General features: G+C 45.1%; 4 protein-coding genes across 9 annotated transcripts; 3 read left to right on the top strand and 1 right to left on the bottom strand.

Annotated features, from left to right (window-relative positions):
* Nucleotides 1–9,657: 9,657 nt before the first annotated feature.
* On the bottom strand, nt 9,658–14,754 carry Retreg2 (reticulophagy regulator family member 2). Of its 2 annotated transcripts, XM_021160912.3 has the most exons (10): nt 14,438–14,754; nt 14,085–14,191; nt 13,604–13,634; nt 13,120–13,255; nt 12,851–12,935; nt 12,454–12,597; nt 12,204–12,298; nt 11,748–11,883; nt 10,843–11,132; nt 9,658–10,731 (listed from the first exon to the last, which is right to left on the bottom strand). In XM_021160912.3, exons 1-10 carry the CDS (start codon nt 14,701–14,703, stop codon nt 10,507–10,509), a joined length of 1,515 nt encoding a protein of 504 aa, XP_021016571.1. In that variant the 5' UTR covers nt 14,704–14,754; the 3' UTR covers nt 9,658–10,506. The 2 variants fall into 2 exon arrangements, with proteins under 2 accessions (XP_021016571.1, XP_021015748.1); XM_021160089.3 differs by having other exon boundaries at nt 9,658–11,132.
* Nucleotides 14,755–15,222: 468 nt separating this feature from the next.
* On the top strand, nt 15,223–21,961 carry Cnppd1 (cyclin Pas1/PHO80 domain containing 1). 2 transcript variants are annotated; one of them, XM_021161894.3, is made up of 9 exons: nt 15,223–15,497; nt 16,055–16,142; nt 16,552–16,660; nt 17,616–17,697; nt 17,839–17,959; nt 18,044–18,172; nt 19,896–19,957; nt 20,272–20,389; nt 20,786–21,961. In XM_021161894.3, exons 2-9 carry the CDS (start codon nt 16,074–16,076, stop codon nt 21,317–21,319), a joined length of 1,224 nt encoding a protein of 407 aa, XP_021017553.1. In that variant the 5' UTR covers nt 15,223–15,497; nt 16,055–16,073; the 3' UTR covers nt 21,320–21,961. The 2 variants fall into 2 exon arrangements, with proteins under 2 accessions (XP_021017553.1, XP_021018337.1); XM_021162678.3 differs by lacking the exon at nt 15,223–15,497 and adding an exon at nt 15,711–15,857.
* Nucleotides 21,962–23,110: 1,149 nt separating this feature from the next.
* Nucleotides 23,111–32,887, top strand: Slc23a3 (solute carrier family 23 member 3). Its single transcript, XM_021167863.3, has 12 exons — nt 23,111–24,058; nt 24,185–24,342; nt 24,451–24,548; nt 24,716–24,792; nt 24,963–25,144; nt 25,471–25,591; nt 26,412–26,526; nt 28,553–28,806; nt 29,195–29,300; nt 29,564–29,731; nt 31,808–31,903; nt 32,226–32,887. Exons 1-12 carry the CDS (start codon nt 23,888–23,890, stop codon nt 32,513–32,515), a joined length of 1,836 nt encoding a protein of 611 aa, XP_021023522.1. The 5' UTR covers nt 23,111–23,887; the 3' UTR covers nt 32,516–32,887.
* Nucleotides 32,888–33,019: 132 nt separating this feature from the next.
* On the top strand, nt 33,020–126,509 carry Nhej1 (non-homologous end joining factor 1). Of its 4 annotated transcripts, none has more exons than XM_021162271.3 (9): nt 33,020–33,136; nt 37,037–37,130; nt 37,743–37,790; nt 38,467–38,679; nt 47,394–47,532; nt 48,721–48,779; nt 124,590–124,707; nt 125,237–125,343; nt 125,745–126,509. In XM_021162271.3, the coding sequence occupies exons 2-9, from the start codon at nt 37,128–37,130 to the stop codon at nt 125,817–125,819; spliced, it is 762 nt and encodes a 253-aa protein (XP_021017930.1). In that variant the 5' UTR covers nt 33,020–33,136; nt 37,037–37,127; the 3' UTR covers nt 125,820–126,509. The 4 variants fall into 4 exon arrangements, with proteins under 4 accessions (XP_021017930.1, XP_021017912.1, XP_021017923.1 ...); XM_021162253.3 differs by having other exon boundaries at nt 37,614–37,790; XM_085838423.1 differs by lacking the exon at nt 33,020–33,136 and adding an exon at nt 33,585–33,732 and having other exon boundaries at nt 37,614–37,790.
* Nucleotides 126,510–127,428: the final 919 nt, after the last annotated feature.

Here is a 127,428-nt window from a genome sequence, read left to right as displayed (position 1 = left end):
ATGAGACATAGCCTTGTGGAATAGCAGACATTGGTACCACTAAAAGTTATTAAGTACAGTCATGGCCAGATAACTCTAATTTCAGCTTCAGTGGGCTTAAAGCAGACAAGGTCAAAGTGAGGATTACCAGCAAGTCTGCCTCAGTCCTAATTCTGCTCAAGCTGAGAGTAAGAGGGATTAAATTACTTGCTTAAAAACAATCTGAACCCAGATTTTTTTTTATTTTGATTTTCAAGACAGAGTTTAGCTGTCTGTGTAGCTCTGGCTGTCCTGGAACTTTCTCTGTAGATCAGGCTGGCCTCGACCTCAGAGGTTGGATTGCCTTTGCCTCCAAGTGCTGGGACTAAAAGCATGTGCCACCACACCAGGCTGAACCCAGATCTTTAAATTATCTTTGGTTCTGTATTCTTTTGTTTTGTTTTTGTTTTTTGTTTTAAAAGATTTATTTATTACTATAAATAAGTACACTGTTGCTGTCTTCAGACACACCAGAAGAGGGTGTCAGGTCTCATTACTGATGGTTGTGAGCCACCATGTGGTTGCTGGGATTTGAACTCAGGACCTTCGGAAGAACAGTCAGTGCTCTTGAAACATTGAGTTGTTTGTTGAACCAGGATCTTACTATCTATCCCGAGATGATCTAAACCTTGTCATCCTCCTGCTTCAGCCTTCTGCATACTGAGCTTACAGACATGTGGCACATTGTTTTGGTCCACATTTCTAGTGCAAGGCGAGGGACCCACATGTGATAAGGACCTCCTTGCTGACGGAACTCCAAGACTGCAAGAGTCAGAAATGCCAGAGAGGCTTAACCACACAGGATTCTGTAACTGAACCAATCTTGAGATAATTCATTACAGCCCCACTGATCTCTTAAATGTCCCACTTGACAACTATTAATATCTCATAAGGAGATTAGATTTATTTTTTTCTTATACTGTGATAGCTAGGCAAATACTTTACCACCAAGCCAATACTCATTAGTGAGGATTGACTCTCAATATAAATTTCAGAATGGATAAACCATATATAAATCATAGCAAAGTCTTGTTGAAGGAACAGTTAGGTCCTCAGACTACTTCCTAATCTGGACAGCCATGTGGTTGCACCCTCAAACCCCGAGAAAAGGCAGGAGGACTAGCATTCTCTGTAGAGTAAGTTAGAGGGACCTTTTTTCCGAGTGAGTGTAGGCAGAAGGAGACACCCACAGCCTGTCTTTTCTCCTTGACCCAGGCCAATGCACCAGACTGGATACTACAAGTTATTTTTTCCATGGACCTAAACAGACTTAAAGATTAATGGATACTGTCACCGGGGGTTTCCAACAAATGTTGACCCTGGGGCCTGAAGAGATAGCTTGGCACTTAAAAAGCACTTAGTGCTCTTCCAGAGGACCCAAGTTTGGTTCCCAGCACCCATATTGATCAACTCAGAAATGCCTGCAACTCAACTTCCAGGGATCTTCCAGGTCAGAGGAATCTGACCTCCACAGATCTCTGCTTGCGTGTGGGGTACTTATATACACCCCCGACACACACACAATCATAAAGTTAGAATTTAATTAAAACAAAGAATTAACAGACTCAGAAGGGAGGCTAAGGACAATTTTATTTGTGTTTGAGAGAGAAACAACAGGCAGGCAAGCTGTAGAGCCTGACCTCTGCCCAGAAGCAGGATGTAGAAAAGAGTTAAACCTTCTATAATGGTGGTGGGCAAGTGGCCCATGGCAGAAGGGATGGGTGGCTTCAGAGAAAGGAAAAGCCAACAGCCTTTGGAAAGGATGCGTAGGCTTTGGTCAGTAACAGAAAGGAAAGAGATAATTACTATTCGAACAGTTTTAGCTTGTGTTCAGGTGTATTAGATTTCCTGTGGGGTGGACTCCTGGCCAGGTGATTGACAGACCCAGTTGGATTAACTCTCAAGCAAGGAATCAATAGTATGTAATGTTCTAATCTTTGGGGCAGATCAGGATGTCATGTCTCCACCCAGGGCTAGAGAGTTTCCATTCTGACTAGGAGTGATGAAGCTGACCTTCACCTTTCTAATGTTACAGTGAAATGGAAGTGGGGCCCAAGCCCACCATGAGGGCCAGGTGCATCTCAATGACCTCTCACCCATCCTGCCCCCCTACTTCCTCCCTCTAGTCCCCCATGGCTGGAGACCAGGTCTCATGCCTTCAAACTTTCTATGCTGCTGAGCATGACTTTGAACTTCTAATCTTCCTGCCTCTATTTCCCAAGTGCTAACTAAGATTATGGATGGGGAACACTATACCCACTTTATATATCTGTTGCTTTCAAAATTATTTTCTCAAGTTTATGTTGTAGCCATTCATCTGGATTTCTCATTTCTGTGAATTTATTTTTCATATAAAAACTTTCTTTTCTGCTTATCTTTATTTTTAGTTTCTTGCTCCTGTGTGTTAGATTTTTAAAACTCTGCTGTCTGAGGATATTGTATTCATCAGAAATATATAATTATCAGTATGGTTTTTGTGCTAGTCAGTCCGTCTTTCTTCACTGTGACAAAATAACCCAGAGAAACAGCTTTGAGGTAGAAAGCTTCCTTTGGCTCCGGGCTGTCTAGGTTTGAGTCCACAGTCCCTCTCCCCATTGCTTGTTTTAAGGCAGTGCACGAAGGTGAAAAAGACATGATTAAGCAAAGCTGCTTATCTTTTGCCAGGTGGAAGCAGACAAAAGAGAGGAAGGGTCTGGGATGAGAGTGTATACTCTCCAAAGTCCCACCTCCTCCGGGGACATAGTCCTCCATCTCAGTTTCACCCCAATAGTCATTGAGCTATGGTGTCAGCAATGGATTAATCCATTCATAAAGTGAGCACCCTTAATCATCCGCCAACTAGAAGCAAGTCTCTCTCTGTCTCTCTGACTCTCTGTCTCTCTTTGTCTTTGTCTCTGTCTCTCTGTCTCTGTCTCTCTCTTGTGTGTGTGTATGTGTATGTTTGTGTGTGTGTTTGGGGTAATGGAGAAGGGAACATGAGCCAAGGTAAATAGTATACCTGTATTAAAATGTCATAATGAGCCAGATGGTGGTGGCACACGCCATTAATCTCAGCACTCCGGAAGAAGAGACAAGTCTCTCTGTGAGTTTGAGTCTAATTTGGTCTACATGGTGAGTTCTAGGACAGCCAGGGCTACACAGAGGAAAGCCTGTCTCAGAAAACAAAAGTAGAAAATCATATGAAACACATTATTTGGTATGATAATTTTTTAAAAAAAGCTATACAGTAGATATCATCCATCCATCTTCCTTCCTTCCTTCCTTCCTCCCTTCCTTCCTTCCTTCCTTTCTTCTTCCTTTTTTTTTTTTTTTTGTTTTTGCTTTTTTTGTTTGTTTGTTTTGTTTTTTTGTGACAAGGTTTTCTTAGTTGGCCTGATTCTGCTTCCTGAATGTTAGGATTAAAGGTGTGTGACACCACTCCAGCCCAACATTTTTCTAAAGAGAAAAAGAAAAACAAAAAATCAAACAACAACAACAACAACAATGGATGAGTCATGAGTCATTTTAGGGGTCTCGAGTACCAACTCCTAAAAGTTGTCCTCTGACCTTCATATCTGTACCACAGCAGTATGCACCTACATCACACATACATACACACATAAAAATTAAAAACAGCAGTCAGGAGGCAAAATATGCCACCACCACCATCAACAACGACCAAAAAAAAAAAAAAAAAAAAAAAATCCAAACTGGAATTATTCTACCAGGGCCCACATCCCAGTACCAGTGGATACCAGGTGCTGCAGATGGACAGACAAAAGAGCACAGTGAGTTTTGCTAGCGTCTCCACACTTGTTTTCTTATCTTTACAGTGAGAAACATAGTTACCTGGCATGATGCTGGGAGTCAAGTCTTGAATATGCTAAGCAAGTATTCTACCATGCAACACTATCCCCATCCTACCCACTTAGTTTAGCTTGTTTCTTTCTTTATACACAGGGTATACTATATCCAAAGCTGGCCCCAAACTTCCTATACAGCCAAGGATGACTTTACCTTTTTATTAAAGTTTGATTTTATGCATATGTTTATCTTGCTTATATGTATGTCTGTGACTGGGCGTTAGATCTTCTAGAATTGGAGTCACAAATAGTTTTGAACTGCCTGCCATGTGGGTGCTGGGAATTAAATCTGTGTTCTCTGGAAGAGCAGCAGTGGGCTTAACCTATGTTGATTTAATCCTCAATTATGAGAGTACACACCTGTGACCCCAGCATTTGGGGACACACAGAAGATAACCACCACAAATTTGGAACCAACCTGGTCAACATAGTGAATTCCAGATGAGCTAGGGCTACAGTATCCCCAATGTGACAGTAGCAGGTTATGAAGGGTAGATACTTTTTGGTGCTGGGGTTGAAACATTGTTACATGTATTCCAGGCTGCCTCGAATTTATATAGAGACAAGGATGGCTTTGAATTTCCTGGTCTTCTTGTTTCTACCTGTCAAATGCTGGAATTATGGGTATGTGCCACTTTAGAAAATTCTTTTCTAAACCATGGAACCATGTCTCTAGCCTGACTTGAAACTTTTGACTCTCCCGAGTCTGCCTCTTGAGTGCTAGGATTTTAAGCTTGCAGACTCACCCCACAGCTTTAAGCATGCTAGGCAAACACTACCCACATTTCCAGCCTTGATAACTCATTCTTAAAGCAAAATGCACTATTATTGTGTGTGTGTGTGTGTGTGTGTGTGTGTGTGTGTGAGAGAGAGAGAGAGAGAGAGAGAGAGAGAGAGAGAGGAGAGAGAGAGAGAGAGCGCCATATATACATGCCATGGCCACATGGAGGTAAGAGGACAAGCTTTGCAGTTGGTTCTGTCTTTCAGTCTTTGAGGTGGTGTTTCTCATTTCTGCTGTGATCCTTACTCCAGGCTAGCCTGCCTGCAGGTTTCTGTGTGATTCTCATGTCCTTGTCCCCCCTCTCACTGTAGGGATTCTGGAATTATAGGTGAACCCCACCAAATCCATCCATCTATCTATCTATCTATCTATCTATCTATCTATCTATCTATCTATCTATCTATCTATGTTCCAGGGATTGAACTCATGTTGTCAGGCTTGGGCAGATCAATTAATTTTTACTCCAACATACATTAACCTGCCAAACTACTTTGTCATCTCAATGTTTCTCATTTTATAAAGTAGCTGGAAGTTACACTTACTTCTAATCCTGGCACTTGGGAGGCAGAGATAGGTAGATCTCTGTGTGTTTGCAAACTTTGTCTACATGTAAAGTTCTAGGTCAGCCAAAGCTACACAGTGAGACCCTGTCTCAAAAAATTCTTTTCTAAAGTGGCACATACCTATAATTCCAGCATTTGGCAGGTAGAAACAAGAAGCCCAGGAAATCCAAAGCCATCCTTGTCTCTATATAAGTTTGAGGCAGCCTGGAATACATGTAACAATGTTTCAACCCCAGCACCAAAAAGTATCTACCCTTCATAACCTGCTACTGTCACATTGGGGATACTGTAGCCCTAGCTGATCTGAAACTATGTTGACCAGGTTGGTTCCAAATTTGTGGTGGTCATCTTCTGTGTGTCCCCAAATGCTGGGGTCACAGGTGTGTACTCTCACAATTGGCTGGGGATTAAATTCAACATAGGAATTTTGACGGATGCTATGAATGAATATAATTGTCCCTGATTTCATCTATTGAAACTTAATCAATATCCTAAAACATTTTGAGCACCAAGGACTACACTCATCAATCACTGTCCTACAGTTTCTACTCCAGGGCTTCTAAGTCCAACAATATATGAAGTCTTTACCTTGTCTGTATTGGTTAATAAAATAACCAAGGCCTAAGACAGTAAAACCTACAAGAAAATAATCTAATTGCTAATGTGATAGTATGAGGCATGGGGTCTTCAGAAAGTAATTCATAAAGATGAAACTCCTATGAATAGAATTCATGATTTTATAAAATGAATGCAAAATTGCTATTTATCCCTTTCTTCCTTCTGTCATGTAAGGACAGCCACAGAGTTAATCCTATCTACTTCTCTGGAAGGCGCAGCTGTTAATCCTATCTTGGAAGTAGATTAGCCTTCACCAGACAATGACTCTGTTGGATCCTTGGTCTAAAGCCTCCCCAGTTTCCGAAATAATGAGAATTTAAAATTCTGTTTATAAATTATCCAGATGCAAAAATGGACTTGAAGCAGGGGGGCATCAACACTCAGACCACAGCAAGTGTGACACAAAATTAGATGGCCCAACAAATGCTCATTACTGCAACACTCCGTATAACCAGCACTCAGAATAAAATGGGCTCCGAGTAGTGTGCTGGTAAGTCTGTTTGTACTTGTAGGACCCTTGGCTCAGTTTCAGGAGCAAAATAGAGGAAAATATATAAACTGAATTTCAGAATATATATATTCTGAACTGAACTGTCCAGGATGAATGAGCAGAACACAATGGTGAATGGACCAGTGATACACAATGATACGCATATATATATATATATATATATATATATATATATATATTTTTTTTTTTTTTTTCCTTCCCGAGACAGGGTTTCTCTGTGTAGCCCTGGCTGTCCTGGAACTCACTCTGTATACCAGGCTGGCCTCAAACTCAGACATCCACTTGCCTCTGCCTCCCAAGTGCTGGAATTAAAGGCATGCATCACCACTGCCGGGCGATATGCTCATTTTTAAGGTGGAGAAAACTGACTTTAGTGCAGTGGTTCTCAACCTGTGGGTCACAACCCCTTTGGCAAAGCTCTATCAGCAAAATAGTTACAATTCACAGTAGCAGCAAAACTAGTTATGAAGTGGCAATGAAAAATATTTTATGGTTAGGAGCACAACATGAGGAACTCCATTGGTAGCAGCATTCCGCAGGGTAAGACCCACTGCTATACTTGGTCAGGGAAAGGAGAGGACAATGTTCCCTCCATGATGGTAATATTCTTAGAACCACTGTAACGTTAAAGATCATTTGGGAGATGTTGTTGTTCAGCGGGAGAGCTCTTGTTCTGCCCACCCCATGCTAAAATCACTAATCTTGTCTGTTCTTTGCCATTTTGTGTTGAACATCTGTAATACCAGCCCTCCATAGGATGTGGCTGGAAAACCAGGAGTTAGAGGCTAGCTTGGGCTACATAATGAGACACTGTGTCAGAAAACAAAACACAACCAACCTGTGGCTCCCCCATCCTCCTCAGACCATTCTGTTTTGCTGTGTCTTTGCCAGAGAACTAAATTTTTATCTAGCATTTTTTTCTATCCATAACCAAATAATTAATTTCTGCCTTCTGAAGTCTTTCTGACAAAAAACTCTGAAGGCTGTTGGCATAACCCAACTAAGTAGTTTTGGACTAAACAGTCCCAGTTCCTTCAAGAATTCTGCCTGGCCGGGCGTGGTGGCGCACGCCTTTAATCCCAGCACTTGGGAGGCAGAGGCAGGCGGATTTCTGAGTTCGAGGCCAGCCTGGTCTACAAAGTGAGTGCCAGGACAGCCAGGGCTACACAGAGAAACCCTGTCTCGAAAAAAACCAAAAAAAAAAAAAAAAAAAAAAAAAAGAATTCTGCCTGATATCCAACCTCTGGTAGTCTTATCTTGGGTACCTCAAAGTCTGTTAATTTGCCAATAAACACAATACACAAAGCCATCCTCTAGTAGTATGCTAACTTGGGCACGGCACAGAAGTCTTACCTTAGTCAAGACTACATTTTCATTAATGCAGACAAGTTACACTGTTAGCTATTTGGATACATAAGTTGACTAAAAGCCCAGCACTAGTGGCACACGCCTTTAATCCCAGCACGTGGGAGGCAGAGGCAGGCAGATTTCTGAGTTGGAGGCCAGCCTGGTCTACAGAGTGAGTTCCAGGACAGCTGGGGCTACACAGAGAAACCCTGTCTCGGAAAAGACAAACAAAAAACAAAACAAAACAAAAACAAAAAAAGTTGACTAAAATGTACTGTCAACAAACTCTTCTCATTTGGAGGTTGTTTATTTTCTCTCTCTCTCTCTCTCTCTCTCTCTCTCTCTCTCTCTCTCTCTCTCTCTCTCTCTCTCTCTCTCTCTCACTCCCTCTCTCCCTCTCTCTCTCTCTCTTTCTAAAAGGTTAGGTTCTTTTATATAGCTCAGGGTGGCCTCAATCTATCCTCAGTCCCTTAGTCTTTCCACTCCTGGGTGCTAGGAGCGTGTGTGTGTGTGTGTGTCCTAATAATGGGTTTCACATTTCTGCTCATTTTTCTTTTACTCTGGAAAAGCTTTTCTTCTCAGGCTTTTCATTGGTGAGCACAAACTGGTTAAGACATCTGATAGTGAAAATTATCACCAACAAAACCTGCAGAAACCATCAGATAATGGTAAATGTGAAGGGGGAACACAGACTACTGACCTACTTTGATATTTTGATCCAGCTACAGGGTTTCAGTTCTTCAGAAACGGAAATCTCTGCATTAGCTCATGTTCCTGCCACAGCATAGAAGCAGGCCTCACTTAATGCTGATTGTCTCTCAAACCGAAGAAATGTCTCTTATTTCTGGGCTACATCAGGATACACCTGTATAGACGTCATCTTCAAAGACAATTAGCATGCTACATTGTACCCGAAGCTAAAGGTTGAGGACGGGACTCACTAAGCAAACTATTTACTCTGTTCTGTGCTGTTCACCAAAGCAGAAGGGCAGCCAAGAGTCCACTTTCCACAAAGTTAGGATGCTGGTTTGGTTTTTCCAGTTCCAGGCTTCTTCCTGCCTGTGCCCACCACTGGACAGGAGCTTCCAGTGTTTGCTGGCATCACTCACTGGGCTTGAATCATGGCTCCATTCATTCAGCCTGTGTGGCCCTCAGGAAATTAAGCTGTACTTTTAAAAATGGAATTGATAGTAATTATTTTAATTGTGGTGGGCTTTTGAGATAATGTCTTCTCAGTAAACCAGGCCAGCCTGAAGCTCTCAATCTCCCTGCCTCAGCCCCACAAGTGCTTGGATTATAAATGAGAGCTACTATTGTTCAGCAGTAAGACAATTCATTTTAAAAGTTGATGAACAGCCCCATGTTAAACACTAGTATATAAAAATCACATAGATAAGCTAGGGGGTGGTGCACACCTTTAATCCCAGCACTCTGGAGGCAGAGGCAGGCAGATCTGTATTTCAGGCCAGTCATAACTACACGAAGAGATCCTGTCTCTGAAATAAATAAATAAATAAATAAATAAATAAATAAATAAATAAGAATGGTGCCAAGAACATATACTTTAAAAAAATCTTGGATACTACTTTAGTCTCTTGGCCTTTAACCAGTTTATATAAATATTTAACCAACTTATATAACCACTGCTGGTTAGTGGGCCTACTAGACAATTGAGTTGTGAGCATGTAGATACGTGACTTATAGAAATGATATTAAAGGCACGCAGTAGGAAGCGGTTATCATGACTCCATGCTCCACTGACTGGGAAGACAAGGCAATTTCCTCCTGCATGTAGTGTATTCACACATGCTAAATCTCACTTCGTATGACCGAGAAGCAGGTAGGGTTGTCAGGATAATCCCTGCCTCTGGCTGTTTACAAGGAAAATAGCCAAGAGAGGCAGTGCTGGGTGAGGAGGGGACAGAGTGCAGTACGGGAGGTGGCTCACAGTGAGACAAGCAGGCAGACAGGCAGCAGTTCTAGCCAATCAACGGTTTATTTTTCCAGTTAACACCTACACAGATATTACTATCCACTTTAGACCCTAGCAGGGAGTCTCAACTGTGGTCCAGACGAGTAGGTTCTGTTCTCCTCCCCTAATACAGAAGGGAAGTCCCTCACCTCCAAAAGGGAAGAGAGCATGGCACCCTCAGTGCTGACGAAGTGCTAGGGCCCTGCCGTCCTGCATTATGAGTGCTGAACTGGGCAAGGGTACAGTGTAGGTTCAAGGCGACAGTGACCCAAGCACAGCACCGCTGGCCTGACACCACCCAGTTTCCTCAGAAGAGAACCTGCCCTAAAACTTGGCCAGTGCCTGTGGGAAGGGGGAGTTGGCAAAGAGAGGGGGTCACGCTGCAAAGGACAGGACACAGCAGGGAAATAAAGCCAACAGGAGTGTGGGACAGTAGAGAAAATTATAAAGTGCCTCAACTAAACAACCAAGTGGGACACGAGGGTGGAGCAGCACAGGTCCCTGAGGATAGAAGAAAAAGAAAAGGTAGACCACCAGGGCTTAGGACACAGTAGAATGACAAGGGATGAGGCAGGGAAGCAACTGCAGGCTACGGAAGGGTGCCCCTAGCCTTCATCACATCCACTAACCCAAATGGAAAAGTATTTACAGACATAAAACCAATCCTAGGCACAGGTACTATACCAGTTCCCAGGACAGCAGGCAGGCAGGCAGGCAGGCAGAGTGGGCTGGCTTCCATCTGACAGCCAGCTTTTCCACATAGTGCCTCTCCCCAGAGTGACAGGGAGAGGAGAAAATGTGACATGCCTAGTTAGGAAGCCCTAATGTATGCCTGCAGCTCATTCTGCCATGGCTCATGGCTCAACCTCTGCATGAGCCTCTTGGTCTGACTGTACCAGGGAATGGCTGTCTGCCCCCAGGGGAGGAGGAGGCAGAACATCAGGGGGCTTTGGGGGCATCTCTGGTCCCAAGCCCAGCTCTGCATTCAGTTGCTCCAGCTCCCCCTGATCCAGCAACTCAAAGTCCTCAGTTGTGAGTGCCTCTTCCTCCTCAGGAGCAGCCAGGGGTTGAGGTGAGTCCTGGGGAAGGGATGGGAGCACAGAGGGAGAGAGGGGGGTAACTGGACCACTTTCAGCAAGGCAAAGTTGGGGTGAGAGGGTGCTGGATGGAGCCATTAGGTCACCACTCACTGCCTCTGGGCTCAGGGTCTTCACTGGTCCACCAGGAGGGCATTTCACTCCATCTTGGGGGGACCCTGCCCCATTGAAGTGCGTATTCACAAAGTGAAGAGGGGATGAGAGCTGAAGCAAGGTTTCCTTGTCTGCAGCTCCCTCCTCTTCTGTATCCAGAGCTTGCTTTGAGAGGGCTGGAGGCGCACTTAGCAGGTCTTCAGGAGAGGCCAGCTCTGTCTCTTCCCCGTCCCCCAGTTCTCGGTTCAGAGCCTCTTCTGGCTCACTTGGCAGGCTCTGCTGGTCCAAATCTGTGCAGAGATAAAGGGTTATAAGAATGAGCTGTTTTCTCTAACTGGCCACAAAAGTCAGTAAGTTCATGTGCATAACTTGGGAAGCCAGGCCCTGTGGCACATATCTATTGTAATCCCAGCATTTGGAAGGTGTAGGGAGGAGGGACCAGGAGTTCAGGTCATCTTCTGCTACAAAGAGAGTTCAAAGCAAGCCTAGACTAAGAGCCTTTCTCAAAAAGCAAAGCAGAGCTGAAGAGATGGCTTAGTGGTTAAGAGCACTTGCTGTTCCTGCAGAGGACCCAGGTTCAATTCCCAGCACCCATATGGTGGCTCACAACCAACTGCAACTCCAGTTCCAGGGGATCAGATGCCCTCTTCTGACTTCTGCAGGCACCAGGCATGCATATGGTGTGAACACATTATGCAGGCCAAATACTCATACACATAAAATAAAAAGATCTAAAAATACTACAAAGCAAAGCAAGAGCATGGAACTAAGGTTCTTGGGAGCTTAGGGTAGAATTAGAGAATACAGGAATTCAGGAAGCATTTTTGGAACTCAGAGAACACAGCTGTCAACAACCCAGTATTGGGGATCAGGAAGATAAAAGAGAGGCAAAAGACTGCTCATACCTTCAGAAACATCTGTCAGTTGTGGAGTGGTGGCCCGAGATACAGAGAAACCGCCGCTCTCTAAGATAGAGGCCTCCTCATCTGACAGCTCAGAGTCTGTAATAGCCAAGGCCAGGGCTGTTTTCTTCACATCCACCTGCAGGAGAACCAGGATGAATCCAACATACTGGGATAAGCACACTTTACCCCCAAGCCTTCTGGTTCCCAACTACTTGAGAACTGGTAGCTCTAAAGCAGACACATTCTTGCCCCCTTTGCCTTTTTCATTTTTTTTTTTTTTTGGACATAGGAGGTCTTATGTGGCCCAGGCTGATCTCAAGCTCATAACGAAAACCAGGCTGGTTTTGAATTCTTGATCCTTCTGCTTCCTCCTCTCAAATAGGATTACATGTGTGCATTACAATACCCAGCTTCCCTTAGCCTTCTATTTGACACCCCATCTTCCCTGGACCTCACCACTGGAGAGAAGCCAGCCAACTCTGCCTCGCTTTCACTCTCTGTTTCCGCCAGTGGCTCATCTCCTGCTGGGGGTGCACTCTTCCCTTGGCGCTCTAGAGAAGGGCAATCAGGCAATAATGAGCAGAGATAACGGTGGTGACAAATATGGCTAAGGAAGTAGAAATGATTTCAATTCCAGGACACACCATGAGCCATACACTACAGGCTCTCCCTGCCTCTCCCCACCCAGGTTAAGAGAATCCCTTACTTCTCTTGTCATGTTTGTGGTGCAGGGCATCAGCTTCAGCTTTCATGCTGTAGTCCAGCTGCATGAGCAAGGGCTCCAGGCGAGTATACATCCTCTGGATCAACTCATGATAAACCACCAGGGGCCACAGCAGGATACTCAGCACTACAGGTTAAGAAAGTGCACTCAGAGCTCAGTTGGCCACTTTCTCAGGAGCCTTCATCCAAACTGTCCCCTGAACAGGTAGGTCTGAACAAAGATAGGATCCTTTCCCAAGGCAGTGATACCCTCTTCCCCCATCTACTATCCTCCTCCCAGGTGAGTAACTGACAAAGAAAACGCAGTCTTTCCTTTGGGTCAACCCAGGGAAAGAAGACTAGAAAGGGCTTTGGAAATAGCAGGGATGACCTCCACTCACAGACAATGTAGGAAATCATAATCCCTGGAACATAGTGTCCCAACACAGCTAGCACAGCACAGCCAGAACAGACTCGAGCACAGAACTGCAGAGAAGAGCACAGGAGCTATGAAGAACACTAGGCTTAAACCATGTGCACAGTCACCAGGGGAAGAAACTATATGTGGTGGAAAAAAATGGGAACCAGTTGAGGAAATTTACAACAGTCACTGCGCGAGTCACTCTCTCCCAGCCCCTGACTCCTACAACCATTTCAGGATGGGGTTTACCTGAGCTGGATTCTGCCTCTTGTACTGCAACAGCTCTTGCAGGTGAATCTGGAAGGTGAGCCAGCTCTCAGCCAGGTATCTGCACAACTCGGGCACACTCAGCAGGTGCGGCTGGGCGCCTGACCCCGCACCCTCACTGGGGAGACATGACATGACCCCTGGAAGCCTCAGAAACCAGCTAAGACACTCAAGTCACTTTGAGACTGCTGATGAGATCGTCACTCTGGAGGTCCCACCTCCCCCAAAGGATGGCATCCTCATCCTGGGATATAAATTCCCAGGGTACTCAACCCTCTACCTCCACGGGAGAAGGAACACAGCGTTTGCATACAAAGAAGCCTAGAGCCAGGCATACTTTTGCTTGCTGTAAGTCCCTTCATTATACTGGGCCTAAGGCTGCACAAGCCACAGCCCTGCTCCTCTTTGAGCTGAGCACAGCAAGCAGACCACATTTGGGCATCTTCTAAAGGTGGCCTATACTCACCTGTCAGAATGTGGTTCTTCAGGGGGTGGTGCTATGGAGAAAAGGGGGTGGGGTAAGGTAAGAATACAAGAGGCACTTAGAGACAGATCCAAAGTCACAAAGAGCTGCCTCTCTTTAACATTCTTGCTCTCAATTTTTCAGTAGTCCCTCTGTCTCTCGCTTCCAGGCCTGAACCATTATGTGAAGTCCAGAGCATTCCCTTCACCCACCAACTACAAGGTGTACGACATGCTGTTTCTGAACCCAGCTTTAAATGCTATATACTTTTGACTACTAAACTCACAAGAACATTAATTTTTGGAAAAGAAACAATTCTCATTTCAGGCAATTTTCTTAAAAAAAAAAAAAGATGGAAGGGCATACAGGATGCCTTCGGAGATAAATGGCCTTGCTGTGCCTCCCCTCAAGTAGCAGGGTGATGCACGGGGGTCGGGGGTGGGGGAGCAGGTGCACACAGTGCATATGGAATGAAGAAACTCACCTGAAACGTCAGGGAGAAAGCGAGGATGCCAGAGATCCAGTAGAAAATAGGTCAAAAGTGAGATGCTGAGCAGGAAGAAGGGCCGGAGGGACGACGAAGACAACAACCTTAGGGAGACAGGCATCTCAGCCCAGAGTGAGGCTCCCAAATCCATCGAAAATCACAGAGAGATCCATTGATGGGGAGATGGCCCTCTAAGCCTCACCCAGTCACTAAGAGACTAAGAAATGGGGCCACCTGGTGCAGGATCACCGCCCCAGACGCTGACAGCCCTCCAAGGGAGGGAGCACCCGGTCCTCCCGCCCCCGCTCTCCCGCGCAGCCCGGCCCCGCCCCCTCCTCCGTGGCCGTTACCAGAAGAGGCCGTTGAGTGTGGCCGCCGTGACCAGGCTGTGCAGCGGCTTCTCCCAAACCAGCAGTCGCTGTGCGGCCGCCAGCACGGCCTCCCAGCCGCGGAGCCGCAGCCACAGGGACGTGGCTAAGCGTCCCACTGCCTCGGCTGCGGCCGCCTCCTCCTCCGCGTCGCCAGTGGCCTCACCCATGCCGAGGCTCAGCCCCAGGCCCAGGCCCAGCCCCGAGGTGCCACCCGCGCCGGTGTTACCGCCACCGCTGCTCGCCATCACCGCGCCGCAGCCGCTGCCCGAGCCCGCGAGGAGCCAGGGCTGCGCGGCCGCCGCCGGGGGCGCGTCAGACGGAAGGGGGCGCACGCCCCGGCGAGCAAAAAAACCTGCGGTCAAGCGTCACGTGATGAAGCGCGATGCCACGTGACGTGCCCTAACAGCCCGGATGGGACGCCCGCGCGTGCGCGGTGGCCGCTGTCGTGATCTTGCACCCACGAAGGTGTGCTTCCAGGGTGCTGGAGGGGTGATCCGGGGCGGGCGTTGAGGCTGCGAGGCCTGAGGTCTTCTCCCGGTGTTTACAGGGCGGCTGGAGACCTCTTTGTCGAGTGAGGCCCTGCCCGGAGTCAGTGGGCTTGACCTCCTGGATCTTGACTAGAATCTGCTTGAGATCGGGAAGGGCGGTGCCATCCCCATTACTCAACCCTCTTCGCCTCCAGTCCCCTCCCCTCGGTGGATAAACAAACACCAGCGCGTGACTTTAATGACTTCAAAGCAGCTTCATCAACTTCGAAAAGTTGCTTCTTCCTTCTTGGAGCGTCGGCCCTCTTTCTTCCCAAAATCTCTCAGCCGCAAATTGTGTGGAAGGCGTGTTTGGAAATAAAACATCCAGGCGCTGTTTACTTTGGGGAGACCTGTTTAACATCGTACATTGAGGCTTTTTATCTTTTGAGATCATTAATTGCTGGAGTAACCCTACAGAATACAGTATGTATTCGAGTTTTACAGTTTCAAACTTCTAAGGGGCATAAAGATTCAACAGATTCCCTCCCACCTTGTTCACAGTTCTCCCACTGGTAAGTTTCTTGTTCATCTTTCCTGGGCATTGCTGATTGAGTGCGTCTTCCCTAAAACCCAGGAAACAACTCGCCGCGTTGCCTTTGTGTTAGGCTCGTTACTATCTGTACCACGACCACAAAGCCTGGTCAGCGCGTTCACCCTTGGTGTGTCGCGGTCCCCTGGGAACCGTATTACAATTCAGCCCCCGGTGCTCGTAGCTCCGGAGACCCGGAGCTCTCAGGTTGGGCAGGGCAGGAGGCACTTCCTGCCGGGCGCGCAGACTCGTCGGTGACACTCACTCCCGCAGCTTATAAACGCCAAGCGAACGCGGCACGGGCTGAGAACACTGCTGGCCCTCGTACCTCCTGGTTCGCCTGGTGAGCGCCGCGCCTGTCGTCGGGCGCCCGGAGGCCCAGTAGCACGCGGAACAGGAAGAGGCGTCCCACGGCCGCCTGCGAGAAGGGAGGAGGCTGCGCGCAGTCGGGCGGTGGCCCTTTCGGGAGAGGTGGGCCAACGGGTGAGGACGGCTCTGGGGGTCACTTACGATTTCTTCCCTTTCCCTCCACCTTTGCAGGGTGGCGGCTGATAGTGCGATGGACCTGACTGGGCTCCTACTGGACGAAGAAGGCGCCTTCTCCCTCACCGGTTTCCAAGACTTCATGGTGAGAGGTCCGCCTGTTCTCTGCCTCTGGGAGTCAGAACTCCCAGGCATTCTCCTCCAGACCGGAGCGGAATGGGAGCTCTCTTACTTGTTATGCCCTGGAGTGGGCGATTGTTGAGAGCAATGCCGCTTGGGCCTGAAGGCAAAGCCTCAGGTTATAAGAGGGGAACTGCTAGTGATTAGACTGGGGTCCCATCTGGTTTCTAGTTGTCTAGTCTTCTATTGGGAGCCTTCAGTGATGGCAGAAGCGGGCTTATTGTCTTTCTCCCCCTGTGGACAAGACTAGGCTGCCATTAACAAATGATCTTGGGAACTCTGGGCTGGGTAGAGTATAGGCCCGGGGCAGTACCCAGGATTTCCACCAAACCTTCCCTGCCCTTCACCCTCCACTACTCCTGGCCCTGTTTCAGGTCCTTCCTGGACACCAAAAGCTAAGTGCTCGAATCCGAAGGAGACTCTATTATGGCTGGGACTTGGAGACAGACTGCAGCCTGGAGGAGCTCTCCAGCCCTATGGCAGGTTAGACTGGTGTGTGTGTGTGTGTGACTGAGCAAGTGGAAACTTGGAGGACTGGGTTCTCATAGTCACCCAAATGCCTGGAGGTTTGCTCTCTGAGCTGCACTGTGTCTCATTATAACTAGCTTGGTTGGTACTTGGTTTGACAATGCAGGCCACGTTTCAAATTCTTTTAGCCCACATGAGTAAAAACAGCTCATAAATTGTAGTCACTTATTTTTAGGGCTTTGTGTATGCTCTGCAGGCATTCTACCACAGAGCTATAGCCCAAGTTCGGCTGCCCCTTGTGATTTATAGGGCAGAAATTTAGTTTTCTAAGTATACATGTTACATGTTTCTCAAGTAAATAAGGCACACTTCTCAAGTAAACATTGGGGAAAGAGAAACATGAGTAACTTAATAGAAAAACAAGTGTTGGGCTGGAGAGATGGCTCAGCCGTTAAGTGCACTGACTGCTCTTTCAAAGGACCTGAGTTCAAGTCTCAGCAACCACATGTAGTGGGATCGGATGCCCTCCTGTGGTGTGTCTGAAGACAGCTACAGTGTACTCATATAAATAAATCTTAAAAAAAGAAAAACAACCCTTTCTGCTAGAAAAAGCTGAGGATCAACCTTAGGGTGGGCTTTCATCCACTTAGAATTTGGGGGTGGGGTATAGTGGGGAAATCGAGGCCTGAAGGGTTGAGATAGTGTCTTACTGCGTAGATCCCAGAAGCCTGAAACTCACTGTAGAGGTCTGGATGGCCTCCACCTTGTAGTAATCCCCCTGCCTTATGTCTTGAGTTTTGGGATTACAGGTGTGTTTCGTCATGCCTTCCCTCCTGTTGTAGCAGAATTTGGTTTCTAGTTTTTTGTGGCAGTCCTGTCCCCAGGGCCTCAGACCTAAGTCTTCCCTGACAGTAGTGGGGACAACCGTATATGTTGCAGTTGCTTATTCTGCTCCTCTATCTCCTTGCAGACATTACTGTGGAACTTCTTCAGAAGGCAGCACCCAGTCCTATTCGCCGACTCCAGAAAAAATATGTAGCCCACGTGTCCCGGTGAGCCTGGGATCAAGGGGATAAAATGAGACGGGCTTGTGGGATGTTTTTGTCTCTTAAGAGAAAGTGTGATGAGCATCTTGAGAGTCTGAAGAACTGAAGGACTCTTGGGTTTAATTACCAATCCTTTCTACCTCCCAGAGAGGCTTGTATCTCCCCTTGTGCTATGATGTTAGCTCTGGTGTACATTGAGCGGCTCCGGCACCGAAACCCAGATTATCTGCAGCACGTGTCGTCTTCTGATTTGTTTCTGATCTCCATGGTAAGTACTCGCTCCCTTTATCTTCTCGGTGAGCCAGGCACCAGGTATGAACTCAGCTGATGCCGATTCCTGGCTTCTCTGCAGATGGTGGCCAGTAAATACCTTTATGATGAAGGGGAGGAAGAGGAGGTCTTCAATGATGAATGGGGAGCAGCTGGGGGAGTCGCCGTGGCCACCCTCAATGCCTTGGAAAGGAGCTTCCTGAGTGCCATGGTGAGTGAGTCTTCTCTCATCTGCCTTTGTTTTGTTTCCAGACAGGGTTTCTCTACTGTGTAGCCCTGACTGTCCTAAAACTCTCTCTGTAAACTAGGTTGGCCTTGAATTCAGAGATCCTCTCAAGTGCTGGGATTAAAGGTGTGCAACACTGCTACTCGGCTTCTCATCTGTCTTTATGTTCCTTCGTTCTTTGTTCTCTCTCAGCTTTCTGTTCTTGTTCATTCTCTCTCCCTCTCCCCTTCTCTCTTTCTCTCTCTCCCTCTCTCTCTGTGTACCAGATAACCTTGAGTGTTTTCCTGAGGACTTGTTTTTTGTTTTTTTTTTTTAAAGATTTATTTATTTATTATGTGTAAGTATACTGTAGCTGTCTTCAAACACTCCAGAAGAGGACGTTAGATCTCCTTATGGGTGGTTGTGAGTCACCATGTGGTTGCTGGGATCTGAACTCGGGACCTTTGGAAGAGCAGTCAGTGCTCTTAACCTCTGAGCCATCTTACCAGCCCCTCCTGAGGACTTGTCTACCTTGCTTTTTGAGTCTCTTTATTTAGCCTGGGACTCACGGAGTAGGTTAGGCTGGCAGACCAGTGAGTCCTGGGGATCTGCTTGTCTTTGGTTCTGTTGGGATTATAAGTGTGTGCTGCCATGTCCATTTCTTTTACATGGGTTCTGGGGAAATCTCAGTTTCTCATGCTTACATACAAGGTGTTTACTTACTGAGATAGCCACCAATCTTTTTTTTTTTTTTTTTTGGTTTTTCGAGACAGGGTTTCTCATTTCTCTTTATAGCTCTGGCTGTCCTGGAGCTCACTTTGTAGACCAGGCTGGCCTTGAACTCAGAAATCCGCCTGCCTCTGCCTCCCGAGTGCTGGGATTAAAGGCATGCGCCACCACGCCTGGCTGCCACCAATCTTTAATCTCAGGCAGATCTCTGTGAGTTTGAGGTCAGCCTGGTCCATTTCAGGACAGTTAGGCCTACATAGTCAGACCCTGTCTCTTAATGAATACATTTTAAATCAGGCTGACCTAGCACTCACTGTGTAGACAAGGTTGGTCTTGACTTTGTGATGAGCCTCCTGTAGCTTCTGCTTTTGTCTCTCAGTGCTGATTATAGATATATGTACTGCACCTGACTTTGTATGTCTGTTGTTCTTGTGTCTTTTTTTTTTTTTTTTTTTTTTTTTGTAGGTTCTCCCCTTCCTGTCCTTTCAGGACTAGTCTAGAGCTTCCTGAAGCAATGAGTCTCAAAGTAGAGGCTTTCTTCCTCTTTCTCCGAGGACATACTTTGAGGCAGAACCTGTATTGCTAGCCTCTGAATATTTGCTATCAAGCTTTTTCTGCCGTGGATTTTGAGCTCCATATGACACTGACCTTCTTAGGTTTATTTTCTTGCTTGCATTTTTTAGAGGGGATAACTCGAGGTCAGGTAGGCGGTGATAGCATGATACAGTATGCGCAGGTTCTTCGGAGAGTGGCCAGCACATCGTGGCTGGTGGTGTAGCTGCTCTGATCAGGTCAGTGTGGCTTGTGGCTAACATTAGTGCGGCTCTTTCCTGTTCTTACTTACTTAGGGTTTGTTGAGGTATTCTTATACTACAGCTCAGGCTGGCCTAGAACTCACTTTGTAGCCCAAGCTGGCTTGTAACTTGTAATTTTTTTCAATCTTCCAAGTACTGGTATCATAGGAATAAATTACCATGCCTGTCTTTTTTCTTGTACACAGGATTGGCGTCTCTACACTGATCCTCGGGAGATCTTTGAGGTGCTAAGTTGGCTGGAGAGCTGGTGAGTTCCAGGAACTAGTGAGAGGAGTTGGAGGCATTTAGAGGCCTAGGCAAATGCCACTGGAGTTAGAGATAAGATCTGTATATCTGGGAGAAAGAGTTGCTCAAAGTGGTCATTGCCTAACTCTTCTGCCTCCTCCCTTTGGTGGTGTGAGCAACTTAAGTCCTGGTCTCACCTTCTGAATCAGTGGGTAGCCTAAGGATCTGTGCATTCAGTCAACTCCTTAGTGTCTTCTGATGGGTCCTGAAAGGTATAAAGGTGCCCTGGGCTAGCTGCAGAGAGTCCCTAACCCCTTGTCTCTTCCTTCCTATTAGTGTGGCTGAGCAGCAGGGACGGCGGCGGGGCTGGTACACCTACACAGACCTGTGTGTGCTGCTGGAGCAGCCAACGTGGCAGCTGGCTCTGGGGTCCCTCTGCCAGCGGCTGGTAAAGGTGAGAAGGGGTTATGAGGAAGAGGGGTTTGAGTAGGCTTGGACAAGCACACATGAGACCCTGTGTGTGAGTGTTTGTGTTGAAAAGCAGATTCTAAGCTGGGCAGTGATGGCACACGCCTTTAATCCCAGCACTTGGGAGTCAGAGGCAGGCGAATTTCTGAGTGAGTTCCAGGACAGCCAGGGCTACACAGAGAAACCCTGTCTCGAAAAAACCAAAAGAAGAAAAAAGAAAAAAAGAGAAAAGCAAATTCTAAAAGGCTCAGAAGAAGTTGAGACTAGGTGGGAGGGTGGAGGAGGCAAGGGGAGTTACAGAGAACTTGGACTTGAGAGACTAGTAGTGGGTAGTGACAGATAATCAACAGCCTGCTGTTTTGTTTTATCTTTTCTCCTGCAGCTGTCCTGCCTGTTAGCTGTGGCATACGTGAGCAGCATGGCCCTAGCTGTAGCATCAGTGGCTGTAATACACCAGTCCTTGGGGCTGTCCTCCAGCCCCTCACCAGGTCCTCCTGAACTCACACTGGTCTCCAAGAGCCTCGTGCAGCCCTGCGTACCTGCCCCTGTGTCACAGTGCCTGACTAATGTCTCCAGCTGCCTGGAAGGCAATGTAGACTTGCTGTCACTCTGGGGCAGTCTTCTGGCCCCATTGACTCCCCCTCTGAGACCTCCCCCAGACCCTCCTGCCCCTCCTACTCCTCTCCACAAATGTCCCCTTTGCCAGAAGTTTCAGAGACTCCCCCCAAACTGCCGTGCCTGCCACACTAACCGAACAGTGTCTATTGGGCCTTCCCGCCCCTTTTACCATACCCGCGGCCTGGCCCCACCCTGGCTCTGGAGCCCAGTGGCCCCTCCATTTCTCCAGCCCCAGCAGTGTTCGCTTTTTAGTGTCATGGAGCTGGCTCATCTCAAGTCTGTCATTTCCCCAGGCTAGGTAGGGCTGTGAAGAGTACATTGAGAGGGTGTGGGAGTCCTTGAGAGAACCTGGAAGAGGAAAACTTGATTTAGATTTTTGCTACCTCTCTGGGCCCTTGACTGGTCCCCTGTCCTCCTGGGTAGGAGCATAAGGGATTATGGGGGCATTACAAGGTCATTCACTCTCCTAGACCTCAGAGTCTGGCTAGCAGGCTAGGACACCAGTGGTGCCTGGGACAGTGTCAGCTCAGTGACCAGAGGCATGCCACAGATGACAGAGAACCACCTATCTCTCTGCCTCCACAAGCCCAGGGAAGTAGATTTTTTGCTTTGAAGTTTCCAAAGATGGAAAGGTAAAGGTGGGAGGTGTGGGAAGTGGAGGAGAGAGGAGGAGAGGATTGATGTGGGTCTCTGTGATGTCTCTGAGGCTGAGAACCATGATGAGAGCTGCTGAGGGCCAGGAGGCTCCCTGTCACAGCCAAGAATTGCTGGGTCCTCTAACCTTGTCCCTTTGTCTTCCAACCATAGCATCCTGCTCCAAGGCTTCCCACTCTGCCTTTTTGGGTGTTCTCTTCACAGGCCTCTCTGGTTACCACTGCTTTGTATCTGGGTTTTTCACGCTTTTATAGAATTGAGGTTTCAATAAACAGTTTCTGTTGCATGGCCTGGCCTTTTCCTTCTGCAGCATTCTTTGTTGCTCTCCTATCCCTCATGTGCCTCCCAGGTCAGATGCACAGTCCTGTAATCACTATGTAGGCGTTTTCTCTGAGCTGTTTTAGAACTTCCTAATAGTTATTGGTTCCTGTTTCAAGCTTTCCTGCATCCCTGCTGCTACTTCTTGGGGGCCCTGAAATTGCTGGATGTGGCCTGCCATGGGGTACAAGTGGTGACTGTCCCAGGCCTGGGAAAGCCCTGTCTGTGTCACATATCCTGGGTGGGTACCAGCCTTGTGGATCCTTATGGTTCAAAACACACCTCCAGTTGAGCTCCTGGAATGCAAGCTCTGTTGACCTCTTCACCAAGGTGACTTATGGAAGGAGCTGGTGCTGAAGACCCAGAGCTGGGTCATCACTGGAAGAACCCTCTTTGGTGTGTGTGGACCTGTAGCCAGTTGCTAACGATCACCTAGGGAGTGTGGGGGCTGGGAATAAAGGTCTGTGCACTGGAGGAGCTGCAGCCCCCAAGGGGTCATTGTAGAAATGTACTGACCTTTTGTTATAACCTTTGAGATTTCTCCTGGCATTTTTTTTTCCCCAGCCCGAGTGGGATGCTTAGATATCCTAAAGGGCTTAAAACCTCCTTTACTATGAGCAATTCCCAAGACATCATCACATATATGAAAATCTGAGCCTGGAGTTAACTTACCTGCTTTTGGAAATGGACTCATGAGGTTTAGGTTAACCTGGTACTTGCAACTTGCTATCTGCTCACATCTGCCTTCAGAGCGGCAGGATACAGGCATGTGCCACCAACCCTACCCAATCCTAATGCTCTATTTTAAGTGTAAACACTTTTGTGCATTGAAAAAGAAAAAAGAAACCTGAGGCCTCAACCCAACACAAAGATGCCTAAGGAGTGCTTCAAGTGGGAGGGGTTGCCTTCCCCAGAGATAGCATCCTGATTGATCATCCAATATCAGATGGTCAGCTCTGAAACCACACATAGGAATAACTATACAAGCTGACAGGTTACATTTAGGAATGTGTACATATATATGTTCTTGTAATAATGAAAAAGACAATGAGTTTGAAAAATGAGATGGAGGGGCATAGGGGAGGGTTTTGAGGGAGGGAAGGGAAGGGAGAAATAATGTAATGATAATCTCAAAAATAATAGCCTCAGTTTTCAGGGAATTATAAAGTAAATAAATGTATACTTTGTTTAATGTTTTTCCAGAAGTTCACTCACTATTATAGCAAACCAGGTTCACCAATGGCTATGACATCTGAGTTACCAGTAAAGTGTCATTATCGGCTGGCAATGTAGCTGTCACATCCACAGCGATCCTATTTATGGGTGTGGGCAGCAGACCGGTCCATTGTCTTCTGATTTGTGCCCATTCACATTTTGTAATACACATTGCTGTTAAGTGCTCTTGCCTTACAGCGAGTACTGTTATCTACGTGGTCATTGTCATAAGGGATGAGGGGCGTTCTACAGACAGGTTTTGTTTTGAACTGACCTGGGACATGTCTTGTTTGGCTGAAAAATATGTACCTAACTGAAGCGATGTTCAGTGTTGATGACAAGAGGTAGCTTGCACAATCTCCTCAGGCTGTTTTGATAGATGTCCCCTAACTCTCATCTCCAGAGCCTGGTCTAGAAGCAGTGGATATGGATGAACATTCTTGAGGGAGGGGTCCAGGACTCAGCTGCTAGGTTAATGGCTGATGGAATTTGCACAAGAGCTGGGCAAAGGTGAAAGAGCCACGTCCTACTTCCAAACCCTTATCCCTTCTCTCCGCTTCATTGACACCCCCGACTCCCTCCCCACCCACGTAGCCAGCTTACTCCACCCAAACTCTTGATCTCTTACTCCTTATTCAACTAGCCTGGGGCAGCCAAGACGCAATCAAGTCAGGGCAGCATGAGCCGATCACCTCTCCATCCCATTCCACTTCTATCTGTGGGCTCCCAGGATACCCCTGCTCCCCTGCCACCACTGCTACCCCCTCTCCAGAATCCTTCCTCCCGTTCTTGGGCCTCTCGGGTGTGTGGGCCTTCCACCTGGGGGCTCAGCTGTCTTCTGGCTCTACAGGTAGGAGGTGGAGGCGGTAGGAGTTGGCACTATCTGAAGTGGCTATTTGGAGGGAGTCAGTGAGTCATGAGAAACCTACACATAGGTATTTCGAAAGCTCCTCCCTCTCCATTCCTCTATCTCCAGCATTTCCTGGTCTTGGCATCTTTGCTCTGGGCCTCCCACCTGCTGCTGCTTCACGGTCTTCCCCCAGGAGGGCTCTCATACCCACCTGCTCAGCTCCTGGCTTCCAGTTTCTTTTCATGTGGCCTGTCTACGGTCCTGCAGACTTGGATGGGCAGCAGGTGAGGGGAACTCCATTGAGAGAGGGTGTAGTCTCTCAGAAAGACATTTAGGGCAATCCTGTTGACTGCCACATGTTTCCAAACCTGCCGGGGCTGTTGTCCCTACAGGCTACCTCTAATCCAGGCTCCGTCCCTAGAGTTTCTTATCCCCGCACTGGTGCTGACAAACCAGAAGCTACCTCTAACGACCAAGACACCTGGAAATGGTTAGTACAAAGCAAAGGTGGGCTAGTGGCAGAGGTACATGGAGGCTGGAGGTTGGGTGGTCCTGGGCATTGTAGAGATTTTGGGGTTATGCCAGGCATCAGCTAGGACAGGAGAGCACAGAGCCTCTGTTCCATCTTCATCATCTTTCTGTACCCCAAACTTCCAGCCTCCCTCTCACTGCACCTGTGTAGTTTGACAAGAAGCTGCCATGACCTGGAGCTCTGGAACACTTCTCTCCGAGAGGTGAGTGCCTGGGAGAAGACAGCAGAAGGACTGGATGGCCCCAGCCTGAAGAGGCTCTTGTTCCCATCATTAGATACTGATGATAAGGGGAGGAGTTAGGCAGGGGCTTATCCTCGGAGATAGTTGATTGAGTGGAATTTCTTCATCTGTCCTCCTCTCTACTCCCTTAGGTGTCGGGGGCAGTGGTGGTGTCCGGGCTGCTGCAGGGCACTATAGGACTTCTAGGGGTGCCTGGCCGTGTGTTCCCCTACTGTGGGCCACTGGTGCTGGCTCCCAGCCTGGTTGTGGCAGGGCTTTCTGCCCACAAGGAGGTGGCCCAGTTCTGTTCTGCTCACTGGGGCCTGGCCTTGCTGTACGTGAGTCCTGAGAGGGCTGGGTGGTAGCCCAGTAGGTGTAGAGACCGAGGGAGGGCAGAGCTGCTCAGATTCCACAGCCACCCGAGCAGGGATGACAGTTTTTGGATTTGGAATCCAAGGCTTTCCCTTAATTTATTCAGTCTCCCTGATATTCATAGTCACGTGGTATGATACCTCAGGGTACCTCCCTACCCCTTCCATGAGGCATTTCTGCCCTGGGACCTCCTTTTATGATATTCTGCACACTCACATGGTCATCATTCAGGAATCTGATGCTTCTGACCTGCAACTCTGATACTTCTGACTCCCTTCTCTTTCCTAGGCTCATCCTGCTCATGGTGGTATGCTCTCAGCACCTGGGTTCATGCCAGGTACCCCTTTGCTCCTGGAGGCCATCTTCAACTTCAACTCACATTTATATTCCCGTCTTCCGACTCCTTTCGGTAGGTAGGTGGGACTCTGGGCAAATGAAGTTAGAAAAGCTGATTGATGTGCATGGCCAAGTGAGGTACATACTGGGAAGGTGGAGGCAGGAAAATTCAGGAGTTCAAGTTCTGCTACTTAGAAAGTTTCAGCCAGGGCTGGAGAGATGGCTCAGTGGTTAAGAGCACCGACTGCTCTTCCGAAGGACCTGAGTTCAAATCCCAGCAACCCCATGGTGGCTCACAACTATCCATAATGAGATCTGACGCCCTCTTCTGGTGCATCTGAAGAGAGCTACAGTGTACTTAGATATAATAATAAGTAAATCTTTAAAAAAAAGAAAAGAAAGTTTCAGCCCATCATGGGATACGTGAACAACAACAACAAAAAAAACCAGTTAAGATATTGATGCTCTTCCAGAGGACCTGAGGACCCCTGTTTAGTTCCCAGCACACATGTGGGTAGCTTGTAACTGCTGGTAACTCCTGCTTCAGAACCCAAGTCCCTATTCTGCCCTTCAAGCACCATCTCCACCCTCCAACCCTTAAAACTAAAGTAGTTGAGCTGAGCACGGTGGCACACACCTTTAATCCTAGCACTTGGGTAGATCTCTGTGAGTTCCAGGCCAGCCTGGTTTATAGAGTGAGTTACAGAACAGCCAAGGCTACATAGAGAGACATGTCTCAAAAATAAGATACAATAAAATAGTTGAAGCCAACAAAAAAAAAATGGACTGATGTGGACTCCTTTCTGAGTTTCTGTTGACCTCACTCACCCAGGCTGCCCCGGACGGTTCAGGGGGAAGAGGGAGCTCTTTGTCATGTCAGTATTGCTCTCCAGGTGCTTGCCCCTGTGGTCTGTGTGTGGCTCATCTCTGCCTTTGTGGGTACGAGTGCTATCCCTCTGCAGCTGTCTGAGCCCTCGGATGCACCTTGGTTTTGGCTGCCACACCCAGGTAGGCTTTCTTTTTCCCATGCGCTCCGCTTCTCTTGCTCAAATCGAGTCAAGATTTAATAGACTTCAGCCAGATGAGGTGGCACACATCTGTAATTCCAGTACTTGGGAAGTAGAGGCAGGGGGATCCAAAATTCAAAGTTGTCCTCAATTACATACCTTGACCCCCCAAAAAAAAATCCCACGGAAAGATTTAATGGAACTCACTTCTCATTTCATATTTACTCAAAGAAAATTGGAGAGATTGCCAACTTTCAGGGTCCCCCCAACACACACTGCAGGTGTATTTGCTTGGGTCAGTGTTGTGAAGCCAACATGTATATTTCCCTCCACCCCATTGATTACTCCTGACACTCCTGACCAATTAACAAGTATATATTATCAGGCCCTGTGGAGATTTCTGTTGGTGAACTGTAGTTAGAGCCTTGGAGTCAGTGTGTATGAAATTTTGTCACTCATGTTTATTCATCACGGTGGTAGGGGTCTATCAACTTAGGAGCTTGTGTATACTCAGCAAGTGCTTTACATGAAACTCTCTACCCTAGCCCTATAGTTAACAGCTTAATAATGGCCCCGCTGAGTTCTGATTAGGTCCTAAACATATGGCAGGCATAGTGAGACATATAGGTGTAATAATAACTGCTCCATGGAACTGACATTGGGGCATACAGATAGAGTCATATAAGCACCTAAGCAAAGGTGAACTTGTCATCGTGCTATGTGTTCTGAAGGACAACTAGGCTTTATGGTGAAAGAAAATAATGAGCAATCTGATACTATTAGAGAGGTTGAAAGAATTGGTTTTATTTTAAAATTTAGATGATTTATTTTTAGAAGTGCTCTTTTTAAGAGTATTTTTGATTGTTTTTTGATATGTCCCATACACATATACAATGCATCTTGATTGTATCCAGCTCCTCCTCCCAGTCCCCGCCAGCACATCCCCACTCCCTTTTCTTTTCTTTTCTTTTCTTTTCTTTTCTTTTCTTTTCTTTTTTTTTTTTTTTTTTTTTGGTTTTGTTCAAGACAGGGTCTCTCTGTGTAGCCCTAGTTATCCTGGAACTCACTTTGTAGACCAGGCTGGCCTCAAACTCAGAAATCTGCCTGCCTCTGCCTCCCGAGTGCTGGGATCAAAGGCGCGTGCCACCACGCCCGGCTTCCCACTCCCTTTTCATGGCCTTTAAAAAAATTATTCACGGAGTCCAATCAGTGCTGCCCACATGTGCATGGGGTGGGTAATGAAGAATACAGGAAGCACCTCCTTTGAAGGAAAATGGCTGTCCTTTCCCTAGCAGCCATCACCTAGCATAGCTCCTCAGCTAGGGGTGAAGCCTCACGAGCCTTTACTCCACTCATGCTTCCGTGCTGGAGTGGTGATTGCCTTGACCTTGTATGGGTCCTGTGCATGTGGCCACAGCTACTGAGAGTTCATGAGTGCAGTGATCATGTTCCATCCATAAGACTTCTCCCAGCTCTTATTCCTCCTCCCCCTTTATTTTGAGACAGGATCTCACATAGCCTTGGTCGGTCTTGAACTTGCAATGTAGTCAAGGATGACTTTAAACTCCAGGTCCTCCTGCCTGTACCTAGCAAGTGTTGTAATTACAGGAGTGAATCACCACACCCGACTAGGAGAAATACCCTTGAAGAAGTGAGATGAGATGTAAGAGATGGAGAGAGGAGCAGCTAGTTGGATAGGAGGCAGGAGGCAGAGTGTTCTAGGTAAACAGCAGATGCAAAGGTCCTGTGGTTACCAGGAAAACAGCAAATCCAGGCCCAAGGCTAAAGTGTTTGAAGTAAGATGGACTCTGATAGGAAATGAGGCTACAAACAGAACTTCAGACCAAAGATGACCTGTAGATAGATAGTGAAGAGAAGGGTCTCTCTCCTAGAGTAGAGTGGTTTTGCCTCCACAGTACTATCTTGAAATCTAGAACATCTGGGATTCTTGTGGTACAGGCATTTAGAGGCAGAGGGATGCTCCAGGCTTGAGTCTGGTCTCCAGGTGACTCCTTTTCCTTCCTCAGGTGAGTGGGAATGGCCCTTGCTGACACCCAGGGCCCTGGCTGCAGGCATCTCCATGGCTTTGGCAGCCTCCACCAGCTCATTGGGTTGCTATGCTCTGTGTGGCCATCTGCTGCGTTTGTCTCCTCCGCCACCACATGCCTGCAGTAGAGGGCTGAGCCTGGAGGGGCTGGGCAGTGTGCTGGCAGGGCTGCTGGGGAGCCCCCTGGGCACTGCATCCAGCTTCCCCAATGTAGGCACAGTGAGTCTTTTCCAGGTACGTGGATCTGAGACAGGACTGGGGAATTGAAGGTACAGGGGCTGAAACTCACAGATTGATGGCCAGCTGGGCTAGGTATGGAGAAACAGGAAATTGCCATGTTAGGTGCATCAGGAGCTCTGCCAAGGTTCAGCAGAGTGACAAGTTAGAGAAAGCACTGTTCTTTTGGAAACTTCATTTAAAAAGGAGGTATATGGCATGACTTGAGGGAGTAAATACTATCATGAAAGCAGTGGGGTATGGGTTGAGTCAAAGAGGTACCTTTGATAGAGTGGCGAGGCTGCTTAGAAGGTTCTTGTTTAAGCTGGGATACAAAGGATGAGGAGTGGACCAGGCAAAGAGGTGGCTGTGTTTGTTTTCTAGTGGTTTTTCTTTCTCCATACAGACTGGCTCTCGGAAAGTGGCCCACCTAGTGGGGTTGTTCTGCATGGGGCTTGGGCTCTCCCCAAGGCTGGCTCAGCTATTTACCAACATCCCACTGCCTGTGCTTGGTGAGTAAATAGGTGGGAGGACAAGCACTGGAATACTACTTCCCCCAGTATGACCCAACCAGTTGGCTAGGCTGAAGCTGCCTTTTCTAAATAGATTCTTGGAATGGATATGAACATATGATCTTGTTTTCTTAGCTGAACCGAGTCTCTTGGAGAATCAGAAACAAGCCTGTGGGTAGTATTTCCTCATTACAACCCGCCTGACCTACAAAGCCTGAACTTTGTCCTCTTCCCACCTCCTTGTTTTCTTTTGTATGATACAGGTGGGGTACTGGGAGTGACACAGGCTGTAGTTCTGTCTGCTGGATTCTCCAGCTTTCACCTGGCTGACATTGACTCTGGGCGAAATGTCTTCATCGTGGGCTTCTCCATCTTCATGGCCTTGCTTTTGCCAAGGTGGCTCAGGGAAGCCCCAATCCTGCTCAACACAGGTAGATGGGGTGGAGGAAAAGGAGTCCCTCAGTAGTGGGGCTGAGGCTTTAGGCTCTCTGGATTCTTGGTCTCACAGTGGGATTTTGCGTGTACTCTATTCAGTTATTTAACAAATATCCATTGAGCACTGTGCTAAGTGCATGCCCTGGTGCTGTTGCTGTGGTAAAACACTCAGATTAAAAGCATTTTAGGGGAGGGAATGTTTTATTCAGTCAACAATTCCAGGTCACAGTCCATCATCGAGGCAAGCCGTGACAGGAACTCAGGGCAGAATCTTGAAGGCAGGCCTGCTTTCGAAGCCACACAGCTCGGCCTCCAAACAAGTTCACTTCACAGCCAAAGAAGTACAGCAGGAACCATGGAGGACACTGCTTGCTGGCTGGCTCACATGCAGCTAACTTTCTTTCTTTTCTTTCTTTCTTTCTTTCTTTCTTTCTTTCTTTCTTTCTTTCTTTCTTTCTTTCTTTCTTCTTTCTTTTTTTGGTTTTTCGAGACAGGGTTTCTTTGTGTAGACCGGGCTGTCCTGCAACTCACTTTGTAGACCAGGGTGGCCTTTAACTCAGAAATCCACCTGCCTCTGCCTCCCAAGTGCTGGGATTAAAGGCGTGCGCCACCATGCCCAGCCGCTAACTTTCTAATATACTTCAAGACCACCTGTTAAAGGAATGGTACTGCCTATGGTGGGCCAGACCCTACTAAGTCAATTACCAGTAAAGACAATCTCCTGCAGATGTGCTCAGTAGCCAGTCTATGTAGGTAATTCCCCAATTGAGACTCTCCTCTCAGATGACCTACATGGTGACAAGTTGACAGTTAAAGCTAACTAATTACAAAACCCTCCCCCCACAAACACATTAAAAGAAAACATGTAACTAGGTCAGGGCACAAAAGTCCTTCTAGGTTGGGCAGTGGTGGTTCACTCCCAGAACTCCAGAGGCAAAGGCAGGTGGATCTTTGTGAGTTTGAGGCCAGCCTGGTCTACAGAGTGAGTTCTAGGATAAGTAGGGACACACAGAGAAACTCTGTCTCAAAAAACAAACAAACAAACAAAACAAAACAAAACAAAACAAAACAAAACAAAACAACAACAAAACCAGAAAGAAAAGAAATATCTAATCCTGGCACACGGGAAGCAGGTGGAGTCTCTGAGTTTGAGGCCAGATGCTTACACAGTGAGTTCCAGGTCATTCAGGGTTACATAGTGAGATCCGGACAAAACAATACAAAATAACAAAGGCCTGTAGTACTCAATGACAAGAGGAGCCTCGACCTGAGCTGCTGAGGTGATCCAACAGAACTGGACTGGTCTTTGAGGATGCATGTTTGTCAGAAGGCCATTTCTCTGTGTGAGACAGGGTCTCATTTTGGAACTTAGGCTGGCTTCAAAATCTTGGCAATCTTCCTGCTTTCTCTCAAGTCTTAGGATTATAGATGTAAGCCATATGCACAGTTAATAAGGTCATGCTTGATTACGTTTCCATCATATGCAAAGATAAAAGATAGGGTTAGAGGATAGAAATAGCATATGCTGAAAGCCTATTTTATCTAGAGCAGTGGTTTTCGACTGGGGGTGACTTTTGCCCCATGGGGAGCATTTAGCAATGTCTGGAGATACTTCTTGGATGTCATAAATGGGAAGAAAGAGTATTGTTATTGGGATTCAGTGCTTAGAGAGGTTATTAAGCATTCTTTGATGCAGTGGACAGCTCCTTATAACCGAATTATCTGGTCCAAAGTGTTAGTAGGATTGAAACTGAGAGGCCCAGGGTAGAGCAGAGAAAGTCAGAAGTGGGAGAGATGAGGGCTTTGTAATGCCACACTTCCCAGAAGGGAGCTTGGGACAAAGGGTACCTGGAGGGAATGTGGGTGCTTAGAAAACATGGTGCTGAGAAAGGATGCTCTGGGCAGGGCCTGAGTGTGGGGAATGGAGTGTGTAGAGGGAAAAGGTAGATGGGATGGAATGGCAGCCTAGTGAGATGTGTCCCTGGTTTAAGATGCAGTTTAGGTTTGAAAGGGAAGACTCATTGCCTGGGACAGTATCAGTTACCTTCCTGCCTGGCCCCAACCCTTTGTAGGCTGGAGCCCCCTGGATATGTTTCTTCGTTCTTTGCTGGCAGAACCCATTTTCTTAGCTGGTCTACTGGGCTTTCTCCTAGAAAACACTATATCTGGTAAGTTGAGACCAGGTCCCAGGGGAGTGGCTAGGTAGTCACTACTCCCTAGGTTGGGCAGGGCAGTGACCTTTACTTATTTTTCCCTTAAAAAAAAAAACCTTGATTTTCATTTTAAATTATGCATATGTGTGTATGTGTGTCTTTGGGTATTTGCATTCATAAAATGTAGAGCAGTGATGACAGATCTTCCCAGACCTGGAGATACGGGCAGTTGTGAGCCATCCGGTATGGGTGCTGGGACTTGGAACTTGGATCCTTTGTAAGAGCAGTACCAGCTCCTAAGAGCCATCTCTCCATCCTGATCACCCCTCTTTTACAGGTACACGGGCTGAGAGAGGCTTAGGTCAGGGGCTGCCAACTTCTTTCACTGGCCAAGAAATTCAAATGCTTCAGCAAACCAGGAGGAAAGCTGCTCAAGAGTATGGGCTTCCTTTACCCATCAAAAACCTGTGTTCCTGCATCCCACAGCCTCTCCACTGCCTCTGTCCAATGCCTGAAGACTCTGGGGATGAAGGAGGATCCTCTAAAACAGGAGAGAGAGCCGACTTGTTGCCTAACTCTGGGGAATCGTACTCCACAGCTAGCAGAGAAGGGGTTAGGTCCCAGTAATCACCAAGACCACCATTTTTGTCTTAGTTTAGCAGTAACTGCCACCTTGCTGGAGTCTCGCCTCCAAGGCTGTATACTTTCTTCCAGTAGAGGTGGATGTGGCCCACTTGCAAAATGGGCTGCCTTTCCTCCTCTTAATAAGACTTGAGTGTTCAGGAGCAGAGGCCATGGTTTAGCGGGTCGGAACTGAATAAATGAGATTTCTGCCTGTAAACTGTCAAGGCTGCTTGAATGAACTCTAGCATTCAAATATTTGCTGTTTGCCATGAGCAAGGTCCTACATCCACGGATATGAATACGACAGGGTCCCTGCCCTCTCCCTGCATTTAAGATTTAAATAAGTAACTAAAATGTAAAGCAGATAAAAATAAAGATGAAGAGGCAAGAGAGAAGTAGTATTTCGTTTCAACTTAGGTCAACAGGAAAGGAATTACGAAAGCAGCAGAGTTGCGAGTGGAGTTAACAAGTGAGGTTCGGGCCTCGCCCATCAGGGCCCTGGCTCCGCCCACATCCAAAGACCCCGCCTTCCTGAGTGTGTTGTGTGTGGGGGGGTGGCCTCTCAGTTTGCGCATCAGGACAGGCCCGCCGTGAGGAGGGTGGGAGTTCCCGCAGTCCTTGACGGTAGGTGGGGTCGGTTTCGTGTCGGCGCCGAGATCTGGGTCCGTCCAGACGCGGAAAAGCAAAGATAAACTTGTGCAGTGGGCCCTGACCCGGGCGCTTTTTCCCAGAAGGGACCGCGCGTAGCCCGACTTTGGGGCCGACCTCCCGGAGTGGGCGGACCTGCGCACGCGCAGTCCGTTTTCGGCCTCTGCCTTTTGGGGTGTCGTGTGAAGCTCTTCCTTAGCCGGCTTCGTGTTTGGCCCGCTGGGATGAATTAGCTTTGGTCCCCTTTGGGGCCCTAAGCCGTAACTGTGTGCAGCGGATGCTGTAAAAATGAGAGACGGGCGACAAAGTTCTAGCGGTGTCGGGGGGGGCGGGGGGGGCGGGCGGGCGAATGGACGCCTAGGGCGCTCGAGGGCGGGGCGTGTGACCTTTGGCGGCAGGGCCTAAGGTTTGCCCTCTTTGGTGGCACAGGGCGTGGGCTCGACGGATGGTCTGTAGGACCTTGCTGCCCCCTGCAGGGTGTTTTAGGAACTATCCCTGGGAGAGGAACCCGAGTGGCAGAATGTCGTGCAACTTCACAGTCTCCCCTTTAAAAGACAAATTAAACCGGCGAGGTTGGTTAACGTGATCATGGAAGACCAATTTGCGGGGTGTGGGGGCGGGGAGTAAAACCCCAGAGGACTTCGATTCCTTCTCCCTCCATGCTGAACAGTCTCAGGCCCCAGTCCGTTCTACCACTTGGTTTTGTTTTGAGAGGCTCTTGCTATGTTGTCCAGGTTGGCCTCCAAATCAAGATCCTCCTGCCTCAGCCTCCTGTGTGCTAGGATTACAGGCATGCCCCATCATGCCTGACTCACTGAGTTATACTTACCTCAAGACCAGGCTGAGTGGTAGGAGCAGCCAGACTGGGTCTGGCGCTGAACGTTTAGACATTTTTATAGGGCCAGCTGTCCCTGGCCACATTAAAACAGCTTCCTCCCATTCAGACAAAACCATCGGCTTGTGGGTTTTGACCTTCGGAACTTAAGGAGGGACCAGTTAGGCCAATAAGCTCAATTTTGGTGAGTTTCAGAGTGCATGCCAGGATGTGCCTATAAGGGAAATTAGAGGGTTTGGCAACTTCATTTGTATGTCTAATCTTTCCCAGTGTAAACTCTTGCCCAGTGAAGACTCTTTAAATCATTCCGAGACCAGTTTATCCTGTTGGAACAGCACAGGATACAAATAACCATCTCCACACACAGCGTTTCAAGGTGGCTGCCACCATATATGCAATTCTGTGTCACTTGGAATGGCCATATGGTTTTTGACAACTGTGTTGTTAGGCAGTTTTAGCCCATATAGATATCACACAATGCATGTACTTGAACCGAGATGGCAGTAATATCACTAGGCTCTATGCTCTCTCGGGGTCCCTGTCATGTACGTAGTCTTTCTGAGATATACATTTGTATCCCACGTGATAATTGTAGTGCAAACTAGTGAGTGACATGAGACAAGTGCTTTGAAAGCTAGGAAGATGACGGCTTAGTCCGAGCTGAAATGTCTGTTACTCAGATTTAAACAGAAATTCTATTATTTTCTTTGTAGTCTAAGCATTCACCTCTTGGCACTTCCTTTCCTTTTGTTATTTATAGATGGAAATAATGAAATTATATGACTTTTTGTGTCCACAGGAAAAGTAAATTCTGTCAAGATTTAGTTGCTATATATTCAGCTAGGCTGAGGATACAGCTTTCATCTGGTTGTTGGGAAATGAATTTAGGACCTTTGCTCCCTCCAGTCAGCCCTACTGGCTCAGTCCCTGTTGGCTCCAGCCTAAAGATTTTTTTTTAAATTATTATTATTATAAATAAGCTGTCTTCAGATACACCAGAAGGGGGTGTCAGATCTCATTGAGGGTGGTTGTGAGCCACCATGTGGTTGCTGGGATTTGAACTCAGGACCTTTGGAAGATCAGTCAGTGCTCTTACCTACTGAGCCATCTTGCCAGCCCAGATATAGCATTCTTTATTGAGGTAAAAACATTGGTCTCCAGGAGTTCCAAGCTGCACAGAAAGCATGTTGTTGGTGATGTGGGCCTTAGTGTGGACATGTACCCAATTACTGAAGTGGAATTGTCACTTCCTCTGTGGTGTGAAATGTGTGGCCTGTTCATTTGTTGAAAGGGACTTGGGACATTGCTCTTGTTCTTACTAGCTATGTGTGTCACTGTGTGTCTGTCATGTAATATGAGGCCCCTCATGGATCTTTCATCATGCATATACACATGAATTTTCCATAATTGTAGAGGATTAACTTGAACAGACTTTAGGTAAGAATTTCTGTTTTCAATTAGGGGAAATATCAAGTACATTATATATGTATAAAATCGTGAGAGGACAAATATATTAAGACTTAAAAGTGAACCCCTGTTTTAGATAGGTTTTTTTGAGACAGGGTTTCATGTAGTCCAGGCTGGCCTTGAACTCACCACTATGTAGGTTGGACTTTTGTTTATTTAATTGAAAATAATTTTTTAATATTTATTTTATTTGAGTGTTCTGTCTGCATGTATACCTGCATACCAGAAGAGGGCAACACATCCCAGTGTAGATGGTTGTGAGCCACCATGTGGTGGCTGGGAATTGAACTCAGGACCTCTGGAAGAGCAGCCAGTGCTCTTGCCACTGAGCCATCTCTCCAGCCCCCTAAAGAAAAATATTTCACTTTTTGTAGGTGGGGTTAAGGATGTGTGTGCATGTGTGCGTGTTCATATATGTGTATGTGTAAGTACACTGAATATGAAGAACAGTCTCAGAGATGGTCCTCTGGTGCCTCCTACTGTTCGAGGTAGTCTCTTGTTAGCCTAAAACTTTGTTGTGTAGGCCTGGGTAGCTATACCCTCCTGAGTCTTTCTTTTCAGTGATGGGATTACAGATACACAGCACCAGCACCTGACTAGCCTTTTATGTAGTGTCTGGGGATCTGAACAGGTCTTTATGAGGCAAGCATTTTACCAGTAAAATTAGTAGGGCTAGTTTTACCCTAGCCCAACATTGATCCTCCTACCTCCATCTCCCCAGTGCGGGATTACAGGTGCAGAACATCAAGTCTGCTTTAGGATTTTACTGGTTTTTTTTTTTTTTTTTTTTTTTGAGACAGGGTTTCTCTGTGTATCCCTGGATGTCCTGGCTATCCTGGAACTTACTCTGTAGGCCAGGCTGGCCTCCAACTCAGAAATCCGCCTGCCTCTGCCTCCCAAGTGCTGGGATTAAAGGCGTGCACCACAACTGCCTGGAGTTCATTTTCCCACCACAACTGCCCGGAGTTCATTTTCAGTCTATCTGAGTTTTGCCTTTTCTCTTTTTCCTCTTATAAAAAATTGTAACACCTGTTTGGTGCATATGTGGAAGTCAGAGGACAACTTACAGGAGATAATTTTTTCCTTCTCGAATGAGTCCTGGGGATCCAATTCAGGTCATCTGGCTTGGCAGAAGTGACAGACTTTGCTTTTAGCAATCAATCAATCAATCAATCAATTTGTTTGTTTTTGAAACAAGGTTTCTCTGTGCAGCTCTGGCTGTCCTGGAAATCACTCTGTAGACCAGTCTGGCCTGAAATTCAGAGATCTGCCTGCCTCTGCTGGCACTAAAGGCCTGTGCTACCACTGGCTTAAATAATTTGAATTTCCTGCCTTAGGACTTTGATTGTGTGTGTGTGTGTGTGTGTGTGTGTGTGAGATGAGAATCATTCTTTTCCTAAAAGTTCTGGGAAAGATAGGATTCAAATAAAGTTTCAATAGGAATGGCTTGGGTTTCCATTTTATATTAAATGCATCAATATGTTGAGTTTTAAGTGCTATGAAAGAAACAGATCTGTTTTTTCTCCCCCTTTCCTCCTTCTTTCTCTCCACTTTTTCCTTTCTTCCTCCCCAAGGTTGTTCTGTCTCATTTATCTTCAACTGGTCTGGGAATTCTGAACTTTCTGCCTCCATCAAGTTCTGGGATTAGAGGCATGCAGCACCTTAATGGTAAAGACATATTTTATATTCTTTAGGAACTTAATGTGAGAAATATTCTGATCTTTAAAAAAGGTGTTACTTTTGTGTGTGTGTGTGTATGAGTGTTTCCCTGCATATATGCAGGTACTACAAGTGCAGTGCATGAGGAGGTCAGAAGAGGGCCCTGAATCCCCTAGAACTGGAGTTCCAGATGGTTGTGAGCTGCCAGGTCGTGGGTGCTGGGAATTGATCCCTGTCTTCTGGAAAACCAACCAGTGTTCTTAACCTCTGTGCCATTTCTCCAGGCACAGATTCTGGATAAATTTTAGGCTGGTTGTCAAGAGGGTAGTTAGGTTGCTGTTAGGCTGGTTATATGAAGGGGGTTTTTGCTTTTATCCCTCTATTTTACTGGGGTGGATTTTCATGCGATTTCAGTTGACATAGCGTTGTGAGCGGCCCTCTTGAAGGCTGACTTTCCTGAGGACACTGGGCTGAATTAGGATTTTTCTGCAGATGGAAGAGCTAGAGCAAGACCTGTTGCTGCAGCCATGGGCATGGTTACAACTTGCAGAGAACTCACTCTTAGCCAAGGCGTCTATCACCAAGCATGGTTATGCCTTGCTGATTTCGGATCTTCAACAGGTGTGGCATGAACAGGTGGACACTTCTGTGGTCAGCCAGCGAGCCAAGGTAAGAATGTTAGTGTGAAGGGAAGTATCACTGTGGAGTGGCTTGCTGGCCATAGGACATGAGCATCAGCCAACGGGCTAGCTGTCCATTGGCAAGGAAGGCTGGATTGCTTTGAAGCGAGTATAGGTTCAACATTCTTATCATGAAGATCCCAGCTCTGAAGGGCTCAGGATATGAAGCTTTTCACATCCTCAAAACCCAAGTGCTCCAAACGTGTTAGATTTTGGATCATTTCAGATTTTGGATTTTGGGGATAGAGTTGTGCAACTGGTGAAAATCAATGCATGTATTCCAAAGTCCAAGGAACTCAGAAATCTGGAACATTCTGAGAGAGGAGTGGAGAGGGAGAGAGGGGTTGATTCTGCACAGACAGTAATGCATTATGTCAGCTGTGTGTGTGTGAGTGTGTGTGTGTGAGTGTGTGTGTGTGTGAGTGTGTGTGTGTGTGTGTGTGTGTGTGTGTGTGTGTGTGTATAGGCCCACAGGGATCTTGCCCAGGACAGAACTGTCGGCACAGGCTAGTTGTTTTTTGCGACTCTTGTTGTCTTCATTCTTCCATAATGCTTCCCCTTTGCACTGTCCTCTCTTTCCCACTCCCCGCTGTTTTCATGGGCCCCCTTTTCCCCCTTTTGTGGCACTTTTTCTCACCCTCACTCTGCCCTACTGTCCTGTCTAGGAGCTGAACAAGCGCCTCACTGCGCCTCCTGCAGCTTTGCTCTGTCACCTGGATGAAGCGCTTCGCCCGCTGTTTAAAGATTCTGCTCACCCTAGCAAAGCTACTTTCTCCTGTGATCGAGGAGAGGAGGGACTGATTCTGCGGGTGCAGAGTGAGCTCTCGGGTCTTCCCTTCAATTGGCATTTCCACTGTATTCCAGCTAGTTCTTCACTGGTAAGTGCAATTTAGATATGAGGTACTGGTGGGGATCCAAGCTACTTCTGGTAAAGATCTGGGTGCCTTGTATTTCTTGTAAACCTTGTTTGAAATTCTTTTCTAATCATCATCATCGTCATCATCATCATTGTCACCTCCTCGACCTCACAGGAAGCTAAGGAGATTCTTGACTGATGTAGTCTTGTTTTGCAAAGGGAGCAGGGTTTGGATCTGCTTACTTTATTTGGTGACTTCATCCAATATTATTATTTTAATAACAGGGTCTCAAGTATGCCAGGCTATGCTAGAATGACCTTATCCTTTTACCTGAGTGTTAGGATTACAGAGACACCACCCTGCTCAGTTTATGCAGCAGTGGAGGGCTGAGCCCAGGGCTTTGTGCTGGGTAAGCACTCTACCAACTGGAGTCTATCCCTGGCTTTTCTTGACTTTTTTTTTTTTTTTTTTTTTTTTTTTTGAGACAGGGTTTCAGTGTAGCCCTGACAGAGATCTGCCTGCTCTGCCTCTGGTAAATGTTGTCACCATGCACACTTTTCTTAATTTTTTTTTTTTAAGAGTTATATTATAAAGCCTTTGGACTTGAAGCAATCCTCCTGTGTCAACTTCTAACTGGTCTATGTAGCAAGTTCTAGGACAGCAAAAGTTATATAATAGCAAGACCCTGTCTCAAAAAAACAAAAAAAGCCAACCAAGGAACCAAAAAGCAAGTTTTGAAACTGAAAGCTGTGCATAATTATACATATCTGTAATCATAGCACTAGGGAGATAGAGACAGAAGGGCCATGAGTTCAAAGCCATCCTCAGCTACATAGTGAGTTTGAGTGTAGCTTGGGCTACATGATACTCTGTCTCAAAAACCAATGAATTGCTAAGTATAGTGATAACTGCCTTTAGTCCCAGCACTGAGGAGGCAGAGGCAGACTGATCTCAAGGCCAGCCTGGTAAACATAGAGAATTCCAGGAAAAAAAAAAGAAGAAGAAAAAGAAAAAGAAAAAGAAAAAGAAAAGCTGACTTTGACTTTGGATTTAGTATGTCTGGTTTGAATCCCATCTAGCCCAGCAGTGGTAGCCCACACCTCTAATCTCTGTGAGTTTGAGGCCAGCCTGGTCTACAGAGTGAAATCCAGGACAACCAGAGTTTTACACAAAGGAACCCTGTCTTCAGAAAAACAAATAAAAGCCTAAACAACAACAACAACAACAAAAACCAAACTTAAAACTAGAAGCCTCAAATTTCCTCCGAATATCCACTGTAGCTGATGGGAATGGAGTAAGGGGACACTGTCAGTTTGGAGAATAATTCATGTGTGTGCATGTGCGTGTGCAAGAATGTTAGAGTATGTGGAGAGGCCAGATGTCAACATCAGGTGTCCCTTGCCCCCCCCCCCCCCCCCCAGGATCTCTTTGTGTGGCTGTCCTGGAATTCACTACGTAGACCATGCTGGAGTTAAAGGCATGCATCACCACTGCCCAGGTGGCTTCGGTAGTGACTTCTCTACATTGCTTTCTGAGACAGAGTCTTACAAAACCTGGAGCTTGTTCACTTGGCTGGCCTGGCTGACCACCAAGCCCCAGCATCCTCCTGCCTGCCTCCCTAGTGTAGGAGAGTAGGTGCTTATCACTTTTTATGTGGGTGCTGGAGCCTCAAACTCAGGTCCTCATGACTGTGTGACAAACACTTTACTGACTAAACTATTGCTCCTGCCTCCCAATTTTTTAAAGTCATTCTTTTCTATAGATATTTACTTAGGAATAAGAGAAAACAGCCTGGAGATGGTGGCACATGCCTTTAATCCCAGCTCTTGGGAAGCAGAGGCAGGTGGATCTCTGAGTTCAAGGCCAGTCTGCTCTACAGAGCTAGTTCCTAGAAAGCCAAGGGTACACAGAGAAACTCTGTTTTAAGGGAAAAAAAAGAATGATGGAAATATAGCCAGGTACATGCCTGTAATTTCAGTACTTGTAGGTTGAGGCAGGGAGAGCACAAGTTTGGGGGTAGCTTAGGCTATATGGTGAGTTCTAGGGCAGACAGAGCTCCACAGTGAGACCCAGTATCACAGAACAAGGAACAAGTCTCCTAGCTTCCTTTCCCCACATAGATCTGTTCACACATTTCTTCCCAAAGGCTTGGTTGGTTTTACTTTGTTTTATGTATATGGGTGTTTTGCCTGCGCATGTGTCTATGCACCGCCTGTGTGCCTGGTGCCTGCAGAGGCTAGACGAGGGCATCAGACCCTGGACCTGGGGTTCCAGATGGTTGTGAGCTGCCATGTGGGTGTCTGGAAATGGAATGGACCCAGTTCCTCTGAAGAGCAAATGTGGCTCGGAACTGCTGAGCCACCTCTCCAGCCCCGCCGTCTTTGTTTCCAAGAAATAACCCAAGAACTTAAGAAAATTATAGGATTTTCACAATATATATTTAAAAAGGAACAAATTTTCATAATCAACAAATACTATTTGTTGTATTCATTAGCACTCAGTGATCAGAGTGTTCTGCAAGAAATGTGGGGCTCGGGTTGGCCGCAGAACAATCTGCAAAGGTATTTTCTAGTTCCCACTTCGAGATATAGTGTTCCTGAAGTACTGTAGGCGGTGTGATCATTTGGCATCAGTGATCACATTGTGATGCTTACACACATCCACTATGGAGAACAAAGAACTGGCTTGTTTTTAAATACTTTATTTGTAATTATGTGTATTTCTATGTGGGAGTTTGTATACAGGAGAGGCAGATGTTGGATCCCTTGGGCCTGGAGTAACAGGTGCTGTAACTCTCAAACCAAAGGGGGTGCTGACACCCAAACTTGTGTCCTGTGGCAGAGCTGTCTCTCCAGCCCAGCAAAGGACTTCTTGAGAGACTGTTTACTGGTGTTTATTTATTTATGTATTTTTGTCTGGAACTTTGCAGAGCTGCACTTGAGTGCTAGAGTTGCTCATTCATCACAGGTTTGTTTGTGGTTCTGGGGATCAAACCCAGGACCTCACGCTTGATAGGCATGCGCTCTACCATGGAGCTTTACCCCAACTAACGGTGGTCTTTACTGTTGCCAAGGCAACTGACCACATCAGTTTTCCAAGTAGTGGTGACTACAGGTGTGCCTTATTGTGACTGATTTTTACGAAGAAATTGCCAAGGCCCATCCACAGGTCCTGCTGGGTAGTAAGCAACAATTTGTTGACTTTAATTGAATTTCTTGTGAAACCTTCCATCCTAACTTTAGATGGAAGATTTTTTATTTTTCACCATCATTCAAAACCTGTGATTTTTTTTCTAGGTGACAGCAGAGGGCACTGTTTCCTCAGTGATGCTTGTTCTGGCATCTAACCATTTGGACCATCTTCGAGAATTCCTAGCAATAGCCAGTCTCTTCATGTGTTAGATAGTCCTCCAAATTCAGAACAGTGTGAAAGTTGTGGGGACACAGCTTTCCTGAAGGTTAACGGGCTCTAGTATTTTTTTCTTTCAAAAGTACAGAGTAAAAGTACAGGGGGTGTAGCTCAGTGTTGGAGCACTTGTTTAGCATGGGCCAGGATCAGCCCCAGCTCTGGGGTGGAGGGCAATAAACAACACTTGAACAATGATAAAAAAGGTTGAAGGAAAAGCAAAGGAAAAGCTAATTCCTTAGTGCAGTCTTCCAGCCAAGGAGCTGTCTGTCCTGTGAAAGAAGCTTCAGTGTTTGGAGGAGAACAAGGTTTGGTCGGCTACAGGGAGACGTGTGATATATGATGCTGACATGCAAACTTAGGTCCTCTGGACGAGCTGTCTCTCCAGCCCAGCAAAGGACTTCTTGAGAGATAGATAGAACAATTGGTTAACAAGTATATCTTAAGTTCAGATTAAGTTCTTCTCATTAAACGAAGAAGACTTATCCCAGGGAAACCCCGGGGCTGCAGGGAAGGAGCTAGAGCTGGTAGACACTATCAGGGCTGTAGGCGGCCACTATTTCAGGCGGGTGTGTGTGTCTGTGAGGTCATGCGGTTGGGAGCTTTGTTACTCATTCTTGTGATCGTTCTCACTTACTTTCTCTTTGAATGGGTAATTCATGCCAAAGGCAAGCCTTTCAAGCAGCACCTAAAGGTCTACAGTCTGGGAAACAAGCAAGCAGGCGTTCTGTCTACGCTCTGTTTTCCTTCTAAAGCAATTACTGAGATCAACCTTCTGTTTATTCACCCCCCCCACCCCCACATTTTTTTTGAGGTAGTCTTATATAGTGCAGGCGATCCTCACAATCATCCTGTAGCCGAGGACCTTTAAACCTCCTCCTCTGGCCTCCACCTCCTTAGTCCTGGGGCTACAGTGTGCGACCTGGTCCCCTGCATTTGAGATTGAGACAAGCACTCTCCACATCCTTATAGGCACATCCTTAGCCATCTCTTCTTTTTTCCTTGATAGCATGTTACTCGGTAGCCCGGCTCAAGTTCGAAACCCATCTGCCTCGTTTCCCACATGCTGAGATTACAAATATGAGCCACCACACTTTGTTATTAACTCTGGGAACTTAAGAGTCCTTAATTCTCTGTAGGAATTGTGAAATATATAAGGCTTTGGGTGTCTGCTTCATGATTCTGCATCTGTCTGCACTTGTGACAGCTTTTTCTTCATTGCTCCCTGTTTCCTATTGTCTGTTCTTTCCAGTGTCTAATATAACTCTTTTCCTGCCTTTTGGTTTGTGTTTAAATGTTTTTGTTAGACTTATTTATTTTATTTTATGTGTATGAGTATTTTGCCTGCCTATATGTATGTGCATCACACGCATGCCTGGTGCCTAAAGAGGCCAGAAGGGCATCAGATCTCCTGGAGTTACAGATGGTTGTGAGCCACCATGTGAGTGCTGGGGTCTAAACCTGGGTCTTCTGCAAGAGCAGCCAGTTCTCTGAAGCACTGAGTCATCTCTCCTGCCCCTGTGCTTGTGAGACTAAGTTTTTTGAGACTAAGTTTCACTGTGTGGCTCAGACTGTCCTCAAACTTGTGATCTTCCTGCTCCTGCTCCTGCCTCCCTTTTTGCTGAGGTACAGGTATGCATCTAATATAATTCTTTTTTTTTTAAAGATTTATTTATTTATTTATTATATGTAAGTACACTGTAGCTGTCTTCAGACACTAGAAGAGGGCATCAGATCTCTGTTACGGGTGGTTGTGAGCCACCATGTGGTTGCTGGGATTTGAACTTCGGACCTTTGGAAGAGCAGTCGGGTGCTCTTACCCCTTGAGCCATCTCACCAGCCCCCTAATATAATTCTTGATATTTTTGTATTTTCACTTTGAGATTTGTCACCCCTTTGGTTGTTTATGTTTCCCAGGGGTCACATCCCCAAGTTTCTTAGTAGTAGGAAGAACACAAGTTTTGGAACAAGCAGACAAATTTACAATCAACCCTACTACCTTTAGATTATTCAGAATATTGCCTTGAATTAGTACAGACTTTTTTATGACTCAGCTTCTCCATCTGTCAAATATAAGACAGCTCTGCACTTAGGATTAAAGACGAGGACATGAGCAGCATCACTGTAGGATTGTGGTTGGGCGGGGGAGACAATGGCCAACATGCCCTTGCTTCATCCAAGGCCGAGCTCATGTGAGATGCTGGCAGAGCTGACCCCGGGAGCCAGTCTCCTGACCCCCATCTATGATGATTTCACTGGACTGTCTGATAGGATGTGATATCTAGGCCAGTTCCCTCCTGCCTGGGGCTCTTAAGTGTTCTATAGGAAGTCAGAGGCTTTAGGGGTGGAATTAGAGGTGTTCCCCCTTCCAGGGAAGAGTGGCAACCTCTGTTGTACCCATCACAGTTCCTGGCCTATCATGGAGCTCTTCAAAAGCAGATGCCTCCGAGCTCATTCTCAGTGGGTTCAGGCTGCATTGGCTTGTGATGGAATGTCTTCATATTTTGCTTTCCTTGAATGAAAGGGGGTGTCCCTGACCTAAAGCACTGTACAGTTTGTTGTCGTTGTGCCTTTGGAGGTACACTGATCTTTCCATATGGCTGAGTGCCTTTTATTTTTTATTTGTATACTAGTCTTTTTATGGTCATTAATACATATTTTGGGGACTTATAACCAGCATTCATCTAAGCTTGAAAACAGAAAAAGACTCTCAGGCCTAAGAGAAATCATTTTTAATGTTCATGTAGTTTTGAAATTAATTATAGCTCAGGAATTCAGAGTGGTGTGAAATTATTTGAGAAGTTGAACTGATTAGAAACTCCTTTTTGTATATAGATATTGAAGTCCAATAGATCATACAGTTGCCTGAGGCCAGTATCCTATTTCAATAGACATGGCGTTGGTTAAGAACTATTCCTCACCATGTTTCATGATGTTATATTTAGTAACTCAAAGGTGGTACCCCTCCCCCACAGCCCACCATGGTGAGAGACTGGTTATTAACATTAGGAGTTTCTGTTATTTGAGGGGTGCCACCAAATGGCCACTGTGGCTGCTTGGTTAGCAATGATAATTATTTTCAGTTCAATCCACCAAACCTCTGTTGGCTTGCATACAATTATTTGACTGTTTTTCTAATCTACCTTGACCAGGACCAAACTTATCAAAACTATTTCTAGAGCATAGAGTTTTAATCACTGTATTGAGTTAATTATTATGTGTGTGCATGAGCATATAATGTGCATGTGGAGATTGGATGACAACTTGCAGGAATCAGTTCTTCTACCACATGGGTCTGGAGGGCAGAACTCAGGTCACCAAGCTTGGCAGCTTGCTGAGGTATCTCACAGGTCAGGAGTTCTGAGCAATACTTCTTGGAGGCCTAAGTCCTTTCTGAGGCCTGGGATAGGACTCAGTACTAGGTTGGCATGTACCAGGTGACCAAAAATAAAGTTATCTACAGCTAGACTTGACTCTGGCTTTCTACCCTGTGCCAGGACGCCTAGACTTTTTTGGATTATGATACAAAAAACTGCTGCCCTTATCTGCCCACCCATACCTCCACAGCTAGCCTTTTTTCTTTCCTGACATAGAAAAGTCTTTTCCTTAGAATCAGAGCTGCACCACAAGCAGTGCTCTTAGTTGTCTCTAGAGACTTAATGGAAAGTGAGGACGCAGGTGCCTGGAGAATCATCACCTGGGATTCTGACCAGGTGACTCTACACAGCACCTCTGCTGGCACACTTGTCACCTTTTCCTTATTTCAAGCCTGCCATGGGGTAGCCTGTCTAAAGTGCTCCCTTTTTAGATCTAGCCAGGGATGAGCATTCTATGGCCAGCAGGCTAAATCTGGCCTGCTGCTGGCTTTTGTAAAGTTATATTGGAGCACGGCCATCTCGTTTGTTTACATACTGTCTGTGGCTGCTTTCACGTGCCACAACATCGAAGTTGAGTGGTTGCAGCAGAGACTCTGTGGGCCACAAAGTGAGAATATTGATTATCTGCTCACTGAGAAAGCTTGCTGACCCCTGATCTAGGGCATCTCTTTTGCTTAGTGCCCTTGGTGCTGATGACATCCTCTAGTCACAGGCTAATGGACACGGTGCATAGGTGATTTATGTGACTGTATATCTGTGTATCATTGTATGATGCGTTCTCAGTGGAGCTGAACTGTAACAAAGCTATACCTGCATCCTTCTGTGTGGAGTGAGCTCAGTAACTGGCTGGCTTTGTTTTTTATTATTATTTTACAATAATTTTAAGTTCTGCTGTATATTTTGAGAATAGGTTAAAACCCTGACCTCTTATCAGCCCTGAAATGGTTCTTAATAAATACTTAGATCGAGTTTGATGGCTTTCTGTCTTCTACTGTTTTTTGTTTTCTTTTTCTCCTGCTGGTGTACTGTTAAAGTCACATCCCTTTCATGAGGATTCCTTGGATCTTCTGTTCTTATCTCCGTTGAGAGTTGAGTTAGCACTTTCCTCTTCTCAACAAGACCACCCTTTTAGTTTTACTTAGTTATTTTTAATATTTTTTATTCTTTGTATGTGTAGGGGTGTTTTGCCTGCATGTATGTTTGTGTACAATGTGTATGTATGGCCTATGGAAGTCAGGAGAGAATGCCTGGCCCTCTGATCTGGAGTTACAGACAGTTGTCAGTATCATGTTGGCTCTGCGAATAGAACCCATATCTTCAGGAAGAGCCCATGTTCTTAACCACCGAACAGTCTTTCCAGCCGCTATATCAGTGGTTTTCAACCTGTGGGTTGTGACCCCCCTTTGGGGGTTGCATATAAGGCATCATGCATATCAGATATTTACCCTTTTGTTTATCCACATACCCTCAACCCTCCTTTTGAGAGCCTAGGGCTCTGCAGATGTGCATATCAGATATTTATATTAATAACAGTAGCATAACAGTTGATAACAGTAGCAAAATTGCAGTTATGAAGTAGCAATGAAATAATTTTATAGGGGGTCACCACAACATGAGGAACTGTATTAAAGGGTTGCAGCCTTAGGAAAGTGGAGAAATACTGCCCTCTTTTTCTTTAAATCAGAACTGTATATTTTTCTGTCCATTTATATTCTTGTTTTATCCTTCCCATTCCATATCTGGACCACAAGAAAATCTCTTAGTCTCTTTAATATGTAAATTTAATATTGTATTTGTGTTTATGTTCATGTACATGAATTGCTTGTCTATGAAATTATAAGTCCTGTGAAAATGTTTATTATTGAGTATGTTTCTTCTAGTAGCTCATGCAGTGTTTGGTAGTACCTTATGAGTACCTGTTGGTGGCTAATTGAGGGCTCTTCTTCATCAAAGGTCTCTCAGCATTTGATTCATCCTCTGATGGGTGTGAGCCTAGCACTGCAGAGTCATGTGCGGGAGCTAGCAGCATTGCTTCGGATGAAGGACCTTGAGATCCAGGCCTACCAGGAGAGTGGGGCTGTGCTGAGCCGAAGTAAGAGGGCATTCTCAGAGGAATGGGTGGGGAGTCCAAGAGTCTTAGAAAAGGGGAATATAATTTGTATTAAGGATATTTCTTTTTATATATATATTTTTTTATTAGGTATTTTCCTCATTTACATTTTCAATGCTATCCCAAAAGTCCCCCATACCCTCCCCCTGACTCCGCTACCCACCCACTCCCACTTTTTGGCCCTGACGTTCCCTGTACTGGGGCATATAAAGTTTGCAAGTCCAATGGGCCTCTCTTTCTAGTGATGGCCGACTAGGCCATCTTTTGATACATATGCAGCTAGAGTCAAGAGCTCCGGGGTACTGGTTAGTTCATAATGTTGTTGCACCTATGGGGTTGCAGATCCCTTTAGCTCCTTGGGTACTTTCTCTAGCTCCTCTATTGGGGGCCCTGTGATCCATCCAATAGCTGACTGTGAGCACCCACTTCTGTGTAGGATATTTCTTGAGTTGGAGATGTGGATGAATTGGTAGCATGCTTGCTTAGCATACAACTTCTGGGTTTGAAACTTAGAACTGCATAAGTGGGAATGTTGACATAGCATATGATCACAGCTCAAGAGGTAGAGGCACTCAAGTAGAGGCAGGACATTATCCTTGGTGACACAGCAAGTTCAAAGCTAGCCTGGGGTGCATTAGACCTTGTCTCAAACAAAACAAAACCCCCAAACAATAAAAATTTCTCTTTCTAGTTAGAAACTCTAACAGCTGGGGACTTTATACTAGATGTCCCCTCTGTCTGCCTTACGTACCTGGCTGGGGACTTTGTGGCCAGTAAAAGCCACAACCAAGTCCAGACATGTCCTAGGCAGTGATGAAGAAAGACTTTGGAAAGGGGCCAACAACTCTTCAAAATCATACTAGCAGAATGTGGACTCCAGAGCGGAGAAGCCCCTGTAACTCTAGTTTTAGAATAAAAGTTCTATGCAGCCTTTGTGTTGTGACAGGGCAATCTTCTAGAGCAAATGCTGCGCTGCACATTGTTGCTAATTGTCCTCAGTCTTCTCCTCTTGTTTATCCACAAACCCTCAACCCTCTTCGTGAGGGCCTAGGGCTCTGTGGATGTCAGATCTCTGACTTCCTTCCCTAGAAGCCCCACTTCCTATCATCTGGTCAGTGTAAAGCTTATCCTTAGGCTCATGTTCCTTTCTCTATCTCTTCTTAATTACAGGTCGATTGAAGACAGAGCCATTTGAAGAAAATTCTTTCTTGGAACAGTTTATGGCAGAGGTAGGGTATTTGTTGTTTCCTTTCTCCTTCTATAAATTTGGGCAGAATGCCTGGGTGGCAACCTGCATTTTGGGCGTTAGGTGGCTTGTGTGGTTGGAAAGCCCTTTGCCTGAAAAAGTTGCTTGTGGAAAGTTTGATGAAGTTTGAGATGTGTGTAGAGAAGGTGGGAGAAAGAGTGAAGAAGGTGCAAGTGGGCTTTTCCTACTTAACATCTCTGTTAAGGTGCCATGTGGGTGTCCTTCAGAGTTCTGCAGCCTTGGGAAGGTCAGTTGGCCAGTGGTCACTTCTGCTTGCTGAGATCTGGATTAGTAGAGGGTGGTCATTTGTTGTCTGGTGCCTTTAGCATCTAGCAATAGAGGAAGGTGTAAAAAGCTCAGGGCTACCATTTGGGGACTGTCTTGTGGGCATAGCAGGCTGTGGAAAATCACAGTGTTTATACAAAGGGTCTGGCACAGGAATGAATGGGGAGTAGATAATTGTGGCCTGTCAGAAGCTTCTGCCTAGGTTTCCCTTCTAAGGATTGAGCTTCGCCAAAAGGAATATTCACTGGATGCCAAACAGTGGGAGTGTTAATAATAGTGCCCTTTGATAATACCAGTCAATATTGGTCTTTCCCTTCTTGACTCTTCTGGAACTTGTTGATTATGTGGGTAGTACCTTAGTATTGTTGCTCCATTTTAAAACTGTACATGTTAGTTACCCACACTACTACGTTAGGATACAAGTAAGCAATGTCTTTATAATACTAGGTATGAATTGTTCATATTTCTGTCTTGCCATCTAGACTAATAGCAAACTTTTTATGGACAAAGTCTATGTCTTATACCTTTTCTTGGTGGGAAAGTTAGCATTTCCTCTGGGGGCATAACGTGAGTGTGCTTGATTGCGAAGCTTCTGTTCTTCCTCTGAATGCTGCTGAGTGCTCATATCCAGACTCTCTCACGTAAAAACTGGGCTGGCTGCTCTGTCCTTGCACTGGAAAACTAATGCTTTGCAGGAGGACTCACACATGCAAAGTCTTGAGGCTTAGTAGGAGTTAGCTTAACAATGTTCTGTTTATTGTATGTGCATGTGCACATGAGTGGGAGCACACACATGGCACAGCTCTCAGGAGCTGGCTCTCCCTCTCCAGCATGGCGTCCTGGGATTATGTGGCAAGTGCTTTTGTCCAGTGAGCCATGTTGCTGGCCCCAGGTGTTAATCTTACGAGAGAAAATAGAGATAATATTAAACAGAATTTGTAAGAGATTCTCTAGGCCACTTTTCTCTCAGTGGCTTCTTTTCTCTATTAAGTTGAGCATGGGGAGGTTAATGATGTGTTAGTTCCCTGCCTCAGAGGCTCAGGGAAGCAGTACAGTGCAAATTCTCCTGCCTCACACCTGTCCAGCTTAGCTTCTCCACGTTTTACTCTATATGCTTTCTGTGTTAGCAATGTGGAATGTCTTTTAATTTTCCCAAGTGATACTTTCTTTTTCCTGTATCTTTGCATACATTCTCCCCTTTGTCAAGAGTGACCAGTGCCTTCTCCTTATACACCTTGATCCCTTCTCTTCATCTTTTTAAGCAATAGCTGCAGATTCTTGCGAGACCTTTCTAGACATTCCTTGTAAGGGTAATCCTTCCCTGCTACTAAAGTGCATAGCTTAAATCTCTACTTTATGGCTCACTGTTTCTATGTCAGAGACACTGTGGCTCTTTTGTACTCACCTGTGGGCATGTCTGAGGCAAGGACTAGATGAATGCATTTCTATATCCTTTACATGGAGGACAGTGGCTAGAAGTGGTAAGGTCTCAGGTTTTTGAATGACTATTTTGATACATTTGTGCAAAGGGGATCTTGTGAAAATTGTGGCAGTGTGTCCCATGGATACTATATTGCGTATTAGAATTGTATTTGAGGATACCTGTTATTCTCGAGGTTTATTTTTACAGCATGGAACAAATCACTTCCCTCAGAACAGCTATTATCTCATTTGTAAAACTGAAGGCTTATCATTTTAATGCTGTCATGGAAGAGAGAGCCCTGTAGAATGATATGAGAAAGGATGTAGAATCAGGTGCCACCCAAGGAAGGGTGGTATGTGTGTGTGTGTGTGTGTGTGTGTGTGTGTGTGTGTGTGTGTGTGTGTAAAAATAAAAGCTGCCCAAGTAAGCACATTCCTGGAATTCCAGTTCTTGGGAAGCTGAGGTAAGGAGGATCAGGAGTTGGAGGCAAGTGTGGGCTATATTATTATTATGGGTTTAAGGCCAGTTCTGGCTACATAGTGAGAACTAATTGTTAAAAACATAATAAGGGCTGGAGAGATGGCTCAGTGGTTAAGAGCACTGACTGCACTTCCAGTGGTCCTGAGTTCAATTCCCAGCAACCACATGGTGGCTCACAACCATCTGTGTGTGAAAGTGTCTGATGCCCTCTTCTGATATGTGTGAAGACAGCTACAGTGTATTCATATACATAAAATAAATAAATAAATAAATCTTTGAAAGAAAGAAAGAAAGAAGGAAAGAAAGAAAGGAAGGAAGAAAGGAAGAAAAGAAGGGAGAAGGATCAGATAGCTGGCTCAGTAGGTAAAAGCACTTGCTGTTACACCTGATAATCTGCATTCAAACCTAGGATCCACATAATTGTAGGAGAGTACCAACTCCTGCAGACTGTCCTGTCTCTCAAACACACACACACACACACAGATAAAAAACATTAAAAAATACCAGAAGGCTACAGCTTCCTATCTTTCAAGTCTTTTTCTTTTTCTTTTTTTTAAAATTTTGTGAGTCTTGGCTGTGCTCCACTCAGCTCTCAGAGGACCAGAATTATTAGAGCACTTGGTTCCAAAACATAACACCTGAGTTAGGTGTATGGCTCATGGCTATAACATCCTAGTCATAAGGAGGCTGAGGCAGGAAGAGTACCATGAGTTTTAGGCCACCCTGGGCAGTGAGTACCAAGTAGCTTACATAGTAAGACTCTGTAAAACAAAATGTGGTGTGTGTGTGTGTGTGTGTGTGTGTGTATCTGTGTATATTGTGTGTGTGTGTCTGTGTGTATCTGTTTGTTGGTATGGGGTATGTGTGTCTGTGTGTTTGTCTGTATGGTGTATGTCTATCTGGTGTGTGTATGTGTGTGTGCATCTGTGTGGTATGTGTGTCTCTGTGTTTGTCTGTATGAGGTGTGTGTCTGTATGGTGTATGTGTGTGTGTCTGTTTGTTTGTATGGGGGTATGTGTGTCTGTGTGTCTGTCTGTATGGTGTATGTCTATCTGTCTGGTGTGTGTATGTGTGTGTGTGTCTGTGTGGTGTGTGTGTCTCTGTGGTGTGTGTCTATTTGTACGGGGTGTGTGTCTGTTTGTATGGGGTATGTGTGTGTCTGTGTGTTTGTATGGGGGGTATGTGTGTCTGTGTGTCTGTCTGTATGGTGTATGTCTATCTGGTGTGTGTATGTGTGTGTGCACGAGTCTGTGTGGTGTGTGTGTGTGTCTATTTGTATGGGGTGTGTGTCTGTTTGTGTGGGGTATGTGTGTGTGTGTCTGTATGGTGTGTGTGTGTATGTGTGTGTTTGTAGTGTAGTTCAGAGCACTTGTGGGAATCAGCCTCCTTCTTCTACCATGTGTGTTCTGAGGATCAAGGCCATCAGGGTTGGTGGCCTTTTGCTCTCTGAGCTATCCCACCAGTCTCAGATTTCTATTTTGAAGATAAGGAAACTGAGCTGCAGCAGTAAGTGGCTGAAGTCTGTATGCTTAAGGCTTTCTCCATCTATCCCTATTATATCTCTCCTATCTAACTGGTTGTATGCTCTGTTGAGGGGAGCTTGGGTAATGAGAATTCTTGGGACCTCTAGGGCGCCTGTACTATCTTCAGGATGTCTCACGTAGCTGCTAGAACTGAAAGGTTTGTACTGGGACTGTAGAGCTACAGTATCTTTTCAGTTACTATGCCTGTCTGGGGTCCTATAAACAGGACATAAAAGGGTCAGGAGGTCATCCAAGACTGGATTGAAAGGATGTGCCATCAAAATAAGCAACATGGAATAGAAAATAAACAAACCAGGGAGACAGTTGGAATGAACAGGCAAGGAGGCCAGGCCAGTGTCAGAGGGCCATGCGGTCAGTGCCTGGGGCTAGTTCCCATTGGAAATCCTGCTAGGCAAGAGGCCATGGACACATACAGCACAGAGCCAGGAGGGCATAGAGAGTTCTAGGATGCTAAAGTTAGAGAAGATATTTAACCATTAGACTGGGGTACTTCCTCATATTTGATGTTTTTTGCTTTACTTCTTCCCTTAAGAAACTCTGACTTAGCCAGGTGCACACCTTTAGTTAGCCCCAGTACTCAGGAGGTATAAGAAGCAGGCAGATCTCTGCAAATTCAAGTCTTCATGTCGAGTTCCCGGCCAGATAGAACTACATAGAGACCCTGTCTCAAACAAACAAAATACAAGAAGATAAAGAACCTCTAATTTTTCATTTTCAGAGAACATATGGACACCAATTGCTAGTGACCCAACTAAGGGGGAAATTTGCTATGTAGAGCAGCTTGATCTTGAACTCTTAAAGATCTACCTGCTTCTGCCTGTTAAGTGCTGAGAGGCCTCTTTAAGAGTGGGAGAGAAGCTGAGGAATTGGGGACTGTTACACATGGCAGGATGACTATGTTACGGATGAGCACAGGCTGGTGAAGCCCCTTACAGGCTGTTCTGTTGGAGGAGTTCCTTTTCCTGGCCCTGCCCATGCCTTTCTTTCCCCATCTGGTTGCTATCAGGCAGTGTGGCTGCTGGCGGGCTCTTTATTTATTTATCCCAGTGTAATGGGGTGAGGACGGAGCTGGCCTGAGGTTGGCTTTCTGAGGCCATGCCACTGAGCCACAGGCGGTTAGCATGGGTGTGTGAGTCACTGGGGCTGCATGCTGCTCAAACCAGACTCGGACAGGCTCAGCGACAGCAGGCAGCCCAAAATAGAGCCCCGCCCTCTGCAGCTGGCAACCTCTGGCTAGGAATCAGCCCTTTACACCAAAACCTGGGCAACTGCACGTTGTTGGCTTTCTCTGGGTGGGGGCCCTTACAGAGATAGGGATTTTGTAGCTCTCTTCTCAGACATTACACAAGGATAGCCAACACATCAACATCTCCCGTTGCTGTACTTTGAATGTCTCGGGACACTTAGATAGTCTCCTTGGTATAATATACTAGCTAAGAAGTTTGATATTTGACATTGATCTGACTCAGTATCCTAAATGTAGCCATAGCTGTAGTCTAGTTGCAGCATTCTAGAGCATTACTTGACATTAAAAAGCTACCCACTGCTGCTCTTCCTAAGCTTGAGTTTATGTCAGAAGCACTGGGCAAACCTGGGGAGACTCAGGAGCAACCTGAAAACTGCTGTCCTGTTACATGCATCTACAGGGGGTTTTCTTGTTTTCTCTGGATGGGTCTCCTTTTTTTTTTTTTTTTAAACAACAACAACAACCAAAAAACCTTGCTTCAGGAATGTTCATGATACTCAGGATCAGATCCAAGATCTTATTTATTCTCCTTCCTCTGGGTTGTCTCATTGAGAGCCTAGTCCCAACAGCACTGTAAACCACTGAGAGCTAGTTTTAGAGCACCATGTCATATAGACCCATGCTTTTTTCTGCATCCTTGATATTTCCACATGGATATCTATCTTACTGGTAGGTATCAGTGCCTCTAATGCATGCTCCACATGAATTATTTACTTCTTTCTTTAAACCTGTTCTTTATTTGTATTCTTTGCCTTGGCAGATTAAACCATCATCCATTGGTTCCCTAAGCCAGAAACTGGAGTTTCACCTGCATTGCTGCATTCTTCTTGGTTTTCATTTCCAATTATGACTCACCAACCACCATGGGGTCTGTTCTTTAGTCTAGCTTTTGTTGCCTTAGATAAGCTGAGACCCTTTTGGCTTGATGCTGCAACTGCCCCCTTACCTGCCTTCCCATCATCCTCTTTCTGCTTCCCAGTTAAATTTACATTTATCCGAATATTTTCTTTGAAAAAGAGATGATTGTCTTGCTTTCTTGCTTATAGTCCTTTAGTGGTTCTTAGTGGCTTATAGTGGCATGTAGGGTAAAGTTCAAATTCCTTGTATGCTATACAAGACCATTTAAGACTGGACCTATTTACCTCTTCATCTTGATCCTCCATCATGGTGCCCTGCACTTATACACCTAAAGTGTTATAGCTTCCTGCTTGGACACATCTCATTCATTTGTTTGGTATTGTTTTCTCTCATTCTGTTCAATGTTCCCAGCTCTATGTAGGTATTATCCCTTTGTGGGCCCTGATCTTTCCTTCCTTCAGCTTGTTCTTCTTTCAGACATAACAGACCATGGTGTTATTCCTATAACCTTCTCCAAACTGTTTGTCATATGGAATGATCCAGATATCAAGAAGAGAGGCAGGGAAAATTGAATTGGCCAACCCTTCTCCATTTAGATTTTTCCTATATGGGGCTTGGAAAGTCCTTTTCCTCACTTTTTTCCTTTTGAGACAGTCGCCCTCAGAGGCCAAATTGGCCTCAAACTCATGAACCTCCCCTAGACTCCCAAGAGTTGGAATTACATGGATGTGCCAAGGTGCTGCAGTCTTTCTTAGTATGGTTTCTACAGCATAACCCGTTCTCTCTTTCCCACAACATCACTGTTTGATTCTTCTCACAAGCTTGTGCTGCTGCATGGCTGAATTATAGGACTGCCCTCAGAGCCAGTCCACAGTCTTATCTCCCCTCACTGTCATTCATCTCAGCTAGCCCAGCAAGCCCAGCAAGCACAGCAAGCACAGCAAGTACAGCAAGCACAGCAAGCACAGCAGGCCACTGACAGCCTGGAGTGCTGGTACATGGTATAGTCTGAACACTCAGAAGGCTAAGGTAGGAGGGTGATGGAGTTTGAAGTCATCCTGGGCTATAGTGAGCTTAAAGCCAGTCTAAACTACTCAGTAAGACCCAGTCTCAATAAAACAAAACAAAGCAAAAAGCCTGCAGAACTCCTAAAACAAATGCACATAAGCAACAAACCAATAAATATTTCTGTGTGGAGATACTGTAGACATTTTCACATTCAGTATTTCCCAAACTGAATCCATACTCTTATACACCAAGTTGATTTTTTTCCAAGAACCCAACATCTTCCTATTTAAGTTAATTAAATTAAACCTCACTTAATTGAGCCAAAAACCTTGGAGTCAGCCTTGGTTTTTATCCTCTTATATCCTATATCCAGTCCCTCAGAAAGTGCCATTGGCTCTACCTGAAAGAAAGGGACCATAATCTCACTGCGGTTTTCACTGCCCTGAGCTACCATCATCATAACTGCACTTCAGAAATGGCCTCCCTACTGGCATGTGTTGCAACCTCAGGAATCTAGGAGCACTTAGCTGGTGAGTTCTGGCTCAGAGCTTCTCGTGAAGTGGCTAGTTACCCCCATTACCATCAATGTTGCTACTGCACCAGAAGCTACAACTTCTGGGGAGGTTGGTATTGTGTAGCATGCAGGGTCTAGTGCTAGTTAAAACCACACTTCTCTTCCCCTGCAGCATGTATAGTGCCTTCTGACACTATGTGAACTAGCCAGCAGGGAACCAGTTTCCTGATCAGTTCAAGGTTGATTTCTTTATGTCCTGCATGCAAAGAGAATGATATGTCTTCAGTAATTTAGTCTTATAATATAGATATATAACAGTTAACATGGTTTTACAGTATAGTTATGGTGAACAACCAAGAGTGACGGCAAGCACTTGTGTTCTAGATGCCTCTGGGGCTTCCCTAACCAATAACTTGTAGGGTGTATCCCGTGCCTGGTACTGAGATTTGCATTTAATAATCTATATCTTTTGGGAGCAGTATTGTCCATCCAGAAAAGGCATTTCTTTTTTTTTTTTTTTAGATTTATTTATTATTATATCTAAGTACACTGTAGCTGTCTTCAGACACACCAGAAGAGGGTGTCAGATTTCATTACAGATGGTTGTGAGCCACCATGTGGTTGCTGGGACTTGAACTCAGGACCTTCAGAAGAGCAGTCGGTGCTCTTAACCACTGAGCCATCTCTCCAGCCCCAGAAAAGGCATTTCTTTCAAACTCCTTTAAAAATATATTTTAATTAGCCTGTAAACGAATGGATTTTCATAAGGCTTCTTCATATATATTTGCATTGAAATAAGGACCTAGCCGGGCGGTGGTGGCGCACGCCTTTAATCCCAGCACTTGGGAGGCAGAGGCAGGTGGATTTCTGAGTTCGAGGCCAGCCTGGTCTACAAAGAGAGTTCCAGGACAGCCAGGGCTATACAGAGAAACCCTGTCTCGAAAAACCAAAAAAAAAAAAAAAAAAGAAATAAGGACCTATAAGGTAGATATGGTGAAACATACCCTTAATCCCAGAATTTGGGATTAAAGCCAAGTGAATCTCTGTGAGTTCAAACCAGGCTCATATACATAGTGATTTCCAGACAGCCAAGGCTATATAGTGAAACTATCTTAAGACCTCCAAAAAGAAAAAAGAAAACGGTACCTTTAGAAATTGAAGCTTATATTGAAAAGACACATAGACACAGATATGAGAATCTTCTGCAGAGGAGCAGTGTTCGAAACCATGAGGATGGATTCATCACTTGCTGAGGAAAGCAGAGAGAAAAGGCAAAGGCTTGGTGATGGAGACTTGGGGAACTTTCATCATTGGATGGAACAGGAATCTGTGAAGGAAGTTTTAGGGATGAAGAGAGTCAGGATAGAGTGGTAGATAGCCACCAAAGGGGACTAGCAAGTTTCTCTTATATAAAATATGCAGTGTGTGTGTGTGTGTGTGTGTGTGTGTGTCTACTAGACCCCAACCCCATACTGCTTCTTCATCTAAGCCATAGCTTTGAATTTGTCTCAGTTACTTTCCTATTGCTGTGAAGAGGCACCATGACTAAGGTAACATAGAGGAGAAAGAGTTGATTGAGCACTCATAGTTTTAGAAGGTAAGTCCATGACTACTGTGATAGGGAGTGTAGCAGCAGATAGGCATGCCACTCAAACACTAAGCACTAAAGCTTATATCTTGGGACACAATCACAAGGTAGAAAGAACCAACTGAGAATGGGGTGGGCTTTCCAAACCTTGAAGCCTACCACACAGTGATATACTTCTTTTAACAAGATCTCACATCCTACTCCTTCCCAAACAGCCATTAGTTAAGGGCCAAACATTCAGACATATGAGCCTATGGGAGCCATTCTCAGTTAAACCTACCACAGAATCCTTACAACAAACCCAGGCACAGCTATTGTCTTCATGATAAAGATGGAATAGCAGAGTATCAGGAGGGAAGTGATTCACTTAAGGTCACTAAGCTGATTCACCTTTATTTGCCTTGAATCAAATCCTGCGCTGTTGTCCTCACCAGAGAGGATGGATGAGCCACAGTGCCACAGAATGACTGACTGACAATGTATAAATCTTATGAAATGTTTAACCTTGGAAAGTCTCTACAAACTGTAGGCAGTTCAAGAAGGATCAATAAATAATACCAAGGAGATAATTAATATAGATCTATTGTCAGAAAAGTTTCACAACAAATAAGAAATGAGAGAACCAGAAGAGTGGGTTAGCCAAAATCAAATAGGGAGGCTCATGCATTTGAAGGCAAAGGGGAAAGGTGGAAAGGAGGAATGTATTATGGCAAAGAGCAGGGGGGAAATATGGGAGCATCAGTCTGTGGGGTCGCCTGTGGGATATACGTAGGGCATGCAGGGACAGGTGGTAGTTTGAACATAGATGACTAGTTTTATGCGGACTTTCATCTTTTTCCCCCAAGAAGTGCAGTATTTTCATTCAAGAATTTAAAATTCTTTCCTAAGGGCATCCACTTCATCCTTCACTAAAAAGAGAGACAAGAGGGTCTCCTCATAGTAGTACAGGAGAAAAAAAAAAAAGAGGGTCAAATGATTGTATGATTGTGTGTGTTAGAAATAGTGGAAAGGACAAAAAAAGAGGGTCAAATGATTGTATGATTGTGTGTGTGTGTGTTAGAAATAGTGGAAAGGACAGAATTTGGAGTCTGAGTGATACTCTTCCTCTTCTGAACTCCTACAACAGATTGGATTTTTCCTGTGTCACTGAGGCTGCTCTTACAAAAATTTCTATACTTGTTTTTGATGGGGAAGACATGGCAGCAGGAACGTGAGGCAGCTGCTCACATTGCGTCTGTGTTCGGGAAGTGCCAAGAGATGGATACTGGTGTTCAATTGATTTTCTCCTTTTTATTCATCCCATGGCTTAGCCTATGGTGTGGTGCTGCTCCAATTTAGGGTGGGTCTTCCTACCTCAAACTAGACACGCTGTCACATTCATATATCCAGAAGTGTGTCTCCTAGGTGATTCTAGATCTTGTCAAGGGGATAGTCAATATTGTCTGTTACATGATGGTTTAAGGGAATTCTTTTTTTTTTTTTTTTTTTAAAGATTTATTTATTTATTATATGTAAGTACACTATAGCTGTCTTCAGACACACCAGAAGAGGGCATCAGATCTCATTATGGGTGGTTGTGAGCCACCATGTGGTTGCTGGGATTTGAACTTCGGACCTTCGGAAGAGCAGTCGGGTGCTCTTACTCACTGAGCCATTTCACCAGCCCTCTTTTTTTTTTTTTTTTTTTTTTTGGTTTGGTTTGGTTTTTCGAGACAGGGTTTCTCTGTATAGCCTTGGCTGTCCTGGAACTCACTTTGTAGACCAGGCTGGCCTCGAACTCAGAAATCCGCCTGCCTCTGCCTCCCGAGTGCTGGGATTAAAGGCGTGCGCCACCACGCCCGGCGGGAATTCTTTAAGAGCTCATTTGGTCCAGTTAATTTTATACTTAAAGTCTGAGAAATGTTGATGTTGTATATTGATCTCTTAGAATCTTTACTCCAAGAGCCCCTTCCAATTCAGTACAGGTAAAGGTAAGAATGGGGCAGCACATGGAGATGTTGATTTAAAGAAGAAATGATTAAGGGCTGATCACATGGCTCGCCAGGTAAAGATACCAAGTTTGACAACCAGAGTTTGATTCCTAAGACCCACACAAAGGAAGGAGAGAACTTACTTCCACAAAGTGTTCTTCATTCGACCTCCACATGTGGCATACATGTGCCCACATACATTTAATATGTACAAATAAATGTAATTTTAAAAATCAAAAAGAGCAAAGAAACAGTTATCTAGTTGTAATGATTCATGTCTATAATTCTTACAGTTGGGGATGGACTGAGGCAGGAGGATTACCATGAGCTTGAGGCTAGCCTTGGCTACAGTGTGAGGCCCTGTCCCAAATAACGAAATTAACTAACTAAAAAAAGAACAGTTAGTGGAAGCTGTAGTGTTCCATTAAGAGGCTACAGGGAGAGCAGAGTGAAATTGTTTAATTTAATGTTCTTATATGTAGTTTAGGAAAAACATTTAATGATGTCTGTGGGCATGTAGTAACAGAAAAGATAAACCAAAGAATAATTTATGTATCTAGCATTTTGGGAAAGATTGATACACTGTAACAACACATTTTTAGCTCATACAATGTATGAGAACTCCCGCTAAAGCTGTTTGCTACTTTTTATCTTTTCTGGTTTTAGCAAGTAGCTTTCTCTGTGTATTCAATTTCCCAGGGAAAACAACCCCTGAAGATGTTTCAGTTATTGGAAGAGCATAATTTTCAAGTAGTAACTAATAAATTGGTTTTAAATGTCTTCATTCCTAAATGAACTAACAAAAACCAGGTTAATGATGTTAGACCTTTCTGTTTTGACTAGGCTGGTGGGCCAGTGAGGTCCTGGGACCAGACTGTCCCTGTTTACTCTGTGCATGGGTTGGGGAGTACACCTGACCTTTACATGGGTGATGGAGATTCTAGCTCAGCTCCTCATGCTTACACAGAAAGTGTTCTTACCCACAAAGTCATCTCAACCCCCAGGAAAGGCCTTTCAATCCACACACTTCTTTTCTACCCCAGCTCTCTCTTCTGCTCTCTTCCTCCCCCATCACTTCCTTTTTATCTTCAGTGGAAGCCTGTTCCCTAATGTCCTTGAAACCATGGACTGTAGCCCCAGTTCCGGGTAACCAGAGCTGCATGCTTAGGCTTACCTCCCTTTCTCATTTGTACTGTTGTCAGAAATTTGGGGTCAGGGTACCTTCATGGTTACCAGATGATACCAGGGATAACAGGGTCCCCTTTTGGTGTTCTTGGTCTAGTTAATAAAGGAATTTAAGAAAGGGCTCAAGTAGAAGCTTGAGGACAATTTTATTGGAGTTTAAAAGAAAACCACAGGGCAGGCAAGCTATATCTCTGTAATGCCTGGAGGAGGGTGATGGAGGAGAGCAGGAGAAAGGCCATGTTGTTAGTGTTAAGCTGGCATAGAAATGAGCTGTAGGGCAGCAGGCAGCTATGTGGGGGAAAGGAAGCTCCAGAGAAAGGGTAAGAAAGTCCCACATGCTAGGGGAGCTCAAAGTGTGAGAGAAAGCATGTTTAGAAGAGAGAAAAAGGAAGTATCCCTCTTCTGGGTAATTTAGAAAAGTGGGCAGATGTGAGCAGCTTGTCTACAGTTATGTAAGAAACATGCTAGGGGTGAGAATTCTGGGGAGGAAAAAATACATTATCTTCCACCTTAATGGGAATCCATTTTCCTAGATGTAGTCCATCTCCCTGAGGGGTAGTTCCTCTTGGCCAGGTGATTGACATACCCAACTCTACCCATGCTAGAGATTCTATTCTCTTGACCAGAAGTCTTCTCACAATGAGCCTCCTTACTGCCTACCCCCCCCCCGTGTGTGTGTGTGTGTGTGTGTGTGTGTGTGTGTGTGTGCACAGATCTTTGTGGAGGAGCCAGAGGTCAACATTTGAGTGTTTGTACCAATCATTCTCCTCCCCCTTGTTTGAAAACTCACTCAGACTGGCTCAGACTGGCTGGCCATCTCTCTTGTCTCTGTCTTGGGACTTTAAGTGTGTGTTGCTGTTGTTGGCTTTTTTTAAAAAAGACTTATTTATTATTATACATAAGTACACTGTAGCTGACTTCAGACGCACCAGAAGAAGGTGTCAGATCTCATTACGGATGGTTGTGAGCCACCATGTAGTTGCTGGGATTTGAACTCAGGACTTTCGGAAGAGCAGTCCTACTGAGCCATCTCTCCAGCCCTGTTTTTGGCTTTTTACATGGGTGCTAGGGATCAAACTCTGGCCCTTGTGTTTACGCAGTGAGCACTTTACCAACTGAGCCATCTCCATAGCCCGCCTGCTCCTTTTGGTTCCCCTACTTTTTTATTACAAACACTGAAAATGGGAGGGGATTTTCCTCTAATTGTATCTTGAATTTAAAAGTGTCACAGATGTTTGGAGGTTGGTTTTTGGATGCTGTGCCCTTCTTCAGGGAAGGATGCAGATTCAATTATACAAGTTTCATTGAACCTCACACACACAGTGAGCAATCCTCCCTCACTTCTGGGGCTTTGCCTATCTAGAGAAGTCCTGGATAGTAAGTGAGCAGTGTAAAAGTTCCAACTTGGGAGGGATCCCTCACAGCTGCCTTTCTGTAACTGTATTGGCCAGAGAACGGATCGAACATCTGTGGCCGTCTGCCTTCTGTTGTTTTCTTCTATTTTGGACAGTTTAGGATCTAGAGTTTTTAATTCTCCCTGGTCCTAGAGAGCCCTAATGACCAGGGAGTGTTCTAGCTGTACTGACTTCTCAGAACCACCCAGGTGGACCAGCAGCAATATGTAGACCACGAGCCGAACTCTCCTAAAACCATTCCTGAGGCTGGAAGCCTGAATCAAATGGCCATTATACTACTCCTATCAGGGCTCCCCGTGCCAGTGTTCAGCTTGTCCTCACATATAAATATAGGTCTCTCTAGATATAAAAAGTGAGAGAGTCTGTGAATTGCTTTTTTTCTATACTCCCTTTCATGAGGCAAGCTAATGAGATGCATATCGTTAAAGGTATGATGTTTTGTGGGACGAAGTCTTTTAAACTGGATGTGCCTGGCTTAGTTATGGCAAATATTTACAAAAAAAAAAAAAGGGACATACCATATAAAATTAGAGTTCTGAAAATAGCACTGAGAGAGGGAGGAAAAAAAAAAAAAAAAAAACAGGACAGAAAATACAGGCCAGTCTGTTTGGGGAAAAGGGGAAAAGATAAAATGAGAGAAGCGCCGGCAGTAAAAACAGCATCTTAGTAAACAGACTATAAAAAAAATTGTGACCTGCTTTCTGGCAACCCTGGAGGCTGTTGAGCGGGTAAAGGTGGCAGAGCTGGCGTCTGTGTGGACACACGGTGCCCGGGGCGCATGGCTCCCCTGGCCTCGCAGGGCGTTAAATTTAGCCACATAATGATGGGCCTGAGTAGCTGCCTCTTGTTGACCACACCATAATTACTGCTTTGCTTTATGAATTTTATTTTGCTTATTCTGTTTCCTCCTTCTTTGGCACAAAAGAGGCCTGGAGTGGGGGGAGTCCCGCCCCCATACCCCTCCCCTTACTGGACAAATGAGTCTTCACAGAAACTTGGGCTCTTGGGCCATCAGAGTATAGAGTAAGATCCATTGATTAACCAGAGTGGGAGGGAAGGTTGCTAGCTTCCAAGAGTTTTACCTCCTTGGCCCTGATTCTCAGGTCCTGTCTGGCAGTCTTTGGCCTTAGGTGGAACTTTCATGTGAGTCTGAAATGTCAAGACTTACTCTGTTTGCACCTTCAAGAGTGAGAATCTTCCAGGTGTTGTTGGATGCTTTTAGTGTTTAGTCCTAAGCCTTCCCCCAGCCACCTCCCTCCAGTTAAATCCTTGGAAGCTTGGAAGATTTGACAGCATTCTGCATCAAGAAAAAGTACAGCTGGGCATAGTAGTGCACACCTTTAATCCTAACAGTTGGGAGGCAGAGGCAAGTGGATCTCAGTGAGTTTGATACCAGCCTGGTAAAGACAGTTCCAGGACAGCTGGGACTATGTAGCGGCCCCCTCCAAAACAAAATTAAAAAACAAATAAACAGGTGCATTGCTTTGCATACTTTGGTTATAGTGATAACAGAACTTTTAGCATATTAGTGACTCTTTGATAACATAAAGCTTGTAGGAGGCTGGGGAGAAAGCTCAGCAGGCAAACTCACGAGGACTGAACTTGCATTCATTCATCTATTCATGTTGGAGGGCGGGGAAAGGGTGCACATGTGGAGGAGAGAGGACAACTTGAAGGTGTTAGGTCTCTCTTTCCACCATGGGAACTCTAAACTCAGGCCATCAAACTTGGCAGCAGGCACATTTACTGGCTGAACTATCTCATGGGCCTGGGATCTGGGTTTGTATCCTTAGCAGCCATGTAAAAAGCCAGGTACGGTGACACGTGTCTAACCCCAGGTCTCAGGAGGGCAAAGACAGGTGGATCCTCAGAGCTCAGCCAGCCTAGCCAATGTGAGCTTCAGGTTCACTGAGAGAACCTGTCTCAAAAATGAGATAGAAAGTCAGTGAGATGGCTCAGTGGGTGAAGATGCCTGCTGTCAAGCCTGGTGACTATCCCTGCATCACCAGAGCCTGTATGGTGGGAGAAGAAAGTTGTTCTCTACATATGCTACACACACACACACACACACACACACACACACACATGCTCAGAATATTTTGGTGAAACTTCAGGTGTTCTTCTTGAACTTGGGTAGCTCTGCCTGGGATTTAGTTGGCTAGAACATGCCATCATGGTCTTTGTCGGAGAGGTATGCTGAGCCTCAGCTTACCTACAGCCCCAGAGAATCAGCCAGAATCTTTGGCCTGAGACCAAAAGTGCAATACTGGGGAGAGAACATAGGCTGCAAGGGCATTAAGAGAATTGTATGGACGAGGTTCGGGGTCATTGTGGGTGAAGTTCTTGACTGTGACCTATTATGCCATCTACCTATGTCCCCACAGTGGCCCTGCAACTGAGGAAGTGGTGGAAAAGGAAGGGCAAACAGGGGTTGTGGTCAGGGTGCTGGCTTATCCGTCACTGGCCAAGACTGTCCTATTTGTGTGTTGCACTCTGCTAAAGCCAGACACGAATGAACGTGTCAAGGAAAAGCTTCTTGCAGCTCTTGTTTTCTCAAAACAAAGGAAGCTCCTTGCATTGCTGGAAGTCGCGTGCTTGAGGACTGAGTTTGTTATTGCCTGATAACCTGGCCACCAATTCCTGCCCTCCTCTTCACCCCATACAGCTAGGAATTAGTGGGAACAGCTTCCTGTCCCTACCCAAGGCAGCAGGTTCACTCTCTCTTGACCCCAGAAAAAGAGAAAAGAGGAGTTAGCTTCCTACCCTAGGACCTGTTGGTGTCTTCCATTGAGATCATCAACAAGTGCTTTTCAAAATAATTTGCTTTGCATGTAATCATTAGGCCACATGAGCTCCACAGGGCTTGTACAAGTTCAACTGCATCCAAGCTATTCATAGATACCATTTGTTGAGATGAGTCCTCTGAACACACGTTTGGGTGTCGTGACAATGTCAGCGTGTTATAGACTTGTTTAAAGGCTTGTGCTCAGTGTCTTTAACTCTCTTACCAAGCCTCAGTAGAAGCTATGGATTGGCACAGTTGGCTGCTCATACTGGTCGTATTTATTTTAGGAGGGGATCTTGCTGTGCTGCTCAGGTTGCCTTTGCATTCAAGGCCCTCCCTTCAGCCTCCTGAGTGGATTGCTGGGATTAGAGGTGCAAGCCACAGCACCCAGGCTCTGCTCTTACTTTACATAGCATCATTCTAGAATTTATAGGCTTTGTGCAGCTGGGTGTGGCAAATTAGGCTTGAGAGGCTGATGAAAGAGAATCACAGCAAATTTGAGGTTCACCTAACAAGACCCAGGGCAAGCAGAGCTCCATAGGGAGACCCTGTTTCAGAAAACCAAAATCAACCAAATAAATGGGTATTGTGAATGGAAAGTGGAATTCTCCCCTTTGGATCTATCAGCCTAGTAAACATACCTTAAGGTAAAAGGGGGGGGGACTTCTTTCTTTTTTTTCCAAGTTTTGTTTTATTTATTTTTTTTTGAAACAGGATCCAGCATGAAGCCCTGAATAGCCTAGTACTTACTATGTAGCCCAGGATGACCTTGAACTTGTGGCAATCCTTCTGCCTCAACCTTCTGAGTACTTAGATTGCAGGCATGAGCCACCCTGGAAAAAAAGACTTCTGGCTCAGTGGTTAAGAGAAGAAAGAGCAATTGCTGTTGTTCTTGCAGAAGACCCAGGTTTAGTTCCCAATACCCACATGGTAGCTCATAACCAGTTATAAACAGTTCTGGCAAATCCAACACCCTCTTCTGGTCTCTTCTGTCATTGAATACACAACACATGGAGAGACAATGGTCATACAGATAAAATCAAAATAAACAAATCTTTGCTGGATGTGGTGGTTCATACCTTTAATTCCAGCACTGGGAGGCAAAGGGAGGCAGAGGGAGGCAGATCTTTGTGAGTTCCAGGCCAGCCTGGTGTACAGAACTGATCCTAGGGCAGCTAAGGCTACACAAAGAAGTCCTGTTTCAAAATCAAATCAAATCAAATCAAACAAAAACTCAAAACAAAACAGGAAGAAATACAAACAAACAAGAATTTCTAGGACATTAGGCTGTTAGAAGCATGGAGCCTCAGTTGCCAGTTCATGCTAAAGGGCTCTGACATGAGGTGGAAGGGTGAATTAAAGATTTCTTTCTCAATGCCAAGGTTCTAAGATTCTAAGGTTAAATGGTGTACACAGAGATAAAGTTAAGGACTGTGGTGATTTTCCAGTAAGGCATTGATTCTAAGCCTTAAACTCCACTGTAGGCAACTTAATGAGGTGCAGGAGAAAGGGAAGGACTGGAGGCTTTCATTTGGTTTCTTTTCTAGTCTGCCATTATCAGCTAGATATGAGGTCTTACCTACCCAGAGTGACCACATGTTTGGCCAGCATTATCTTAGTATTCTGTTAGAGGGCCACCAAATTGTTTCTAGAGGTGGAAGGATCTAGGATTGAGGAGAGAAGTAAATATTGACAGAGTTGGTGGGACTCAGGTGAGAGATAAGAAATGAGTTTTGGATTAGAAATGTGGATTATTGGCAGGGTCACTTGACAGCCCTATTTGGAAGATGGTGATGGTGAGGAAATAGTCAAGAAAAGAGGCTAAGAGCCCAGGTCAATAGGACAGCTAGGTGGAAGGCATCAGCTACACAATCAAAGGCTTTTCCTTGCTGGGTGGGGGCGGCAATAAGGGGGTGGAGAGGGAGCCTGTTTGGAAAGTAAACCAAGCATTTAAAGGACTAGAGATTCTCATGAGGAAAGAGGTGGGAACTGCTGAATTCCTCTGTTGCTAAAGGATGAAAAGAAATAAGCAGACCAAGCCTGAAGCTCTGTTTCTTTAGCTCAGGAGATCCACAATCAGGAAAAAAAACCAGGGAGAAGCTATTCACCAAAGAGAATCTTAAAAGGTTGGTAGCTTCCAGTTACCCTTAAGATAAAGTCCAAACTCCCTAATCTGTTAAAGGCCCTTTATAATTGAAGCACTACTTTTACCTCTACTTTTATCCCCATTCTTATGCTAGCTAGGCCACAACCACACCCACACATCTTCACTTTCAGTCACTGTGAGCTGCTGTTAGTTTCTGAAGCCCATTCTTTTCTGTGGGTGCTGGGAATTGAACCCAGATCCTCTGGAAGAGCAGCCAGTCCTCTAACTGCTGACCCATCTCTCCCACCCACCCATTGTTTTCTTATCTGTAGTTTTTATCATGTGGGGTTTGTCCTTGTAATATTGCCAGAGGCACACACCACAGCAACAAAGATTTTCACCGTGTTCTGTTTTTCTTTGTGAAGCAAGGGCTCTACCACTATACCCTTTGCCTCTCTTCAAGTTTGGATTTCAGTGAAGATGTTCCTTCCTCTGAGGGCTTGTCCTCTGGTCCTCTGCACCCTGCCTCCCTTATGTGCTTGCTATTCACCTTCGCTGTTATAAGCCTTCCTAACAGTACTACCATCTTTTGTGGCCTCCCTTTCTAGGGACATTGCATATTGTTTAATTTGGCTGATCCATTGAAAGCTTTTTATTTCATCTCCTCGCTCTTCTGCCCTTTCATCCCATCCTTCCTGCCCTCCTCCTCTCCTCCCCTCCTCGTCTCTCTTCTTTCTTGACAGGGTCTTACTTGTAGTAAGCTAGCCTAGAAATCATAATCTTCCTATCCCAGCTTCCCTAGTGCTAGGACTACAGGCATACGCTACCCCTCCCAGCAGCTTCAGTGTGTTCAAAGGACTTTTGTCTTTATGATGTTATAGCTATCTGGTGAAATAGGCAGGCTCCACTGAGTACAATCAACACAAGAATTTGATCACCTACTTAGATAAAAAAGAATAAAAATAAGCTGGTGTAGTGGTGCCGGCCTTTGGTACCAGCACTGTGAACGCTGAGGCAGGCAAGTCTCTGTGAGTTCAAAGACAGCCTTTTCTACAAAACAAGTTTAAGGACAGCCAGGGCTACATAAATAGAACTAAGGTACCAATTTATATAGTCATTGTTTTGTGTTAAGCCCACTAGGACATTTAAGGCTGAGGAGATATGATGGTTTGGCTCAGAGAAATTGGGTGAATCAAACTCTCATAAGTCACTGTGGGGTAGACCTCATCCTTTGACTTTCTAGTACAACTCTTTCCCTGCAGTCCTACATTATCTCTGAGACTCTGTCCTAATGAGATATATTCGATGAGAAGGCACAATTGTATCTCATTGTAAACCTGCTAGTTGAAGTGCAGGTTCTGAAGTGAAAGGAACATGGGTAAGCAGGAATTATTCCCACACAGAAGGTCAAGGAAAAATGTTAGAACTGTGCAACATGGGAATGAGTTGAAAGGGGATTAGAAGGACTCCTCTATTCTGGAGAAGGGTCTGAGACACACTGACATTTTCAGCTGTCAAATGCTTTACGTGGGGCTAAGAACAGACTGGCCAGGTGGAGTGAGAACAGAAATGGCGGTGGGCGCATATTTGGCCGCCATCTTCCAAGACCATCAATTCTTTAATCCCAAGTAAAGTGGAGGACCTGTAATGTAATCAGCCTGTAATCAGCCAGGAGGGATGCCTCTCAGCATTTTTATCCCTCAGCTTGGGAACTGGAGTGATGGGTATTATCATCCAATTCAGTGGGAAACCTGGTCTGTAGGGAAAGTTCACATAAGACCAGGTTCAGAATTTATCCCTCTGTCCTGCCTTTGGGCAGAGAACAGGATAGCCCTGTAGGGTCAGTAGATTCAAGCCTTCAGGACCAGACACTCTCTGTCCCGCTGTTTCCCAAGTGTCTCCTGGGGAGTGATTCAAGGCCAAGGTGACAGTGGGTTTGGAGCCCAGATGAAAGGATTTCAGGGACCACAAGACAAGATCCCTGTGTGGTGGCTGCTGGAAAGAGGAGGGAGTGTGTGGGGGTCAGTGACGCAATTGCCCTGGCTGGCAGGCAAGGAGGAGGAGAAGGCTTGCAGTGTGTCTCCTTATAAAGAGGACTTCACCACATGAAGCAGGGGGTGAAGGTGATCCCACTGTGAGTCACCCAGGAAGGGACGCCGTGTGCCCGGAGCCCAGAGGGAGGAGCTGTGGATTTCCCACTCTTCCTTCTATGATCTTGTGCGTAGTCTGGGTTGTTTCAGTCCGGCCAGTTACATTGCTCCTCTCCTGCCTCTAACCACCCCCGGGGACTATTCTTGATATGTCTGGGTTTTGAATCTGTCAATTTGTTCTTGAGTTCTAGTTGTTTTGTTTTATTTTGTTTTCTACTGAAATTTGGAATCTATTGATTTCAGGAAACCCAAACCATAACTAATTGTGTTTGTCTTTGAGAAGATGGCCTGGTGGCTCTTTGCCAAGCACAGTTCTGGCTCTTAGATTGTGTTTGCTTTTCTCCTTATCTTCAGCCAAGGCAGGTATCACATCCTGGACTGGAATCTGGAAGGATTCTAGGGTGCCCTGGATCCAACTGCCCCTCACTTGATGACAGCTAGAGTCTGTCCTTTATTGAGGTTTGGGACTGTAGAGAGCTCTGGGGAGTTTCCCTGTAATCAGCCAGCCACCAGCCCCACACTGCCTTGTAATAAAGCAACTCTATATTTGTTCTGTTTATAGTCTCCTCTGTAATAATGCCATAGCCCTCACTTCTCTTTCTCTTTAGGGAGATTTTCTGGGTAATAGAAAATTCTAAAATGTTAAAAGAGGAATGTAGACTCAGAAGACATTTTTATCTAGACTGTCTTCCTCTGGGAAGGTGCCCAGGAAAGGCAGGCAGTCTTTGCCTTGAGGAAGCAGCATGCTGCAGTGAGCATGCATGTGCTCACATGAGTGTGCATCTGTATGTTTGTGTGTTCATATATATATTGTGTATGTGCTATATGCACTTGCATACATGTATTCTGTGGCCCTGAGGATGTATTATGAAGATGGGCCCTGTGGGAGAAGCTGTGGGTGTGTGCTGTGGCTGGGGCAGATTTGGGGTACAGCATCCTTGTGAAGAATGTGAGTGGTATATGAAGGGGGTGAGCACAATAATGGGCAAGTTTAGGTCCAGAATAGACTCTTTCAAAGCCATCCTTCCACTCATTCTTACAATGACACCCCTTTTCTCTGTCCCCCAGCCTTTTGGGGCCAAGGCCCAGTGATTTTTGCTAGTGTTCCATATTCTTCTTGCCTTTCCTCACCTCACTTGCAGCTAGTCAGAGAGAAGCCAGAGACACACTGTTAAGGAAAGGGTCTGTGTTGTGAGTTGTGTTCATGCTGTTCCTTCCCCCACAGTGGAGGCTCTGCATTCAGATTTAACCTAGATGGCCGACACTGAGAACTGTTGTTGCCAAGTTATTACTAACAATTCTGATTTTACCCATTTCCCTCTCCACGCCCCCCCCAGATTCTATAAATACTTTATTATATGGCACTAATAAAACTTCAAGTATTTCTTTTTATTAGAACCACATAATATGGTAATTGTATGACAGAACACAGCTCCCGTGAGTAGCCCCCACCTTCCTAGGTGTGGCCTCTCAGCACCTCAGCTTGGGTTAGGTCCACAGGCCCCTCTGTTCCCGAGTGTGTTTGAAGGAGGCTGGGTTGGTGCTTTCAGACAGAGAGCTAAGGGGTCAAGGCCTTTGAGCAAGACCGGCCTAGAGGAGTGAAGAGATACTTTCTAAGTTTCAGAGTAGTTTGTCCTCAAGTGTGAGGGTAGCAAGAATTTCTTCATTTAGCATTAAGTCTAGCACAGAGGCCCCTTGACCTGCTTTTCCTTTTAGTAGGACTGCCATGTGGTGTAGAGAGAGGCTTTGAACTTAGACCTGGGGAGAGGGTCAAGAGTTATTTGGTTATTTTTGATTCACAGTACTACTTTTTAAAAAGCCATTCTTCTTGATGTCTCCTGGCTCAAAATATGTAGATATGAGTATCTTACATCTGTACATATATAAAACCATATACTCGTGTACACACACATACACACATGTATATGTATATGTGTATATGTGTATATGTGTGTGTATGTGTGTGTGTGTATGTATGTGTGTATATATATGTATGTATGTATATGATTGAACTTGTGCATTGTGCATGCTGGCAAGTTCTCTGTCACTGAAATATACCCGTAGCTATGGGTATAGAGAATCACCATTTACATTTCTTACCTCTTCAGCCTAAGAAGGTCTTTCCTCTTAAACCTATCATTCTTCCCTTTGTCTGCTAATTCAATTTGTATATCTTTCATTACTGTTAATATGTGACCTGCAAAGTCCATATTTTTGTTAACTGATTGAGTCTTATTTGATCCTCCGTTCTTTCCAACATGATGACTTTGAACCTTGCCTGCTTCTCTGCTTTAGCAATTGAATGACGTCAGTGTATCCCCGAGTTGTATGTGATTTAGCTTCTATGTCCTCACTTGCTTGCAAAGCATGAGAATGGGGATTCTTGCCTGGGTAGCAGGTAACAGAGCCTCCAGTGCCAGGCATGTGAGGCACATGTTTTGTCTTTTCTTAATTGCCCACGTGTCCATGTTTGCATAGAGGCAAACCCCTCTAAACTGGCCCCTACCGTCCACCCACTACTCCCCATGGGGGATGTATAGGCATATGCTTATTCCACCTTTCTGGCCTAGCCAAGGTTAATATTAGACCTTCTAGCTGGGCAGTTATTCCCGAAAGCCACAGGGCGTTGTTAATATTCATGTGACCGCAGGGACCCATCAATATTCATGAGGTATCTGCAGTCTTCCTTCAGGCTCTTAGCTTGGAGAAAACAAGAATGATTAGAGTTTCTAGAATTTAAAACTAACCCTATTTCCTAGAGTCTTTTGAGGAGGAGGCAAACCTTAAGAGTAAATGTCTGGGCCAAGAGTAAGAGAAGTTTTCATGCCAGGATCCTGAACTGGTCTGACAACTTAGTGGAGTTGTACTGGACTGCTGATGTTAATGTTCTTGTCCTTACTCAGCGTTTACTGAATACTACTGGGCTTAAATTTCTTGAACACAGGCACTGGAATAGGGAATAGGAAGCTAGCATCTCTGTGTGTATGTGTCTATATGTGTTTGTGTGTACATGTGTACATACATATGCAGGTTTGTGCACCTGCTTGTATAAGTCAGAGGTCAATGTTCTCGATAGCTCTCTTATTTGAAAAAATTTTTAAAATGTACGTGTGTGTGTGTGAATGGAGTGCATGCAATACTAAGGTACGTGTGTGGAGAGCAGAGAACAGCCTTCTCTACCCTGTTTGAAGCAGGTTCTCTTGCCATTTTTCCAAGTACACGTGCTAGATTCAGTGGCTTGTGATCTAATGGACATTTTTCCATAGAAATGCTGGTATTACAGAAGTGTGCTACTGTGCCTGGCTTTACATAGCTTCTAGGGATTTACTCAGGTCTTTTTTTTTTTTAAATATTTACTTATTTATTTTATGTATACGAGTACACCATAGCTGTACAGATGGTTGTGAGCTACCATGTGGTTTCTGGGATTTGAACTCAGGACCTTCAGAAGAGCAGTCAGTGCTCTTAACTACTGACCCATCTCTCCAGCCCCAAACTCAGGTCTTTTTCCTTGTGTTTTATCAACTGAGCCATCATCTTGTCAGTACTCAAACTGATTATTTTGAGACAAGGTCTCTCATTGAGTGTTGACCTTGCAGATTGAGTTCATCAGCTGGCTAACAAGCTTCACGGAGTCTCTTATTTCTGCCTTCCCAGTGCTGGGATTATATATACATCCATCAGAGCCTGATATACACACATGTACGTACAGACAAACAGACAGACAGACAGACCTGTGTGTATTGAACTCGGGTTCTTCTCTTGTACAACAAACACTTTGTCAATGGAGTCTTCTCAGACCCAGAAACTAGCATTTGTAGTACTTGTTAAGTGCTGGCAATACAAAGATGACTGACATGATTCCTGCCCCAAGCATCAGATGTCTTAGAAGTGGGGACAGGTACTCATGCATGCACAACCCAAGAAAGAGTGCTGCTACATAGGGGAAAACAAAGTGAGGATAAATGGAATATTCTCTGGGGGAAATTATGGACTCTCAGAAAGCTCAGGAGAAATGGCTAAATGTAAGGCAGTGGTTCTCAACCTGTGGGTCGTGACTCCTTTGAGGGGATTCAAATGACCTTTCACAGTGGTTGCATATCAGATATTCTTCACATCAGATTTTTACACTACAATTCCTAATAATGGTAAAATTATAGTTACAAAGTAGCAACTAAATAATTAGGCTAGGGGTCACCAGAGCATGAGGAAGTGTGTGAAAGGGTCACAGCATTAGGAGGGTGAGAACCACTAATAAGGAAGGCTCACTTGAGGACTCTGCTGGTCTCTCTGTTTGTTAGCTTTGGCTGCTGCCTTTGCAGGGCTTCCCTTGTCCTCAGAGCTGTTTGAGTAGAACTTGTAAGTGTGCGCTCTGGGGTGGGGGAGTAGTCTGCTGATCTCCCCGACTGCTGTTTTATTTATTTATTTTTTTCTCTTGAAAAATTTAACTTAATTTGTCCAACTGTGGTCTGTTCTTTGGTTCAGTTTGGGATCTTAGCATCAGTGTTAGCTATGGTAGTGATGTGTACCTCGGAGGCGGGGCAATGACAGAATCTCTGGAAGCTCACAAGAAGTAGCGGCCAGATGTAAGTAAGGCAGGAGGATTTGGAGCTCACAGCCATCCTTCGTAGCCATCTGAGGCTACCCTCAGACAGGCACACGGGTAATCCAGTACTCAGTAAGCTAAGACAAAAAGACACTTGCAAGTTCAAGGCCAGCCTGGGCTACAGTAAAAGGCAACGTTTTTTGTTTGTTTGTTTCATTTTTAAGACAAGAAAACAAGTCTGTTGCCTTTGGAGTTTTCTGGTGTGTGTGTGTGTGTGTGTATGTGTGTGTGTGTGTGTGTGTGTGTGTGTGTGTGTGTATTTGGAACAGGGCCTCATGTAGCCCATATTGGTCTCAAACTCACTAGATTGGCTTTGGATTCTTGATCTTTCTGTCTCCAACTCCTAAGTCCTGAGATTATAGGCATGAGATTCTGCCTAAAAAATATAAACAAATAACAGCAACAACAAAACTCAAAACAAAAGCCCAAATCACCCAACTAAACAAACACAAAACCTGAGATGACGACAGTACAGCTGAAGAAAGGATAGCACAAGAGCCCAGGCCACCCTCCTATGATACTGAGTATTAATTGGCTCTTGGAATTTTGGTGTCAAGCATGAACAACTCATTGGGCCTTAGTTTTCCCATAAGGAAACCAGAACAATAATAAATGGATTATACTCCTAGGCATTCCACTCATGATAGTTCAAAAAGAGATAAACATAATAATAAACATTGATGATGATAATGAAGAAGAAGGAGGAGGAGGAGGAAGAGGAGGAGGAAGAAGAAGAAGGAGAAGAAGCAGCAGCAGCAGAAGAAGAAGGAGAAGGAGAAGGAGAAGGAGAAGGAGAAGGAGAAGGAGAAGGAGAAGTAGTAGTAGTAGTAGTTGAAGTAGAGACAGTGTTTTACTTGATAGGACTATTACCAGAAGCTTTTGGAACACCTTTTCTAATGGCCAATGTATCACTCTCACTTGGGAAAACTAGGGAGCTAGGTTAGGAGAGGACGTGTGTATCCTGCAATTCTATGGCTAACTTCAGTTCCCTTTATTTACCAGGTTATAGTAGGATCAGTTAAAAACCACTATCCTCTTCTAAAGGACCAGAGCTCGATTCTCAGCACCCACATGGCAGTTCATAACCATCTGTAACTCCACTTCAAAGGGGGAATTGATGCCCTTTTCTGGTCTCTGTGAACACTGCATGTATGTGGTACACAGACATACATGCAGGCAAAACACCTATATACATATAATAAATTAATTAACTCTCCTCTATTCCATTTGATGGAATCCTATATATATTTTTGTGATGACATTTGGAGAAGTCCTTTTATATAACTTAAGCAGTTAATCCTGGTTTGGAATAGATAGCATCTTGCTTCTTTTCTTTCTTCTTTTCTTTTCTTTTCTTTTCTTTTCTTTTCTTTTCTTTTCTTTTCTTTTCTTTTCTTTTCTTTTCTTTTCTTTTCTTTTTTTTTTTTCGAGACAGGGTAGCCCTGTATAGCCCTGGCTGTCCTGGAACTCACCTTGTAGACCAGGCTGACCTCGAACTCAGAAATCTGCCTGTCTCTGCCTCCCAAGTGCTGGGATTAAAGATGTGCGCCACCACCGCCCAGCACCTCTTTTCTTTCTACAAATGACCTTGAGTCTGGAGGAAGCTGACCTTGGATGCTGGCATATAGTCCCTAGAATTGGTTCAGTATTATGTTGTAGAGGAAACTCAATCTTAGTCTTTAGAGACAAAACTTGCAAACCCCCCTCTTCCCTCCCCACAAACTAGCCTGATGGCCTGGAACTCATTTATAGTTCAAACTCAGAGCAATCTTCCTGTCCCAGCCTTCCAAGCACTGGTATTACCCATCCAGTGCCCACACTCCCCAACTACCAACTCCTTCTATTTCCCAATTTTATCTCTTTACAAAGTTTGTGTATGCTTTTGTCTTGATCTTTGTGGCTCACACAGGTATTTATTAAGATGGATGTAGAATTTCTACACCAAATTGAGTCAGTAGGTAAAAGATGTTAGAATGTGCAAGAGTATAGGCCTTGTGTATCTTACTAACCTACCTACAATTTATGTCTGGTCTGTGGTAGGTGCTACAGAGATATCTGGTAAATTGAATGAGCAGATGTATTATCTGTGGCATAAACTGACTTCTCAGTGAACTTATTGCATATCAGAGTGAGAGATATAGAGTGATGCAGCAGCATAAGCTGTCTAAGTCATTGCTTGTGGAACACTGTTGTGGTTATAGAGTTAGATGAGAAGCACTTGATCAATCGTCTAGGTGCAAATTAGAAAATCTACTTAAAACCCAGAAAACCAAACTGACGTGCCGAAGACAGAATTTAAAATAGAATCTATTAGCTAGAAAAATGCTTGTTGACTTCTCACTGTTCTCAAATGCACAAGACTCTTGGAAAAGGACGTTTGCAGACTGGATATAGACACACAGTGAAATGCTCTGGAGCAGCAGTTCTCAGCCTGTGGTCTCCACCCCTTCCAGGTGGCCAAACGACCCTTTCACACCTGTCTTATATCAGATATCCTCTCTCTCTCTCTCTCTCTCTCTCTCTCTCTCTCTCTCTCTCTCTCTCTCTCTCTCTCTCTCCACCCCACCCCACCCCACCCCGCTCTGTGTGTGTATGTGTGTCCTGGCTGTCTTCAAACTCAGAGATTTACCTGTGTCTGCCTCCCAAGTGCTGTGCTTAAATGTGTGTGCCACCTCCAGCACTACCACAAGGGGCTTAGGTTACCAGATCTCCCCCATATCGGATGTTTACCTTATGATTCATAACACTAGCGAAGTCACAGCTATGAAGGAGCAAGAAGAACGCTTTTATAGTGGGGTCACCACCACAACAGTAACTGTATAAACGGTTAAGGACCACTGTTCTGGGTGAGCCAGAAATCTTCCCAAGATAGTAGGCTGGGAAACCAGAGTAAATTTCTCCGTGGGTCACCCTTTTATTAGAGGTTATTCAAGTGCTGTGCCCCTGAGTTGTATTGTGGTCCCATAACTTTTTTTTTTTTTTTTTTTTTTTTTTTTTTTTTGGTTTTTCGAGACAGGGTTTCTCTGTGTAGCTCTGGCTGTCCTGGAACTCACTTTGTAGACCAGGCTGGCCTCGAACTCAGAAATCCGCCTGCCTCTGCCTCCCAAGTGCTGGGATTAAAGGCGTGCGCCACCACGCCCGGCCCCATAACTTATAGTTAACGTTCTCTTAAATTTTTTCCCTTTAGCATTTGTGATGAATCAAGGCAGGCAAATATCAGTCAGGTCCATGCTGTCCACTCCCTAACAGGAGTAGACAGTAGGTGGCGCCAAAGCCTTGGATACTTGTGCTGCTGGGAACTGGAGCTGCAGAGAGGAGGATTCTCTTGAATTTCGGGTAGGGCGTTGGAGGATTGGTTGTCTGAATGTGGCTCAGATAAGAAATTCTTGTAGGCTTAGTGTCTTCTAGCTCCCCATCTCCATTACACAGGTGTTCTGTCTTGACAACCTGCTTTGGCAAGAAGATTAATGGGAGGGAGGGATCCCCAAAAATCTGAGTGGATGAGCCTAGTCACTCCTGACTGTCTCTTCTGATCTATTTAGTGGCTGTCCTGTCCTCTCTGTGAATTTGTTTTGCGTTATTTTGTTTCTGGTACTGCTAACCATGTTGCTCTTTGATGGCTGACCTTCATCTGCATCCCTGGTTTCTCTTTGTTATTATCCTTTTCCCTTGGGAAAAGGTCTCACTATGTAGCTTAAGCTGTCCTCAAACTTGGTGTATAAACTTTGCTTACCTCAGACTCACAGTAATCCTGCTGTAGCCTCCTAGGTGCTGGGAATACAGATGGGAACTGTCACACCTGACTTGATTCTATTTTGTGATGATTTTTCTTCTTGGCATACTTTGACTTAAGAAACTTCTTAAGGATAAATTTTTTTTTTAATTTTTTTCCACTGTCCTCAACCCCAGTTTCTCCAGAGGCTGGGACTAAGTGAGGAAGAGATGCACACTGGCTCCTGGACAAATTGAAAGTGGAGGTGCAGTCGCCCGGGCTCTGATCAAACTTCCCAAGTCTGGTTGCTGAGCATCCCTGAGCTGCCCCAGACCTAGGTTGCCCCCAACTTTGATTGATTCCAACAGCCTAGTTGTTAGTTCCTTTCTAGCATTGTCCCTGAGACGCCCCTAATTTCCCCACTCCCTTGGCAAACCCGCCGGGCTGTCTCCAGCCTTCATTCCTGGAGCTTGTTCCTTGGGCCTCCCCCTTCCCTGAGGCGTGTTTAAGGGCTGGGCGGAGCTGGCCGCCTGAATCCCCTGTGGCTCCTTTGGTTCCTGGTTCTATATATATCCCTGTCCTTCTCTGCACAGGGTTTGATATGGCTTTATGGGCATTTCCATCCGCTTTACAGACACAGCTACCACAGAGGCCTGTTTCTCCCGAGAAACCTCAGCGGAGCCCGGCCTGTAGAGAACTCAGTCTGGTCGCTGAATCAAAGCTCTCTTCTCTTCCTGCCCTCCCCAGCCCTCCTGCCCTCCGCCTCCATCTCCTGGCTCCTTAACCCCAAGTGAACAACAGAACCCTGGGGGAGTGCTCCAACTCCTTGGCAGAGCAATTGGAGCCCCAGAGACTTGCAGAGAATTCCTTAGTGTCCATTCTCAGCCAAGTTAATTGGGGGAAGGTCTGACCCTGATTTCTGGCTTAGGCTCTGTGGTAAGAGGGCATTTTAGGGAAAGAGCAGATTCCAGCAGAGTTGGCAGGTTCTCTGGAGGCCTGTGATGAGAAAGTATAGCCTTTGGCGCTGAAGCTGAGGGAGTGTTTGGGATATATGAGGAGACACAGGAGCAGATGTAGATTTTAGGTGTTCAATGTGGTGATATTACATTACTCAAGATAGTAGGGAAATCCAGGCCTGGGGAGCCACATCTGTAATCCCAGCATTTGGGAGGCAGAGGCAAGTGGAGCACCAGCTTAAGCTTACATACTGAGTTCCAGGTCAGTCTAGGCTACAGAGAGACTGTTTCAGAAAACAACAAACAAAGACAGTAAAACAGACACTACTAGGAAACTTCCTTTGGCTTATTCTGGGTTGGAACAATCAGTGGAATCTGGTTTTGAAAGGGAAAGTTTGGGGGCTGGTGAGATGGCTCAGTGGGTAAGAGCACCCGACTGCTCTTCCGAAGGTCCTGAGTTCAAACCCCAGCAACCACATGGTGGCTCACAACCATCCGTAATGAGATCTGACGCCCTCTTCTGGTGCATCTGAAGACAGCTACAGTGTATTTAGATATAATAATAAATAAATCTTTAAAAAAAAAAAAAGGGAAAGTTTGCCCAGAATAAAGGAGAAATCTTGTTGAAAGTTTAACTTTGCCTTAGGAAGGAATAGGATCTGCTACCCCACCCTCATTTTTCAAATGCTTAATGTCCCAGATCACAGCAGCTACTGTTCTGTGTACCCATTGTATGCCAGGTACTTGGCTGTGACTCTGACCACTGTCACATTGGTATCTTTCAAAGTACAGAGAGTAAAACTGAGATTCAGGTGTGGTTTAGACCTATGAAGGATCAACTCATCTGTGTGCAGCTGCTTCTTACTGTCTAGGTGGGCCCAGGCAAGAAGGCAGCTCACTGCTTGTGCTCAGATGCCTTCATCCCTGGCTTAGACATCCATCCATTTGTGACTTTTGCTGTCCTGAGTAGCCTGGATAGGTATTTTTTTTTCTCCTGTGGTGTTTGTTTACTGTTCTTTCGTGGGATTTCAGATTTCCATGATGGTGGAAGGCTTGTAAAATGAAAGGGTGGAAAAGGGTTACTGTGGCAGGAGCCAGTGCTGGGCCAGGTTGAGCCAGCAGCACAGACATCTTTTATAATGGTGTGTAGAGCAGGGAGGCTTATAAAGCCGATGCAGGCAGATAGGGGGATAAATCATGTAAGCAGTGGGCAGGGTGGTGAAGTCGAGGTTAGGAATTAACTTTGTGTTGGATGGAGCCCAGATTGTGGGATGGGAAGAGAGGCCTCTCCTCTTTTCCTCTCCTCAGCTCTGTTCTTTGCCTTTTCTTTCTGTCAGCCCTATTCACTTTAGGCTGTGACATGTTTGCCCTAGCCCTTCCTGTCCCTCCTCCAAGTTGCCTGAACTAAATCAACAAGGGATAGTGTACCCCAGAGCAAGGGGAGGGGGCGTGTGTTCCATGCTGTCTGATCAAACTGCTTTGAGTCTTGCAAGTTTGAGTGGAACAGGCTGTTTCCTCCCCCTTGCACTATATACAGGGGTGCCTACCTGGCACCTTGTTGTGTGTTCTTATAGATTGCAGCCTTCCTATAGAAAATGGACTTAAATCCTCTCAGGTCATCAGGAAGATACGCAATGCTGTTCCAGCCATTCTGTACTCATCTTGATGTGTGATATCCCAGCCTACCTGCTAGTATAAGCTTCCCTTGGCTTCTTTTGAGAGCTGGGGCAGATCCAGATCTCTTCATTCAGGAACAGTTGATGATAGAATGGGCTTCTCTCACCTCTCTGTGTATCATGTAAAAACAGTAGTATGCTCTGAGAGAAATGCAGAGAGGCCGTGTGGATTACCAATGTGGATTTGTGTCTCACAAGAAGTAGAATTTCAAGTTCTGGAACCCTTGTGTATGTGTGTATAGTGGTGAATGCTGAGCCTTCATGGAATCCTTCCTCCTCACTGCCCTCTGTGTAATGCTTCACACATGGTGTCTGGGCAGTGAGTGCTTCTGGACTATCAGTGCTGGCCCCTGACCCTTAGGATTGGCCAGCCCAATCCCTCTCCTTCTGCTCCTCCACCATCTCTCCTCTCACCATAAACTGTCCCTCTCTAATCATCACAGCTTTCAAGTGGATGGCTCAGCCCAGAAAGACTGACTGCGTTTCTTCCCTTAGATCTGTCAGCGGTGCCACTTCTCTTTCTAATTAGGCCCTAATTGAAACCTGGTTGCATTTCAACTTCTTCTTTTTCACTTTTTAGTTCCAGTGGTGGGAAAACATTAAGTTGAGGTTTGGGGTTTTTCCTCCCCATACCCCACCTCCATTTCTCTTCTTCCTTTTAAATATGGTGAGATGCTTTGGGAAAAGTTGTCCCCAGCCTGTTGGAGCTCCTGCTCACAAACCCCAGCCTTCTCCTAAAAGATTGGGTCTTTTCAAGTGGTTTGCATAGAACACGTTGGAGGCCCCTGATGCCTGTGACAGTCTCTGTTAATTATAGAGGCTCTTTCCCCCTCTCACATTAGTCAAAGGAGTTTTGTATGTTTTAACAGCATTTTCCCTTGGCCTGAATAAGACTCTATTCAGGCTGTTTCCTGGGGCTTGTGAGTCGGCAGCACTCACAGGTACCTGGTAGCAGTGTTTCCTTATTTGCTTCTCTGAGAGCTTCAAAGAGTATGGTGGAAGGGTTCTTCCTAGTACGCTTGAAGTTCAGTCGTTTCTGAATTTCAGACAGTCCTAAGGCAGCCAGAAACTTCTTCTATGCCTGGGTCTCAGAAAGATGCTTGTGTGTGGTCACGTCTACTGGGTCTGTTTCTCCTTCCCTCTCTCTGTCTGTCTCTCTCTGTAATACAGGGCCTAGCCCTGGCTGGTCTAGCACTCATGACATAAACCAAGCTGACCTCAAACTCACAGAGATCTGCCTGCCTCTACCTCCCTGGTTCTAGGATTAAAGTTGTTTGCCCCAACATCCACCAGCATCCAGCTGAGTCTCTCTCTCTCTCTCTCTCTCTCTCTCTCTCTCTCTCTCTCTCTCTCTCTCTCTCTCTCTGTGTGTGTGTGTGTGTGTGTGTTTAAATGGATAGCAATTGTAATTATGGAACTTTTCTTTGCCTTTCTACAAGTATGGAATACCTTGCAAAAAATACCCATTCTGGCTATAGCCTGCCTAATGGGATTGACCAGAAATGGCAGGGATTTGTACATGGAAGGCCAGCTAGTTCTCCTCTACATTTTTGTAAAAGAGATGAGGTGAGCCATTTGTCCACAAGAAAGATGCATGTGAGAAAAGGACTCTTCTGTGCATGGCTGAACCTGAAAGCTGAGGGCCTTTCTGGAATCTCTCAAGGACAAAGCTATGGAAAGAGGATTATGGAGCTTGCTAGAGATTGTATTGACATAAGTTCTTGGATAGATATCCAAGGGAGACTTAATTCCCCACCCACCCTTGCCCATCCCTGTACATTTGTTTGTCCCTCCCCAGTTTGTTTTGAATCTGTTTCAGTGTGTATTTGGTGCAATGAATGCAAAACCATCTTCCTGACTTGTGACCCCAGAGACTGCAGTGTTGGGAATTCTTCCTGAGTTGCTGACATGCCTCTGCTATACATAGTTTATGTTTTATGACACACGTTCAACAATATACACTGTTTTACCTACTAAGGTAAAAGATTGAATAAGCAAAGCAGAGTCAAAAGACATTAGTGGTTTAACTTTGTTTAGCATCAAGAAGGTAAAGGACTTTAATTTAGGCATTACCTTTTCAGACACAAAAGTAGTAGCTTCTTGTCCACTCCATGGCTTTAAGATGTATAGTGCGAGCAGTGTACTACATACAGGCACAGGGACGTCATGTAAAACTGGACATCTAATTTGGGGGAAGAAATCGCTTTATGTACTTGTTGTTTGTTTTGTTTTGTTTTTTGTTTTTCCAGACAGGATTTCTTTATATAGCCCTGGCTGTCCTGGAACTCACTCTGTAGACCAGGCTGGCCTCAAACTCAGAGATTCCCCTTGCCTCTGCCTCCCAAATGCTGGGATTAAAGGTGTGTGTCACCACCACCTGGCTCTTATGTACTTTTTATTTGCAGTACTTTCTGAATTTAGTGGGTATGCTAGTCAGCTTTCTGCTACGGAGGCAGAAATACTTGAGAAAATGGACTTAGGGAGAAAAAGAATATTTGGCTTAGTGTTTCAGACATTCAGTTGTAGATGTGGGCTGGGTTCCTGGGCTGTACTGAAGTAGAACACCATGGTGTTCTGAAGCAGAGATGCTCATATCATGGTGGCTGGGTATAAAATGAGGGGGCCTGATGACAAGATATAGCCTCTAAAAGCATGCTGTCAAGGCTCCATTCCCTTTAGCTAGGTCCTGCTGCCTAAGGTTTTTGCTTTTGTTTGTTTTTTTTGTTTTTTTTGCCACCTATCAATAGCACCATCAAGTTAGGCATCCATTGATAAGGTCAGAGCCTCATAGTTCAATTACACCTCCCACAACCTTCTGACCATTGATTGATTGACAGACAAACTTTTGACTCATGAGCTTTGGGGGGTATTTCATAGTCAAACTTATAACAGTTGGGGGGCTATGTGTGTCATGCCACTTGGAAATGAATCTAGACTTTTATGCATCTTGCTATACAGGGTAGGTCCTGAGCAAAAAGGAGAGGATAGAAGAGGAAGAAGGCAGAGATTTGAGCAGAACTAATTTTCCCAGCAGCTTTGTGGCTTGTTCCTGTAAAACCTTGGAGCCGGGCGTGGTGGCGCACGCCTTTAATCCCAGCACTCGGGAGGCAGAGGCAGGTGGATTTCTGAGTTCGAGGCCAGCCTGGTCTACAGAGTGAGTTCCAGGACAGCCAGGGCTATACAGAGAAACCCTGTCTCGAAAAACCAAAAAAAAAAAAAAAAAAAAAACCTTGGATTGCCTGAACTCAGCTTTCAGGATCACAACACAAGTTCTTTCTCCTCCTTCAGGTCTGATCCAAGTCTGGATTGGGGGTGGGGCTATATTTCCTCAGGCTGGTTTCCCTGTTATCTTACTGCAAGGGGAGGATCAAGGTGTGCCCCTTAGGAGACTTTAAACAGTTCTGGGCAAGGTTAAACATTCCTTTCTAGCCTATGACTTTGCCCAGAGAGATTTTAGCTTGCTCTCTATTTTGTGATATGACATAAGATGCACAATTAACAGGCAGAGTTAATAAAATGATTGATATCTGTGTAGACTTTATAGTCGGCCAAGCATTTTCCCCATGTTGCATTTTTTTCTTTTTTATTCTAGTCTTTGTGAATTAGGTCAGTTTTTTTTGTTTTTTTGTCCCCTGCATTTTTCTTCCATGGATTCTGCATCTCATTCTTCTTAGCATTTGGCCAGTTTGGATAGTTCCTTTTTCTTCTCTGTTCCTATTTCTCTAACACCCCTGTCTCCCCACTTTCAGAGACTTTCTTATTTGCTTTCCTAGAAATTCCACTGTAGCGCTTTTGGGAACTTTGACCCTCCAAGAGCAAGTACATCTCAGAAAATGTTTAAAATGTATTCTGTTCCTCTCACTCATCTCCCACCCCAAAGTGGGGCCTCACCCCATCCTGCCATCATGTTGGCCAAGCACGTGGGGCAGCTGTGGTCAATCCCATTTATAAAGCTGGTAAATATGGGACCAGTTTCTGTCCCCTCCAAAGGTCAATATTTGTGCAGAGTTTAATTTTAACTTAACAAGCAGTTGTTTTCTGCAGCTGCTCTGGTGTGTTGTGTTGTGTGTGCTTTCCTTTCCTTGCCACTGACTATACACGTTTGTGCATGCATACACAAACTCTCTTTCTCCTGTCTCTGTCTCTGTCTCTGTCTCTGTCTCTGTCTCTCTCTCTGTCTCTGTCTCTCTCTCTCTCTGCCTGTCCCTGTGTGTTTCTGTGTGTCTATGTGTCTAGATTCATTTTATAGATTTAGTTGTGGTCTTCAGATCCTGCAGCCCTTGGCTAGTGACTCTCTGTCTCCCAAAGAACATTAAGTTAAAGGGAGCTGGATAAAGGACAGTGAACCTAGGCCTTTTCTAAGGTCAGGGGACAGAAGGTACTCTTTGGTCTTCAATGATCCTTATGTCTTCACCAGATCTTTCTTTGCAGGAGAGTTTCTAGAATGTGGGATTTGAAAGAGCTGGTCTCTTTTTTAAAAAGCTGTACCATTTTGCTTTCTAAGGAGTGTTAACCCCTTACTTAGGAAACATGAAATTTACTTTTGGTAATTGCTTCTTAAGTAAGTAGGAAAGGTAATCTGTCTTGTATTTTTAGTATTCTGTGATTTTTATGCCTGGGGAACCACGGGATAAGTGATTCCTCTCTCCTTGCTAATGCTTCTTTTAAAAATTGATTTATTTATTTTGTGTATATGAGTACACTGTAGCTGAACAGATGGCTGTGAGCCTTCATGTGGTTGTTGATAATTGAATTTTTTAGGACCTCTGCTCACTCCAGTCAACCCTGCTTGCTCTGACCAGCCCCGCTTGCTCCGCCCCAAAGATTTATTTATTATTATACATAAGTACACTGTAGCTATCTTCAGACATGCCAGAAGAGGACGTCAGATCTCATTATGGGTGATTGTGAGCCATCATGTGGTTGCTGGGATTTGAACTCAGGACCTTCAGAAGAGTAGTCAATGCTCTTACCCGATAAGCCATCTCGCCAGCCCCCTCCTTGCTAATTCTTAACTAAAGGATAGACTGCTGTTCCTTACAAGGACTCTGTGAGGATGGATGAGATTTTATCTATGAGAACTTGAAGATAAACAAAGAGAAATTCTTTAATATTAAGCTCATCTTACTTCACATGTGCTCTTTTCCCGCCAAGCTGTTTAAGTTTGTTTCTGCTTGTTGGCACATCCCTGGCCTGAATGATTTACTCCAACAGGCAGTCAAGCCATACTGCTCTGTCCAAGATAGAGGAAGAGCTTTGTGGCAGCCAGTGGTAAACTCAGCTATGTGGTCACCTCCATATACTGGTGTGTCTAATGGTACACTAGGTATGTGCCCCAATTTCAAACTTTCTCATTTGTTCTTATTCAGATATATGCATTGCTCATTTTCTCTTTTTAAGTTACATTTTAATTTATTAATTTTGTGTGCATGTGTATGGTGGGGTTTGAGGTAAGCATTAGGATATGTTTGAAGGTGAGAGGACAGTGAGTCAGTCTCTCCTTCCATCACGTAGAGCCTGGGGATCGACCTCAGGTGCTCAGGTTTGGTAGATGGCAGGTGCCCTTAACTGCTGACCCAGCTTGCCAATGCTTCTCTTTCTTTAGGTCTTTTCTCGGGGACTACCTTATCTACAGTTTCAGTCTCACCTTCATCCCTACTCAACTACTAGCACTGTTTGAGATTGTAGCCTGAGTTGGCCTTGAACTTGTAGTTCTCCTGTCCCAGCCTTTGGAATGCTTGATTGACATGAAACACTATGCTCTCAGCTCTTTCTCTCCCTTTCCTTACTCTGTTTTTTTTTTTTTCTTTTCTTTTCTTTGTGTGTGTGTGTGTTTTAGCATTTACAGGGGCTCATATTCTGCAGATGTTGCTTTCCTTCTCTAGTGGGCTTAGATCTTCAGTGAGAGTAGGAATTTGGGTTTATATGTTCATGCTTTTTCTTGGTGCCCTAAAACAGTGCCTGGTACAGAAGTTCTCAGGTGTATTTGTGAAATACACCTTCTGTGTGGAAGGAAAGGAGCGAGGAAGAGGTCTCCCCCAAATCATGTGTTTTTCTTAGGGGTACATACCCCACAAAACAGGTGGGTGATTTGGAACAGGAGTGATTTGGAAGGCTTTCTAAGCTATTCACACTTTTATCAAAATAACTCTGATATGAGTCCTCTTGTCCCAGGATAAGTCAAGGTCATTGTATAATGAATCCAAATAACTGGTGGAAATCTGTGCTAAGCCTCATGTGCAGTAGGTGGAAAGAAAAGCTGAGAACTGCTGTCTCCTAGGAGTCTGGCAAGATTTGTTCCCTCCTGGTCTAGGGGTCTCAGGGAATCTTCCTTGTAGGGTGAGATCTTGGGTGTGTCTTCCCTTTTCCTCCCTGTTCCTACCTCATACACCCCCAAACCACGCCTCCTTGTCCCTACTTTCCTTTCTCTTTGCAGTTAGACATACGGAGGCTATATCTTGAGCAGTTGTAGTTTGGACACAGAGAGCCCTTGATGGCTGCAAGTGCTTCTTGTGACGTCAGTTGTGTGGCAGGAGGCTGTGGCTCTGGGTCCTGAAGGGAGGGGTCTATTTTTCTCTTCTTGATCATTCACTTGGTGCCCGTCTGACTTATAAACTTTAATGGCCAGTTTTAAAGGTTACTGCCATGGGGCACCTTTGTTGCCAGTTTTAGTTTTTTAATTTGGAAACTTTTTCCCCCTTGTGGTCTTGGGAGGAAAGATTTGGGGCTGAGAATGGGTATTTGTGGGTGATGATGAGGTAGCTCAGCAACATTCTGGTTCCTGCTTCAGAATAACTAGAATCCCTGGCATATAACCCAATGGCTAAATTGAACCCCACATGAGAAGATGACTGGCATCAGGGTATGTAGTCTAACTCAAGAGCACAGAGGGTGGAGACTTGTTGCACTGTCTGGGGAGAATGGTGACCATAGTGTGGGAAGGAAGGGACCATCTTTCTGTTAGTATACCTTTTCTTTCATTGCGTGTCTCTGTCCTTTGTTCGAATATGATTATCATTGACAACTGCCAGATTTAACTGCGCTGAATGGGACCAAGGTTCAGATCTAGAGTCCATGGTGCAAATAGTGATCCATTGGTGGCTTTCTAGTGCAACTCAGGCACAAGTCTAGCACAAAACAAACAAACAGACAGACAAACAAACACCAAGTCTTTGGGCTAAGCTTTCTCTTTTGCTCATATATATGAGACCTTTTTTGCTCTCAGAATAACTCACATAGCCTCATATGCCAAAAGTAGTCATTGCCAATCTCAGGATTCTGCATCTCTGGGTAAAGTGTATTATTGTAGAATAATACTCAAATATTTATACTGTTACACCATATATACTATTATATATAGTAATACTATGCTATATAGTATACATGTATATGTATATTATAATTTATGCTATTATAGTATCTGCCTCTTGAAGTCAGAGTGATTATTTGCAACATTCTCAGAAAATCGATACTCTATCTGGAACTAAACTGCTGAGGATTTAAGTGTATTCTGTTGGTGCTTGAGAAGCGGTTTGAAAAGTTGGATTCTGCGCATGCCTTCTCTCTGATTACTCTTCTTGCTGTGGACAACTGGCGTAGTAATACAAATGGATGAATAAGCTAACAGACCCAGGAGAGGCAAGAAGCTGCTCCCTAAGTGCTTAGACACTTAATCAAACCCTCATCTTCCCTCTTTATTGTGATAATGGGCTAAACTGAACTCAGGATTTACTCTGAATGAACTTAGAATACTTAGAAGAGATGCCAGCTAGAGGTGAGACAGCTCAGCTCTCCAGCACATGCAGTACAAAGGCAGCAGACCTTAGACAACTTTGATATCTTCTGCAAGTCATGTGCAATCTGGTCTTGGATTCAAGTCTTGTTCCTGGCTGTGCTCAGTTGGACAAAGCTGGGTTTGCTTCTTGTTCCTTGTGTTGAAGGGCGGAGAAGGAGGTGTGGAGTTGGCTCTGGGTTGGGCCACAATTAGTGACCTGGAAGCTGGGCTGGGCACCCAGAGACTATAAATAGCAGCATGGAGCAGTCGCTGAGCAGACTGGAGGCCCAGCCAGACTAGCCGCGTTTCAAGTGGTCTGGGTGGGATTTTTTCCCCCTCTGTTAACCATTTGTACATCTGGTTTCCTTAGCATTGGTGGGAACAGGAGAGGAGGGTGGAGTTGTGAGTAGAGCCAGTTCATATGTGGAGTGACTTCGGTTAGCTGTGCCATATGTGAAACGTGGTGTTTCTAGAGCCCTTAGGACCAGGAGGCATCTGGGAATGAGGATGGCGTCCCTCAGAGGGGAAGCAGGTCCCAGAGCTGGGCACATTGGTGAGGAATATAGAAGTTCTGTAGGCTTGTTGCTGATTCAAGGTGTGGCGATAGTCCTGAGGAAAAGGAACCCCTAAGATTATTTGCTTGGTTTTCATTCTTCTGAGTTGCCCCCCACCCCCATCCCAGCCAATCCACCGCTTACCCAGACCTTACAGACAGCCATTTCTTGCTTCTTTTCATCTATTCCTATCATCTACCCTAGAGTTGAAGTCAAAATACTTAGGCTTGTATTCTAGCTTCTTTCCTTTAATTTGTCACTTGGATATTCTGTTTAACTCGTTCGTCGAGCAAGCAATTTTGCTAACGTACATCTTAACTGCTTTCAGCTAATCAATGTTTATCTTTCTTCCCTGGGAAGCTCATCTGTGGCAGGAAGCTCTCCTCTTGCCTTCCCCACATTTCACAGCGATTATATAGTTTATCCTGTATTCCCTTGTGGTCAGTGTATTCTTTTTTTTTTTTTCCTAGTATTTTCTTGGGGGTTTTCACATACTTATTTTTATATATATATTTTTTTTATAATGTACTCACGAAGAACACTATATGGTCCTTATCTCAATCACTGTCTGTCATAGGAACCACTGATGCCCACTAGAACCAACCAGAAGGCAGGCAGGCAGGCAAACGTTACTGAGATTGAAAGTGAGAAGACATGAGCATGCACTCTGTGAACTCCAGCTGAGGGTCACTGGCTGTGGACAGTGGGGATGGTGAAGGAGAGTGCACCTGGGTAATTTTGCTCCTTTGCCCACACATGGGGTTAGGGAAGTCCAGTTCCATGGCTTTGCTGATTCTGTTGGGTTTTGTTGTTGTTGTCGTCATCGTTGTCGTCGTCCTCTTCTTCTTCTTCTTCTTCTTCTTCTTCTTCTTCTTCTTCTTCTTCTTCTTCTTCTTCTTCTTCTTCTTCTTCTTCTTCTTCTTCTTCCTCTTCCTCTTCCTCTTCCTCTTCCTCTTCCTCTTCCTCTCCTCCTCCTCCTCCTCCTCCTCCTCCTCCTCCTCCTTTCATCTTCTGTTGAAGGTACATTCACTCTCTGGAGCAGTCAGAATCAGTAGGGTTTTGTACACGACTTTCATAACACTGGATATGGGACTATATTTGCATAATGGGTAAAGGACTTCCTATTCCAAGCATAGGTGTTTGCATGAAGGTTCACCTCTTCTAGCTGCAGCGGTCCGTCTGTTTGCAGACCTCCTTTATCCCTAATACTGAGGAGAATAACACTTGCTGCTCTCTGTGAAAATGTATATGGCATTGTTTCCTCACTTCAAACAGAGCAGTGTTTCTCTTGCTTCACTCTCCTGTCATAGGTCTTTGATCTCTCTTTCTGGTTTCATTCTTTCTCTTGCTTTGAGTTTGTTGGGCCAGGCTAAACAATTCCTCCCCTCTTCGGTGTTTACACTCTCTTGTGCTGGCAGAAGAAGGTTATCGTGTCTAGTTTCAGACATCACTTAACATCACATCTGCCTAGCTTGAGCACCTAAGCTCTCCTTTTTTACCCCTTTTTCTTTTACCCCACATCACTTATGGTACTTTTATTTTATCTATTTATTGTTTTTTGTTTGTTTTGTTTTTTCAAGACAGGGTTTCTCTGTATAGCCCCAGCTGTCCTGGAACTCACTCTGTAGACCAGGCTGGCCTCAAACTCAGAAATCCGCCTGCCTCTGCCTCCTGAGTGCTGGGATTAAAGGCGTGCGCCACCACATCCTACGGTACTTTTATTTTATGTTTTTGTATTTTCCTCTATGTGTGTGTGTGTGTTGTGTGTGTGTGTGTGTGTGCGCGCGCGCACACGCGCGCGTCTGTGTATGTCTATCGGTGTCTGTGTGTATGTGTTGTGTGCATGTTTGCATGTGTGGTCAACATATGCATGTATACACATGCAAGTGTGTGTAGGCCTGAAGTTGATTCTGGAAATTTTTCTTCATTGGTCTTCCACCTTAACTAATTGCGGCAGAGGTCTCTCAGTCAAACCCAGAACTCACCAATATGGCGGCTAGTCACACTAACAGGCTTGCTCTGTAGATCCCTAGTTTCTGCCTTTGGAAGCTGGGATGACAGGCAGGCCACCATTCTCATCTGACTTCTATGTGGGTTCTGGGAACCTGACTCTGGTCCTCACTCTTGTGAAAAAGCATTTTAAGTACTAAGCCATATCCTAGCCTCAGTTACTGTACTTCTGCTGGAACTCCCTCAGACTTATCTCTGCAGTTTTGGTGCTAGAGTGCTCAATAAGGGACAGGGTCTAGGCAAGGTCTTTGAGTCATTTTGGAAGTCATTTGATTTTGAGTTGATTGATTTTGGCTTATGGGCAAGCTTGTGATGCCTTTTCTTGACTGATGGTTGGTGTGGGAGGACCTAGCACACCGTGGATGGTGCCACCCCTGAGAAGCAAGCTAGGAAGTAGCACTTTACCTTAGCCTCTGCTTCAGCTCCTATCTCTAGGTTCCTGCCTTGAATTCCTGCCCTGACTTCCCTCAGTGGTGGACTGTAACCAGAGAGTTATGAGATGAAATTAACCCTTTCCTCTCCTAGTTACTTTTAGTCATGACATTTTATTACAGCTATAGAAACCCAAACTAGAGCCGGGCGTGGTGGCGCACGCCTTTAATCCCAGCACTCGGGAGGCAGAGGCAGGCGGATTTCTGAGTTCGAGGCCAGCCTGGTCTACAAAGTGAGTGCCAGGACAGCCAGGGCTACACAGAGAAACCCTGTCTCGAAAAACCAAAAAAAAAGAAAGAAAGAAAGAAAGAAAGAAAGAAAGAAAGAAAGAAAGAAAGAAAGAAAGAAACGCAAACTAGGGCAGTCTGCTTAGAAACAAGGAAAAGAGAGGGATTATTTCTTTATATTTGAGGTATGATGTTTCCCAGCCCTGGACTTTGAAGCACCTTAGTTGTTTTGAAATTACCTTTCTTTCAATTAACTCAGGTAATGAACACTTGTGAGCATCTATTATATGCTGGTATCTTATTGGACATCAAGAATATAATTCTATTTTATGAAAACTAGTGGACACTTAAGTATTTGTTATTATGCCGGAAGGTGGAAGTTCATGCTGGGCATGATAATAATCCTAGCACTTAGAAGGTTGAGACAAGAGGATCATGGATTCCAGGTTAGTCTGGACTATGTAAAGAGACTGTCAAAAAAAGAAGAGAAGAGAAGAGAAGAGAAGAGAAGAGAAGAGAAGAGAAGAGAAGAGAAGAGAAGAGAAGAGAAGAGAAGAGAAGAGAAGAGAGAAAGAAAGAAGAAACAAAGAAAAGAAAAGAAAAGAAAAGAAAAGAAAAGAAAAGAAAAGAAGAAGCAGATGTACAACACTAGCTGAAACTAGAACCTTGCCCTCATGTCAACGCTGTAGACAAGCCAAACAAGTAGACATTATAGTTTACCATGGAATGAATGAGACAGACCCGGTACTGCAGACTTTGTCATCTTTGCTACTTAGGGGTCTCAGGCAGGAAAATCATGAATTGAAGGCTGCTTGGGCTACAGAGTGACTTAAAGGCCAGCTCGTGTAATTTAACTACATATGTTGTCTCAAACAATAGCAAGAAGATATGGAATGACCAAGTAGTATGCTATAGAGAATAAAGAAGAATAAAGAAGGTTTAATTCTGATTCTTTGAGGTAGGCAGGGCTGTGGGCAGTAGGAGAGATGTGGGAAGACCGAGGAAGTGAAATTTGAGCTAGACCCTGAAGTAGGAGAATCTCCTCTCTTAAGAGGAGAGTTACATTAGATACATCATTCACGCTTGTTTCAGAGAATGCTTTAGAAGGAAGGGGTCACATATTAAAGGGAAACACACATTCCTTCTGCAAGCCAATACTTCTGAGAGCCTACTGTGTGCATCAGTCAGTCAGCGTTCTGCCTACTGTGCACCAGACAGCGTTCTGCCTACTGTGCACCAGTCAGCGTTCTGCCTACTGTGCACCACCACACAGTGCAGGAGCAGTGATAGGGTAATGACCAATACAAAGTCCTTGCTTCACTGAACTGCTGTCAGAATGTGGCATTTCCATCTCTTTCTACTGCTGTTATTTACTGTGCTTCTAAAGTACTAAATCTTTTGAACAACAAAGAATGTCTCTTTTTATGGTTTAGGCATTATCATCCTTACTTGGTACTATCTAAGTCTGTATAGGTATTTCTTCTTTGCCAACTCTTTGACAAGTCTGTAACTGAGACCAGATTCCTCACAACCTTTAGACAACAGTGACGATTGGCACTTTTGATGAACTCTCCATGTTTTTGGAAGATTATGCAAAGGCTTATATTTTTGTGTTATTTTTATTTTATAATGTACCTTCTAATTCTTTGGAAATTGCTAATCTCTATGAGAAACAAATGGTAAACATTAAAGTAGAAAATGTGATTAGCCAGAGGCTCCTTCTCAATCAAGCAGCGACCAGCACTCAGCTGTGACCATGGTAACCGTGGCTGGAGCTTCTCCATCTGCTTCAGGCAGGCACCGACTCTAGGCCTCTCTCCTGCCCTAGCTGATGTGTGTTTCTGTTTTACCCATGGTCTCTTCGTGGCTTTAGGCCATTTTAATTTGGTCAAGTTAAGCCTTTCTTCCCAAGTCTGCAATTGCCTTTGCCTCAATTCTAAGAGAGGCTGACAGTAGGGATGAATCCAAAATTCCATTCATTTTATACTTACCACATCTGGGTTTCTTTTAGCATCATTTTCTCCCTTGAGAACATTTTCAAGGTTTTCCTAATTTTCTAGTGCTGTGTGTGTGTGTGTGTGTGTGTGTCGGGGGTGGGGAGTGTCATTGGAAGATTGTGTAGAAGTTTCCAGGCCTGATAATCTTGAGTCTGTTTTTGTATATATCCCCTTCTTGGCCACCTTTTCTCTTGTGATACAAGTCACTCCTGTCCAGTCATCGTTTCCTTTGTGGATGTGTTGCTCTTGGACCTGAGTGTCTGTGCACTGGTTGTCTGCAGAGATGACTTGGTAGATGTCACACACTCATAGGGAACACCCAGGATAGAGAAGGCAGTGATGCTTTGGTGTCTCCTGAGCCCCCTGGACAGCTACTACACCAGTTCTCAATTCTGGACTTCTAGCTGAACTCTTGCAAAGCACAATACCACTCTCAACCACCAGGGAACACTCCGTTCTTCTTAACTCATGGCAGAACCTGTGGCAGAAAATTTCCCCTTCCTGTAGTCAGCCTGTATGTGGTCCTGGGCCACCATGTTGAGTGCCATGTGTACTGTTCACACAACAAGATGCTCCTGGAAAGATGCAATGCAGTGGTTGTTAGTTTGTCAAGGCAATGCCAAAAAGGAACCTAAAATACCAAAATTATAATTTAAAACATGTTTGGATAGTGTTAAAATGTTCTCAATACTGTTGTCATATTATTTATACAGATAGTGTAAATTATATCAAACAAAAACCTCACCTATGTGTGCTATAGAGTTAGACAGGCCGGGCTTGGAGTGCTGACTGTATTACTTACTTGCTATTCTACTTGAGGTGAGCAAGTTACTTAATCTGTCTAAATGGGGCTTCACAGTCAGATGCTCTGAGTTCAAACCTGACACTACTTCATTACTCTTGTATGACTTGGAAAAAGTTAATCTATATGGTTTCAGTTTCTTTTTGTGCACTAAGGCTAATGTACTCTATAGAATTGTGAGAGCTCAACAAGAGGATAAAGAACAGAAATCTTGGTAGTGTCTGCACATTATAAATATTCAGGAGTAATAGCTTTCATGTGATAGTTCCACTGTTCCCAGGCATCCTTCCAGTTAGCAGATTATTCACTCAAAATGACATCTTCTTGTTTCATTGTTTTATGCATATGAATTTGAAGTCAATTTTCAGTATTCTTAGACAGACATACTCCTTATTTACCAAAACAAGCAAACATTTACATTAAAGCAAGAGTGAGATCCCCTTCTATCAGTTAGCAAACCTTAGGATTGTTATGGCTTAAGCAGGAGAGTGGGAGATTAAATAGTCTATTCAAATTTGGTAGGAATATAAATTGATAGCTTGGGAGTGGTGTGTGGCAGTCTCAGATATGTCCTTTAGTCTAGCAGGTAGGAATGTAATCTGAAGTTATTCATGTGCAAAGATACCTACATAAGCATTTTGGTCTGGGAAATAGTTCAGTCAGGAAAATGCTTTCTGTGCAAGCATGGGGACCTGGAAAGATTGAGGAAGACACCTGGTATTGTCCTCTGGCCTCTACCATACACATACACATATAAACATACACATACTTACACACAAAACCAGCATTGTTTATAATATAGAAAATTAGAAATATGGAAAGTAGCCAGGAGTGGTGGCACACACCTAGTACTCTGGCAATCTGGAGCCAGAGGCAAAAGGATCCATGCAAATTTGAGGTCAGACTGGTCTACATAGTGAGCTGCAGGCCAGCCAAGCTACATAGCACAACCCTGTCGCAAAGCAATAACAGCAACTACAGAGGAAAATATGGATGAATCGTGGTTTATCTCTGCCACTAAAGATAAGATAAGCCTGTATATACCTTCAAAGATGGCTTTGCTGTGCTATAAAGATATATAATAATAGACATAACATAAAACAAAGTATCAGCAAACATGTCCATAATCCCAGCCCTTAGGAGGATGAGACAGAAGGATCACTGTAAGTTCAAGGCTAGCCTGAGCTGTATAATAAGACTCTGTCTCCAAAAAAGAGGGAAAAGAAAAAGAAAAATGACAAATATATGTAATATCACCCCACTTGGGGATCACTGCCTGTGGGTCAGTTTGTGGTTATTATTCTTTGATGTTTTTATACACATGTCACATGTGTGAGTCATTTTCACCTCTTGTTATACTCACTTATACCCCTCCTGCTCTCATTGTGTCCCTCCCCCAAAGGTCTCCCTCATATTTTCACACCTGTTTGTTGTATTGTGTTCTATTTGTGGCCCATTTACTTAATTAGGATTGATGTGTAGTCATGGGTGAGTGTTAGTTACTGGAACATGGGTAACTATACCACTGAAGAAAATGACTCTCCCTTTTCTAGCAACCCTTACCTGCTAATAAACAGCTTCTCAGGAAGAGGCGGGGCCTTGTGAGCCTTCCCCTTTACCATGAGATGGTGGTGGGCCACACTGTGTAGAGGCCTTTGCAGGCAGCACACTGCTGGGACTTTATGAATACAATGGCCATTCCATGTCCAGAAGAAGGTGTTTCAGAGTATCCTTCCCTCTCCTTCATCTCTCACATTCTTTGTGCCTCCTCTTCTTGGTTTGTTTGTATGTGACAGAAAAAAAGAAAAAAAAGAACAAAAAAATCCCTAAGAGGGCACCGGTCAAGCTGTGCACAGGAGTTTCTTCTGAGGTGTAGGCTGCAGAGTGGGTTGAAAGTCAAAAGAGGCCTCTTGCTTGTGTGTGTACCTGAGAGGCCTCTTGCTTGTGTGTATATACCTGTATAGTGCTTGCATTTGAATCTCTATTTTTTTTTTTTGTAATTTTTTAAAATGTCCACAAAGAAGGAATGCAAATGATCTTATCCAGCACTAGTTCCATATCTTTTAACAACTTTTAATTTTTTTATTGTTCATGAGTATATATGTGGGTACCTGCAGAGGCCAGAAGACTGTGTCAGATTCCCTGAAGATGGAGGCACAGACAGCTATGAGCCAACCAATATGAATTCTAGCAATCAAACTCAGATCCTCTGGAAGAGCAGAAAATGTTCTCAAACCCTGAAGCACCCCCCAGCTGCTAGTTGAATATCGTGATGGAGTTCTTTGCTGTTTTGTAGCTCAGTTGGTTTAACATCCTGGGGTCACTGGTCCCACTTCCCACAGCCTTTTCTGGCCTGATGGGATGACCTGTCCTTCTGGGAATTCTCTTCCACTGAGTGCTGAACCTTTACAGGCTGTCTGGATTTGCTTTTCTCTTTTAGTCAGATCCTGTTCTTCTCTGCTCTCCCTTAAAATCAGCCCAGTTTCATCCTTTCATGAAAAAGGCACTTTTCTAAGTGATCCAATAATTTTACATAATGTTTTAAGGCCATTTTGAGCTAAGCCCACATAGATTCACCCTTCTGGAAGGCTTCTTTTCTTCTTGGGCCTTTGAAAGCGCCATCCTCGCTGCTAGACAGAGTTGTCTATTTGATTGATTTCCTGATAGTGAAGCCAAAGAAGCCTAGTCTGCATCCACTGTGTCCAGACGAGTTCTAGCTTAGGGTTGTGTGATTCCTAGTGGCAGGCGCCATATTTCCCATTAATTCTTACCTTGATGTGCACATTCTTGTAAAAATGATAATGGTTGGTGGTTTAGTCAGGGTTACACCATGACCACAAGCAACTTGAGGAGGAAAGGGTTTATTTGGCTTATGTATCTCGAATCAGTCTTTTTTCAGGAAGCCAAGGCAGGAACTCAAATTGGGCAGGAACTGAAACAGAAACCAGCCCTTATTGGCATGCTCAGCCTACTTTACTACAGAACCCAGGACCACCAGCCTAAGGGCTGGGACCTCCCACATCAATCACTAATTATAAAAATGCCCTACTAGTTGCCTATAGCCTAGTCTTATGGGGTCAATTTCTCAGTTGAGGTTCCCTCCTCTTATATTGTGATAAGTTGACATAAAAATAGCTAGCGTATTGGATTATGGATCAAACACTTTTTTTTTTTTTTTTTTTTTGGTTTTTCGAGACAGGGTTTCTCTGTATAGCCCTGGCTGTCCTGGAACTCACTTTGTAGACCAGGCTGGCCTCGAACTCAGAAATCCGCCTGCCTCTGCCTCCCGAGTGCTGGGATTAAAGGCGTGCGCCACCACGCCCGGCGGATCAAACACTTTTTGAGAACCTGAGTTAGATCCCTGGAATTCACATGATTGAAAAAGAACTATGTCTCTCAAGCTGTCCTCTGACCTCCCCATGAGTATCCCGGCAAAGGTACACACACACACACACACACACACAGACAAAAGCGGGGGGGGGGGATTGCACAATTAAATATAATTTAAAAGGGCTTTTTCTCTTATTTTAAAGCCCTGTTTCCCCCAGTGCCATGCTTTCCCTTCAGGGCCCACCCCTGACCCACCACTCACTTACAGCATCTCCCATCCCCTCGTTCTGTTCTCTTCCCTCACTCTTGTGTGCTTCCCAAGCCCCTCCACTGGCTTTCTGGAGTAATGGTTCACATCAGCAGATCCATCTTTATCTTCAGTGTCTTCTCTGAGATCACCTTTTCCTTCCTGGTCAGAGCCTGGCTTTGCTCTAAAGATGCTCCTTTCTCCACTGCCCTCTCTCACAACTGTTATTCCTTTCTAGCCCACTTCCCACTGATTGTGGACTTGGAATCCATGACCTCCTTGGTTCTGATTTCTGCCTTCTGGCCACTGTCCTGCCCTCCTCCTAAGAAGCCCCAATATTGAGTCTAATGTCATCAGATCATCTCATCCAGTCCTCTTCAGTGTGACCATCATACACTGACTGAGTCACACCGGGACTCTGCTACTTTCTCCAGAATGTACCCAATCATCCTGACACTTGACTTCCTGGACATTCTCTAGAGCAGTGGTTCTAGACATGGGATGTTTTGGCTTTAGAGACTATTTAGCAGCACATGAGGCAATTTTAGTCCTCTTTACTTAGGAGGTACACCTGACACTGGGGTAGTGGTTAGATTCCAGGGACACCACTCAGCATCTTAGGGTCCATAAGATAGCCCTAAGTGATGTCACTAGTAAAGCAGCCCTGCTCTAGAATCTACTGTGAGCCTTGTCATCACCACGGATCATAACCACTGCATACCTGAGACATCAGCTCTGCACATCTTGCATTCGACCACCTTCTCCATCTGGTTTTCCACTCGTCTACCCCGACCCAGCACTTCTTCAGTCACGGGGAGTGTTGTAGACTGTGGGTGCTCTCTTCCTTTTATTGTCCTGACTCCTCTGAGGGCTTTCCTTCTAACTTTTCTAAATTCCACAGTCAATCATTATAACTCCCCCTCTCACATACATTCTTGATTCTATTGCTTGTCTCTGGTGTGTAATTAAACTGTATTTCTACCTCCTTCATACCTGCATATACAGCAGTGTGTGTACTCAGAGCAAACCAAAACATGCTAACTGGGTTTATGTTTAACCCTTCTTTCCTTCCTTCCTTCCTCCCTTCCTTCCTTCCTTCCTTCCTTCCTTCCTTCCTTCCTTCCTTCCTTTTTTCCTTTTTTAAGACAGGTTTTCTCTCCTCTCTGTAATCCAAGCTGGCCTTGAACCTAGAGATTCTCTTCCCTCTGCCTCTTCAAGCACTGGGATTAAAGGTGTTGCACCACCCTTATTGCTTATTGAAATTGAGCAATATATTCTTAATACTGCTGGGTAACCATTGCCCTGAGTCACTCGCTCTCCCACCATCTTGGATGACTACTTCTCTTCTCTTGGCCCTTGTCACCTTGGCCTTGCTTCCTACTTTGCTGGGGATGGTGGCATTGGTGGTGGTGAGAATCACTCAGAAATTAACTCTTGCAGAAACAGAACTCCACTTCTGCTTATTGTCAGCCTGTGTACCTCCAGACACTACCCTTGTACTCCCTTGCCTGGGTGGGTAAGCAGGTCCTAGGCTAAGAGCCGCCATGATTTTGCACTAGGTTCCTGACTACTTCCTGCCCCTACAAAGGAAACTACTTTGTAAGAAGTCAATAATTCTCTTCTCCCAGCCTTTTTGTTTTCTGTAAGTTTATCGTGCTAGCATATAAATGTGCTATTATTTTTCTGAAATTCTTCCTAAAAAGTCACTACTGATTTTCTCATCACAAAATCCAGTAAACGTTTCTCATTTCTCAACTTCTTTGGTGTACAAGCAGAACTCAGTGCCGTTGGTCACCAGTTTCTCTTGACCCATTTCTTTAGTTAGTTGCAGAGTTGTATACTTTCCTGACTTGATTTTCTGTGAGATTGAACTTAGCTCATGGAGTTCCGTGCCTTTACCCACTGAGCCATCTCACCAGCCCCAGCAGTGCCTTTACCCACTGAGCCATCTCACCAGCCCCAGCAGTGCCTTTACCCACTGAGCCATCTCACCAGCCCCAGCAGTGCCTTTACCCACTGAGCCATCTCACCAGCCCCAGCAGTGCCTTTACCCACTGAGCCATCTCACCAGCCCCAGCAGTGCCTTTTTAAAAAAAAAAAAAATATCCTTTGCTGATTCTGTCTCTTCTTGCCACTTCAGGCCTCGGTCCGTGGCTTTTCTAGTCTCCGTTAGTGATCTTATTCAGTCTTGTGGCTTCAGAAACCATTTTTATGCCTTTATTTCCACACCAGTTTTTTTCTCTGAGCCCCAGCCTGTGTGGATGACTGTTGAACCATTTCCACTTGGAGTTCTGATGTCAAGTTCACATATTCAAACTGAACTCCTCGTTCCTCCCCTTGACATCTCAAGCCAAAACCTCCTCAGTTGATGGCAACTTCATCCTTCCAGTTGCTCAGGCTGAAAATCCTGGAGGCTTGTTTGACTTATCTCAGAAGATTCTTATAGCTCATCTTTCAAAATTAAATTCAGAATCTGCCTCTGATTCTACCACTGGATCTGAAGTTCACTTATCTCTCCCTTAGGCTTGCTCACTGGGCTGCTTTCACTCCACAGTGACTTCCTTACTGGTCTCTGGACATTCAGCCCTGAACCTTCTGTCTCTCCTAAGTGGAACCTAAAATGATCATTTAAATTTTTTTAGATTTATTTATTTATTTTTATGTATGAATAAAAGACACTGTTGCTGTCTTCAGACACACCAGAAGAGGGCATCAGATCTCATTACAGATGGTTGTGAGCCACCATGTGGTTGCTGGGAATTGAACTCAGGATCTCTGGAAGAGCAGTCAGTGCTCTTGACCACTGAGCCATCTCTCCAGCCCAATCATTTAAATTTTTATATTTCTTCTCGCCACTTCATGTGTACAAGTGCGTGCATATGTGTGACTGAGTTTGCGCGTATGCAAGCATGTGTGTGCCAGCAAGTTCCAAGGATCCTTCCTTCTCTTCATCTCTACCCAGGGTTGGGGTTCCAGGCTTGAGACCACTCCTATTTTAATGTAGGTCCTGAGGATATGAACTCAGGCCCTCATGTTTGCGCAGTCTTAAGCTCCTTGGACTCTGGCATCCAATTTGTAAAATATTTCCAGGTGAAGCACAGTGCTGTTTACCCAGCAAGGCTCTGCCTTCCTCAGTCTACATTTTGCTTTTTGAGCTCCTTTGCTTTGTCTGTTTTACTGGTTTATTTGTTGTTTGTGTGCATGTGCTATGCAAGTGTGGAGATCAGAAAACAACTTTCAGGAGTCCGTTTTCTCCTTCCACCATGTGAGCTGAGGGGCCAAGTTCAGGCCCTCAGGTTGTGGGCACGGGCTGAGCAGCCTCGCTGGTTCAGCTTGCCAGATTTGGAAGCCTCTCTACCTGGTCCCGGTTCTGATGTCATCTCTTTGATACATTTATTGCTTCCCTCAGCTCTTTAGCCACCCTTTTCCTTATTACCTCCCTAAAATAATTTTTTTTTTGAAACAGGAAGACAAGGTTTCTCTGTGTAGTTCTGGTTGCTGAAAATATTTTTCAGTGTGTACCTTGACATCTATCCTTAGCTCTCTAATTGTCATTTATCACACTGTTCACTTTGATAGAGAAACCAATCCCTGCTCTGTTATCACCATCGCATTTGGGAATCATCTCTCATTTCAATTTAAGGACTATCCTGAGCCAGATCAGGCTTGGGCACAAGGAGTTAGCGAGATGAAGACAGGTAACTGTCTCAAGTTTTGATTGTAGGAGTGAGGCAGCTCTTAGGTGAGTATTACGTGTAAAGTCTTGTACTATGACATTGTTATGGTTTGTACGTGCTCGGCTCAGGGAGTGGCGATATTAGAAGGCGTGGCCCTTGTTGGAATAGGTGTGTCACTGTGGGTGTGGGCTTTAAGACCCTCATCCTAGCTGCCTAGAAGTCTGTATTCTGCTAGCAGCCTTCAGATGAAGATGTAGAACTCTCAGCTCCTCCTGCATCATGTCTGCCTGGATGCTGCCATGTTCATGACTTGATAATGGACTGAACCTCTGAACCTGTAAACCAGGCCCAATTAAATGTTGTCCTTATAAGAGATGCCTTGGTCATGGTATCTGTTCACAGTAGTAAAATCCTAACTAAGACCGTCATCTAGAAGCACACAGCAAGAAGGGGAGGTGAAGAAAGAAGAGAAAAGAAAAGAAGGAAGAAAGGAAGGATGGAAAAAAGAAAGCAAGCAAAAGCAATTAAAAGGGAACAGGAAATGAGACCTCAGTAGTTAGAAGTACTGGGTGCAAATAGTGGGCTGCCCTCAGAATCAGTTCAAATGACGCCTGGACCTACTGCTTAGGTCTCTCATTAACAAAGAAAAGAGAGCCGGGCAGTGACTGCACATAGCACACCTGTAATCCCAGCACTCGGGAGGCAGAGGCAGGCAGATTTCTGAGTTCAAGGCCAACCTGGTCTACAGAGTGAGTTCCAGGACAGCCAGGGCTACACAGAGAAACCCTGTCTCGAAGAAAAAGAAAAAAAGAAAAGAAAAGGGAAGCCGGGCGTGGTGGCGCACGCCTTTAATCCCAGCACTCGGGAGGCAGAGGCAGGTGGATTTCTGAGTTCGAGGCCAGCCTGGTCTACAAAGTCAGTTCCAGGACAGCCAGGGCTATACAGAGAAACCCTGTCTCGAAAAAAAAAAAAAAAAAAAAAAAAGAAAAAGAAAAGAAAAGGGAACCTTCCCATACTTGTTTATTTATTATCTATTACACACACACACACACAAACCACACACACACACACACAATTTCTAGCTGAGGATGAGTCCAAGGCACCACAAATGCTGGGCAAGTATGCCACCACAAAGCAACAACTCAGCCCCTTGCAAAAGTCTCTGTTTTGTATGATGGGCCTTTTTCCATTCTTTTCCCTTTTATGTTCTTTCATACATCTTACAGAAGCTGACTTGGCAGTTAAGCCCACGGGAGGTGAAAAGAAAGCTCATTGGTTCATTGGCCAAGTTTTCTCTTACCCTTCTCCCTTATCTGGGAGAGATTGGTACAGCTCCTCTCGCTGTGGTAGCAGCATTTTCTGAGTCATTTGCTGCTCTTCTCCACTAGCTAGTAGCTTCTGGGGTGGAGTGTGGGGGTGATTATTCTCTGGGGTGAGAATCAGAGGGCATTAAATTCCTGTCACATCCCTCCCTTCTGCTTTAGTGGGTTGGCGGGGCTAAGTCCTTGACAGAAGTGTTTTATTAAGAGCAGGTGTTCTAGATGCCCTGTAACCAGAGCCTAGATTGTGTTCTCCCTTCAGTCCCTCACCTGAAGATGAACCCTGAGGGAGTAGCTATGTTGCTTAGGGTCAGCTTAGTGTCAGACTGCCTGCTTTTGCCTCCGAGCTTGAGGGTGGGGCATTAACAAATCACACAAGTGTACACACACAAGCCATTTACTGCAGGGAATTGAGGAGTTTAGCTTTTAGGAAATGCTAAATTAAGTAACAGTAAAATCTGCATCCAAAAGAATATGAGATGCACTATACAAGATCAGAACTGATTTAGGGCTTTAGGATACCGGATTGTTTCCAGGAGTAAGGACAGAGATGCAGAAAGTCTGGACTGAAAGACCAGAAGCCTCAGGAAGTCACTGTGCTCTGAGCCTCATCACATTACTTAGCATTCTCTTCTAATATGGCTCCTCTGCAGATTCTTACATCTCTCTTTCATTAGCCTTTGCTCCCAGAACCTATTCACTGTTCCCCCATAATGCCACCATATTCCTGTTCTGAGTTCTGAACTGAAGAATAATGATGGTCTCTGCATGACTAATAGTCAACAATGGGCCACGTTTATAATAATGGTTCCATAAGATTATATACCTGATAGCATTGTCGCCATCTCAGTTTATGTGAGTACACTGTGGTGTTCTCACTACAGTGGAACACCTAACAACACACTTCTCAGCGTGTATCCCCATAGTGAGTAACATGCACCAAGCATCATTTTTTTCTTCATGTTATTTTCCTTCCTGCAATACATTTTTTCCTGGGCACTCTATAATACCTACACTTTCCCCTAGGGGCTGCATGTATTTGTTAAACACAACAATTCCTGCTGGAGAAACCTTGAGGGTCCTGTTCCCTTTTTCACAGAAGTGGCTGCAGGCCTACATCATCTGGTTTTGGGTTAAGCGTTGACCATCCTGTGCTACTTTTGTAACAAAGTATTCAGGACATGGTTTCTCATCCTCAGCTTTTCCTTCCTTAGTAAAATAGAACAGCTTTGGTTTTTCTGGCCTTCCTGCCTCCCTCTTTCCCTTGTTTCCTGAAACTGGAGATATATGATTCTGATATGTGACTTCACCCATGATTATTCATGTCCCTCCATTTGTCTGGCTCCTGTGAGCACCATGTATCTCCATATAGACAGACATAAGACAGATTTCTCTCTGTCTTAGAAGCATTTGCTGTCATTAGTGTCTTCTGCAGAAGGTTTATGGAACTCAGCAGCCATGGTTCTGTGTACTAGAGAACATTTACACTCTGAAATAATAATGCTTTATAAGCCCATCCGGTATTACTACAAACCGAACTTTAATCCAGTATCCAAAACATGAAACGTTCCAATACCAAAACTTGTTTGCTTTAAGACAGTCTTGTAGCCCAGAATGGCTGGCTATAAGCTTAGTATGTAGCCTGGGATGACCTTGATTTTACTATATAGCACAGGATGACCTTAAACTTAACATGTAGCCCAGGATGACCTTGAGCTTCTTCTTCCTTTTTTTTTTTTTTTTTTTTTCTCATTGTTGTTGTTTTTTCAAGACAGGGTTTCTCTGTGTAGCTCTGGCTGTCCTGGAACTCACTCTGTAAACCAGGCTGGCCTCAAACTCAGAAATCCTCCTGCCTCTGCCTCCCAAGTGCTGGAATTAGAGGCATGCGCCACCACTGACCTTGAGCTTCTAGAAGATCCTTTTGCTTTCACCTCCTAAGTGTTAGAATTACATTCATTACCAAGCTTGGTTCCCCGTATCAGAAACTTAAATATATAATATATTATATATCTTTTATTAATTCTTCGAGAATTTCTTACATGCACATAATGCATTTTCTATTATTCACTCCCCTGATATACCTTTTACCTCCTCATTCCCTCCCAGATTTATGTCCTGTGCTTTTCCCTGCAGTAATTCACCAAATCCAGATTGTGCTGCCCATGTATTCCTGGCTATGGGACCATCCATTGGACTATGGTTGACCTAGCAGAGGCAATACTCTTAAAGAAAATGACTCCTTTCCCTGAAAGTCATCAGCTGACAATAGTTCTTCAGCTAGCAGTAGGGCTCATTTCTTCGTACCTAGAACAGCCTGGCTCAGTGAACGTGCCTGCCTGGTCAGTAGTTCTTTATTTCTTTTTCTTTCTTTGTGCCCCCGCCCCCCGCCCCGGCCTCCCAAGTGCTGGGACTAAAGGTGTACACAGTTTTGTAAGGGAAAAGCTTTTGGAAATGTCTCTGTGGTAGTGCTGTATGCCCTAGGATGCTTTTGAACAATGGCAGGAGTATCCAGGGATGCAGGCAGAGGCACTGTGTTCCCTCCAGCACTGTGTTTGAGCTTCTTGGTTTTTTTTTTTTTTTAATTTAAATTAATAATCAAGAACCCATATCTAAGTAGGCCAGTCAGAACTGGGATAAAATCCATCTCAAAACTTTTTTTTTTTTTCTGATCAAGGCCCATGAGTTTACTAAGAGAGTGTGCATATAAGGGGGAAGGCCCATTCCCCCCTCCCCCCCCCCCCCGCCCGCTGGTCCATTCTTGGTGCTTTGAGCTAGCCTGTAGGTGACATGCAGGATAAGATGTGTCTCCAGACTGTCTCAAGGATCTCTCAGCAGGTGGCAGAGTCTCGGAGAAGAGCAGCGGTAGTTGACATAATATAGCCATCTAAAAACTTTTTTTTTTTAAATAAATATAGACTATATGTTCCATGAGCACAGTGAACTTCAAGCACCTACTTCAGGGCCTGGCACATAGTAGGTACTCAGTGCATGCTAGCTGAGTGAAAGGTTCCTAGATACCAGAACCTCACAGCCTAGAGCAGAGATTGGAAACCTTCCAACAATTGGTAATTGACTCTTGGCACAGTGGTATATTCTCCTAGAATCTCAGAACTCGGGGCTGGGGAAGAGGATTGAGGGTTTGAGGCCAGTCTGAATGTGTGACTTTGTTTCAGAAACAGAGACAGCAAAATCTCAGTAACTAAAAATGTTGTAGGGGCTTTGAGGAGAAGCTGAGAGTGCTCCCAAGTCAGACCCTACAGATGATGTAACCAGTGGCCCGAGTGATGGGAGGTCCCAGTCTGTGTAGGCGCAGGGGACAGAGAGGAAGAGGCATCCTCTAGACCCTGACCACCTAGGAGGAGTCTAGAGGAGGAAGTCTGCGTGGCTGTTTATCTAGACTTTCATAGGCAATTTTCGGGAAAAGAAGGGTCTATTCAGCAATGTCCCCTCCCCATAGTGTTCCTTACATATCCAGCTTTGTTCCACGATGCCCGGATCTGCAGCTATCGACTGAATCAAAGGCTGCACTGTGTGGCTGACCTAAGAACAATTGGTTGTTTATGCATCTGACTCCCTAACCAGACTATGAGCTTCTTGAGGGTAGTGAAGCTTGTTCATCCCAGGACACAGCCTGCAGTTGGCTATTTGAGAATTTTCTTTATTGACTATATATAGTGACAGTTGGCACTTATTGTGCGCTTCCTAGGTGTTGGGCACTGCATTAAGTACTATGTTCCCTTTGCACAGTTGGAGAAACAAAGGCTTAGATGAGGTCATTGACTCAGAGATTTTTTTTCATTTTTAATAAATATTTTCTTCATTTACATTTCAAATGCTATCCCCTTTCTAGTTTCCTCTCTGAAAATCCCCTATACCCTCCCATCTCCCCCTGCTTCCCAATCCACCCACTCCTGCTTCCTGGCCATGGCATTCCCCTATAGTGGGGCATATAATCTTCGCAAGACCAAGGGCCTCTCCTCCCACTGATGGTTGACTAGGCCATCCTCTGCTACATATTCAGCTAGAGACCAAGCTCTGGGGGTACTGGTTAGTTCATATTGTTCCTCCTATAGGGCTGCAGACCTCTTCAGCTCCTTGGGACCCATAGATTTAAATGATAGCTGTTTGACTGTAGAACTATTGTGATAAAACTAAGTATCTTTCCTGATTGCCTTCAAGTAATTGAGAGTGTTTGGAACTCTCAAGGAAGCAGAATTAATACATCACTTACATCATCTCATTTGACAATCATTGTGACAGTCCTCATGGCTAAGGACTCTGTGTGTGTGTGTGTGTGTGTGTGTGTGTGTGTGTGTGTAGGTTAGATCTAGGACCTTGTCTTAGTCAGGGTTTCTATTCCTGCACAAACATGACCAAGAAGCAAACTGGGGAGGAAAGGGTTTATTCAGCTTACATTTCCACATTGCTGTTCATCACCAAAGGAAGTCAGGTCTGGAACTCAAACAGGTCAGGAAGCAGGAGCTGATGCAGAGGCCATAGAGGGATGTTCTTTATTGGCTTGCTTCCCCTGGCTTGCTCAGCCTGCTCTTATAAAACCCAAGACTACCAGCCCAGGGATGGTCCCACCCACAAGGGGCCTTTCCCCCTTGATCACTAATTGAGAAAATGCCTTACAGTTGGATCTCATGGAGGCATTTCCTCAACTGAAGCTCCTTTCTCTGTGATAACTCCAGCTGTGTCAAGTTGACACAAAACTAGCCAATACAATTGACCCCTTGTCAACTTGACACACAAACACATCACTATTAAGCCTCAACCCTTACATTCTTATTCATCCCCAAGATCTAAATAGCTTTAAAAGTCCCACAGTCTTTACATATTCTTAAAATTTCAATCTCTTTAAAATATCCATCTCTTTTAAAACCCAAAGTCCTTTTACAATTAAAAGTCTCGTAACTGTGGGCTCCACTAAAATAGTTTCTTCCTTAAAGAGGGAAAAATATCAGGGCACAGTCACAATCAAAAGCAAAATTAAACTCCAACTGTCCAGTGTCTGGGATCCAACTCACGATTGTCTGGGCTCCTCCAAGGGCTTGAGTCACTTCTCCAGCCACCTGTACTCCATTGCTGCTGCTGTTCTTGGTGGTCATCTCATGGTACTGGCATCTCCAAAACACGGCTGTCTTCCACTGTAACTAGGCTTCACCAACAGCCTCTCATAGGCTCTCTTCATGGTGCCAAGCCTCAACTCCTTTGCATGACCTCTTCAGTTCTGGGCCATCAATTGCAACTGAGGCTGCACCTTCACCAATGGCCTTCCATGGCCTCTCACAGTGCCAAGCCTCAGCTGCTCTGCGTGACCCCTTCATGCCTCCAAAACCAGTACCATCTGGGTGACTCTTACACATTACCAAGTCCTGCTACTGCACGAGGTACAACTTTGGCTAACTCTGGAACACAGCCTCTTTGTGCTCTCAGAAAATACTTCTCAAAAGATGTCACCTCAATGATGCTGGTCTCTTCTTATCACCGCTAATTTCTTAGCTCCAGCTAACCAGCATCAATAGTTCCAGTAATGCAAAGTTTTTGCCTTAGTAGTTCCGGTATCTTGTTAATCACAGCTGATTCTTCAGCCCCAGCTAACCAGAACCACAGAATCTTCACAATCCAAAATAGCAATGGCCCTGAAAAGAGTCTTAAATTTCCCTCTGAAATTTCACAAGCCAGGCCTCCATTTTCTGCACTGTTCTCAACATTATCTTCCAAGCTCCTACACTACATCTCACAGAGCTCTTAACACCGAATGGATCTTCTGGCCCAAAGTTCCAAAGTCCTTCCACAGTCCTCCCCAAAACATGGTCAGGTTGTCACAGGAATACCCCACTATGCTGGTACCAATTTGTCTTAGACAGGGTTTCTATTCCTGCACAAACATCATGACCAAGAAGCAAGTTGGGGAGGAAAGGGTTTATTCAGCTTACACTTTCCACATTGATGTTCATCACCAAGGAAGTCAGGACTGGAACTCAAGCAGGTCAGAAAGCAGGAGCTGATGCAGAGGCGATGGAGGGATGTTCTTTACTGGCTTGCTTCCCCTGGCTTGCTCAGCCTGCTCTCTTATAGAACCCAAGACTACCAGCCCAGAGATGGCACCACCCACAAGGGGCCCTTCCCCCTTGATCACTAATTGAGAAAATGCCTTACAGTTGGATCTCATGGAGGCATTTCCTCAACTGAAGCTCCTTTCTTTGTGATAACTCCAGCTTGTGTCAAGTTGACACACAAAACCAGCCAGTACAGGCCTCATATATGCTAGTTAGCCACTGTACCTCTGAGCATCATCCCCAGCCTTTATTTTACTAATTTTTTTTTGTATGAAAGTTGAAGCACAAAAAAATTAAGTTGCTTGTCTAAGATAATAAAGCAAGTATGTAGGTAATGGATTAATTCAAAAGGTCTGTTTGATTCTAGATTCTGAGGTTTTCCTCGAATCCATTCCATCTCCGTAATTCCTTAATTCCATGCTGACTCAGTTGCTCAGGCACTGAGTACCAGTGCTGCTGACTGTGTTGAAGCCCCTTAAAGGCCACTAGGTCTCTGGGCTGGGGACATGGCTTAGTTGCTAAAGTGCTTGCCACACCAAACACAAGAACCTGAATTCTGTCTCTAGCAACCCACATAAAAAAGCCAAGTGTGGCAGCACATACATCCCTGTGATCCCAGGGGTGGGGTGGGGTGGGGGGCTTGCTAGCTAGCTAAGCAAACACAAACACATATTCAGAGAAAACATTTATGTACATAAAATAAATAATTCAAAAAATAAGTGTACAGCATTCAGTAATTTAAACACAGCCACATGGTTGTGCAGTTGTAACCAATGTCTGTTCTCATCATCCTTGGAGAAATTCCACATGCATTTACATTACATTACTCTCTCGTTACCCCTCCCTCACCTAGGAGTCACTGAGCTACTCTGTTTCAGGGAATGTATCCATTCTGAGTATTGCTTAGGAGTGAAACCTTTTGCCCTTGGCTTCTTTCATTTAGCATTGTGCTTCCAAGGTACATGTATTGAAGCAAGTAACATGTATTGAAGCAAGTAACCAAGCCTTATTATGAAAAAACAATACACAAGTCTATGGATATACGATATATTTGGGGGTTATTTTCTTTGTTTGTTTGAGACATGGTCTCCCTATGTAGCTCTAGGTCTCCAGAAACTTGATGTGTAGACCAGGTTGGCCTGGAATTCACAGATCTGTCTACCCCTGCCTCCTGAGTGCTGGGTTAAATGTATCTGCCACCACACTCAGTAGGGGGATGTTTTTGGCTATGGTTATTTATTTGTATATGTCTGTAGGTGCTATAACAAACATGTGGAGATCAGAGGACAACAAGCAGGAATCAGTTGACTCATTCCACTATGTGGGTCCCAGAAATCAAACTTAGGTTGTCTGACTTGGGGGCCACTTTAAAAAAAAACTTTAACATTTTATTTTATTATACTATTATTATTGCATTGTGTAAGTATGTATATGGACATGATTTGGGGGCTTGGGGAGGCAAGGACACAATGGTGTGATAGAGGCTCTGATGAGTGATCTTGGGTCACCAAGCTTGCACGTGGTAAACACTGAAACCCACTGAACTCTCTCACCAGCTTAGATAGTAGTTTTGTTTGTTCATTCATCTGTGATGGGCGTTTGAGTCCTCCCCACTTTTTGGCTATCACGAACAATGCTTCGGCGAATATTTGTGTTTACCCTGTAGTGAAAACCCACATCCTTATCCACAACCTCCAAAATGTACACATTACCATGTGATCATGTTTTTAGCTTTCAACATTTGAGCCATAGAGTAATCTATTTTTACCTCTTTGGGGAATTATCTGTTCTCAGGGTGTTTTTTCACTTATTAATAAATATTTTTTCAACAAATGGTGCTGGCACAACTGGTTGTTAACATGTAGAAGAATGCGAATCGATCCATTCCTATCTCCTTGTACTAAGGTCAAGTCTAAGTGGATCAAGGAACTTCACATAAAACCAGAGACACTGAAACTTATAGAGGAGAAAGTGGGGAAAAGCCTTGAAGATATGGGCACAGGGGAAAAATTCCTGAATAGAACAGTAATGGCTTGTGCTGTAAGATCGAGAATTGACAAGTGGGACCTCATGAAAATACAAAGCTTCTGCAAGGCTAAAGACACCATCAATAAGACAAAAAAACCACCAACAGATTGGGAAAGGATCTTCACCTATCCTAAATCAGATAAGGGACTAATATCCAATATATATAAAGAACTCAAGAAGGTGGACTCCAGAAAGTCAAATAACCCCATTAAAAAATGGGGCTCAGAACTGAACAAAGAATTCTCACCTGAGGAATACCGAATGGCAGAGAAGCACCTGAAAAAATGTTCAACATCCTTAATCATCAGGGAAATGCAAATCAAAACAACCCTGAGATTCCACCTCACACCAGTCAGAATGGCTAAGATCAAAAATTCAGGTGACAGCAGATGCTGGCGAGGATGTGGAGAAAGAGGAACACTCCTCCATTGTTGGTGGGATTGCAAGCTTGTACAACCACTCTGGAAATCAGTCTGGCGGTTCCTCAGAAAATTGGACATAGTACTACCGGAGGATCCAGCAATACCTCTCCTGGGCATATATCCAGAAGATGTCCCAACCGGTAAAAAGGACACATGCTCCACTATGTTCATAGCAGCCCTATTTATAATAGCCAGAAGCTGGAAAGAACCCAGATGTCCCTCAACAGAGGAATGGATACAGAAATTATGGTACATTTACACAATGGAGTACTACTCAGCTATTAAAAAGAATGAATTTATGAAATTCCTAGCCAAATGGATGGACCTGGAGGGCATCATCTTGAGTGAAGTAACACAATCACAAAAGAACTCACACAATATGTATTCATTGATAAGTGGATATTAGCCCAAAACTTAGGATACCCAAGATATAAGATACAATTTGATAAACGCATGAAACTCAAGAAGAATGAAGACCAAAGTGTGGACACTGTGCACCTTCTTAGAATTGGGAACAAAACACCCAGGGAAGGAGTTACAGAGACAAAGTTCGTAGCTGGGATGAAAGGATGGACCATTTAGAGACTGCTGTATCCAGGGATCCGTCCCATAATCAGCTTCTAAACGCTGACACCATTGCATACACTAGCAAGATTTTGCTGAAAGGACCCAAATATAGCTGTCTCTTGTGAGACTATGCAGGGGCCTAGCAAACACAGGAGTGGATGTTCACAGTCAGCTATTGGATGTATCACAGGGCTCCCAATGGAGAAGCTAGAGAAAGTACCCAAGGAGCTAAAGGGATCTGCAACCCTATTGTTGGAACAACATGATGTACTAACCAGAACCCTGGAGCTCTTGTCTCTAGCTGCACATGTATCGAAAGATGGCCTAGTCGGCCATCAATGGAAAGAGAGGCCCATTGGACTTGCAAACTTTATATGCCCCAATATAGGGGAATGCCAGGGCCAAAAGAATGGGAATGGGTGGGTAGGGAAGTGGGGGGCGCTATGGGGGACTTTTGGGATAGTATTGGAAATGTAATTGAGGAAAATATGTAATAAAAATATAAAAAAAATATGAAGAAAAAAAAAAGAAAAAATAAATAAATAAATAAATAAATAAATAAATATTTTGAATTAAAATGTAAGATGTGGCTGGGTGGCAGTACATGTCTTCATGAGGCAGAAACAGGAGTAGCCTCATGAGCTTGAAGCCAGCCTGGTCTATATTTAAAACTCCAGGCTAGTCAGGTCTACATAGTAGGATCCTGTCTCAAAACAACAAGAAACCCACTTAAAGTATAGGATGCTTATTTTTAAAATGCCAATAAGCATCTAAGTTGGAGAATTGTAAAATGTACAGCTGTGTAACCAGCAACCAAATCAAAAATTTAAAATTTGGGAGCTGTAGAGATGGCTCTGCAGTTAGGAACACTGGCATCTCTTCCAGATGACCCAGGTTCAATTCCCAGCACCCACATGGTGGTTCACAACCAGGTATAGCTCCAGTCTCAGGAGCTCTGACACCCTCTTCTGTGCCTCTGAGGGGACTGCACACATTGCAGTGCAGACATAGTCATACATATAAAATAAAAATAATAGTCTCTAAAATGTTTCAAAAGATTTAGAAAATTTCAGTTCTCAGAAGTACTCACCTCCTACCTAAAAGAAAGGTAATCAGTGTCCTGACTTCTCATTAAATTTGCCTGTTTTAAAATCTTACCCAAATGCTGTAATCTCGAATGCATTCATTTTGTCTGACCTTACGAAGTTTACTAATGTCTATATGGCAGGTTTCCATTTCTGTATGCTACTTCACTGTGAGACTGCATCATAGTCTGCCCCTTTGTATCTGGATGAGCACAAGGAACTGGGATGGTTGGCTCACAGGTAATATGTGAATATTTTGATTTAGTATATACTGACTGGACTGGCTGGTTTTGTGTCAATTCGACACAAGCTGGAGTTTTCACAGAGAAAGGAGTCTCCCTGGAGGAAATGCCTCCATGAGATCCAGTTATAAGGCATTGTCTCAGTTAGTGATCAAGGGGGAAGGGCTCATTGTGGGTGGTGCCACCCCTGAGCTGGTAGTCTTGGGTTCTATAAGAAAGCAAGCTGAGCAAGCCAGGGGGAGCCAGCCAGTAAGGAACATCCTTCCATGGCCTCTGCATCAGCTCCTGCTTCCTGACCTGCTTGAGTTCCAGTCCTGACTTCCTTTGGTGATGAACAGCAGCAGTATGGAAGTGTAAGCTGAATAAACCCTTTCCTCCCCAATTTGCTTCTTGGTCATGATGTTTGTGCAGGAATAGAAACCCGGACTAACTGACAAATCATTTTCCAAAGTGATCACATCATTTTATTCCCATAAAGCAGTATTTGAGAGTTTAAAGATTTTTAAAATTTTTACTACTAATGTATGTTTGTGGCGGGGGCGGGGGGTGGGGTGGCGTGGAACACACATGTGGAGATCAGAGGACAGCTTTCTGGAGTCAGTTCTCTTTGTCCACTGTGGATTCCAGGGATTGAACTCAGATTGTCAGACTTGCAAGGGAAGGTACTTTTGCTAGCTTAGCTATCTTGCTGGTCCTAGTATTGTGAGAGTTTAGGTTATTTAGCATATTTTCCAGTACCAGATGAATGTGTGTGTGTGTGTGTGTGTGTGTGTGTGTGTGTGTGCATATGTGCACATATGTGTGTTTGGGAAAATGGTACATCATTCAGTGGAACAGGATTTCTCAAAGAGAAGACAGTGTGTCACCCTCCAGAGGGCAGGCAGCAGGCAGATGAAGGCAGGAAGGCCTTGAACCTGCCATAGGCTGTGTTCCCAGCTGTCAGGCATGTAATTTGGGTGAAAGAGAATCTCCCTGGTGCAGAGGTCTTTCAGAGAACACTCCTGGTCCTCCACTTCACCTTTGCACCTGCAGGCCCAGCCCACTACTGTCCTCTCATCTCCATGAAACCAGGAAAGTAGTGACACAGCACTAGTGGCCCAGGGCTGTTGCCCAGGGCAGAGCTGCCAGTTTGGTGTTAAATGTGAGGCCCTTCCTTCCCACCACATTGTTTCAGTTCCATTTGGGAAGGGAAGTTGAGGTGGCAGAATTTGAGAGATATGATAACCTGATGTTGAGACTGCCTGTGGGGGACCCCTTTGAAGCCAGCTGGAGCCGGAGGGACAGGAGCTGCTTGTTTGGGGCAAAGAAAGGAGTGGGGAGCAAAGCAAAGGAGCCAGAGTTGTGATTGCACTTACTCTGGGGCTCAGAGGGCTCATCCCCCCAGGAAACCACTCTGGTCCCTTGAGCCCCTTTGCCACTCATTAGTTGCTGTGCAGACTAGAAAGCCGGGGTTTGTGCTGGGCTGGGTGGGGCTCCAGGGACAGTTTGGGCTCTGGCCCTCCAAAGGAAAGGGGGCTGGTTATGGAGTGAGTGGAGGGTCACAGCTCAGTCTGTGCCATTTGCTTGTCACCTTGAGAAGTTCCACCTTGTCTAGCAAAACCTCCTTTCAGAGGCAGCTACCACAAAGGGCTCTTATAAGAGCAGCTGCCCCACCCCCATCCCCACTTCCACTCCCTCTGCCATTATTTTTCTTTGGGGCCTTCCTGCAATGACTCTGGGAGGCTGTGCTTCTTTCTAAAGGCGATTCAGAATCCAGCGTCTCCCTGTAGCACAGTCATTTTGTGATTTTCTGGTGCCCTGGGAGACTGCAGAGGGGTTAAGCACAGCTGACCTCCTCCAGAACTCATTTTGCTGCTGCTTCTCTCTGCAGCTTGGGTCATTTGGCGCCTTAAGAAGGGAGATAGAGCTACTTTCTAGTAGCTGCTGGACCTCAGAACAGGAGCCAGCCTCCTCTCGGGAGAGATGGCTGCATCCATGGTGGTGCCGTGAGGCCTTCTGCCTACTGAGTCAAGAGAAGGTTCTGAAGGCTGCCCCTCTGGATCTTCCACATTTTCATTCTGCTGTGCATTGGGAGAATCAATTAATCCTGCAGGCCTTTGTTTGATTTCTTATATATGAAAAAAGAATGATTCTGGTGCCTGGTGAATATGGAGGTTTGTTGGGTTAATTTAAAAAGTTAGTTATTCTTGACAGCTGACCACTGTGCCCTGCCACCTCTGACCTCCACAGTGAGTCCCTCTCTCACTTGGAGCATCACACCGTGCTGGCTAGAGATGATTCCAACTCTGAGCAATCTGGGCACAAGCTCAATAGGAGGATGTGCTTAGCATCATGTGTGCTCCAGCATCACTTTTTTTGGGGGGTTGGGGGTTGGTTTTTCGAGACAGGGTTTCTCTGTATAGCCCTGGCTGTCCTGGAACTCACTCTGTAGACCAGGCTGGCCTCGAACTCAGAAATCCGCCTGCCTGTGCCTCTCAAGTGCTGGGATTAAAGGTGTGCGCCACCACCGCCCAGCCCCAGCATCACATTATTGTAAAGTTAGCCAGGTGTGGTGACATTCACAAGAAGATCACAAGCAAGTTCAAGACTAGCTACCCAGTGCGATGCTTTCTCCAAAAATCAAAGCAAATCAACAACATTCTTAGTCTTGGGAGCACTGTTCCAGCTTTCTTTCTGGACCTTTCCTGTGTAGTCTTCCTTCTCACCTCCCTTCTTTTCAGTCCGAATACACCCTAGACCTGAACTATCTCTCTGGAACTGTGTGAGCTCTTCCCTGTGTTAATTTCTGTTGTAGTTCCAGCATGGTTGAGAACCAGAGGTTAAAATACCTGGTTTCAAGGGAGGCCTCAGAGAGTGACCAGGTAGTGACTGGATGAGCACATGGATTTTCCACATCACTGTGAGTGTGCCTCCATTCTCCCACCTCGCTGTAAAAGAAAGGGAGAGGGGCGAAGTATGCTGTAAGTTAAAGACTTTTCAAGATCCCTAAGCCACAATTAATTTGTAAGGTCTCTAAACACAAGATTGTGCCCAGATTGCTCAGTTGTTTTTCTCTCTAGCCAGCCCTGTGTGGATGCTCTAAGTGAGAGAGAGGTTCACTCTGGAGGTCAGCATCGGCAGGGCACATTGGTCAGAGGCGGCCTTGTGACAGGCACAGACCCAAACAAAGCGAAGTCAGACCAAACACTGAGCAATGTCAGCTGTGTTGTTAATCTCCCACATGGACCTTAAAGGACAGTGTGCCCTTAGGACGCTGTGTGTTCTTTCCCCAAGTCACCACGGTTTCTCATCATCCAGCAGATAGAGGACTCTTTTTTTCTTTTTTCCTTTCACAACTGGCCATTATTTGTATAAAACAATGGTTTCATCGTGGCATTTTCATAATTCATATATGGTACTTTGGTCATATTCAGCTGATATGGGACTGTTCAGTGAGGGACAAAACGAGAACCTCTCATGGTTAGGTCTTGCGTGAAACTCAGAAATTGTTTCTCCATGTGAACTGCTATAACGCAGTAGGATGGGACAGTTGGCACTTGTCGTCTGAAGCCTGGGCCTCAGCACTGTTGCATGGTTCTCTGTCTTCTTTATGTTGACCTCTCATGGGCCAAGCAGTTGAGAGATTAATCCCACCCCAAACCACCTGCCCATCAGCCTCTTGATGACAGATTGAAGTGCGTGTTTCTCTGCTCTCCAAACGCCCTGTGACGGGAAGTAGCAGAGCCTTTCCTAGCCTTGTTAGGAAGGAAGGAAGAAATATCAGTAGTCATGAAAAAGCATTTCCAGTTAACACTGCTAGGTAGCTTGGGCTCTGTTAATACTTTTAAAATTATTTAAATTGTGTGTGTGTGTGTGTGTGTGTGTGTGTGTGTGTGTGTGTCATACACACTCCTACATGAATGCTATGGCATGCTAGGGGAGGCCATGCTTTGTGTGTTTCACAGAGAGTTATAACTGAACTTCCTTTGTTCCTGTTCTGCCTGCAAAGGTCAGATGGAATGAGGGTAAAGCCTTGGCCTCTTGAGCAGGTTCTGAGATGTGGGAGAATGCAGGCAATTATTGAGAATCAACAAGAATTGATATGGGGAAATGAGGAACCATAACTCATATGGGGCAGGCACCCTTCACAAGCACTGAGGGCCAGGAAGATTGCTTAGCACTTAAGAGCACTTGGTTTCCAGGTCAGGTGGACTCTCTACCTCCTATAATTCCAGCTTTGACCATGTACTCCATGGTATAGACTTTCCTCCATGTATCACAATTTAAAAACATCTTCAAAAACACCAATATTAATTAATCATCTCCCAAGGCCCATGCACTAGTGCTCCTAAGGTAGGTGTTGGTCACTTGTTTTTGTGGTGATGGAACAGGAGCTTTCAGACCTGCTAACACAGCAGGGAACTGGTGTGGTGTAGGGGACAGTGACCCTGGGCTCTCTCCCTCACCTGTGTCTTGATGAATCACTGAATTGTTTGGAAAACCTGTGCTTTGGGATGCCAGTCAAAGTAAGTTAACGAGAGCACCCCCAGCTTCTCTGTATGTACTATCCTTTGCACATATTAGCTTGGCATAGGGACAGCGCCAGGCAAGAGAAGGCTCGGTAGCTGACTCCAAATGGTGGTGAATGCCTATAAGGGACACAGAGGAAGAAAGATCAGAACTTCAAGACAGTCCCCGATACATGTAACAGGTGTGAGGCCAGTCTGAGGCACAGCAGTGCCCCCAGTGTGCCCTTCGAGGGGAAACACCCATTTCCCTGCTCTGTTCTCTTATTAATCATCTCACTAGCTCTGTGGTATAGGTCTTCACATTCTTGGCCTGCTTCCCCTTCCCTCAAAACAAGATAAAATATATGAATCAGGTGTAATGGAAGCTCAGGTTTGTTTTCTTCTTTCCTCCTCTTCTTCCTCTTCCTCCTGTCCTCCTCCTTCTTTTGATACATTGATGGGGATCAAACCTGGGGCTTCACTATGTTAGACAAACATCCTGCCACTGAGCTATGCTCCAGCCCCAGCCTCCCTTTGACTTAGTGGTTTCATTTTAGGTTTCTAGATCACTCCTTTTGTTCTGTCTGCCTTGTGCCTGACTCCTTTCATGTAACACCCAGTATATGAGCTTGAAGGTGTGTTGGCCACCTGTACCGGCTGATTTTGTGTCAACTTGACATGAGCTAGAATCATCAGAGAAAAAGCCTCAGTTGAGGAAATGCCTCCATGAGATGCAGCTGTAAGACATTTTCTCTAAGTGATCAATGAGGTAGGGCCCACACCATTGTGAGTGCAGCCATCCTCGGCTGGTGGTCCTGGATCGTACATGAAAGCAGGCTGAGCAAGCTATGGGAAGCTAGCCAGTAAGCAGCACCCCTCTATGGCTTCTTCATCAGCTTCTGCCTCCAGTTTCCAGCCCTGCCTAAGTTCCTGTACTGACTTCCTTCAGTGATGGAAGTGTAAGCCAAATAAACCCTTTCCTTTCCAGCTTGTTTTTTGGCCATGGTGTTTTGTCCCAGCAATAGGAACCCTGACTAAAACACCAGCCTGTTGGAGGTTCTTGCCGCCTGCACTACTCTCACCTTGCAGCCTGTCTTCCCTGCCTCACTCAGGCTACTCTTCTGAATATAAAGTGGAGCGTTTCACCCTCTGCATCATGTCACAATTCAGACAAACACAGGAACCTGCCATTTACCTGCCACGCTTGTCCTCTCATGCAGCGAGACCGCCTAATTCACCATTCATACTGAGACGCTGAAAAGAGAGAAAGGCTCTAATAATAATAAAAATGAGCAGTAGACATAAACTAGACTGTTGTGAAAACAACTCAAGCACATGGATTACTCTCTCCCTTCCATTTAGAGTTTTTTGAAATGAACTTTGTGTTACTGTCCTTGACCTCTGTTTAGAACTATATCACAGGGCTGGAGAGATGGCTGTGCACTTACCAGAGCTTTCTGCTCTTCCAGAGATCTGAGTTCAGTCAACTATCTGTAACTCACCTCTAGGGGAGTCTGACAGCCATGCACAGACATAGATAGATAGATAGATAGATAGATAGATAGATAGATAGACAGACAGACAGACAGATAGATAGATAGATAGATAGATAGTTGGTAGATAGATGATAGATAGATAGATAGATAATGATAGATAGATAGATAGATAGATAGATGATAGATAGATAGATAGATAGTTGAAAGAGTACATAGCATTCTTGTCCCATCTACAATACCTTGATTAGGATATTTTATTTCATGGACTCTTTTCTTATCCCATGACTATGACTTTGTGTGTGTGTGTGTGTGTGTGTGTGTGTGTGTGTGTGTAAGAGAGAGAGAGAGAGAAAGAGAGAGAGAAAGAGAGAGAGAAAGAGAGAGAGTGAGTGCTTAGCATGCCACACTTGGGCCATGGCACACCCACGTAGAAGTCCCAGGACAACTTGTGGGAGCTGCTTCTTTCCTTCTACCATGTAGGTCCTGGGTATTGAACTCAGGACATCAGGCTTGGAGGCCTTTATCCCACAGAGCCATCTTGCCAGCCCCCAAGAGTATGAAAGAGTCTTCTCCCTAATGTGTAAGCCTCCAGAGGGCAGCACCTGCTCAGTCCTGAACTCCTTGGTGTTTCTTAGACTTGAGGAGGCTGTCAGAGATGGCTGAAAAGACCAGCTCTTTAGATGCATCCTTAATCATTTGTGTTGTTCCCACTTATTTATTTGGCAAACCCTTTGGCAGTTAAGGCCTTAGAGGAAAACTCTACTGCTGTTTCTTATCTCTAGGAGAAGCTAATTGAGAGAGTCACCAGGAGTCCCAGGATGGAGCTGTGGGCACTCTAGGGAGACAGCAGAGTTTGCCACAGTGCAGGAGGGAGGTGAAAACTTCTTACCTTTAAGGAAATCTCATGTTGGAGGTCTGACCTTGATGGCTGTGTTTGGTGGAGGGTTAGTCCCTGGGCCTTGGAACGATGGTAGCTCTGAGACAAATGCCAGAAGCAACCCAAAGGAGGATGCTGAAGGTTCTGGTTAGCTTGCTTCCCCTGGTCTTGAAATAGCTGTTAAATCTATCCTCAGACAGAAGCACAAGTCCATAGAGGAGCTGCCTATCAGTGTGAGCTTTTCTCGGGATTCTAAAGCTTCCTTTTCTGGAACATCTCGGAAGAAAGAGTGAGGGAGCAGACCACATGCCTCTAGTTGAAAGTGCGCATTGAGTTTTTGCTAACAAAGCCCTGGGATTCCTTGAATTTCTGCACTGTAGGTGTGTGTTTTGGATTTGATCAAGTGGAGAAGACTGCAAAAGAAGGTGGTGAGTTTGGGCCCTAGGAGCAAAGATGGGCTATAACAAGGGGAGGGGGGGCAAGAGACATCTTATGGTTCTTTCATTTTGATTTTCACAAAGTTTCTTACATTGTGTAAGCAGGAACCAGAGCCCTAGTGAATTGTATGGGGGTGGGGGGTAAACATTTGTTGGCAATGGAAGGATTGATTATACAGTGGCTGATGGAAGGTTATATAGTGGCTGATGCAAAAGTCATACAGTTGCTGATGGGGGTTATACAGAGGCTGATGGGAGTTATACAGTGGCTCATAGAGGGCTATACAGTGGCCAATGAGAGGGTTCTACAGAGGCTGATGGGTTATACAGTGCTGATGGGGGTTATACATTGGTGATAGGGGTTATGCAGTGGTGAGGGGAGGGTTGTACAGTGGCAATGAGAAGTTTTACAGTAGTGATAGGGTTATACAGTGGCAAAGGGAGGGTTGTACAGTGGCAGATGGGGGTTCTACATTGGTGATGGACGGCTGTATAGTGCTTGTGACTATTGATGTCAATGATGAAGGACTAGGAGTGAAGTAAATATAATGAAGAGTTCTGAGTCCACATTGTTTCAGTATTATTTGGGGGCCAAGGAAGCCTTGGCAAGCACTATCAAGTAGAGAAAGTCAGTTATGAAACACAAGGAAATCTCCATGATGTGACCCTAATTCAGAAAGAATTAGGGTTGCAATCCAGTGGGTGTGTGTGTAGCTTTCTCGTTGCACTCTGCATGACACAGCCCACTTGTTCACACTTTTGTGCCACACATATTCCCATGGCACTCAGAGTCTGACTGTGTAAGGCTCACCTTGATGTCACCACTTCTGAGGCTTTTTCAGGAAGCTCAGTTGGAAGCCCTGTCTTCTCTGGGTTCTTGTCACCATTGGCTTATAATTCTGTTACAGCAGATCACTTGCCACACAAAACAAAACTGTAAGTGTATGCCTGTCACACACATGCAAATGTGAGTTTTCAGAGGTTAGCTTTCACTGATGGCTGGTCAATGTTTCACTCAGATCTGTTCTCACGAGGGCAGGACTGAGGTGTCCACCCCCTGCACCTTCTCCTATAGTGCCTGCTATCTATAATCCCAGCCTGCCCACCCCCCAGGGGGTGGGGTGAGGCTTGAATTGTCTCTGGGCTAATCAGATGGATGGTCATGCTGTGGGCTCACCTGACTCTTCTTGCCCTGCCTGCCGTTGTGGTCAGTGACCCGCTCTATGCTGGTACATGGTGCTCCTGGCTAGGCGTACTTACAGCAGGAGACACTATTTACTTTGCTTAGTTCCACTCCAGCATTCTTGCTTTGATCTCTGTGGCTGCCCCACCTCACCCCTGCCATTGTCCTGCCCTGGGAGCTAATGCTGCTCCTTCCCTAGCTCAGGTGGTCATACACCTCTCTTCCCTGGCCATTCTGGGAGCGTGTGCAGGGATTCCTTGATGTTGGAGAGCCCTTAAGGGCTCCAGTCTGTACCAGTTGTTGCTTTCCCCCGCCCCCACATTCAGTTGCTTTCTTTTTATCTGTTCTGTTTTCTTGTCACCTAAGTGATAACAGATAAACTATGATGTAAGAGATTGTAGATTGTGAACCTAGTAAGGGCTAGATTTCATTTTGACTAATTCTGCTGTACAGAGAAACAAATATGTAGTGGTTTTATGTTTATTTCCTAAAGGCAGACTGCTTAGAATTTAACTCTGTTTTTCTGCTTACTAGTTGAGAGTGACTACTCAGCCAAATGTGTCCTCCTAGTGCCTGCCATGTTCATTCAGTCACAAACTGTTGAGTCCCTAACGGGCAAGGAGCTATTCTAGGTGACAGGAAAGCGGTAATGAAGAAGAGGGGGGAATGGGTTAATATTTAAAATACTTAGAGCAGTGCACAAAGTAGGCAGTTAGTAAATGATGCTGCTAGTATTTTTCTGAGACTAGACCTGTGAGTGGGATAGCCATTGGCAACTATGGGGCCAGTGTCTGAGAAGGAGAACAGAGGAAAGACCAAGGTTGGGTTTCTAGACTTGGATTAAGGTTCTGAGTAGCTGTGGCTTGAGTCCCTTCTTACTTCTTACACTTCATTTCAGAGTTAAGTGTGCTGGATAAAAGCCAAACCTAGAGAATCAGTCTGTTTCGTTCCATGTGAAGGTAGGAGTCAGTGACGTGGACTGCCTGGACCCTGCCCAGCCTACTTATGCAGGCAGTGCTGTGCCTACCGAGTCATAGGTGGGTGACTAGAGCAGGCGTACATTTCTGAGGAAAGATCCCAGACACTGAAGGAGAAAATCTTTTGGTCTCTCTGCTGCTAGGGCTTGCTGCCCAACTAGTAGAGGGCTGTCTTTTAGAAGAAGTGGCCTATGGAGTAGAGAGCTGAACCTAGTAAAGAGAGGTAGGATAGAGGTGCCAGGGCCCACTGCTTACCTTTGGTTTCAGTCCCTTCCTCAGGGAGTGTAGTTGAAGATGGCTGGTATGATAACTCATGGGGATTACTGCTGGAGGCAAAGTTTAGACTCTAGGCTCCCTGACTCGTTGTCTGTAGTCTCCAGTGAAAGTCCAAGCCTCATTAAAACCCGAGTTATATTGCAGTAAAATGAAGGGAAGTCCAAGCCTGAGGTAGTCTTTATGAGGTGAGGTTAGAGGAAGAGGAGTGTTTATTATCCTGTTAGGTCAACGGGTTCTTCACCCTCTGCCCTCCTCGGGGACACTAACTGTAATCCTGGTGGCCCAGCGCCCAGTCCACTGCTTCTTATGAGCTCTCTATTCCGATCTTTCCCACAGTGGCTTTCAGAAACAGTGTTAGGCTGAGGATATAGCTTAGTGGTAGAGCATCCACCTAGCATGTATGAAGCCTTGGGTTTGATGCCCAGCATTGTAAAGAAAAGAGTCTTTATAGCATGGAGAGGTGCCCTTGACATGAGATATATATGGACTAAGAATTTTAGGGTTGGTTCTCATGTAAACTGGCCTGACTACTCACATGGGCCTGCTTATTTGGCTGGGAACTGTCATTGTTGCCATGCTTAGGGGCAGGTGAAGTACTTTCTGGGCTCGTTCCAGGACCCTGAAGTACAGCTAGATTTGGGACACCATACTCTTGTCACATTTTTTATTGTATTTAGTTCAGTCTTCAGCCATTCTTTCATCTCAGTTCAGCTGGAAGGAGAATTAGGCGAAGCGTGTTGCCGTGAGTGCGCACTGTCCAGTCCATCACAAAGCTAACTGAGAGCAGTTCCTCAGCTTTCATTCCATCATCGTCTCCTTAAAAAGTCACTCAACTTTTTTCTGCTCACCTCCTCTCAGGAAATTATAATTCCACAGATAGCAAAAGTCTGCTTTTGGAGCCTATAGGATGGCTCAGTAGATAAAGGTGCTGGCTGTGAAGTTTTATGACCTGAGTTCCATCCCAGAACCCACGTGATGGGAGGAGAGAATGGCCTCCCATAGTTTGTGTGCTGACTGCTGCATATGTGTCTGTATATGTGCATGCATAAATAAATGAATGCAAAAATAGCATCTGTGTGCTGTATGTGTCTTTATGTTATTGTTCTGTAAAAGAGGAACTTTTCTCACCCCTCAAATACTTCTCACCCCCTTGGGAGAAGTACCACCCCGCTGAAGAGCACGTGGAGCACACTAAAGCACAGCTGGATTGCAGTCCAGTATGGAAGCTGGCAGACGGGTCTCCAAGCTCTGTTGGCTCTGACTAGCATCACGTCATCATAAATTTTTCTTCTTTTTTACTCTGTTGTTCCTATTTGTCCCTTTCCCCATCCTGGATTTCATTCTTCTGTGGAAGTTCAGGAGTAAACTTGGTTAAGATGGCAGCGCATACAGCCCAGGGACACTTAGGGCAGATAGTGTCTTGGATGTGGTGGTGCTCCTGAGCGATAGATGCTAGGCAAGTGCTCTGTGAATGCACTGGACTGCCAACCCAGAAAGATAGTGTCCCAAAACAGCCCTGGGAGAGGTCATCTCTTAGGAAGAAAGAGGCAGAGACACGTGGAGAATTCACAGGAAGCAGAAACGGAGAGAGATGGCAACGTGGCCTTTCAGAGGAAAGCATGCAGGAAGCCTCTGGGCTGGCAGTGGCAGCAGGTTTTCAAACGGAGGCCCTGTGTTGGATGATACTACTTCATGCAGATTTGTTTGGGGTTGATGGCAGGCCTGTCAATGGGATATCAGCTTTCTTTTCTCTACATCTCCAGACAGACCAATGACAGTGTCCTCTTTCCTATAGAAATTGCCAGAGGCATGTGCTGTTGGTGATGGAAAGCCATTTGCCATGAGTCTGCAGAGTCTGTATGTAGCAGTTACAAAACAGCAGATCCAAGCAAGGCAGGCGCATAAAGGCTCTGGTGAGTGTTCCCAGTCACAGCTATGTCTGCTTAGCGCTTAAGTCTGCGCTGTCTGATTAGTAGTTCTAATCATGTGATCTATTGACATTTCAATGAATAAGAACTAAATACATTTTAAAATTAATTTCCTGTATACTTTAGCCACATAGCAAGTGCTCAGTAGCCATGTGGCCAGTGCAGATGCAGGACACTTATCTTACCATAGAATATTCTCATTACTAGCACTGGCTCAGGTGCTCGTGAATTAGCAAGAGAGCTAGTGGGAAGATTAAGTCTCCTGACGGAGAGAATCAGATGTTCAGAGATTTGACCACCTCTTGTGAGTCAAGGAAACTCAGCCTACGTGCTGAAAGCAGGCTTGGAAGTTTTCATAGGAACAGGGTTTACTGAATGTCAGCTAAAAGCTGGCTCCCTCCATCTGTTAATATATTAATAGCAAACTCTGCCCTTCGTCCGCTGAACGCTTGGTGGATGCTTCTCTTCTGAGACTGGGCATCTCTCTGCCTTCTGTTGATCTTTCTGATTTCAGGAGAGACTCAGGCATCAAGCAGCACCTCCCCTCGAGGAACTGATAACCAGCCAGAAGAGCCGGTCTCCCTCCCTTCAACCCTCTCGGAGCCTGAATATGAGCCCGTGGTGAGTCACACATGAGCAGCTTCCTGGGTGGCCGGCAGTCTGAGCACTGGAGATAACTTAGTAACCTCACAGCCATGGTCCCTGCAGTTGCTGCCTAGCTGACAGCACTTTGATAGGATAGTATGAGAGAGGTTATTAGCTGATGCTAAACCAAAGAGCATCTTGCTTGCCCATAGACTCCCTTGCTTCTCCTGCCACTCGGGCTGAATGATGAACCTTAGCTCCCTTTTCACCTTCCTCGACTTCCAGTGACAGCCTGTGAGGGACATGCCCACTTAGACGCGCACAGCACTGCCTACAACAAATCTTAAAACATGTCAGACACTTTAAGAAGGCTTCAACCAACCAGGAGCCAAGAGGTCTGTTTCAGAACAGAGTAACTGAGTTTCCTTTCTCTCCAGGCTGCTTCAGGCCCTATGCATAGAGCTCAGCTGGTGAAGTCCAAGAGGAAGAAGCCCAGGGGACTCTTCAGTTAACTCTCCATGCCTCAGCCACCACGAAGAGAGCAAAACCGCTTCCTAGCATCACCTGGAAGGAGCTTTCATGGCAGAGCATCCCTCAGAGGCCTGAGTTTGTTGACAGGCCACCTAGATGGGGACTTTACCAGGGGAAGCCTGACTCCAACTCACTGGCATTCCGGATATGAGTGACACCAGCTCCTTGCTTGGGTAGTGTTCTTTCTCTAGAACTAGCACCCTATGGCAAACTTAGGTACATGAAACAAGTTTACAAAGAGACGCATGCCCAGAACTCCTGGCTGCCTTTCACCGGGGTCTCTCCCTCAACACAGAATAAAGGATACTCACACCCCTCAACTGTTGAGGTTACCTGTGGTCTCTGGATCCCAGACCCCCTAGAACAGAACTGGGTGTCCCCTAGTCCTGTTGGGTCACATTTGAGCTATCAGCTCCATCCTACAGACCCTTCGTCAGCTTTTCTCATGAGGCTGAGGTCAGCCACAGTTAGAAGCCTTGATCTTGAGAACTCTCTCCATGTTGGTACAAGACAGATTACATTTCTGTCAAGCTTGTGTGTGCTTTTTCTGTCTCCCCCCAAAGCACAGGGAACAGGCTAAACCATATTGTCAGGACAAATTACAAATGACTTCAAGTAGTAGGGCTAAAGTAAGGTCCCATGGATGGGGAAAAAAGAAATTTGACATTTTATTTTTTTGGTGTGTTTGTGTGTGTGTCTTTGTATGACTGTGTGTATATACTATGTTCGAGTGTCTATGGCTGTGTCCCTGTATGTCTGTCTTTATACACATACCCACACATAAGACCACCACTCTGGCTCAAGACAGTGGCCCGAGACCCTCTGTGTAGCCCCAGCTGGCCTAGAACTCACTATGTAGGCCAAGCTGGCCTAGGAACTCAGAGCTCAACCTCCTAGGTGCTGGGACTAAAGGCATGCACTGGTTTAAACTGTGTAAGGAGGATGACCTTGAACTCCTGGTCCTTCTGCTTACATTTAAGTGCTAGGATTACAAGTGTGTGTGCTACCACACATGGTTTATGCAGGGCTGGAGATCAGTCCAGTGCTTCCTGCATGCTACCAACTAGGCTCCACCCACCCACATTCTCTGTCTTCACTCTACTTAAATAATGAAGTAAGTATAGTTAGGATGATAAGGAACAGGAACTGACCCCAGAAGAATCCTAGAACAAAACTGGCATCTAACAGTGTTTAGTAGGAAAAAGTATTAAGGCTAGGATGCCCCAAGAAGATTGCTATGAGTTCGAGGCCAGCCTGAGCTGCAGAGTAAGATAGTGTCTGAAAACAAGAGATGGTTGTGTGAGACAAGCAGAATCCAAAAATCACTCCTGGGCACCTAGGCTTTGTCTGCACACAGCCTCTTGGTCTTCTCTGCCATGTCTTCTTGTGTAGTAAGACCATCTGAAACTTGACCTTGATAGCAGTGGAAAGTGAACTCCGGATTGCTGGGAACACTATGGTAGAGGGAGAGGCAGAGGCAGATGCAGAAGCCACTTTGGTGTACTTGCTTTGGAGGGCTTCCCTGTCTGTCTTCACTCTCTCTCCCTGAGACTGATGTCTCTGCTGGATGTCAGTTCATGGAGACAGGAC

Source organism: Mus caroli, unplaced genomic scaffold (genome assembly GCF_978045245.1).
Source record: "Mus caroli unplaced genomic scaffold, Mus_caroli_1 scaffold_1, whole genome shotgun sequence".
NCBI classification, from domain to species: Eukaryota; Metazoa; Chordata; class Mammalia; order Rodentia; family Muridae; genus Mus; species Mus caroli.
The sequence above is the reverse complement of the archived record's forward strand: the minus strand, read 5'-3'. Positions and strand labels throughout refer to the sequence as shown.

Coding starts and splice junctions, on each gene's coding strand:
- Retreg2 (XM_021160089.3), bottom strand. CDS start 14,703: ATGGCGAGCAGCGGTGGCGGTAACACCGGCGCGGGTGGCACCTCGGGG. Junction 12,936..13,119: donor AGAGGCAGAATCCAGCTCAG/GTAAACCCCATC, acceptor TCTTCTCTGCAG/TTCTGTGCTCGAGTCTGTTC. Junction 11,133..11,747: donor ACTGACAGATGTTTCTGAAG/GTATGAGCAGTC, acceptor ATCTCTGCACAG/ATTTGGACCAGCAGAGCCTG.
- Cnppd1 (XM_021161894.3), top strand. CDS start 16,074: ATGGACCTGACTGGGCTCCTACTGGACGAAGAAGGCGCCTTCTCCCTC. Junction 17,960..18,043: donor ATTTGTTTCTGATCTCCATG/GTAAGTACTCGC, acceptor GCTTCTCTGCAG/ATGGTGGCCAGTAAATACCT. Junction 20,390..20,785: donor TCTGCCAGCGGCTGGTAAAG/GTGAGAAGGGGT, acceptor TTTCTCCTGCAG/CTGTCCTGCCTGTTAGCTGT.
- Slc23a3 (XM_021167863.3), top strand. CDS start 23,888: ATGAGCCGATCACCTCTCCATCCCATTCCACTTCTATCTGTGGGCTCC. Junction 24,343..24,450: donor CAGACTTGGATGGGCAGCAG/GTGAGGGGAACT, acceptor TTGTCCCTACAG/GCTACCTCTAATCCAGGCTC. Junction 24,793..24,962: donor GGAACACTTCTCTCCGAGAG/GTGAGTGCCTGG, acceptor CTACTCCCTTAG/GTGTCGGGGGCAGTGGTGGT.
- Nhej1 (XM_021162253.3), top strand. Junction 38,680..47,393: donor TTCCAGCTAGTTCTTCACTG/GTAAGTGCAATT, acceptor TCTTCATCAAAG/GTCTCTCAGCATTTGATTCA. Junction 47,533..48,720: donor TGGGGCTGTGCTGAGCCGAA/GTAAGAGGGCAT, acceptor TCTTAATTACAG/GTCGATTGAAGACAGAGCCA.